This window comes from Dama dama, chromosome 8, assembly GCF_033118175.1.
Source record: "Dama dama isolate Ldn47 chromosome 8, ASM3311817v1, whole genome shotgun sequence".
Taxonomy (NCBI): domain Eukaryota; kingdom Metazoa; phylum Chordata; class Mammalia; order Artiodactyla; family Cervidae; genus Dama; species Dama dama.
In genome coordinates this window covers 33,554,620-33,698,798 of record NC_083688.1, presented here as the reverse complement: position 1 = coordinate 33,698,798, position 144,179 = coordinate 33,554,620, and the positions used below count along the sequence as shown (strand labels likewise).

General features: G+C 38.6%; 1 long non-coding RNA gene across 1 annotated transcript; it reads right to left on the bottom strand.

The window, feature by feature from the left end:
* Positions 1-79,377: 79,377 nt before the first annotated feature.
* On the bottom strand, positions 79,378-124,682 carry LOC133060908 (uncharacterized). The gene is made up of 3 exons (XR_009693863.1): positions 124,660-124,682; positions 97,892-98,010; positions 79,378-82,899 (listed from the first exon to the last, which is right to left on the bottom strand). It is a non-coding gene; the product is annotated as an uncharacterized LOC133060908 (long non-coding RNA).
* Between the last annotated feature and the right edge of the window lie 19,497 nt (positions 124,683-144,179).

The window sequence follows — 144,179 nt, the reverse complement described above, 5'->3', positions numbered from 1 at the left end:
TTGAAATTCTAGTTGAATAGGCCAAAACTCAGAATCCAAAAAGTAACTAGAGACTCTCCTTTCCACTCACATCTATTGGACAAAACTTAAAGCTCTAGTTTTGGGGGGACATCTGCTATGTGCTGGATAACTCACATTTATTTTCAAGCTTAGAGCTTTCTCCTATGTGCTCACAGAGCAATTTCCATACATGCTATTCATTTGTGTCTCCTTTGCCGTTTTTTTTTTTTTTTTTTTTTTTGGCCATGCCATGCGGCTTATGGGATCTTATTTCCCCAACCAGGGATTGAACCTGGGCTCCCAGCAGTGGGAGCACAGAGTCCTAATCACTGGGCCTTCAGCTAATTCCCCCTGTCTCTCCTTTACTTGACTGTGAAGCCCTACAGGGCAGAGATTCTGTCCCTCAAATGAATCTCATTTGAACTAGTAAATTGTCCAGTACATGTTAGCTCAATAAATAATTGTATAAAATACTGAATGAACAAGCAATTAAATTATTTCCATATATATAATCATTCCTAACACAAAATATAGATGACATTCTAAGCCTTTTTGTATTTTTGACACACACATTAGGTCAGGGTTCATAATGATGGATGAAAATTTTCTGTAATCAGTATTTTTACCTGTAAAATCATTCTGTATAATCATGTGATTCATTTTTCTCTCTGCCAGTTTCTTCTCTCTTAGTGCTGATTCCCACTTGGCCAAATGACTTATAAATGTTACGGTATATTTTTGGAATCTCCTTTGTGGGAGGTATAGAGCTCATGAACTTTGAACTTGAACTTCTCTTTTCTTCTCATTTGTATAATAAAGATAAGACATACTTGTGATTATTAAAATAAGAGAAGCTCTGGCCAGAACATTTTTTTTTTCTTGAAGTGTCAGTTCTTGTGAGAAAAATCTATGCAACTTACATAAATCCAAGGAATAGTCTTTCTTTAAATCTCTCATTGGTTCCACAGTCACTATTACATGTGACTATATCTTCACCAATCCTTATGTTTTTCACCACAGTCTCAGAAAATGTTGTGTCTCTCCCCAAATTCATGCCTAACCAATTCACATGTGTCTTTAATCATATTGGCCCCTTCTAGAATGTGCTACATCCTTTGTCTGCCTGGAAAACTCTGACTGGTCCCTTGAAAACCTCCTGATACCAGGTTAGTCATTTCCTCATTTGTTTTACCTCTGTCTGGACACAGACTTTTCCAACTTTGCACCTGTCATAATGTACTGTAATTTTGGTTTACAAAGTTTATTCAATAGATTTTGAACTTATCAAGGGGAAAGATCAAGTTTTATTAACCCATTTTTTCCCAGGGCTAAGTGCAATGTTGAAGCATGGACATGATATTTGTGGAGTTGAACTGCTTCTGGAACCAGATTTTTACTCTACTTTTAACATCAATTCTTCCAAAACTCCATCTCCTCACCAGCATTCAACTTTAACTTTGGAGTCAGAGAGCTGCAAGTTAAAATCATTACTGACCCTCTGTTTTTGTTTTGTTTATCTGATCTCGGATATTTTGTTTGTTTGTTCATTTTCTTTAACTGTGAAATGGAGAGTATCAGACCTACTCATAGTGTTGCTTGTATAATTAAATTAAAGGATATATATAAATAGCTTAATACAATAAATGTCCAAAACAAGTACTCAGTAATTGCTGACGATGTGGTGGTTCTCATAATTGTGGAGCAGGTTTGTTTTTGGTGGGGTTTTTGGATAAATCACTCCAGGGTTCTACCAGTAAATTTTAGTACTGAAAATGCAGTTCTCTATTAAGTAGTTAGGCATGCTGAGTAAATCTAAACCTTCCCTGTGTGGCACTTCAATCACAAACTCTTAAATCCCTCTTCTCACCTTTCATGCTTCCTTGGATATTTCCCGAAATGAGGAGGGAGTTGTGTAATCCTTTCTGTAGATAAAAAAGTCAAGCTTTGGGACTAATCCTCTCATGCCCTACATTCCTGTTTACTTTAGTCACTCCAGGAACTGCAAGTCATCTCTCATTACATGAACTCTCATCCCCATATCAATTTTAATATACCCTAATCTGGAGCAATCTTCCACTCCTCCCTGCTCTCTCAAATGCTTCCAATGTACCCTCTGGAATTCCTGAGAACTCATCAACTTAATCCGTGGGATTCTCAAATCCATCACTTTCCTGCTCTAGTGAAAACTTCTTTTCCATTGTGGTTACTGCATACCCTCCAAAAGGTATTTGTTTTATTTTATTTTTGTAACCTCTTAAATATCCCACAAATCTTGAGGGTGGGGTAGATGTTTTCCTTTGTTTCCTCCTGGGAGTTCCAAATCAGTTTCTATCTCCTTCCTCTAAAGAAAACTTCGAGTTCCTTTGTAGTTCATGCCATGTGGCAGCCTCCTCTCAAGCTCCCTGCCCTTGTTCCGATCATGAGCAGACACTGAGGTCACACCTTCTCGTTCAGTGAAAATTTAGCAGGTAGCTCACTGACTCTGCACCACTTCCTTTCCTTTCCTCATCCTCCTTGGTGCTTTTGACATCTGTGTAACTCGCATTGTAGAGAATCCTTTCAATAGTCTAGTTCTCAGTGTCTTGATGTCCTCATGGCCAATGATCTTGCCCTCATTTCCTGCAACCACCTGCTTCCATATCATTTGCTAGATCCTTTCATTGTCATCAACTGCAGATCTCAACAACCTCCATTTGAAATATCTGACTTTGTGATTGCCTCTTCCTACTTATTTTCAGTTAATTTCTTTCATACACCATTCAAAGATTCTGCACTTGAGAAAACGTATTTTTATTTAGGAGATGGATTCTATCAGTCTTTGCCTGTCTTTCATTCTTTTCACATCCTCACTTCCCTCCTTACTCAGTATAAAAGAATCACTCCTCACACAATCCCTTGACAACATTGCTCCCTCTCTTCCTTCACTGTATAGTTGCCTGACAAAACTCCAACCGAGTTGAATCCCAGCTTCTGTCTGTTCTGTGCTTAACTCTGAGAAGCTGGACATGACTTGACAAAATACACGATGGAGTTAACTTATCTCACTGAAAAATATATGACCACTACCTACAGTGGGCCCACGATATTCTAAGCAATTCTATTACATGTCCCAATTCAATTTACTGCCCCAGTCTGCAAAATGACTATTTCATCACTCAAGAGTTTCCTGTTGGAATCTCTAATACACTCTCTGTCTTCTTTAATTCATCTTATCCCCCTACTTCTTATTTTACTGCTAAAGAAGAGCAATCAGAAAAGAATATGCACATATTCCCACCCACCGATGTCTGGACCTTCCAGGTAGCACTAATGGTAAAAAATCCACCTGCCAGTTCAGGACTTCACTGTGTCTCTACCAGGCACTTCACTCTTCTTCCTGTTGCCATGGATGTACACACACCTAAAGACAGCCCATCACCTCACACAGGTTAGAATAGCCATTACAAAAAAGACAAGAAATAACAAGTGTTGAAGAGGATGTTGAATACTCATACACTGTTGGTGGAAATGTAAATTTCCATTTCCATTGATACAAATGTTACAGCCACTATGGAAAACAGTATGGAGATTCCTTAAAATAGTAAAAAATAGAGCTACCATATGATCCAGCAATCCCACTTCTTGATATATGCAAAAAGAAGTGAAATGTGTTATCGCAAAAAGATATCTACATCCTCATGTTCACACTGTATGATTCACAATAGCCAAGATATAGCACTAAGTGTCTATCAATGGATGAGTGAATGAAGAAAATATAATTTTATACACACACACACTCAGAGGAATGTTATTCAACCATAGAAAGGAAAGAAATCTTGCCATTTGTGACAACAGGGATGAACCTAGGGAACATTATGTTAAGTAAAATAAATCAGGCACAGAGAGACAAACACTGAACGACCTCAATTATATACAGAATATAAAATAGCTGGACCCACAGAATAGAATGGTGGTTGCCAGGTTTGGGGAAAATGGGGAGATGTTGGTCAAAGAGACCTAAGTTTCAGTTATGAAGGATGAGTAAACTCTGGAGCTCTAACATACAGTATGGTGACTATAGTTAACGGTGCTGTACTATATAGTTGAAATTTGCCAAAGGGGTAGTTTTTAGTGTTCTCACCAACACACACATACAAAACGATTAACTATATGAGATGATAGATGTGTTAACTAGCTTGACCCCTAGTGATCATTTCACAACATATACATAAATCAAAACATCAAGCTGTAGACCTTAATATGGACAATTTCTATTTATCAATTAGAACCCAGTAAAAGTGAAAAAAGTCAATTTGTCCATACAAACTTTCTAGGGTCTGTCCACTGGAACTAGTTTCCACTCATCTTACTCAAGGACTTTGTTTCGATAACTGTCCCCCAACTTCTCTTGAATCACACTCATGTCTTATTTACTAGGATAATCAATACTCAGAGATCAAATTGCCAACACCTGTTGGATCATAGAAAAAGCAAGAGAGTTCCAGAAAAACATCCATTTCTGTTTTATTGACTATGCCAAAGCCTTTGACTGTGTGGACTATAACAAACTCTGGAAAATTCTTGAAGAGATGGGAATACCAGACCACCTGACCTGCCTCTTGAGAAATCTGTATGCAGGTCAGGAAGCAACAGTTAGAACTGGACATGGAACAGCAGACTGTTTCCAAATTGGGAAAGGAGTATGTCAAGGCTGTATATTGTCACCCTGCTTATTTGACTTATATGCAGAGTACATCATGAGAAATGCTGGGCTGGATCAAGCACAAGCTGGAAACAAGATTCCCCAGAGAAACATCAATAACCTCAGATATGCAGATGACACCACCCTTATGGCAGAAAGTGAAGAAGAACTAGCGCCTCTTGATGAAAATGAGAGAGGAGAGTGAAAGCTGGCTTAAAACTCAACATTCAGAAAACTAAGATCTTGACATCTGGTCCCATCGCTTCATGGCAAATAGATGGGGAAACAGTGGAAACAGTGGCTGACTTTGCTTTTTTGGGCTCCAAAATCACTGCAGATGGTGATTGCAGCCATGAAATTAAAAGACGCTTGCTACTTAGAAGGGAAGTTATGACCAACCTAGATAGCATATTAAAAAGCAGAGACATTACTTTGCCAACAAAGGTCTATCTAGTCAAGGCTATGGTTTTTCCAGTGGTCATGTATGGATGTGAGAGTTGGACTATAAAGAAAGCTGAGCACTGAAGAATTTATACTTTTGAACTGTGGTGTTGGAGAAGACTCTTGAGAGTCCCTTGGACTGCAAGGAGGTCCAACCAGTCCATCCTAAAGGAAATCAGTCCTGAATATTCATTGGAAGGACTGATGCTAAAGCTGAAACGCCAGTACTTTGGCCACCTGATGTGAAGAGTTGACTCATTGGAAAAGACCCTGATGCTGGGAAAGACTGAAGGCAGGAGGAGAAGGGGATAACAGAGTATGAGATGGTCGGATTGCATCACTGACTCAATGGACATGAGTTGAGTAAACTTCGAGAGCTGGCGATGAACAGGGAGGCCTGGGCTGCTGCAGTTCATGGGGTTGAAAAGAGTCAGACACGACTGAGCAACTGAACTGAACTGAATCAATACACAAGCTTGCTGTAAACATCTGCCTTAAAACAAACAAAACCAAATTTTCTTTGATGTTACATCCTCATTTCACATTCCCCTCCTCTATATTTCCTTTCACTTTTTCATTTCTACCCTCCTTTTTACAAAATTAATAAAATCTGAGTGCATAATAATGTCTCTGCTTCTGTCACTCTTCTGAAAGCGCTCCAGTCAGTCCTTTGACTTCCAGCTCCATGGAAACTGCTGTTGTCAACATTGTCTCCACATTGCCTAATCCTATGGGCAAACTTACTTGCCCTCAGAGTGGCAATTCCACATAGTTGACCACCACCTCCTTCTTGGAACATTTTATATTGAGTTTCCAAAAAATCGTTCTCATCTCAATATCCTCCCTACTTCTGGATTTTTCCTCTTAATATGTTCTCAACGGAGCAGCCGAATTGATTTAGTTAAAACACTGATGAAATTATTTCACTCTTCCGGTCAACAAAACTCCATGGCATCTTATATCCCTCGGGGGGGTGGGAGGGGAGTTCTTCCAGTACTTTCTAAATCTCTACCTTGCAGTGATTACTGCCAACTAACTGAGTCAGCCCTTCCCTCTTCGGTCACTCTGGTCCAGCCACATAGACTACTTGTTCTCCTGAATATGCCAGGCATACTCTTGCCTCCGGGCCTTTGTCCTTGCTGCTCTCTCTCCCTGAAAAGGCAGTCTTCTAAATATTAACGTGGTTGGCACTCTATTCCAGCTAGGTCTCTTTCCAAATGTCACTTTGTCAGGCAAGGACTTTCCCTCTTTGGGAAAGTAGACAGTAGTTACTGTCTAATCCATTAACCTGCTTTGCTTTTCTTCATAGTAATTAATACCACCCGATACATATTATTTATTTGTTTATTGTTTCTCTTCTCCACATAAAAGTAAAGTCCCAGGAGAACAAAAACAGTATCTGTTTTTTTCTTTTCACTACTATCTCACCAGCAGCTAGTGGTTTTACTGCACAATAAATATTTGTTGAATGACTAAATAAAACCCTTCTTTTCAATGTCTACATTCCTGTGACCAGCATCTGCATGTGCTTTCCTAAAATCATTAAACATCTTTATTCACAACTTAAACCAAATCCCTAGCACAGTAAATTGAGAAGTTGGGCAAATAGTTTGGCCATAATCCTCTGTTAAGTGTCTTTCCTCTGTCCTAGTACTAAATTTATTGACTCACTCTTAAAATTCTCTCCATTTCCCACAAAACGCAGGGAGGTTTAAGTCCAAAATCAATAAGTATAAGAATGCTTAGAGCAGGAAAGAAGAAAAAAGAGATAATGAAAGGAGAAAACATTTTAAAGGAACTCATAAACATCTTAGAACTGTACTTGGGAAACAAAGATCATGCAGAAAAATTTGGGAAGAAAACACCTCCACAAAAACATGTCCTCTCTCTTCCTCTCCTTTCTCTGTAATAGATGATAATATAATTCTTAGGCTGGACTGTGCTCTGTCATGCAGAACAAAGGACAGGGCTTTTGGCCTCAGCTTCTAGTTATCTGAGCCCAGATGAAGACAAACAGGATAGGCCCAAGGCAAAACTGTCAAGTGGAAAAACTTGGCTGGCGTTTAGAAATTCCCTTTTCTCTGTTCTCTCCCTGCTGGGTTATACCGTCACCCTCTTCACCTTTAGTGCCCAATATCCTCCTCCTTCTAAAATCTTGCCTCTGTCAATAAGTAAGACGGATATCTTAAAATATTTACATTTGTATCCAGGTTGCAATTTCACTTTCAATCACATGTAAGTGGTAAAGACAATGCTGATAATTTTCCTAATAACTAATCTGATCTTCCAGATTAGGAAAAATACTAAACTTAATCCTGTTCCAAGAAGTTCAGACTAAACCACTAACTTCAATTAGTATTTTCATTTAAATGTTTAGTGCCTGCCCATGCTAAGTCACTTCAGTTGTGTCCAACTCTTTGTGACCCTATGGACTGTAGTCTGCCAGGCTCCTCTGTCCAAGGATTCTCCAGACAAGAATGCTAGAGTGGGTTGACAAGCCCTCCTCTAGGGAATCTTCCCAACCCAGGGATCGAACCCACATCTCCTGCGGCTCCCGCATTGTAGGCGAATTCTTTATGGCTGAGCCACCAGGGAAACGTCTCAAGGTAAAATTCCCAGTTTCATGTTTCTCGGCTCTTGACATTTAGATGTGTGCCACCCCATGGCAGAAGGTGAGATGGGGTGCCTGATCCAGCATCTTCCTCTGCATTGTCACAGGTTCTGGCTTCAGAGTCACCCATTCGTTTTGCTTCTTGGATTGGTGACTGTTGAGTTTCATTGACCCATCTGCCTCTTGCTGAGGTGACCCACGGCTCAGCTCTCTCTCTCAACTTCCAAGCCTGCTGCTCCTTTGTGCTCTAAGATTAGCCTCTAATCTCAGCAGCCTCATATTTTCTGAGTCTGGAATGTAGAAACTTCTGGACTTCCTGTGTAGGAAACAGAGGGCAGAGATGCTTGTGTGTGTGTGTCTGTCTGTCTGTGTCCCGCTCTGTGTGAGTTCCCTAGCTCCTGGATCATGCTGGGCTTGAGAATTCTCCTAGACCTTGGCAGCTTCACCTCTGCACACACAGGGAAGCATGTCACTGATAGGATGATGCCAGGATCCCCCACCTGTCTAGGTGTTTCTGTGGCCCATAGCATTGAAAATGTGAGCCCCAAAGTGAGGTGGGGGGCATCAAAGAGTCTGGCATCTTCTTCCTTATTCTCTGTTCCTTCCTCATTCACAGGGGCCAGAGACTTTCTCATCCTATCAGACTCTGTGTACGCTTTTAATAATAAACAATTTTTGTCACCGCTTTTGCCATTCTGAAGTGGAAAATCATAAAAATATAGTATAACTCTCCTCATGGAACTAAAATCAATACCATATTCTAACTATGAAAAAAAAGAAAAAAGCAAAGGTAATTTAATTTTATTTTAAAATGTAGATGAACACTTGGTGATAACTACAAGGAAAGACATACTGAATTGGTCTGAAGATTAAGTTTTTGTATAGAAATCACCTGAATGTGACTCTTACAATTTCTCTAATGGAGACTCAAACTCCATGAATACTTTGTTGATGATATTTCAAAATAGTGACCAGTAAAATCTCAGTAAACTTGCAAAAGAAACAAAGTATGATTTTCCTACAGCTTATACTATAGTATGTTTACAGAAATTTTAATGTATATAAATTGGGCGAAAAAAATTTCCTGGCTCAAATACGTTTTCTATCTGTCTGTGGCTTAGGACATTTTATTTCAGTGAACTGGGCCACTCATTCTAGTTGTCTAGAGTCCCTGGACTCTATTCATTAAATACAAAATGTAGCCTCCAAGCACTGCGTGATGACAGTAACAAAGAGCCCCATCATTTTCGAAAATGTCTCCTGAAGGGTGATTTTCCATCTCTTGTAAGAATTGCTTCTCTGCATGATTTTCCTCCTTCTCACCAAAGGAGCAAGGCTCATGATGCAGCTATCAGTGCAAATGTTATCTGCTTCTCTCTTACTACAAAATTAAACTGTATTTCCAGGAATGGCCCTTAATCCAAGAGCCCATTGGATAGCTGCAGTTTGGAGTTTCAGAGGATGAAAATACATTGGTTTAATAGCCCCAAGATATAATCTCCATTATACAGTGGACCCTCTCTCCTGTTGTTAGATTGCCCAGATATTAGCCCCTGAAACTTTTTCATTCTAATGCAACAATTTAATGTTTTTCAAATGACAAAAGCAATACATTAATATGGTAAACAAGTTAAATAATATGAAGCAAAGTGAAGTGAAGTCGCTCAGTCATGTCCAACTCTTTGCAACCCCATGGACTGTAGCCTACCAGGCTCCTCCGTCCATAAGACTTCCCAGGCAAGAATACTGGAGTGGGTTGTCATTTCCTTCTCCAGGAGATCTTCCCCACCCAGGGATTGAACTCAGGTCTCCTGCATTGTAGGCAGATGCTTAACCATCTGAACCACCTGACTATAAAATCATTTCTCTCTTCTCTCATTTAATGCTCTCTCCTATATACAAAGACACATATCCACTCATATACATTTTCATACACATATGTCTGTGCATACACACAAACAGATTTTATCTTTAACATCAAAATGCCACCATATTGTACACATTGCCCTGGCTGTCCTTTTCCCAGTTAAATAAATATATATTATGGCCACCCCAAAGTGTGTAGAAATTAACTTTTCTAAAAAACAATAGATAAAAGCAAAAAGTGTACTTCACATTTGCTCACATATAAAATTGTCTACAGATATGACTATATCATTCTGCTTTCCAAGGAACTCTTTGTCTTTCACTGCACTCCCCTCTTCTCTTCATCTCTAACAGTACACTGCTTCAAACTCCTCTAAACTGCATCCCCTTCCCAGTCCTGATTATTTCCTCTTTTCCCATTCTTAATGCCCATTTTTCACAGAATGAATCCCTAATATCAATCCTCTGTGTGTGTGTGTGTGTGTGTGTGTGTGTGTGTGCCCGTGCATGCATGCATGCATGCTCACTTAGTCGCTTAGTCATGTCCGACTCTTCTGTGAACTCATGGACTGTAGCCCGCCAGGCCCCTCTTTCCATGGGATTTTCCAGGCAAGAATACTGGACTGTGTTGTAATTTCCTTCTCCAGGGGATCTTCCTGACCCTGGGATTGAATGCATCTCTTTTGTCTCCTGCATTGACAACTGGATTCCTTAGCATTATGCCACCTGGGAAGCCGCTTATTTTGCTTTTTCATTGTTGTTCAGTTGCTCAGTTGTGTCCATTTCTTTATGACCCCATGGAATGCAGCACACCAGGCTACCCTGTCCTTCACCATCTCCTGGAGCTTGCTCAAACTCATGTCCATTGAGTCAGTGATGACACCCAACCATCTCATCCTCTGCCGTCCCCTTCTCCTCCTGCCTTCAGTCTTTCCCAGCATCAGGGTCTTTTCCAATGAGTTAGATTTTTGCATCAGGTGGACAAAGTATTGGAGCTTCAGCTTCAGCATCAGTCCTTCCAATGAATATTCAGGGTTGATTTCCTTTAGGATTGACTGGTTTGATCTCCTTGCAGTCCAAGGAACTCCCAAGAGTTTTCCCCAACACTACAGTTCAAAAGCATCAGTTCTTCAGCACTTAGCTTTCTTTATGGCCCAACTCTCACATCTATACATGACTACTGGAAAAAACCATAACTTTGACTAGATGGATCTTTGTTGGCAAAGTACTGTTTCTGCTTTAAAAACCTACACTGTCTAGGTTGGTCATAGCTTTTCTTCCAATGAGCGATTGGTTTTTAATTTCATGGCTGCAGTCACCATCTGCAGTGATTTTGGAGCCCCCCAAAAATAAAGTCTGTCACTGTTTCCATTGTTTTCCCATCTATTTGCTATGAAGTGATGCGACCATAGGCCCTGATCTTAGTTTTTTGAATGTTGAGTTTTAAGCCAGCTTTTTCACTTGATTTCACTTGATTTTGCATTGCAGGATGTCTGGCTCTAGGTGAGTGATCACACCATCGTGGTTATATGGGTCATGAAGATCTTTTTGGTCTAGTTCTTCTGTGTGTTCTTGCCACCTCTTCTTAATACCTTCTGCTTCTGTTAGGTCCGTGCCATTTCTGTCCTTTATTGTGCCCATTTTTGCATGAAATATTCCCTTGGTATCTCTAATTTTCTTGAAGAGACCTCTAGTCTTTCCCATTCTATTGTTTTCCTCTATTTCTTGGCATTCATCACTGAGGAAGACTTTCTTATTTCTCCTTCCTATTCTTTGGAACTCTACGTTCAAATGGGTATATCTTTCCCTTTCTCCTTCGCCTTTAGCTTCTCTTCTACTCACAGCTATTTGTAAGGCCTCCTCAGACAACCATTTTGCCTTTTTGCATTTCTTTTCCTTGGGGATGGTCTTGATCTCTGCCTCCTGTACAATGTCATGAACCTCCATCCATAGTTCTTCAGGCACTCTATCAGATCTAATCCCTTGAATCTATTTGTCACTTCCACTATATAATTGTAACTGAAATACAGCTGATCTATTAAAATAAATTTGCCATACTCCAGTGGTCATTCAGAGCGCTTCATCCTCTGGCCTTGGTAATTACTTGGGGATAAAAAGGAGCTAATGGTGGCCATTCCAGGAACTTTGGCCAAAATGACAAGGACAGAGGCACTTTTATTGTTATGATTTTATTAAACAAAATTCAGAAAACTAAGATCATGGCATCTGGTCCCATCACTTCATGATGGCAAATAGATAGGGAAACAATGGAAACAGTGACAGACTTTTATTTTGGAGGGGATCAAAATCACTGCAGATGGTGACTGCAGCCATGAAATTAAAAGACGCTTACTCCTTGGAAGAAAACCTATGACCAACCTAGACAGCATATTAAAAAGCAGAGACATTACTTTGCCAACAAAGGTCCATCTAGTCAAAGCTATGGTCTTTCCAGTAGTCATGTATCGATATGAGAGTTGGACCATAAAGAAAGCTGAGTGCTGAAGAATTGATGCTTGTGAACTGTGGTGTTGGGAAAGACTCATGAGTGTCCCTTTAGACTGCAAGGAGGTTCCCAGTCAATCCTAAAGGAAATCAGTCCTGAATATTCATTGGAAGGACTGATGCTGAATCTGAAGCTCCAATACTTTGGCCACCTGATGTGAAGAACTGACTCACTGGAAAAGACCCTGATGGCGGGAAAGATTGAAGGTGGGAGGAGAAGAGGACAACAGAGGATGAGATGGTTGGATGGCATCACCAATGTGATGGACATGAGTTTGAGTAAGCTCTGGGAGTTGGTGATGGAAAGGGAAGCCTGGGTGCTGTAGTCCGTGGGGTCGCAAAGAGTTGGACACAAGTGAGCAACTAAACTGAACTGAACTGAAATTCAGAATATTTACCTCCTTCCATCATTTGAATATTGCCTTCATAGACATTAGGAAAAGACAGAGAAAGCAGAGTTGAGGGTGAAGGGGATCACGTTCCTGACAATGTTGTTAGATAACCTTTATCCAGGCATACCTCAAAGCAAACATCCCCCACATTTACAGGTACAGGAACCAGAACATTTATTTTGTGCCCAAGTTCTTCTGAGTTCCTGTCGCTTATAACCAAGAATCCTAAATTGCCAAATAAGGCAGTAATTCTGTAAGCTACACTTCAGCCTACATATTCCCTATCTTAAATTCTTGTAAATCTGGCTTAGGGAGAGATTTTGGGGATGTGAAGTAAGCCCATTTTTCTACCTGTATTTTACAAGCTGGTATTATTACATGCTTCCAAAATAAGTGAAACAAATTAGGTAAACTATTGTGAAAATCTTTGAACATGAAAAATTAGTGCTTTATTGGCATTAAAAGGAACTTTGGAATCTATGTAGTCAGCATAATATGTTATGGTTGCTAGCCCACTCAAGTCTGGCAGTTTCATTTTAACAGATCAATTCTGCCCCACTATTGCTCCTAGGCTACAACTTGGCCAAATTTCACTTTAAAGGGCATATTATGGCAAAGATCCAAACCCTTTCACAGCAAAAGCTGAATGCTAATGGAATTGTTATGATTTAAAACTGTGAAACACAATCTATTTTTCAATGGAGGAAACAAAATACATAACCACAAATATTTCCAGTTTCTTAACTCAACCTTGAAGGATATTTTTGCATTTTTATTCATTATTTAATGATGAGAGATACTGTAAAAAGTGTTTCGGGTAGTGTCAGAGTATCAGATCAGAAGACCTAGTAGTCGTCTAGCTAGTAGATTTTGCCAATACCACCTACTAGCTGGGTGACCTAAACCAAATTACTTAACATCTTGTACCACCAGTGCTAAATTGTAGCTTGGATATTAAATGAGAAGATATTTGTAAAATACTTTTCTGAGCCTGGCTTATGGTGACTGTTCAATACATGGCTATTGTTGCAATTATTATCGGTAATAATGCTGGGAAAAGTAGTATTGCTACTAGAGTATTAACCTTCAACTTTGATTTTAGTGATTGGAAATTTTTACTTGCATTATATTTTTTCTCCCTTTCTTTCATTCTTTCTTCTTTTCTTTCTTCCTTTCCTATTCTTTTCTTTTTAATTTTCCTCCTTCCTTTCTAATCATTTGAAAATATCAGAAGAACCTACTCTAGGAGAAACCCTAGGTGTGTAAAAAAAGTGGCTCTTATTTCACAAAGAACAAAGACAATATAACTTTTAAATACCAAAGGACTTTTCATAAATATAATTAAGTAAAAATAACTCAAAAATCTAAGAATCTAAAGTTCCCAATTCAAAGTCATTGATACATTTAAAATTAAAAAAAAAAAAAGTTTCTGAAATACACAGAAATCCCTTGCATCCCTATACACTAATAATGAAAAATCAAAAAGAGAAATTAAGGAAACAATCCTATTCACCATTGCAACAAAAAGAGTAAAGTACCTAGGAATTAACCTACCTAAAGAGACAAAAGACCTGTATTCTGTTGAAGTGACAGAACTCACTGATGGATTAGCTATGGGGAATGAAGTAGAAAGAGAAATAGGACAACTCCTAGGTTTAGGGACTAAGGGATTGGAATTACTGTGATGTCACTTATTGAAATGGGGGAAGTTTATGTTTCAAGTTAAGTAGATAGTTGCCAAACAGGCTGGAAAAGAATGGTATTCCAAAAGTAACCTCAACTTCATTTGCCAAGGCATGAAGGCTCTAAAGAACCTGGCATGTCCATGAAAAGAGAACATATTTGAAACAAAGGACATGAAGAGAACTGGGTGAGGATAGGGCATGTTGACAGACAAGGCTACAGATGTTATGAAGGGCTAGATGACAGAGTTTGGACTTGATCTACTAGGTTGGAGAGGGATTATGAGCTGTTTAGGCTGTAAAGGAACTAATCATCTATAAAATAAAATCAAAGAATTCAGAAATGAGGACACTACAGGAAAATAATTGGTTGTGCAGATTGAATTGATTTAGCTATATCTCCATATTAAATATGATAAAATTAAGATTACAAAATAGAAAATCAACATTATACAAATGTGATAAATGAAAAATAATATAACCAGCAAGGATCAGACTAAAGGAATTTGAAGGGCAAGAATGCATAATAATATCTAATACTTGCAGAAAGTGCACTCATTCTTTTTGTTCTAAGGACTCAGTTCTCACAAAGCCCTTTTGAGGTACCTGTTATTACTCTTACTGTTATACAGGTGAGAACAGCTGAGGTATGCAAAGCTTAAGAAATATGCCCAAATGGAGAAAATAATTGCAAATGAAGCAACTAACAAAGGATTAATCTCCAAAATATATAAGCAGCTCATGCAGCTCAATAACAGAAAAACAAACAACCCAGTCAAAAAAGTGGACAGAAGACTGAAACAGACATTTCTCCAAAGAAGACATACTAAAGGCCAACAAACACATGAAAGGATACTCAACATCACTCATTATTAGAGAAATATAAATCAAAACTACAATGAGGTATTACCTCCAACCAGTCAGAATGGCCATCATCAAAAAATCTACAGGTGATAAATGCTGGAAAAGGTGTGAAAAAATGGGAACCCTCTTGAGCTGTTGGTGGGAACACAAATTGATACAGCCACTGTGGAGAACAGTATGGAGGAGATTCCTTTAAAAACTAGGAATAAAACTACCATATGATCCATCAATCCCACTACCGGACATATACTCTGAGAAAACCAAAACTGAAAAACACACAAGTACCCTAATATTCATTGCAGCACTATTTACAATAGCTGGAACGTGAAAGCAACCTAGGTATCCATCAACATGTGAATGGGTAAAGAAGTTGTGGTATATATATACAATAGAATATTATTCAACCACAAAAAGGAATGAATTTGAGTTCCTTATTCTAGTGAGGCGGATAAACCTAAAGCCTGTTATACAGAGTGAAGTGGGTCAGAAAGATAAAAACAAATGTCATAGATTAATGCATATATATGGAATCTAGAAAAATGGTACTGATGAACCTACTTTCAGGGCAGGGTTAGAGATGCAGACATAGAGAACAAACTGGACACAGCAGGAAAAGGAGAGGGTGGGATGAATTGAAAGAGTAGCACTGAAGCATATACGTTATCATATGGAAAATAGATAACTAATAGGAAGTGGTTGCATAACCCAGGGAGTTCAACATGGTACTCTGTGACAACCTAGAGGAGTGGGATGGGGTGGAAGATGGGGGAGAGGTTCAAGAGGGAGGGGACATATGTATACTTATGGCTGATTCACGTTGTTGTATGGCAGAAGCCAATACAATACTGTAAAGCAATTACTCTCCAATTAAATTTTTTTTCTTTTAAATGACACAAAAAGCCAAAAAAAAAAAAAAAAAGGAAAGAAAGAAATATGCCCAAATATTTATAGCTATTGGAATTTCCCTGGTGGCTCAGATGGTAAAGAATCTGCCTGCAATGTGGGAGACCTGCATTCAATCTCTGGGTTGGGAAGATCGCCTGGAGGATGACATGGCAACCCACTCCAGTATTCTTGCCTGGAGAATCCCCATGGATAGAGGAGCCTGGTGGGCTACAGTCCATGAAGCTGCAAAGAGTCGGACATGACTGAGTGACTAAACATCACAACATATAGGTATTGAGTGATGTAGAGACAGGACTTAAATGTAGCATTTTTATTTCAGAGTTCCATAGCTTTTAACTATTATTTAAAAGGCTAGCCTCTGAAGAGCATGGGAATCTTTCATAACAGGGAGCCAATTTATATTGAGTGAAACTATCTATATTGAGTGAAACTATAGTACAAGCTTAAATAAGTTCCTTCTTAATATTTTGTATTAAGAAGCCATATTTATCTGAAGTCCAGTAAGTACGTGGTTTTAACCTGATTTCCTATTTTTTCTATTAAATTCCTTCCACATATAGTTAAATTAACTTTTATTTAAATATTCCTTTATCACCAAATTATTTTTTCAAATCCCCTTTCTTCTCAACATATCTTTTTTCCGTCTATATTCCTAAGGGACACCTGGAATTAGATTTGCAAAGTGGTAACAGTGTTTACATTTGTGTTTTGGTGCCTCAAATGATTTGTCACTATTTTTTTATAGTTTCTTTACTGATTGATTTTAAATGATGAAATTTGTATTATTTCAGTAAATTATAAGTCATCATTATAATAAAAGAAAAAAGGTGGAATATGGATAAGGATGAGAAGAGCATAGCATTGGTGAAGTTCATTTGTTCTGTACTTACAATTTCTTAAAAAGGAAAACACTTTCATCTCTGGCCCAGTACAGATCTCTTCTCTAGGTTACAAATATTAATTCTCTCTATATATTGGGACAACAACGGAGAACACTTTATACAAACAATGAACCAGGAAATGAATTTTCTATCATCTTGACACTACTGAATTATTTAAAGGAGTAAAGGTAAGCTCTTTAAACATTCAATCATTTGTATAATGAGGAGGAAATAATAACTGTTTGTAGTGAGAGGTATGTTGAATCATAGATCTGGAGTCTAGTCCTGGTTCTGTAACAGAACTCTCAATGACGTGGTCAAACTATCCTTTCACGATTTTGTGTTCCTATAAAAATGAGTAGTGAAAGGTTTTTTATTCCAGAGGTAGCCTGGAGATTCACATACTTGAGATATTGCACAAGACAGGCTCCGTATTTGAGGAATGAGGCACAGCTGAGAGTGAAAATAAGGTTAAAAGAACATCAAATAAGAGCCTGCAAATTATCAAACTCTCAATAACCCCCAACACTTGCATCTAGTGCTTCAGCCTTTTAAGACTTTACTCAATTAAATTGTATGAAACTGCCAATACTCAACCATCTTCAACCTAGAAAATAGCAATTTCATGTTAATTAATTTAAAATAAACATCAAAGGATCATTAGACACTTAAGAAAATTCCCAAATATGAAAAGCAGAGTCCAAAACAAGCAAAAGCACAGACAAAATAGGATCTAAAGAAAACATATAAAAGTTTATTAGCCATTATATTCATAATTGAGAAAAATATCCTGTAGTTTTTAAAGACAACAACCAGAGATCATAAAATAATGAAAATGAAAACATATGATAACAGAAATTAAGTTTGTGAAAATAAAATTAGGAAAGTAAAAGTAAGAAGATTGGATAGAAAATCTAGGGGAGGGGCTTCCCTGGTAGCTTAGTGGTAAAGAATCTGTCTGCCAGTGTAGCAGACATGGGTTTGATCCCTGATCTGTAAAGATCCCACATGCTGAGGAGCAACTAAGCCCATGTACCACAACCTACTAAGCCTGTGCTCTAGAGCCCGGGAACCACAGTTACTGAAACTCACGTGCCCTAGAGCCCATGCTCTGCAACTATAGAAGCCACCGCAGTGAGAAGCCTGTGCACCATAACTAGAGAGTAGCTCCTGCTTGCTGCAACTAGAGAAGCAATGAAGACCCAGCACAGCCAGAAAGAAAGAAATATTTTTTTAAAAAACCCACAGATATCTATTAAAAAAAAGAAAGTCGAGGAGATACACCTTTCAAATATTGGAGTTTTGATGAGAAAAAAAAAATGAATTAAAACTGTAGATAACTTCCCAGAACTAAATACAAGTATGTCTTATGTTATTGCATTTTGCTTTATTGACCTTTGCAGATTCTGCAGTTTTTTACAAGTTGAATTTTGTGGCAACCTTGCATCAAGCAAGTTGATTGGCTCCATCTCCCCAATAACATTATTTTTAAGTAAGATATGTACATTGTTGTCTCAGACATAATGCAATTACATCATAGATTACAGCCTAGTGTAAACATAACTTTTATATGCACTTGGAAACCAAATATATCAAACAACTTGCATTATTGTGATTTTACTTTATTGGGTGGTTTAGAGTCAGACCCGCAGTACCTTCAAGATGTACATGTAATATTAATTCCTAGATTGAAATGACTCTCAAGAGCTCATACAATGATTAACATAAAACTTATACTAAGGGGATGCCTCTGAAATACATATGCTTTTCAAGTTTTGAAGAAAAATTATTTTCAACATCTAAGTTTACACATAGTTGTTTAGTATTAGTCATTCAGTCGTGTCCGACTCTTTGTGACCCCATGGACTATAGCCCACCAAGCTTCTCTGTCCATGGAATTCTCCAGGCAAGAATACTGGAGTGGGATGCCATTCCCCTTTCCAGGGGATCTTCCCAACCCAGGGATGGAACCCAGGTCACCTGTACTGCAAGCAGATTCTTTACCGTCTGAGCTACCAGGGAAGACCAGTCTATACTTAGGCCACAAGAAAGAAAGAAAGAATGTGAAGTTGCTCAGTCGTGTCCAACTCTTTACGACCCCATGGACTGTAGCCTGCCAGGTTCCTCCGTCCATGGGATTTTGAGGCAAAAATACTGAAATGGGTTGCCATTTCTTTTACTAGGAGATCTTCCCAACTTCGGGATCAAACCTGGGCTGCAGGCAGATTTTTTAACATCTGAGCTACCCAGGGAAGCCTGTACTTAGGCCAACAATTAATCAAAGGTGAGAGCAGAATGGAAGTATTTTTTAAGCATTGACTCAAGAAATTTATCTCTTATGAATCTTTCTCAAGAAGTTGTTGGATGCCATTTTCCACCAACATGAGGAAGAAAACCAAGAAAAGGGTGCAGGAAAATCTTAGAATATTAAGCCTCAGGATGATAGTGGCATTGAAGGCCAAGAGATAAAACTTATAGATTGTAACTGAATAAAACAAGGGTACAAAAAGGCATAACTCAAACAACGAAATGATACTTGATTTTCAAAGTATATAAAGTGGAGAATTTTAGTTTTGTTAGAAAGTTAGGAAGTAAATTAACAGTTGGTACATAGGAGACTAAAGAAACAAAAACAAAGACAAATATAAACTAAGAAAACGTAAAGTTATATAAGAAGCAAAATGCAATTATCACAGTATTGATCATCTCTAAATGATTTTATATAATCTTATTGATAACATAAACTTTAAATATTTAAGTCCAAATAGTGAAATATCTCTATTATAAAAATAAGACTGAAGAGTGTGTGAGAAGGTGTCAGAGGGAGTGTGGCCAGGGTGACAGGGCAGGGGTATACAGAAATAAATTCTCATTTTTCATAATGGGAAGTTCATAAATGATGTTTAAAATTAAAGAATCAAGGAATACCAAAAAGTGTATTACTTAGAATTATAGAATTAAATACTGGAATATATAGCTTAACATGTTGCCAATGGTTGCCTTAGGGCATAGGGAAGTGCAATGACATTGGATGGGTCAGGGTTCTGTTGGTCTTTTTTTAATCACAAACTCAATGGTACTATTGGGCTTTTAAAATGTATATACATGTAGAAAATCTTTTCTGGGTGACAATTTTCATGTCTATGAAAGCAATGGTCATACCTAAAAATGTTCCAATAAAATTTAATCTTTGGATTCAAAATATCACATTTTCATGATATATCTTCAAATCAAGAAGAGACATATATTTTTGAAAATAAAGTGATCACATAGATCAGTAATGTTGATGCACTTGGTTGCTGTCATGTCCAACTCTTCACAACCCTAGGGACTGTAATCTGCCAGGCTCCTCTGTTCATGAACTTTTTCCAGGCAAGAATACTGGAGTGGGTTGCCATTTCCTACTCCAGGGGTTCTTCCTGACCTAGGGATGGAATCCACATCTCTTATGTCTCCTGAACTGGCAGGCAGATTCTTTACCACTAGCACCATCTGGGAAGCCCCAGATCGGCAAGCATCAATTTTTTTTTTCCCTTTGAATATTCACCAGATGAAGTCTGAGTGGCCAGGAAATAGTGAAACTAGATATTGAACTATTTTAGGAGCAGTTTAAACTCATCCCTCCCTCATTTCCCCAATAACCCAGTTCAGTGAAATTTAACTGAGGTTGTTTAATCACTCAGTCATGTCCAGCTATTTGTGGCACCACAGACTGTAGCCCACCAGGATCCTCTGTCCATGGAATTTTCCAGGCAAGATGACTGGAGTGGGTTGCCATTTCCTTGAGGTTAGAGTCTGCCATTTATTCATAGTGATAATTTAGCTTATACTTCTTACAAGAACTTACTTACTGTTTATCCAAGTTGTAAGTGACAGTTTGGGAATAGATGGGTTGTTGGGATTTATTTAACCCTTCTGTCCCTCTCCCCATGGTGTCACCTCATGTGACATCCTTATTGGCCTAAGCTGGTTTTCACTGAGGAGCCCCTGAGGGAAGCTACCATTTAATGACACTTGAGTTCTCAAAATTCTTTCCTCTGTCAGAAGGAAACCCTGCACACACATACACATAAACACACATGCATGTGCACAAACACAGAATCTTAGAATAATGTTTCAAAATGATAGCAACTTGTAATGGAACATTTCTGCTCTTTATATATCTTTTTCATTTACTGCAGTCAACAGCAGGTTATTTATGTCATTTAAAAATATATTAATTTGGCTGCTCGGGCCTTAGTTGCTGCACATGGGCCCCAGAGAGTGCAGGCTTCCATAGTTGTGGCATGCGGGCTCCCTAGTTGGGGCACACGGGCTTCAGAGTGTGTGGCCTCAGTAGTTGAAGCACGCGGACTTAGCTGCTCCGAGGCATGTGGGATCTTAGTTTCCTGACCAGAGATTGAACCCACGTCCTCTGCATTGCAAGGCAGATTTTAAACCACTAGACCACCAGGGAAGTCTCTATTTATGTCCTTAATACTTACAAAATTTTCGAATCCTTTTAGTTAAATTATTTGTTATAATTATTTGCCATAAGTGATATGTGTATGTTATTGACTACTACCAAACACATTCACTCTTGTTGTCTTAAATTAATTCAGAAACAGCTTCTTCAGTCTTCCTCTTGCTCTTTTATTCAATTGAAAAAGATTTTAAAATGCTGTATTCTGAAAGACTTTTTAATTCATTGTTCATTTTTACCTGACTCCTAAATGAGACTTTGGTGGTATCATCATTGCCTAGTACATATCAAAGTACACTCCAGGTTTGATGATTCTTTCACTAAGCCATTGATGTAGCTTGCTGCTGCTGCTGCTAAGTCACTTCAGTTGTGTTGATGTAGCTTAATCCATATTAAAAAGGGGAAATTCTTACACTACATAAGCCATTGCTATCCAGGCTATCTTAGAATTCTTTGTGACCTTCAAAGATAATGATTTCTCACAGGAACCACCCTCCTTCCAAAGGAGGAGGATTAAAGAGAAGCTACTAGTTCTTGCATTGCACCCATTTTCTCTACATGTTGTTGTTCAGTTGCTAAGTCATGTCTAACTCTGGGCAATCCCATGGACTGTAGCACACCAGGCTTCCCTGTCCTTTATCATCTTCCAGAGTTTGCTCAAACTCATGTCCATTGAGTCGGTGATGCCATTCAACCATCTCATCCTCTGTCACCCCCTTCTCTTGCCCTCATCTTTCCCAGCATCAGGGTCTTTTCCAATGAGTTGACTTTCTCTATATGGACTCAGTTTTAAGAATGTTTTCATAAAAAGAAGTGGCCAAACTAATATTTCCTATATTTTGCAGTCAAAAGTCACTGAAATTTGGATTACTACCAAAAAATACAATATAAAAATGCAGCCACTGAATTGGGGTTTTCAATTTAGGTGGATTAGATTGAAGATTGAGGGTCCAGCTGCTAAAATGTGGGGAGAAAGACAGGCAATGACTAAGGAGTATGAAAATACTCTGAAAACTTAATGATTCCTATAGTAGTCCTTGATATATTTTCAAAAATGTTAAGAAAGAAAGTTCTATTACAAGCTAAGTTATTGCCATTAAAATTTTCCTTAAGATTCTTTATGACTGTGAAAGGCAAAGGGGAAAGAAAACTGTATCCTCAGAGAAACAGTTGTGTTGAGTAGAAATGCAGGAGCTGTCATCAGAATTCTGTACAGAATGTTGTTGTTGTTGTTGTTTAATCACTAGTCTTGGCTGATTCTTTTGCAATCCCAGGAACTGTAGACCACAAGTTTCCTCTGTTCATGAATTTCCAAGATAAGAAAATAATACTGGAGTGGGTTGCCATTTCCTTCTCCAGGGTATCTTCCCAACTCAGGGACCAAACCCGAGTCTCCTGCATTGGCAGGCGGATTCTTTACCACTGAGCCATCAGGAAACCCCTATACAGAATCCTTGCTGCAAAAGGAAAGAAAATAAGAGAAGATGTAAAACAGTAAAGGAAAAAGGGCTTGTCAAGAGGCTTTGGGGACTTCTCTGGTGGTCAGTACTCCATGTTTCCACTGCAGGAGGTGCAGGTTTGGTCCCTGTTACTGAACTAAGATCCTGCATGCCACGTGTCATGGCAAAAAAAAAAAAAAGGATAAAAAATAAAAAGGGGGAGGGTGACTTACTCACTGCAAGTGTATATACTTAAGAAACTATGGGACATAATATCTAACATAAGAATTGACCTAAAACATCTGAGACCTATGACTGCTACTTGTGAAATACAGCTTTGACAAAGGAATCAAAGTGTAAGACTGCAATAGCTCAGAGAACAGATAGTCCCTTCATATAGTGTTTTTATTTCCTTATGTGAATCAAGATAGGTCTTACATCAAAATCTGATAATTTATTTGATTTGAAATAGTTTCTTTGCAATTTACTTTATAATTTTTTTTTCAATTGTTTTGTTCAGTTTTATTTTATAATCACATTTCTCCTAATGAGTGTACCCTATATTTTATAATATTGGCAAAAATTATTGGTATAATGATTCCTTAAAAAAGTTTTGACAGTCCTAATAAACTCTGATATCTCATTATTTTACTCAAGTTTCATTTTCCCATATTCATCCTTAATAATTCAGAATTCCCATGACTCATCCAATAAAGCATCCATTGTCATTAAACCATATCTTAGCCTATTAAACCATATCTTAGGAGGGTGCAAAAATTAAAGAAGACTTATTGCAATTTGAAACAAATGTTAAACTATAGTACCACAAAGTAATATTTAATAATGCATTGGGACAAAATAAAACTGTCTTAGGGACTGAGAAAAAAACCACACTACACTGCAAAGAGAGACATAAATATAGACAGGCTGATGGGAAATAAAAACCCACCTTCTATTTAGTAACTCTGTCATGCTCTTAACTATGAGTTCTAGTAAGACCACAGCTCTTTGATTGCCAGGAGGAGAGGGCTACGCACAGAACCATCATGCATTGGGGCACCATCTGGTGACAGAATGAATAAAAACCACAAATAGAGCTGATTAAATCTGCATGAATTCCGTACCCAAACATGGGGGAGGAAGAAACAGGGAATCACAGTAAAGGCAGTTACATTCCTTCATGTTTCTCTCTCTGGCAGTCTCCCACATTGAATTCTAACAACTTTCTTCCTATCACCAGACTTATGGAATATCCAATTGAAGAAAAATCAGGTTTGTTTTTCTTTTTCAAGAGAAGTAAGTGCATTTTGAGCAAGTCTTTAAGCTTGGAATGTTTCCCAAGCAGTCTTCACTAACTCTTAGCACTCGAAAAGTCATTGCTTGCCCTTTGTTAAAAAAAGAAAAGAAAATCCAGTAGTTTTAAGACTTTATCAACTGGAGCTAGAATTTGGACCTTTCATTATTTAATTTTAGAATTTCCTATATACCTTTCATGTGAAGTACAGAGAAAGATGCTTATAAAGTCAAAGAAATGTAATGAAAGGATAATGCCAAAATAATGAACTAGGATCAAACTACTTTGCAAAGTTGCCAAAGTGTAGTCATGTGTATGGATCAGTTCACCTCAATCTCCATTTCAGCCACATGAAGCAAAGACAAGAAAAACCTGTCTAGTTTTGATTTGGTTTGGTTTGATTCATTACTGCAAATTGTATCCTATTGATATTTAAATACCTGTTACAAGTTTAAAAAAAAAAGAAAGAAAGAAACAGTGAGGTCTGCGCATCAAAAAGATATTTTGGGCTTGGCATCCTATCCCTTTAAAGTCAATACCTTTTCTGAATTCTCCAGCTGACCTTAAACAAAAAAGTCTGAAGAAGATGCTCCCGATGCTCCAAAAACCCATTAGGCTGCAGGACAAAACTAATCCTCTAAGTGTTTTACTCACAGCTGAGGTACGGGTGTCTTCAGTGGATTATGGCCTTGCTGCCCGAATGGAATTCCTCTGAGCCCAGTGGGGGTTGGGGAAAGATTTCTGACCCCCGTCCACCCCCCCACCCCCACCCCCGTCTCTGCCCGCCAAGGAATTACTACTTTAAAGTCTAGGAGATGTGGTGATTTTTGTTTTCCTAAATAAACTCTGTTGACTTGTACATAACCAGAAAAGCATAGGGAAACCCAGAGGGAAAAGTAACCTGATTTTATTCATTCACTCATTCACTTGTTCAACTATTTATTGAACAGATACTAAGTGCCAGCCAGGTATTTTGTTTTTGTTTTTTTTTTAAATTTTTTTATTAGTTGGAGGCTAATTACTTCACAACATTTCAGTGGGTTTTGTCATACATTGACATGAATCAGCCATAGATTTACACGTATTCCCCATCCCGATCCCCCCTCCCACCTCCCTCTCCACCCGATTCCTCTGGGTCTTCCCAGTGCACCAGGCCCGAGCACTTGTCTCATGCATCCCACCTGGGCTGGTGATCTGTTTCACCATAGATAGTATACATGCTGTTCTTTTGAAACATCCCACCCTCACCTTCTCCCACAGAGTTCAAAAGTCTGTTCTGTATTTCTGTGTCTCTTTTTCTGTTTTGCATATAGGGTTATCATTACCATCTTTCTAAATTTCATACATATGTGTTAGTATGTTGTAATGGTCTTTATCTTTCTGGCTTACTTCACTCTGTATAATGGGCTCCAGTTTCATCCATCTCATTAGGACTGATTCAAATGAATTCTTTTTAACGGCTGAGTAATATTCCATGGTGTATATGTACCACAGCTTCCTTATCCATTCATCTGCTGATGGGCATCTAGGTTGCTTCCATGTCCTGGCTATTATAAACAGTGCTGTGATGAACACTGGGGTGCACGTGACTGTTTCAGATCTGGTTTCCTCAGTGTGTATGCCCAGAAGTGGGATTGCTGGGTCATATGGCAGTTCTATTTCCAGTTTTTTAAGGAATCTCCACACTGTTTTCCATAGTGGCTGTACTAGTTTGCATTCCCACCAACAGTGTAAGAGGGTTCCCTTTTCTCCACACCCTCTCCAGCATACCAATGGTATTTTTCACAGAACTAGACCAAAGAATTTCACAATTTGTATGGAAATACAAAAAACCTCGAATAGCCAAAGTAATCTTGAGAAAGAAGAATGGAACTGGAGGAATCAACCTGCCTGACTTCAGACTCTACTACAAAGCCACAGTCATCAAGACAGTATGGTACTGGCACAAAGACAGAAATATAGATCAATGGAACAGAATAGAAAGCCCAGAGATAAATCCAAGAACCTATGGACACCTTATCTTCGACAAAGGAGGCAAGGATATACAATGGAAAAAAGACAACCTCTTTAACAAGTGGTGCTGGGAAAACTGGTCAACCACTTGTAAAAGAAGGAACTAGAACACTTTCTAACACCATACACAAAAATAAGCTCAAAATGGATTAAAGATCTAAATGTCAGACCAGAAACTATAAAACTCCTAGAGGAGAACATCGGCAAAACACTCTCCGACATAAATCACAGCAAGATCCTCTATGACCCACCTCCCAGAATATTGGAAATAAAAGCAAAACTAAACAAATGGGACCTAATGAAACTTAAAAGCTTTTGCACTACAAAGGAAACTATAAGTAAGGTGAAAAGACAGCCCTCAGATTGGGAGAAAATAATAGCAAATGAAGAAACAGACAAAGGATTAATCTCAAAAATATACAAGCAACTCCTGCAGCTCAATTCCAGAAAAATAAATGACCCAATCAAAAAATGGGCCAAAGAACTAAACAGACATTTCTCCAAAGAAGACATACAGATGGCTAACAAACACATGAAAAGATGCTCAACATCACTCATTATTAGAGAAATGCAAATCAAAACCACAGGTATTTTGTTAAGTAATAGAAAACTAATTTTTTTTTTTTAAGGCAGATATAGTCTTTGCCCTCATAGAGTCTAGAAGTCAGAGCTTGAGGTGGACATTAAACATTGCACAAATATTGCCCAGTTTGTTATTTGTACATTGTTTTAAGGCCTTAAAAACAAAAGTACTAGGTGAGAAGCAAGTGTTATAAAGCTGGACCTGATGTAGTAACATCTTCCATTTTTATATAGCTTAGAAAATGACTTCACATGTGAAATAATGTTTGGCCCAAAAGACAACCCCATGGGAGGAAGTGTGTGTGTGTGTGTGTGTTCACTTGTATCTGACTCTTTACAACCCCATGGACTATAGCCTACCAGGCTTCCCTGTCCATGGAATCATCCAAATAAGAATATTGGAGTGGGTTGCCATTTCCTCTTCCAGGGGATCTTCCCGACCCAATGATCCAACCCGAGTCTCCTGCATTACAGTTGGGTTCTTTACCACTGAGCCACCACAGAAGGAAGAATGTTAATTGTCATTGCACAGATGAAGGACTTGGAGGCTCTGAGATTAAGTGTACTTACAAGGTCACAACTTAGTGACTGAACAACAGCAACAAGAGGTCACAAAGCTAGTGGAACACAGGGCCAGGAGAAGGGCACAGGCTGCTCACACTGCAGTCATTTTTGAAAATAAAACGTTTGAGAAAGTTATCCACTTTATTGATTATCCCTCACAACAGTCTTCAGTGAAAAACTGCTGAACGTAAGTTTTTATATTTCTTCTCAACATAGCAATTTGGATATAAAAATCTCCCTACGTCAAAAATTTTAAACAGCTTCCTAGCTATCACTTTAGTAAGAAATAACTCCTTTTGAGTTTTTTTTTTCTCTTTCCTCCCCACCCTACCAAGTGGTAAAACATGGAAGTAATCACATTGGTGGGATACTATGAGTAATATTGAAAATTTTCATGGCATCAAATTTGGACTAGGAACAGGCAGTTAATTGTCTCCTTTTAAAATTCATGTATTGTAAAAGTAATAAATATATACTTGAAATTTTGGTAACAGGACAATGGAAAAGGATGTAAAAAAATATGATTGCCTCTCTTGGCTCATTTCCTTTACCAGATAAACACTGTTGACTTTGTTGAACAGGTAAACACTGTTTGACGTAGTTTACCCCGGGAGTTTGTTTTATATTTTAATTTTATTTTATAATTCTTGATGTTATAAACAAGGTTGTAACAAATATTGTTTATATTTTTTGCACACATACAAAGCATTACTACACAATAGATGTCTAGGAGTAAACTGCAGGTCAATAGTTTTTCACATAGCTTTTCAAGTACAGAAATTGCCTTCCCAGAAGTCTGACCATTTTACACTACCCTATAGCCTTGCAAACTTTTTTTATCAGCTTCATTAAATTATAATTAACCAATAAAATTATAAGATATTTAAAGTGAATGATGTGATGATTTGATATACATATATAGTATGAAAGAATCTCTCCCATCTAGTTAACACATTTATGGCATTATATATCTATCTTTTTTTTTTTCCTTTGGGTGAGAAAATTAAGTTGTACTCTCAGCAAATTTCAACTATACAATACAGTGTTATCAACCATAGTCACCATATTATAACTAGATCCTTAGACTAATTAATCTTGTAACTGAGAGTTTGTACCCTTTTACTAACCACTCCCTGTTTCTCATACTTTCCTGTCCCTGATAACCACTTTCTTAAGCTCTGTTTCTGGGAGTTCTACTTTTTTCCCTTCTGATTTCACACGTACATGATACCATGAAGTACTTGTCTTTGTCTCGCTCATTTTACTTAGCTTAGTGCTGTCCAGATTCATTCATGTTATTACAAATTACAGCATTTCATTCTCTTTTAAAGGGAAATCAGTTCCGTTCAGTTGCTCAGTCATGTCCGACTCTTTGCGACCCCATGAACCAAAGCACACCAGGCCTCCCTGTCCATCACCAACTCCCGGAGTCCACCCAAACCCATGTCCATTGAGTCGGTGATGCCATCCAACCATCTCATCCTCTGTCATCCCCTTCTCCTCCTAGCCTCAAGCTTTCCCAGCATCAGGGTCTTTTCAAATGAGTCAGCTCTCCACATCAGGTGGCCAAAGTATTGGGGTTTCAGCTTCAACATCAGTGCTTCCAATGAACACCCAGGACTGATCTCCTTTAGGATGGACTGGTTGGATCTCCTTGCAATCCAAGGGACTCTCAAGAGTCTTTCCCAACACCACAGTTCAAAAGCATCAGTTCTTTGGTGCTCAGCTTTCTTTATGGTCCAACTCTCACATTCATACATGACCACTGGAAAAACCATAGCCTTGGCTATATGGACCTTTGCTGACAAAGTAATGGAAATAATAGACCATTATGTAGAATCACATCTTTTTTCATTCATCTATTGACAGACAGGTTGCTTCCATACCTGGACTATTGTGAATAGTACTGCAGTGAACATGGAAATGCTATCTTTTTAAATGTGACTCTAGTAGTAAAGAACCCACTCTAGTAGTAAAGAACTGCTAATGCAGGAGATGCAAGAGATGAGTATTTGATCCCTGAGTCAGGGAGATCCCCTGGAGGGGGGAATGGTCACCCACTCCAATATTCTTGCCTGGAAAATCCCATGGACAGAGGTGCCTGGAACACTACAGTCCATGTGGTCACAAAGAGTAGGACACAACTGAAGCAACTTAGCAAGCGTGCATGCAATCCAACAGTAAAAAAAATCTCATTCAATTTGGATTCATCTGATTAGTAGTGACAGTGTTTCACATTACATAGTTTTTATTTCTGTATTTTTTCCTTTTTGAATTCTTTGCTAACTTTTCTACGTTTTGTTGTGGATGAGTTTTCTTTCTTAATGATTTGAAGGACCTCTTTATAAATTATAGATACATTTATATTTGTGTGTGTATAATATGAATGTTGAAAATATTTTTTCTCATTCTGTCAATTGTTTTAATGTTATTTACATTTTTTAAACCATAACTATGTTATAATTTTTAGGCAGCTATATTGAGTGCTTTTTTCCCCTTTATTATTATTTTTGTCTGTTTAACATTCATTCCACATATTTTAGGAAAACAGCCTGATTTTCTCTTCTCTATTTGATAATCTGATAATACCATTGATTGATGTCCTGCCCTCTTAAAACCTGTGTCCTGAAATTAGATTTATATTCTCTGCTGGACCAAATTCATTTGCTTTTTAATGAATTGGACTCATATGCTTCATTTTGGATGTGAAACGTCTGGACCATCATCAGCCTTCCATAAACTAACTTCTATCTGCACAGAATTGCTATAGATCTACCAAAGAAAATCAAATGTTCACACCCCCATAGAAACAGATGATCCTCAGAGAGTCTGCTAGACAACATTATTGTATTCTACTGAAAGAATAATCAGTAATCTTTTTCTTGCCCATTTCAAGTATTTCATCAAAATAACCCTTGAGTCACTGTCCTCACCACCTATGCAGGCCATACTAGACATATGCTTATAATATCATCTAGATATCTATTTTCTATTAAGTTCAGTTTAGGGTCTACTGTGTCATTTAAGACCACTGTTGCCTTATTGATATGCTGTCTGGATGATCTCTCCATGATATCAGTAGGATGTTAATGCTCCCTACTATTACTATATTATTGTCAATATCTCTCTTTATGCCTGTTAGTATTTGCTTTATATATTTAGGTTCTCCTGCATTGGATATGTATATATTAGTGAATATAATATCCTCTTGTATCAGTCACTTTATCATTATATAATGGCCTTCTTTGTCTTTTGTTATAACTTTGTTTTAGACTCTAATTTGTCTGATATGAGTATTGATACCCTCTCTTATCATTCTCACTTGCATGAAGTATTTTTTTCCATCTCTTAACTTTCAGTTTGTATATGTCTTTAGCCCTGAAGTGAATCTTTTGTAGGCAGCATATTGAAGGATCTTATTTTGTAACCAATCAGCTACCCTATATCTTTTTTCTCTCTCTCTTTATTTTTTTTGAATCAAAGCATTTAGTTCATTGACATTTAAAGGAAATATTTAGCCTTATGGGGATTCCTTTGGGTATGACTCTGTTTTTCTCTTGCTGCTTTTAGAATCATCTTTTAATCTTTAACTTTTGCCATTTTAATGATATATCTTGATGTTGTTCTGTTTGGGTTCATCTTATTTATGATCTTCTGTGCTTCCTGTACTTGGATATGTTTCCTTCTTCAGATTTGGGAAGTTTTATTTTTCCAAATATATTCTTGATCCCTGTCTCTCTCTCTTCTCTTCTTGGAACACTTATGATGAATGATGTTGGCACGTTTAATTTTCCCAGAGATCGCATATATTGTTTTTGCTTGTTTCTTTTTTTTAATTTGTCCTTCTGCTCTCCTGATTGAGTGATTTCCATGATTCTATCTTCCAAATCACTTGTGTGTTCTTCTGTATCACTTAGTCTGCTATTGCTTCTAGGGTGCTTTTTATTGCACATATTAAATTATCTATTTTTGATTGAGTCTTTTTATATTTTCTAGGTTCTTGTTAAAATGATCTGTTTAGATCAAGTCCCTTCCCTAATTCAGTTACCATGCCTATCACCAATATTTTGAATTCTTTATCTGGTAAATTGTTTCAGTTCAGTTCAGTTCAGTCATTCAGTCGTGTCTGACTCCTTGCGACCCCATGAACCAAAGCACACCAGGCCTCCCTGTCCATCACCAACTCCCGGAGTCCACCCAAACCCATGTCCATTGAGTCGGTGATGCCATCCAACCATCTCATCCTCTGTCGTCCCCTTTTTCTCCTGCCCTCAACCTGTCCCAGCATCAGGGTCTTTTCAAATGAGTCAACTCTTCGCATCAGGTGACCAAAGTATTGAAGTTTCAGCTTCAAAATCAGTCCTACCAATGAACACCCAGGACTGATCTCTTTTAGGATGGACTGGTTGGATCTCCTTGCAGTCCGAGGGACTCTCAAGAGTCTTTACCAACACCACAGTTCAAAAGCATCAATTCTTTGGCACTCAGCTTTCTTTATAGTCCAACTCTCACATCCATACATGACTACTGGAAAAACCATAGCTTTGACTAGACGGACCTTTGTTGGCAAAGTAATGTCTCTGCTTTTTCATATGCTATCTAGGTTGGTCATAACTTTTCTTCCAAAGAGTAAGCATCTTTTAATTTCATGGCTGCAATCACCATCTGCAGTGATTTTGGAGCCCAGAAAAATAAAGTCAGCCACTGTTTCTACTGTTTCCCCATCTATTTGCCATGAAGTGATGGGACTGGATGCCATGATCTTAGTTTTCTGAATGTTCAGCTTTAAGCCAACTTTTTCACTCTCCTCTTTCACTTCCATCAAGAGGCTCTTTAGTTCTTCTTCACTTTCTGCTATAAGGGTGGTGTCACTTGCATATCTGAGGTTATTGATATTTCTCCTGGCAATCCTGATTCCAGCTTGTGCTTGATCCAGCCCAGTGTTTATCATGATGTACTCTGCATATAAGTTAAATAAGTAGGGTGACAATATACAGCCTTAATGTACTCCTTTTCCTATTTGGAACCAGTCTGTTGTTCCATGTCCAGTTCTAACTGTTGCTTCCTGACCTGCTTACAGTTTTCTCAAGAGGCAGGTAAATTGTTTACTTCTATTTTATTATTATTATTATTAGGGATTTTCTCTTGCTCTCTCTGGAGAAGGAAATGGCAACCCACTCCAGTATTCTTGTCTGGAGAATCCCATGGACAGAGAAGCCTGATGGGCTGAGAGTAGCTCTTCTGCCTTTTTGTGGAGTAAGGGCTGGGGCATTTGCTTGGTTCTGCCTGGAGAACATAGCAAGGTAGTCCTGGGAATCCTGACAGCCACTAGGTAGACATCGTTCCAATCTGCCTGGTCAGAAGCCAGTACCACACACTCCTCACAAGTGGAACCCGTTCTTCCTCAGTCTTTAGATTTTTCCTAGCAGTTCTCCGGCCAGCTCCGCGGGCTTCTCTCCTACAGTAGGACCCCAGAACTGGGCTGCCCCGCCTGTGATTCTGTTTGCTCACCTTCCAGGTGGGCTGTCTGTGTGAGCTCCCTTCCCCTCCGAGTCCCCTCCCAGGGGCACAGGTCCTAGCCTGGTCATTCTTTCCCCCCCATCTGACCCGATTATGTGTGTATCTTTCTCACAGCCTTAGTTGTAGAGGAGTACTTTTGTCAGTTTCCAGTTAGTTTCCAGTGAGAATTGTTCCGCATGCAGATGTATTTTTAAGTGTTCACGGGAGGAGGTAAGCACCACATCCTCTTACTCTGCCATCTTGATCTCCTTCCCACAAAGATAATTTTTTAAAAGAAAATCAACAAGCATTTGTTAGCTGCTTGGCCCTGTGATTAAATAGTGAGTAATACCTAGCTCTTGTACCCAAGGCAGTACCCTGTTCCTTAATCTATTCCTAGGAATAGAATAGGCATTGGGAAGAAAAAAGAGACTCGGAGTGGAGCGAGATAAGGACAACCTGGAACCTCCTGGCACCTCTGCGTCTGCCCTTTATCACCTTTAAGCAACAACCTGCAGAGTATAACAGCTCTTTCACTTCTACCTCCTAAATTTCATGTAAAACGTCTCTAAACTAATCTGAACTAAATGAAAACTAATTTAAAACTAAACTAAACTAGTTTAGACTGAACTAAACTAAAACTAATTTAAAACTAAACTAAAACCAAATTGAACTAAACTAAACTAGTTTAGTCTCTGAACTAAAACTAATCTGAACCATATACTAACATACTTTCAGTTTAGCTATTTGACAGCATGAGCACACCATGATCTAGTCTTTGTTGACTTAGCAAGTATATATGCCTCGTTTAACCATATTTAATTAAGTAAAGTGCAGTCACTCAGTCTTGACTGACTCTTTGCGACCCCATGGACTGTAGCCTACCAGCCTCCTCTGTCCATGGGATTTTCCAGGCAAGAGTACTAGAGTGGGTTGCCATTTCCTTCTCCAGGGGATCTTCCCGACCCAGATATCGAACTTGAGTCTCCTGCATTTCAAGCAGATGCTTTATCATCTGAGCCACCAGGGAAGCCCAAGATAATAACAAAAGAATGCTTTGATCTAACATGATGTGACCATCACAAATACAACCAAAACATGTTAAAACTACTTTCAAAAGAGAAATTTCAAAATCAAAATCACTTTGCCCACATTTAGATGATATCCATTCCTCTTCTAAATCACCTGTTGATATCTTGTAATTTAAGTCAATAAACTAATATATAAAGTTAACTATTGTTAGAGTTCATTTGGTAGGGTAATGGGAAGGTCTGGGCTATAAACAGCCTTGTTTAATTAGGGTGTTGTATTTTTTTCATTAAGTTTTATTATAGGTTAGAAGTGCTAAGAGGCTCCACAAGAGACTCAGACATACTCCTAACCCACCTTGTGCAGCAGCAATTCAATTTTACTTGAGAGTCATGATTAATCACTCCAGATACTATATAACATAACCCAGCTTTTTGCATTATTTTCCCACTGGTATGAGATGCCTAAGGTGGAAAAGGTGGCATTTTCAACTTCTAATTTAATGAAAACATTGTTCTCTTACCTGGTGAAAGTGTTTCTCCCTTGGTAACAAAACTCTTTAGACCACCAAAACCTAAAGTTGTAGAGATAGAGCAAACATCTTGCTAGTGGATCATAAGAAGTAAATGAGAGGAACACTACCCATTTCCAACTCTTAGTTCCTAGAGCCAAGAATCCTGGCTATGGGAGAAATAGCAACCTTTGTTAGTGGTTGAGAACATATACCATGCCTTCAAAGATATCAGCATAGCATTTTCGTGTGCCCCAGTTGGTGCTATAACTAAGCTATCAAAAAGCCACTCTACTATAACTAAGCTATCAAAAGCTGCTTCAGAGTGATGGGGAGCCTGGTAGGGCATGAGTCCATTATTGTACTTCATTTACTATACAGTGAGTTTTTCAGGTGGGAAGTAATGTTGTGTGAAGGGCCATCGTTATGAATAACACATTCTATAAGCACATGGGTGGTGTTTGGTCTGAAGCAATCTGCAGGAAGGTAAATCCAGGGTAAGTGTGCATTTCACTGACAACAAAGCACTGTTTCTTCTATCAGAGAAGTAATCTAGTATCATCTGCCTGTCACCATGTGGCTAGATGCTTCCCCTAAGGCATAATGCCATATCAGTGCTCAGTGCTGGTTTCTGCTCTTGGCTAGTCGGATGTTTATCAGTGGTCATAGCCCTGTTAGCCTTAGTGAGTAGAGGTTCATGTTGCTCAGACCATGTACGACATTCCTCCCACTGCTGAGGTCACTTTATTCATAAGCTTCATGAGCCCACTGGGCAGGGACAGGAATGGCTGGAGAAAGAGACTGACTGACATCCATGAATAGCACTTTCCAGATTGATATCTGTACACACAGGTGCCAGGGTATGTGGACATTTATTCCAGGAACAAAAATCATTTCTGGAGTAGCAGCTGCACTTGGAATCATCAACTAATAAAATTTATTATAATTCACTGTCATTATTCAAGATCTCACCTGTTTTCTGTATAGGACAAATAGACAAGTTGAATGAGGGTATGCTAGGAATGACCATCTCTGCATCTTTAAAGCACTTGGTGGTATCACTAATCTCTGAAATCCCTCCAAGAATGCAGTAATGCTTTAGGTTTACTATCTTTCTATGCAGAGCCCATTGTAGTGCTTAAGGCCTTTCTGCCCTAAGAGCCAATGTGAGGATTCCAAAAGCTGCTGAGTACATCTACTCTTTGGTCTGAAATTTGGAGGATACATCATAGGGAATATTTGAGGACATGTGAGCTCAGAGCTTACTGAATTTGGGGACATTCTGGGCCCAAGCCAATATTCCATCAATTGCTTGACCTCCCTAAGTGCCTATTTTGAGTGGTGGGCCAAAATGGTGTTTGGGTTTCCAGGAATGAAGGTCATCTCAGAGGCAGTGTCTGGCAATCCCTGAAAAATCTGATTATTTACCGTTTCCCTGTAAATATTCATGCTGGTAAGTGTTCTCAGTTCCCTTTGGGGAAGGCTAGGAGGAAGATTATCCTATCAATTTTTTGCTATGTAACAGGGTTCTTCCTCAAAAGCATCTGTTCTCCTCTTTGTTCTAGGTACTCTGAGCCTGTTAACTGGTTCAAATTTGGGAATTGGTTAAAGAATTGGTCGTAGCTTTCTGTAGTATTGTAGTGACTCAAGTCAGACTTCTGTTCACAAGATGTAGAGCTTTTCCACTGTATTAAGACTTTAGCAGGCTGCCAATTGATTTCAGTTCTATAGATAGAATGATTATCTAGCCAATGCCAAAGATCACTTTGGTTAACTCATCCTAATTACTACTTTGGCTTAGCTACCCATTGTAATCACCAAATCCACATTTTCTTTGGCGATTTTGCACTGCCACTTATCTGTTGCCACCCAAGAATGCCCACTGAATTCTAGGAATTCAGTTTTATGGCAAGAATTCACCACTGATCCCTGGTCTATAGAGAATATCTACCACAGAGCTCTACGGAGATGCCAGAATTCTCCTTATGAAGGTATTTCTTTCAGCCTCGGACAGCATTGGTAGAAGGAATGTCCTCTGGACCTTCCTAAGGCTTAGGGTTGTGTGAGAAGATCTTACAGAGTAATTGCATTCTATCATTCCAATAGCTCTATGCCTTTGTATGATATCTTGCTCTACGGTACACAAAGAAGCTCTAACATTACAGTTTTATTTAGTGCAAATTAAATTTGGGTCTAGATTTCAGTCAAACAGTCAACCAAATTGTTAGACTCTCTCCTAGCTACTCAAAGTATCACCATAAACCCAGGATTATACACAGTGCATACTTATCAACAAATTCATCTTGATTCAATATTGTTTTTCCCACCCTCAATTAATTTGATTATCTGGCAATTTAAAACAACAACTACATCATTTTCTAAGTTTTCCAGTGCATGTAAAAGCACTTATTTTCAGTAGAATATTCTATAGCAGAAACTTGGTCATCCCCAGCCTTGTCTCCTATAGGCACTTGATTACAGGTGTCAAAAGTAAACATTGAAATGATTGTCAGGGGATTACCAGAATCCCTTTTACCACTGGCCACAGTAATACTGATACCTTTAAATCCAACAAGATCGGATGAGTATGTGTGTACTTAGCCACTCAGTTGTGTCCAACTCTTTGTTACCCCACGGATGATAGCCCTCTAGGCTCTTCTGTCCTTGGACTTCTCCAGGCAAGAATACTGGAGTGGGTAGCCATTCCCTTCTCCAGGGGATCTTCCTGACCCAGGGATTGAACCCAGGTCTCCTGAGTTAGCAGGCAGATTCTTTACCTTCTGAACCACAAGGGAAGCCCAATACAATCAGATATTCATCTTTAAAGTTTTATTGACCTGGAAACTTAAGGTTACATTACCAGTTACTTCAGCAATTAATATTTAATTGGGAAAGCAGAACTATGATATTATAAAAAAATAGAATTTATTACAGTAGTTATACCTCATGGAGTTGTGGGAGAAGCTGAATAAGTAAAGGTCTGAAAAAATCAGAAAAAAAGTCATTAACCATCCCTGGCATGAGTGAAACAGTTGAGTTTTCAGAAAGCTAAGCATGGCCATCTGCTGGTGTAGACTATGCAGTAGGCTGGTGGAAAAAATCCATGGGAAGTTTGTGGTCCTTTTTGGCTTTTGCTTCTGTGATTTCATAGCAAACCATCAGGTGATGGACCTGGCATAGCTCCTGATTAGAAATGCCAGGAGTTGAAAAGGAGAACTGGATACAGAATGGGAAAAGACAAGAACACTGTGAAAGTAGTTTGTGCAAAGGTCCTGAGGTAGGAGATGTTTTAGGTTACTTAAGACAGTGAAGAAGAATAGTGTGGCAAGAGGTAGAAGAAAAGAAGGTTAATTCAAGAAGAGATTGAAAATATAGTGAAAGTGAAGTCGCTCAGTCATGTCTGACTCTTTGCCACCCCATGGACTATAGCCTACGAGGTTCTTCCATCCACGGAATTTTCCAGGCAAGAGTACTGGAGTGGGTTGCCATTTTCTTCTCCAGGGGATCTTCCCTGACCCATGGATTGAGCCTGGGTCTCCAGCATTGCAATCAGACAATTTTACCATCTGAACCACCAGGGAAGCATAGAAAAGATAGATAAAAAGGTATAAATTAGTCAAATTATATAGGGCCTTATAGAAATCAGCAAATTGTTCTAAGTGCTTTGGGAAACCATTTAAAAGATTTCTAAAGCTCCTAAGTGTCATTATCACTATCATCATATTTACTTATTTTGTATCAGGGACCATGATGTGCATTTTACATAATTATTCACCTAACACTTACTGAGCACCTGCTATGCACTAGACACTCTACTGGGTACCAGGACTGTGAAGATAGTCACTCTTGTCAAGAGTTCTGTGGTCTAGTAAGCATTGTTACATTTAATCTTTACAATAGTCCTATAAGGGAGGAAACTAAGGTTGGGAGGAAACTGGCAAATTAAATTGCCTGAGAATATCCAATTAGCAATTAACGTGGCCAGTATTTGAATCCTGCTCATTTGTATTCCCCGGAGAACGCAATGGCAACCCAACTCCAGTACTCTTGCCTGGAAAATCCCATGGACGGAGGAGCCTGGTAGGCTGCAGTCCATGGGGTAGCGAAGAGTCAGACACGACTGAGCAACTTCAATTTCACTTTTCACTTTTCACTTTCATGCACTGGAGAAGGAAATGGCAACCCACTCCAGGGTTCTTGCCTGGAGAATCCCAGCGGCGGTGGAGCCTGGTGGGCTCCCATCTATGGGGTCGCACAGAGTTGGACACGGCTGAAGTGACTTAGCAGCAGCAGCAGCAGCAGCAGTTGTATTCCCAAGACTTTGCTTTTAATTCGTAGTCTATCTGCTTCCCCTGCTGTTATGTAAACGCTCAGATAAACCTAAGGAATAAATCACTGGGACGTGATTAATTTCTTGTCTCTCATGGTCCTCCATTCTCTATGCCTCTGTCAATAAGTATATCTTAGGTTATAAATTTTACTTGAGCAAGGATCATGAGACAGCCTTGAGTATGTCAAATGTCCTTTACAGAATTCAGAGCAATTAAGCTTACCAGCTCTCTGGGTTTATCATGAGCATGGTATACACTGGGCAGGTACCTTGCTGTCCATCTTGACACTTGAAGTTCTGCATCATATTGGACATATTCACTGGGATGACACATCTAATTTGGTGGCTTCTTATGGGAATCACATCATTTTGTCATATTCTCTTTCCTTAAACAGGAAATGTATTCATATGTTTTTTTTTTTAACTTTTAAAATATATTTTCCCACTGACTCTAAGAAAAAAGAGTTAATTTAATTCTGAATACATTGAACCAGCATTAGGCAGATAAAAATCTAAATTTGGTTGTCATAACTGTCAGGCCATTTAGAAACCAAATAACTCACATCCTGCTAATTGCTTTTATGTTCATTTATCCAAGAGACGTGAGTCATCACTCACAGAATCCTAATTATGAATGACTTACACCTTGTTGATGACAGAACTCTGTGTTATTCTTACAGAAATTTTCCAAGATAGTTTTTTTATTTCCAAAATAATTTTAACTTTCTCTGATTTTAGTTTATCTGATAAATGAGTATTTTTTGTCAGAACTATGTCACCTAGGGCATACCTTGCCTGCCTTTCTTTTCTGTAGCCAAAAAGTTGTTCCGGAGCAGGAAAACTGAGTTTCAGAACTTTTGCTGTGAGGAGTGTTGATGCTGTGATGACAGATTAATCCAAGCATATGACTGCTGAAGCTCTGTTTTAGAATCGCTGGTTCTTTTTAGTAGGGAATCCAAAAACACCATGAAATACAACAGAGACATGAAGGTCCATGTAGTGCGTGTTTGCGCCTATTGTAACAAAGGTCACCATGTTCCAGAGCAATCAAGAAGTTATTACATCACTATTAAGATTCTAGGTGTACTTTTTTAAGTTGGGTATTAATTATAATCTATTCAAGATTGAGGGGGGAGAATTAATATAAATGTAATTTCCAGAATATAACATTTTACTTACTTATTGACATAAAAAGCTGCTGATTCAGATTCAAATGTTATCAACAGGTTTACACAGTCACATGTTTTGGGTGAGTATTTCTTTGGTCAAACTTTCTTTTACACCACCAGCTGTCCATTACAGGGACCATGTTGGGTTGTTCCCTATGAAATAATAGCTTTACAAGGATTACTTATAGGGATTAATTCTTGATTCCTTTAAAATAACTCTCAAAGGCCTTGTACCCCACATATCTGGGAATTTCACATTAAGGAAAGATTGACTTAATTGAAACATAATTTATGTATTTTTTTAGCATAGGGAGTGGTAGTACAAACTGTCTGGAACATTATTCCAAATGGGAGGATCCAGCGGTAGGGATCGATCTTTCTGCTGAGTCAAATGTTGTCTTCTCTTCTGAGATTTCTGATATATGGGCATCAAGGAGCACTATGCATAATACAATGATAGCTTTTGTTACATGTACTTCTTGCCAGTAGATGCTGCTAAAAATAATCATTTTTTTCTTTAAATCAACAAATTTCCTAATGTCTTTGACATTAATATTTATACATTAGCATAAAAGTGGTATTTCAAAATACCCTAAATTTTTATAAAATAAGGAATTACTCTTTTTCATTAGTGGACATAACAACACAGATAGATGGATTAAATTCATATGACTTACTAGCAGGCAGAACCTGTGAGAAAATAATTCCTACCCTTCTATTTTAAATTGACTACAATACATCACACCCTTTAGAAAACAGCCATCAAATAGGACTTGAACTCAAGACCTGATGTGATTTCTTTTCAATAGTAAGAGTTCTTTGGAATTTAATCAATTTTTCCCAGTTTAAGCTTTCCTATACTCTGCAACAAATGCAAGTTGATTTTCAGTTGATACTGCATTGAGACCCCCTGGAGTTATAGTCTCTATTGTGGCTCAGCTGGTAAAGAATCCACCTACGATGTGGGAGACCTGGGTTCCATCCCTGGGTTGGGAAAATCCTCTGGAGAAGGGAAAGGTTACCCACTCCAGCATTCTGGCCTGGAGAATTCCATGGACTATACAGTCCACGGGGTCACATAGAGTTGGACACGACTGAGCAACTGTCACTTCACTATGAGAAGAGAATACTTTCTGTCTCTCTCTTCGTCTCCCCCTCCCTCTATCAGTCTCACCCTTCCTACGTCTCCCTTCCTCACTCTTCCTTCCTTCCTTTTCTCCTTCTTCTTTTTCTGGCTTTTTTGCTTATTGAGACAGGGACTCATTAGGATGTCATATGAAACTACCACATTATTATAAATTAATTTGTGCACAGTAATATAGATTCTTTCCTTCACATTTCTACACATCCTATTCCTGCTGTTTTCTCATTCTAAACCAAGAAAAAAGTGCATTAAAACATAGATAATAATTACCCTGTAAGTCTGGGATTATCAACGCCCAGCCAAGTCACTTGAAACCGGAGTAACCTAGACACAGCAAAGCGGGGGGACTATTATGATGAGAGACTTCAAATACTGTTTGTTTTACTGATATATGTGTCCATTGCCATATGAGAATCCACACTGCAACTTTAGTTGATGGTTTCATTTCTGCATTAATAAGGAAATTAAAGTCTTACTCTCGGGGTCATCTTATTACAGAAAGTTCACTTCCTAGAGCAAAGGCTTATTAGGAATTTTTTCAAAAACCAGTCTGTAGCTACAATCAGGAACGAGGAAGCATGGAATAGAGTAGACCACAATCATTAAAGAAAGACTTAGTTACCAAGCTTCAGGGCAGGATCAGACAGGCTAGGACCCTGCTAGGGCATTGTGCTTCCTGGTTGAAAGAGTACAGGCCAATTTTAGGAGCTCAGAGCTGGGCCCAGACAGAATGAAGATGCAGAAGAGCCTCTGCCTCTTAGCTGTCTTAGAAGAGCTAAGCTGGAAAGTTAATGCAGAAAAATTTTTTTACTTGTGATTCTTTCATGAGGCCATAGACACAAGAAGCTCGTAAACATGGTAAATTTTGACCACTGTGTATGAAACAGCCTAGATCAATAATTCAAATCAATTAAACATTTTTAGACATGGGCTGGAAATGTACTGGTGATGATTGACATCAGAGTTAATTGTTTTCATAGATTAAAAAGTTATAGAATTGGCATGGCGTATTATTTATCTATATAAGTACAACTTTTACTGTTTCTGAAGCATAAGGATAAAATTGTAGTGCTTTATTATTGCCCATAAGGTAACTTTGCTCAGAGAAAGACCACATTTCAGGCTCTTGTCAACAAATTTGTAAAAAGGAAAGAAATACTCCTGAAGGTAAGCATTTGCTCTACTTTTTCCTTACATTTAGTGATACTATTAGTATAACATGTAAGATGAAGTGTAGAAAAAAATTCATTCATTCATCCATCCATGCTTAAAACAAATATCAGGTCTGGATTGGAGAAATATACTTTGGGTCATCAGTCAATAGGAGGTAGTTGAAGCTCTGGATCCTAGAAATAGTGCATCATAATTTCAATTCAGATAAATTTGAGGTCCAATTGTGTTAAATGATACTAACAGATTAAAGAAAATAAGGGTTGAGAATTGACCTTTGGGTTTAGCAACTTGAGGATTATTAGTGACTTTGACAGGAGTAATCATTTCCTTGGAGTGGTGGGGGGCAAAAGACTAGTTCGCCAAAGTCCAAGAGAGGAGTCAGAGGCTGTAAATGCTTCCAAGGACTTTGTCTAGAAAGAAAGGAGAGAAATAAGGTATTAGCTGGGGTACATTGTGTCCCAAGAGGATTTTTTAAGCAGAATATTTGTAGGTACATGAGAGAGATCCATGAGAGGGGAAAACTGTTGATGCAAGTAAGAGAGAGAAAAACTGCTGGGATGATGTCCTTCGACAAATAAGAGGGAATAGGGTCTAGATCCTAGGTCGGGGGATTGGCCCTTGCCTGGGGAACAGATAGTGACAGAAGAGACATGTCTCAATAGAGAGTTGTGAAAGAGTTTTAAAATGCTTAGTATGTTCTTTCTCAAAATTTTAATTTTCATATACATACATATACATGTATGTATGTATGTACATGTATGTGCACGTATGTATATGTATATACAGTTTTCCTGGTGGCTCAGTGGTAAAGAATCCGCCTGCCAGAGCAGAAGATGCTGGTTCATTCCAAAGTCAGGAAGATTCCCTGGAGAAGGCAATGGCAACCCACTCCAGTATTCTTGCCTGAGAAGTCCCATGGACAGTGGAGCCTGCCAGGCTACAATCCATGGAGTTGCAAGAGTCGGACATGACTTAGTAACTAGACCAACATGTGTATATAACCTAAAATGTAGTTCAGAATTCATGTGGGGGAAAATAATCATCTAAAGAAATGAACTTTCACCCCTTAATGTTTATGGGAAAGATACTGCTGCAAACTATCCTCAAACTAAGACATGGTGAATGAAATCCTACAGTGTAAGGCTATGGAGAATTAACTCTTTCCTGAGCTATTCTTTACAATAGCTCAGAGCATCCTGAACTAGGTAGAAAAAAAAACAAGCACCATAGAAATTACCTTTCCCCAAATATTACACATTCCTTATGCCTTTCATCCCATAGACTGCTTAGCTAGACACTGACTGAATATGTAATGATGATAAGCACGAAGTGCATTATTACCAAAATAGATAAGCATCACAGGAGAAGACTCTTGAGAGTCCCTTGGACTGCAAGGAGATCCAACCAGTCAATGCTAAAGGAAATCAGTCAATCATTACAATATTCATTGGGAGGAATGACCCTAAAGCTGAAGGTCCAATACTTTGGCCATCTGATGCAAAGAACTGACTCATTGGAAAAGATCCTAATGCTGGAAAAGATTGAAGGCAGGAGGAGAAGGGGACAGAGGATGAGATGGTTGGATGGCATCACTGACTTGACAGACATGAGTTTGAGTAAGCTCCAGGAGTCGGTGATGGACAGGAAAGCCTGGCGTGCTGTAGTCCATGGGGTCACAAAGAGTCAGACACAACTGAGTGACTGAACTGAATTGAACCATTTTCTGAGAGAAAAGATCTTATATCTTTGAACTTTTCAATGAGTGTACGATCAGTTCCTCCCCTGTGAATCACTTTGACATTTAAAGAGTTCATGGAACCAGGAGAAAGGTGAAGACCATCGTTGTAAAAGGAAAATGTCGTAACCCTCATGGAATGTTCCTGGGTCTCTGCCATACAGAGGAAGCAACTTGAAGTGGATGGCAAGAAGAATAGTCACCCAGGTGATGAGCAGCCAATCAAGACACTTAAGGTTTGCGATCATCAAGGAAATAAGGTGTTAGCTTGGGCTCCAGTACTAGTAGCCCTCACTGCCTTCTATCATCATCTACACAAAATGTGATCCAAAAGGATTAAGAGACTCAAGCCCTTCCTTTGCTCACCCCCCTAAAGAGTGAAACAGACGTTGGTAAATATTTATTTAAGAAAGATTCTTTCTGATAACCAAACTGGATGCCTTTTCAGAGTAACCACAGAGGTAGGATTAGAATTGTCTCAGTGAACTAAGAGGAGGTGGTTAGAGAAGGGAACTTGGGTGTTACCATGGAAAGCTGGAATCCTGCTCTACTGGTGTGCGCTAGTCTCTGCCACTTTGGAATCTTTTAATTGCCACCATTTCTGGGTAAACACAATGAGACCTGGGTTTGGAAAAAGGAGGGGGAAAGCACAAAGAGCAGAGAGGCCGCCTTTCTATTTAGGGGAAATGGTAGGCAACCAGCATTTCATTAGCTGGGAAATAGAATGAAAATATATTGTATCTGAAACCTCAATAGGGCACAAAAACGACCTGATATATTCAGAATTATCAATTCTAAAGCTCAAATCCTTACATAAGGAGAAGAAAGAGGAGAGGGAAGGTCTCAAGTTCCTTAGTTACTCCTGGTGTTTCTGGCCGGAAAAAAAAAAAAAATCACCTTTTCCCTTCTCCATTTTATTGGGATCATCTCAATGAAGGAAACTAACTGTCCTCAATCCAGGCCAGGCTAGACAGCCTGGGCTTCACTGAATGCCACTGGCTAATTTTAACACCTGGCTTTCTTGTTCTTGAGTGTTAAGACTAGCAGTAATCAGAGGTGCTATGCTCTAGTTCTTTTTAATCCGGTTTTAATTATAGTATAAACACAATATTCACAGCAATGAGTGATTTCCATGGATTGTTTTGGCAGGTATTAACTTGTTTCCAAATGAATGACTTATTTTCTTCCCTTTTTCCTAGGACTCTTTTTTTTTCCCCCCGAAGGAACATCTTATTTGAAAAGCCATTGTCCTTCTTGTTAAATTAGATTAATTACCTTTTTTAAGTAGTAAAGAAAATGTTTTAGATTTACAGCAAGTAAGGCAAAGTAAGGTATACTGCTTTTAGTAAAAATGACCCCAGGTTGGAGAAATGAAGAGCAATTTTATACTTTTTCAGAAAGTAACTTTCAGAAATAATTAAACTTGTATTTCACAATGAAGGTGAGAAAAACAATTAAACTCTAATATTAAATAAGTACAATAAACAATGTATTCAAACTCAATAATTTTTAATTTCATTATAGGTAGAGACTGCCTCAATTTCTGTATATTATGGTAATTGCTATTATTATATTACATGTGCATAGTAATGACCTCAATAGGTCATAGAGCCAACAATAAGTGGAAGAGTTCAAATTTGGATGTGGAACTTCCAGCTCCAACGTTACTCATCTTTATTCCACAAACACTTTAAATTCTCAGTATTTCTCATTTTCATATTTTTCCCTAAGTTTCATTCTCTTAGTGCCATATACAAAAGTAACTAGATTAACCTTGGATTAGTATTTCATCAGGGCTAAATTTATGAGCTATCTCCTTTTTACCGGCTTCTCTCTGAGTATTTCCATAGTGTTTCAGGCAAAGTTTAACTTATTCAGTTTAGATGTGCTTTCACACCCTATAGACTGCTTAGCTTTTTAACTCTATTAAATGGGAATAATAGTTGCAACTCTTAGACTTCTTCGAATATGATTAATGCAAAAATGTATCTTTCACATTAAGCTTTGTTTTTAATTAGAAATGAATCATAAGCATCTATTAATTTTTTTTTTTAAAAAGAGCTGACAAGATTTTATTGCAAATGTCTTTGATAGACTAGGCTCTCATCCAACATAACTTGGTAGTAAGTTTAGAAAGTCACATAGGCAAACTTTTTTTTCAAAAATATAAAGGAATTAAAATGTGAGAGAATAAAAACATTTCTTTTCTTCTTTCTTATTTTTTTCTTTTTTTTACCATGTGATAATAAACAGGAGGGATTAGCAAACATTTAAATTTTTCATTTCTGGGTGCTATAAAATTTCAAACTTAGCCTGACCTTTTGGTGTTTGAGTTTGTCTACTTTTGGCATAAGATAATTTCCTGACTTTAAAGACATCAGGCAGCTCTTACCAATGAACGTTTTAATTATTCAAGTTGCATAAATGACTTGAAAACATATGGGATCAATTTCCCACACAATACTCATTGGTTAAAAAATCGTGAGAAAAATGGCTTTACTGTACATGGATTCAGTCTTCTTGAACTTTAAATTTTATGGGCTTCAAGGTAGGAAGATTCTTATTAGACCTCAAACAAGTCAGAATGGACCAGGAGGAAAGGCCCATCCAAACTATTTCAATTACTGTTAGCTTACACAGCAATCAGTTTTTATCTGCACAATATATTTATCACTGCCCTTTCTTTGCCCCTTAATACACTATCATATTATCCTTTAAAATGATACTAAACCTCTGCAAGAGAAATCAGGCCTGCTACAATCTACAGAATATCAAAGAGAGCCGAAATATATGATTTGTGGCAATATTCATTTTGCATGGATTTGTGATGGGAAAAAAACAAGCCCGTTTAATGATAAGATCATATTGGAAAAAAGGCCACCGTTCATCAGCTCACCAGTGTTTACCAAGCTCTCAGCTCCTCCATGATGTGACTTTCACTACTTGCTTTCTAAGTCTAAATTCCAAGCCATGGGGACACATAACCCTGCTGTTCTATTCCTTATTTTTCTGTCACTTCACTTAATGGCACTGAGCATCATGTGGACTGTGTGGGATTATAGCACATGGTATGAGAAAGCTAGCTAGGATGAAAGCCTGGCATACACGCCAAACCATCTTCCAATTCTTTCCCATTTCCAATTTTGGCCCTACTATCATATATTATTACTAACATTTATTTTGTTATCCTTCTGAATGATTTCATTTTGTGATATAATAACTTTAAAATGTATCATATTTCAGTTAGTTTATCCCTAAAACTTTAGTAGAAACTGCATTATGATTTGAAAGGGTACAGACTGAAGCAAGGTTGATCATTACACTAATAATTGATCACCTAACTCCTAGTATAAAGATTAGGTTCATTGATTTCTCAGTATGGATAGGAATGTAAGCGGCTGCAGGATGAAAATGAGTTTTGTATGGTTTGTTTGCATTTACAGTTGAGTCTCTTTGTTCTCAGATCCGGCCTTTGTGAGCTCACCTACTCACAAGAATTCACTTGTAACCCACAAATCACACAGTTTTGTGGTCATTCATACACAAGCCCAGAGCAGTGACAGCATGTGTCCTGGTGAGGTAGAACAAAGTGATGTTTTCATACTGGAAATGTGTCATTTCTGTAGTCTCTTTAGTGTCACACTTCTCTTTGTTGCATGTTTGTGCTTTTTGTCGTGATTCAGTGTTTAAAATGGACTCCATCACCCAGTGATGAAGTATTGTCTATTGTTCCTAAGTACAAGACGTCTGTGATTGTGTCTTCTGGATGTGTGTTAGATAAGGTTCACTCAAGCAAGACTTACAGGGCCTTCAGCTGTGAGGTCAATGTTAATGAATCAATGATAATAGTAAATAAAGTGCTTTTAACCAGAAACAAAGCAAGGTTATGTATTAATCAGTTATTGAAAATGTGACGATTGTAGGAACCTAACCCTTTATTTCCTCTAGGAACAGAGGTTTAATATTTAAGCCAATTTTATAGGACAGAACTACCACAAATGAGGAGAATGTAGGTTGCTTCCATGTCCTGACGACTGTAAATAGTGCCACAGTGAACAATGGGGTGTGTGTATCTTTAAGAATTATGATTTTCTCCAAGCATACACACTACTATGTATAAAAGAGATAACTAACAAGAACCTACTGTATAGTACAGAGGGGAAAAAAGGTATGGTCTTGTTTGTAGGACCTATATTAAGTAAGCTCAAAACTGCATTCCAGTATACACTATGTATAAACAATCACTGTTCAACTCCACTTATACAAGATACTGAGACTAGGAAAATTCATAGAGTCAGAAAATACATTCATAGTTGCCAAGGGCTAGGAGATGAGGGAGTGGGGAGGGGTAGTAGGGAGTTAGTGTTTAACAGGAACGGAGTTTTGGTTTAGGATGCTGAAAAACTTGGGTGATGGATGGTGGTGAGAGTTGCACAACATGAATGCAATTAGTGCCATTAACTGTAGAGTAAAATATGGTTAAAACACTAGTTTTATATTATGTGACTTTTAACACAATAAAAAATTAAGGAGAATTGACAGCATATATGGCATGTTCATCATCTTTAGAAAGGGCCAGATGGAGAGTTTACAGGAAGGTATTAATAGGAAGCATTTATTTTAATGAGAAGCTGTGTTTACTATATGTCTCATGCTCATCACATCCCCCCCCCTTTTTTTTATTATGGCTTTTAATTCCTTTTTCAAAAATCTTGCTCTTGGTTCGTTTTCTTACTATAGTTTAGGTGTAATTGAAGATATTTCCTAATCTAAAGCTAAACAAAGAGTGACTCGTTCAGAGTTCCCTGGAAGTGAGCTGGTGGTTGTGCCCACCTGGCCACACAGGTCTTCTCTGGGTCTTCCAAGTGGCCACATCACTTCTTTGACCAGAGCACAGTGACATGCAGCAGAAAAACACAGTATTTCCTTTAAACATAAAAGCATGCTAAGTCGCTTCAGTCATATCTGTCTCTTTGCGACTCTGTGGACTGTAGCCCACCAGGTTCCACTTTCTATGGAATTTTCCAGGCAAGAATACTGGAATGGGTTGCCATTTCCTTCTCCAGGGGTCTTTCTTATATCTCCTGCATTGGCAGGCGGGTTCTTTACCACCAGCGCCACCTGGGAAGCCCCTCTTTTAAACGTGCATGGGTGCTTAGTTGCTTCAGTCCTGTCCGACTCTTTATGACCCTATAGACTGTAGCCTGCCAGGCTCCTCTGTCCTTGGGATTCTCCAGGCAAGAATACTGGAGTGGGTTTTCGTGCTCTCCTCCAGGGGATCTTCCTGACCCAGGGATCGAACCCGTGTCTCTAGCATAGCAGGCAGATTCTTTATCACTGAGACACCTGTGAAGCTCCTCCTTTAAACATAAATGGATCCAAATTCAAGTTTTACTAGTTCATGCTTATTTAACCGAAAATGAGCTCTTTACTTTTCCATGTTTCTCTTTCCCTCTTCCTCTGTAAAATAAAGATAACATTACAACTTACAAATAAAAGTGTAACTAACACCAAATCTAGAAACCCCTAGCCATGGAAGAAGAAGCCAGGTGTTGATTTGGGTGGGGAACCCTTTTGCTTTTGCATTCCCCCAGGTTTTTCTCTCTCTGAGGTTGTCTAGATTTTACTGCCCCTGCTAGCACCACCGGGAGGGATCCTCCTAGCCTTGATGTTCTCTTTAACTGATCTGAAGGTGATTTTGGCCTCTAAGACTCTTCACTCACTATCAAGATAATACAAGAATTCTGGGTAAGCATGTAAGGCCTATACTATAGATTGTTCAAAATGGCATTTGGAATCTTATGAAGACTGAGTTCTAGCTAGCAGTAGCTCAATCAGAAATATACACTGTGGACATGACTTTGAGCAAACTCCAGGAGATAGTAAAGGGCAGGGAAGCCTGGCATGCTGCAGTCCATGAGGGCACAAGGAGTCGGACATGACTTAGTGACTGAACAACAAACTAGGCTTATGTTATTGTCTTTTTATATCTGTGTCCTTTTCATTTCTTCCCTTATTACTTAGTTAAAACCGTTTAAAAACAGGGGCCTATAAAAAAATTTCCAATTTTGCTAACGAACCCATTTGGTATTTCTGGTCATGTATTAGCTGTAGCTTTAAAAGGGGTGTAACTGGAACTGGAAGGTAAACTTAGTCTGCAGGACAACAATCTAAACTGAGAAACATCCAAGAAACTTTAGGGAAAAGAGTGATATGGTTAGATGTGATTGGCTACTGGAAAGAGTAGCAAAGTGGTTGTCACAAGGACCAAGTGTGACAATGTATGTAAAACTGTTTGGTCCAAAAATACGTACATTCTTCTGAAGTACTTTGACAAGTAGAAACACATGCTAAAATTAATGTTTTTTAACATGTTTTCATAAGGGACTTACCAAAGTTCAACAAGAAAGGGGGAAGACCATATGATATTTTAAAAAGAAATAGTAATTTCATCTATTCAGCTCAAATGTATCATGTAATAAAATCATATAACTTTTTTTAAATGAAGTCTGTGATAGGAACCATTATCTCTATTTTACCAAAGGCAAAAAGACGTCACATGCATATTTCCAAATCACAAGTCGAATTTAAGTTAGGACTGAAAATCTTTGGCCTCTGTGCATAATTACTGCTCCGTCGAACTTGTTGCCAGAGTTAATGTTATTGCTTGAATTCTACTGCTCCCTAGAATATGTCACATTTTGTGATTTTTAAGTCTCAGGAAATCTGTTCAGTGTCCACTGAAAGACAATAAAGAAAAGGACTTCTGTAAATAGTGTTCAATGACTCCTTCCGGCTGGTAGGATAAGGGGAAAAGGAATCATAGCCACCAACTTATTTCCTGATTCAGAAAATGACTCACGATGTAACTTTGTGAACATTGCTTAACCTTTCAGCATTCCAGTTTCTACAGCTGAAAAACAAGGATAATGTTTGTCCACCTTACAATGGTAAATTCTCTAGAAATACACACACAAAAAGTTAATCTCCTATCAAGGGACAGTAAAGCTGGTTTTTCACGTACTTGAGATATCACTGACACATTCGCAAAGCAGTTTCTGCCAAGGTTGTGTGGTTAATGCTTCCAGATCACCTCCCTAAACACCGCATTGTGCACTGAACTCTCTTTATCCTGCCCTGAATCAGAATGGTAATCGCCGCGGGGTGTGACTGATGAGGCACGACAGTAGAGCCTGTCTCCCGGCTTGTGCCAGAGTGCTTTCTGCACTGTTGTCAAGGAAGACAGCACTCAACAGAAGGAAAAAGATCCATACGGTGGGAAGAAGCTTTCTCCTTGAATTCTGATTCTGGGAAATGTGACTAAAATTATGAATGAGCCAATTTCACTTGCAGTCTTCCTGCGACAATGTACAACTGTTCAGCTTCCCTCATATTCTGGAAACCACAATTTAGGAAAGATATGCATGTGTCCTTTCTGGTGCTTGGTTTATTATCTTCTTTTGCTCCTTATATGTTTTGTTTTGAAAGAATAGTGATTTACAAATAACTCAGGATTTCCAATGGCTATTGCTTGACATACTAGTAGCTTGCCCCGTTATCCCCACAGCTGGTAACAATGACAGTTCATTCAACTAAAGTCATTTCCAATGACTCTCTCTGAAATAATCTATTGCTGATATGGAGCTTTATTTTTAAGTACCAAACTCCAATATACCTTAACTAGATAGAGCAGCATGGTGTTACCACAAAGAGGTGATGAGCAGGCAGTAACAAACTATATGACTACCTTGACCAAAGTTCTGCTGTCACAGAAAAGGTACAGGGTTGACATCACAAAAGCCCATGAGGTTGTCACACACCACTGGACAAAAGCGGGCTCCAAATTGAGAAAGGGTGAAGAGAAACAAGGTGGTTTAGAAAATAATTACGATTTATTTATTTACAATACTCAGGACATTGAAGCAACCTGCCCATTAACATAAGACTGGTTAAAGAGGATATAGTACATATGTACAATGGAATATTACTCAGCCATTAAAAGGAATGAAATAGTGCCATTTTCAGAGATGTGGCTAGAAATAGAGGCTTTCATAGAGAGTGGAGAAAGTCAGAAAGAGAAAAACAAATCTCTTATAATATGACTTACACTGGAATCTAGAATAATGGTATTAATGAACTTATTTGCAAATGAAAAAAAGACAGAGATGTAGAGAACAAACCTGTGGATACCTAAGGGGTAAGGAGAATGTGGGATGAGTTGGGAGGTCGGGACTGACATGATACACTACTAAATGTAAAGCAGATAACTAATGAGAGACGATGGTACGGCACAGGGAATTTTACTCAAGGCTCTGCAGAGACCTAAATGGGGAGGAAATCTTTAAAAAGAGAAGGGATACACACACACACACACACACACATATATATGTATAGCTGGTTCCCTGGTGGCTCAGTGATCATGAATCTGCCTGCCAATGCAGGAGACATGAGTTCCATCCTTCAGTCTGGAAGATCCCCTAGAGGAGGAAATAGCAACCCATTCCAGTATTCTCACATGGGAAACCCCACAGACAGAGGAGCCTGGCAGGCTACAGTCCATGATGTTATAAAAAGGGTCAGACATGACTTAGCAACAAAACAACAACAAATAACTGATTCACTGTGTGTGTTAGCAGAAACTAACACAACATTGGAAAATAACTATACTCAAAACACTTTTTTAAAAGAAAACGATTAAGATTTTGTGTCATGAAAGATTTTCTTCCCCAAAATAAACACTTTAGGAGGGGAAAAAAGAAATAGCCTGACTTTTCTCAAACACCATATTCCTATTGTAAACACAAAAGAACATTTTCTAGCTTTGTATTCCTAACTTTGTTTCTTAATTTTGTGATTTAATGCTACTGCTTTCAGCGCTCACTGGCTAGCCTCCTCTCTGAATCTAAACTTGATTTTTTTTTCCTTTTCACTTAACTATCCACCATCGCACACCAGAGTAGGGTCATGTTCACAATTATGTCTCAAGAAGTATGGACATCTGAGCATAAATACTAAATCCACACGTAACTGAAAGTAAAAAAAAAAAAAAAAGAAAGAAATAGACACTGGTGTGTATGGGGCATGCTATCAAGATGTTTAGATACTGACAACACAATAAACCTAACCAGAAAACTTAGACCAAAGTTCAAGTGCAGTTTTGTTCTACACTAGTGTTTTCCAACCTGCTTTCCTCAAAATATGTGAGACATTTTAAAGTGCCGTAAAGTTTTATGTTTGAGAATTGTTGCTTTACCACATACATCCCTCTCTTGGACATTCATATTATATGTCAGCCTACCAAATACACCAAAGTTATTTAGAAGGCAGTAACTTTCTTTAACTCAGCTTTCCCCGAAATTCTTTAACCAAGGAACACCTTCTTTATCTTCCTTTTGGTGGGAATTATAAGAGAAGCTCTCAGGCCTTCTGATAGTGTTTGGAAACTAGTAGTCTACATTTTTCAATCCCTTTAATGTAGAACTGAACTTCTGACTCGCCTCTTTCATCAATAATTCCTTCAACATATTCTTACATGTATTTTATATTTAAAATACAAATAACTTCCCTATTAGCAGAGACCTAGTTTAGGTGTGACCTGGGAAAGGATTAACTACAATTCCTTTTTCTTCTGAATCTTCCTTTAGAGAATTTGTGGGCAAGCAGCTTCCTCATTTTGATGGTGAGCAAGCAGAAAGTATTTGTTTAATTGAATCAGAGTATACCAACAGCAGAAACTTTGATTTCCTACAATAAAAATTATTCCAAAGGATAACAAACAAGTGAGATTTTTTTTCCTTCACTTTTACATATTTAAAGAGCATCTGCCAGGACAAAAAAATAGACAGTGTGACATTTTATATGTTAAATCATTTTTATTTGCAAGTCCCTGTACTTTGAATGCAGAACTGTCCCAACATACAGGTTATGCCAAGATGTGCATTAACATTGAATTTAGGCAGGAGACACTGGAATGTGGTCTAGCCTCTCTCTTAGGGGAAAAAAAAAAGAGAGAGAGAGAAGTACATAAAGTTCATATATACTTTCCTTCATAAATATTAGAGTTTTTTCTTTTCTTCTCCCCACCCCTTCTTCCATTCCACTCTCTTCCCTTTTCAAGGTAACTTGAATTTCTCTTTTAGTTTTGCAATTAGGTAGGGTTTTGCTTTCACTTTTTCAGATAGCATCATAGAATTTCAGTCCCTGAAGCTCAACTCCTTCCTTCTAATGATGAATGCACTTCATTACTTGAGTCTCCTATATCTTGAACATTTTTATTTTTTTTTAGTGAGTGACTTTCTCAAGTGTTTCAGTCCCCTTTTTAAAGGTAGAGGACAGAACTTAGAGATTAGGTGACTTATGCATTGTCACATAGTGACTCACCAACTTCCCTGAAAAAGAACTATTTTTGCTATCCATTCAGGCAATTTTTTTTTCTTTTTTTATTATTCTGTTTTTGCCCTGAATCTTGTTTCCACTGTCTAATACATTTAGATGCTTTAGGCACACATAACACACACACACCCTTTTACATCATTGCAGCATTATCCTTGGCTTTTTTTTTTTTTTTTTTTTTTAACATTTAATTAGCATTTGTACCAGGTCAATTCCAGTTTCCCTGTTATGCAAACCCACACCCATGCTAAGAGTCTCTAGGGTTAGGAGCACAGTGATGATGTGACTCTTTGGTTTCGGTGTTTGTGTAAAAGGAGCCCCAGGTCATTTCCAGAGAAAATCAAAGATTCTGAGGACAGCCTCACAGATGAAGTGGTGAATCATTTTTTTCTTTTTGGTGATGGAAAAGAGCAACCATGATAAAGGGTCAAGGGAATATGGATTATCAAAAATAGACAATGAATCAACTCTCCATTCAGTCAAGAGAGTTGCAGAGCTAAATATGGAGTGCAATGGATAAGTGACTTAACGAGAACTCTAGGTGCTCAGAGAGAAGGAAAACACCTGGATTAGGAGACACATTATCTTAATGATAGCTCCTCGAAATTTAGATGATGTCTGTGCAAACTCCCCCAATTTTAAGGCTTGTGTACCTCTGTGATTTCTGCAACTTTTCTCTGAGGGAAGCTCCCACGAACTTCTCTGATTCTGGGCTCCTGTGTCTCCACTTTGGCCCCTGCTAAGCAGAGAGATGATTTTCAGCCCTTCCCAGATTCCCACCAAACATCTCCTCCAACTCTAAGAGATGCAAGGATACGACCCAGTGTATGGGTGGGACTGTGGGCTGGTTTAACAGAGTTTACATTAAAGCAGTACAAACATTTCCAAATCAAACTTTAAGAAGGTCCAACTTAAATATCATTTATTGTACACAGACAACCTCCTCCCCATGCCCCTCCCTGCCCCAGAAATCCCAAAGACATTTTCACTTGCACTTTCAGCCACACAGTTCCCCAGCACTTACATTGACACTGTCTCCCTTTTGGGCCCAAGCTTATCCCGTTACCTACCCTCTCCTCATAAGCAATGACAACTAGTTTTCACTTTCTCAAGCTGATGGAGAGAGCCCCCTTTAAGATGTCCATGCCCCCAGGATCTCACTTTCTATCCCAGGCAACTGACAATGGGTTTTCCCTAAATAGTGGGATTCTGGGGCCATCTCTTTACAGATAGTCCCAGCCATGTCACAGTTTTGCTCAGGACCACTCAGGGCTTCTTCTCTCTCAGAGGCATTGCCACTTAGAGACCAATTTTGCGAACAGTTATAATCAAATTTGGGCTTCCCTGGTGGCTGAGTCAGCAAAGGCTCCACCTGCAGTGCAGGAGACCCGGGTTTGATCCCTGAGTCTAGAAGATGCCCTAGAGAAGGAAATGGCTACCTACTTCTGTATTTTTGCCTGGGAAATCCCATGGAGAGAGGAGCATGGCAGGCTATAGTCCATGGGGTCGCAAACAGTCAGACACTATTTAGTGACTACACCACCCCAATATCAAATTCAGGTGCTCAGTTAGAATGAATCTTTCTCTATTCTCCTAAAAATCAGAAACTTTGTTGATTTAGATGAGAAAATTAGGATATGAAATCTTGCCCACTCCCCACCTCAACAGTAAATCTATTATCTCCACTGAGACCACTCACTACCCTATAGCAGCATAAAAATGGGATTAAGAGACCAGAAGCTACTAGTAGCTCCAGTAGCTACTGATCCAACTCTAGCACAGCTCTTTTGTTTAAGAATTTGTTTATGTGGACTATTTCAAAGTCTTTATTGAATTTGTTACAAAACTGTCTCTGTTGCATGTGTTTTGGTTTTTTTGACCACAAGGCATGTGGGAGCCCAGCTCCCCAACCAGGGATCAAACACACACACCTGCACTGGAAGGTGAAGTCCCAACGACTGGACTACCAGGGAAAGTCCCGTGGCTTAGCTGTTAATATGTGGGCACTTCAGTTTCCTCATCTGTAAAATGGGAGGGTCCACCTTGTTGTACAAGCAAAATGAGTTAATATGAAAATTGAATATTTCAATATTTTTAAAAATGTTTGACACTTATAAATGTGAGCTTTTTTTTTTTTTTTTTTTTTAACTTGGCCAAGTAACAAGGGCTAGGAAAGGGCTGGGCAGAGTACAGACAGATGGTGGCAACAGAGCTCGTTTGGTACAACTTTTCCCCATGGGAGGCAGAAGACATGGTTGATGCTGCTATTGTAAGAGGCTGGAAAGCTCCACTTAGGAATTAGTCCTTTGGGCAGGCTTTTGACTATAAACTTTTATAGGTGGAAATCCTAAAGAAGTGGTAGGTGTCTCTCTGGACCTAGTATTTCACATCTACCTGGGAATTTTTCTTTTTTTTTCCTGGATGAGGCTTTATTTTATTAGCAAATTTGGGTATTTTCACAAGTAGACCCTAGTTTCCACTGAAATGTATTTCCATTCCTCTCATGTTATATTCCTACATTTTTTTGAACAAATGGACTTAAAAATCTCTGAGGGAAAAATAAAAATAAATTGTATATACTTAACATGCGGCTTGCTCACTGTCTCTCTGAAGAATGCCTGTCTTGTAATCTCATATCCATAAAGTGCCCCGTACATAGTATATGCAAAATAATTACCAGTTGGTTTGATTTTCATCATTTAAAAATATCACTGAAATATCATTTTGAAAGACTGTCAACTTCTATACAGGTTTAGCAGCAGCAGCAACAACAGCAATTTAAACAAGTTTTCCATCCAATTCTAAAGGGACTTAATCACTTGGGTTCATATGTTAAATTGCTACACGTCTAACCACACAGGAGTCTCAGATCTGGGAGTAACCAGTGAGAAAAGAATACAGTTGTTCTCATTTTCAAGTGTCCTAGGATAAATAGCATTCTACTCACTGGTGCCAGAAGAAATCAATACAGGCTCTAACAGTAAAAATATTCATTATTTGTGAAGAAGAAAGAAAAAAAAAAACAACCAACAACAATAACAAAAACCCCATGATGATGGGAAACCACAGAGAGAAATTTTCAAAGCATGCTAGGATCATCAAGTCACACAATTCCAGAAACTCCATTGCAAAAAAAAAAAAAGTGAAATATCCCCTGGAATTGCTCAAAAGGTGGCCTTGAAGAATACTTCTGGTATCTAAAATTTTAAGTGACTTTTTTTATGGTCACAAATGGTTCATTCATTCATTTTTCTTTCTTTGTGTTTACACAGGGTGATGACATTTGTCCAAAAATGATAAGAACAACATTTTTTCAGTACTTACTACATGTCCAGTACTATCTAAGTTTACACATATTAATTCATTTGAATTTTACAAAAAAACAAAATCCCTAGGAAATAGGTACTCTTATGTCCATTTTAAAGATGAGAAAACTGAAGCCAAAAATGTAACTCACCGAAAGTTATACAGCTAGTAAGTAGTGGAGCAAAGGTTCAGATGCATTTGGTTAGTTTCCAGTGACTGAGGTTCTATAATGCTGCCTGATTTGTCTGGCCTTAGTACATGCCAGGGCATCTTGGTATTCACGGCTACTGTGGCTGATGCCAGCATTTCCTGGCTGGGTACACTGAGCATGAGCTTTTTCATTAGAATTTTAGAATTTTCAAGAGACTCCTCTCTCCCCTAAAACTATGGGGATATCTGACTGCTTATGGAGCCCTTCAAAAACCACTCACTGAACAAATTCAGAAAAACTGGATGTCAACCCTTCTTAACATCCCACTGGGCATTTTTGGGAACCAGGGACAAATGTCTTCCTATTTAAGTAGTGAGAGTTGGTGACTCTCTTAAACCCTGGAATGCCTCTTGTTCCCAGTATGAAGAAAGTGAGCCAACATCTACAAGGTCTTCTCCAAGGAGGAAGGCCCAGACAGTTTTGGACTCTACCAGGGGGCCTCATTCATACTGTGGATTGTAAGACATCATACCTCATGTCTCATCTCCCATGTTCGCTTTGTGAGGAAATTAGAAAAAAATCACTTTGAGATTTTCAGATGATGCTTACATTCGTAAAGCAGTCATTTTACTTTAGTCATTTGATTATTTAGTCATTTGATTATTCCCCGATCAGCAATTCTGACCCATGGCAAAATCTTTGGTAATCACTTTGGTGTTTTTTTTTTTTTTTAAGAGAGTAATTTCAAAAAGAACGTAGGTAAGGGAATTATCGTAAGTGGATAGACAGCCCTTTGTATTCATGGGTTCCCCATCTTCGGATGCCACAAACTGTTATTGGTTTTTAGCTGCTAAGTTGTGTCTGACTCTTTTGCAACCCCATGGACTGTAGCCCACCAGGCTTCTTTGTACATGGGATTTCCCAGGCAAGAATACTGGAGTGTGTTGCCATTTCCTTCTCCAGGGGATCTTCCTGACCCAGGGATCTAACCCACATCTCCTGCATTAGCAAGCAGAGTCTTTACCACTGAGCCACCTAGAAAGCCCCAACCAACTCTAGATCAATACTATTTGGAAAAAAATTCCAGGAAGTTCCAAAAATCAGAACTTAAACTTGCTACAATCCAACAATATTTACATTGTATTTGGGCTTCCCTGGTATCTCAGACAGTAAAGAATCCTCCTGTAATACAAGAGACTTAAGAGACACAGTTTCGACCCCTGGGTCAGGAAGATCCCCTAGAGAAGGGAATGGCTACCTACTCCTGTATTCTTGCTTGCAGAATTCCATGGACAGAAGAGCCTAGTGGGCTACGGTCCATGGGGTCACAAAGAGTCAGACACAACTGAGTGATTTACAGCTATTTGCATAGCATTTATATTGTATTAAGTATTATAAGTAACCTAGAGATGATTTATTGTATACTGGAAGATGTACATAGGTCATATGCAAATTCTGCACCATTTAATATAAAGGACTTGAGCACTTGAGCATCCGTGGATTTTGGTTTGGGGTGGGAGGCAGTCCTGGAATGATCCGCTGCATATATGGAAAGATGACTAAAATATTTAGGATTGTGAGATAGTTATTTTAGGCAAAAGGAGTAGGAAAAACAAATAAGAGAAGAAAGGGAGCTTTTAGTTTTCTCAAAAACTAACAAAGTCCCACCTTAGTCAGGGAGTTTCAGGTTAGAGCAGTTCTGAAAGGATCACCTGGCCCTCAACCCTTGGGAATTCTCAGCCCTGTGGTGTTTGCTTTTGTCTCCCAACAGAGGTGTGGTATGAAGGGGTCACACAGGAGGTGAGCAAGACATTAAATGCTCCACTTCCCCACAGTAAAGTAATGCTTCTTCAGTCAAACCAGGTGAGCAGAAATAACTGGATATGCTTCCCCATGAAGCTAATATATTTTTATCAAATACTTCAACATTTCTTATTCCCTGACTGAAGCATTTTTGACTAATAATGATTACAGGAGGATGAAACTAGTCAAAACATTCCCAAAAAAGAAAATGGCAAAGAGATAGAATTATAGTTTATGTTTTCTATAAAAGAGATAATTCATAGTACACTATACTTGAATGAGTATGAGATTTGCAGCTTGGTATAAAAACAGAATAACATGGTAAACTTGTAGTTTTGCTGTTTAGGTTTTTTTTTTTTTAAGTCAGATTGGTTTACCAAGCATTGGTAGTATAGAATCAACTGATGATATTTGTGGGGAAACAATTGGTTAGGAAATCAGGCAATGAGGCTGAATAGATTCTAAATCAATCTGAGTCTCAGTTCCCTAATCTATGAAATAGTGGACTGGACTAAATTATCTCTAAGAATAACTCTTGCTCTGAAAACTCTTTGGGGAATTCCTTAATTCATAAACATATACTATACACTTAGTCACTGTGAACAAAGACATTTGGACAGTATTATTTATATTTCACTGAAGCTGCTTAGAGAACCTATCCTTGGTTTGTAGACAAAATACAGGAATAAAAAACTTTGAACATAGGCAGTATATCTATATAATGAAATTCACCAAAACTTTCATAAAGCTCTCTTACATTGCCTATCTACCTTACTGCACGCACGTATGTCAAAGCCGCGTCAGTCATGTCCGACTCTTTGCGACCCAGTGGACTATAACCCACCAGACTCCTCTGTCCATGGGATTCTCCAGGCAAGAATACTGCAGTGGGTTGCCCTGCCCTCCTCCAGGGGATCTGCTTGAGCCAGGGATCAAACCTGCATCTCTTATGTCTCCTACATCGGCAGGTGAGTTCTTTACCATTAGTACCAACTGGGAAGTCCATCTGCCTTACTAGAACTTTCTTAATAGCTTTTTATCTTTTAGAAATTCTCATTTGAATTACCAACTACCTGTCAAAAGGTCACAATCATCATTTATTTCCAGTGGAACTTTTATTTCCTCCTTGACGATGAACTCAGAAACTCAAAGAATCAAGGAAATTGGGATTATTTGGAGTTGCCAATGTAATCAAACTCCCTTAGGTAAAAGAAAACTTGTCTGTTCTAAAAGGATTATATCAGTTGGCTGACAAGTTCTTGAACGTAAGAATCCACTTAAGCAAACCTGCATGAAGTGGAGTCTATCGCTGAAAGGTATTGATTCACTCAGCGCTTTCACTCCCACCTAGTACACCTCCTACGCTTGCCGCACCCTTTTACCTTTTTTTCCTTTCTCAGGCTCCTGCCATTCTTTGGTTTCAGATAACATTTGGCATCCTGATCCAACAGTTAGTACTGAGCATAACTAGAAGACAGCGTATTCCACTGGAAAGAACATGGACTTTGTAGTGAAATAGATCTTCCTTTGAATTCTCTGCCATTTATTAGCTAGGTGATTTGGGGCAAATTACGGATCCTTTCTGAGTTCAGTTTCCTCTCTAACTGAAAGGATAGCATTAACTTTGCAAGGTTATTATGAATAATAGTCATTTCATGTAAGTGTTTAGTATCATAATAACTTTAAATAAACTAGTTATAGCTAAAATTAAGAAACTAACATTGATAGGATTTTTGAGTGAACATAGAAGCTGATCGTGTTGCTTCCTTCTTTTGAATTTTACTGAGTCCCTCTTGTTCTGAAAACTCCAGTTGTCTTCATACCCCCTGCCCTTCCTGCTCCTATTCTGCCCTCTCTCGTCCTGTTCTCTTTCCCGACACCTCTCATTGCACTCTGCTTCAACCCAACTGAGGACTTTGTTGTGGCTGTCATGTCATGCTCAGAGAAAATTCATTCTTCTGCCTGAAACTCAGGTTTCCCTCCTTGACCTGCAGCTAACTCCTTGCCACCTTTTCAACTTTGTTTAGTCACTGCTACATTCAGTGTCTTGAATAGACTTCCTGAATCAGCCTAGATTATGAGTTACCATAACATCCTGCATTTTTTTTTTTTTTTTTTTTTTTGGTCCTAGTACTTACAATGCTATTCTAGGATTTCCTAGTTAGGGAACTGTGTCCCCCTTACACTGAGTTCATGGAGAACTGGATTATGTCTGTCTTGGTATCTTACCATAGGCTAGCAAATGCCTGGCATGTACTATGCAATGACTAAGTAAGTCCTAACAGAAAAATAAATGAATGTATAGTCTTTCAATTTCCATTTCTCCATGTTGCTACTTGTGGCTCGGCTTGTAAAGAATCTGCCTGCAGTGCAGGAGACCTGGGTTCAATCCCAGGGTTGGGAAGGTCCCCTGGAGAAGGGAAAGGCTACCCACTCCAATATTCTGGCCTGGTGAATTCCATGAACTGTATAGTCCATGGGGTCACAAAGAGTTGGACACGACTGAGTGACTTTCACTTTCACAACTTTGTGCATACATGAGAAAGATATGAGCTTCCTGTTTCTTTCCTGTTCTCTATTCCCTGTTCTAATAGGAAAGGGGAATGTGGATTAGGCAGAATGCTTAATCGTTAAGGGGAATCCTGCACATTGGCAGGAAACTGGTTAAGATATTCTTTCCTAACAGGTCAATCTTGGAGAAACAGGCTTGATCAGTAGAAAGAGGTGACTTTTTGTAAAGTTAATTATTAAAAATTTGTAGTGTATTGCATATATGTTATAATTTCAATGATATCAATATATGTGTTCATATTTAATGCAGAGGAAAAATACCAGAAAAAAAAAAAAGGAAAATTTCAATTAAGCATCTCTTGGTGTTTTTATTTTCTTTTATTTTCTCATGTTTTTCTGTACAGTCAAATTTTTAAAGGATTAATGAAGACAAAAATCTTTGAAAAGAAACTTAAATTTTTATTTGTACCAGTTGCCAGAGAATTCTGGGAAAATATTCATTTTTTTTTTTGTTTGGCTGTGTCTATTACTTTCTTGGTCACTATTTCTCATGGGTGTTAAACTGTCTCAGGCTTTACTCTACTTACCCCCTCTACCCAGAACAGGAAAATGTACTTTCTGGCAATGTATGTCTTCAGAATTCACTTCCTTTGCAATGTTTTTCCAGATAAGACACTCATCAAATGAGGAAGGTCTTCCTTCCTCTTCAGGGGAAATCCTGTAGCACTTATTCTGAGGTCTATTTTCTGTGTTCATTTACTGTTGTCTTTTTTTTGGTTCTCTAATTTCCCAATTTTATTTCCCGCTCCCTAAAGTTAGAAGCTTGCTCTTCACAGATTTAATGGCTTTTAGGATGGCCCTGAACACACAGAAGATTCTTCCAAAATACTATTGATGTAATGAATATTGCATCAGAAGATGCATTCTACAACAAATTAGCAAGTAAGGATGCATGTCCATCAATTCCCAGAATGCAGGTGATTAATCCCTGATGTTTTAGGCCGTTATAGTATTTGGATCTCTAGTTTATTCCCTGTTTTTGTTTTTATTTTTTTCCCACTATGTGCTTTTATCAAGTGCAATGAATAACACACTTTTAATTAGGAAAACAAAAAGTTTTTCTGCCTTTTTAAAATCAAAATTACCTAGCTTTGGAAATCATTATGAGAAATTGTATCTGTAAGTATGTTTTCTTTAAACACAAAGGCAAAATACAATCAAATGATAATGTAGATCACTAGATCATCAATGGTTCTTACCTGTTCACTAAACAAAATTTTAAAAGAATTAAAAGACAGTTGCTCCTTAGAAGAAAAGCTATGACAAACCTAGATATCATATTGAAAAGCAGAGACATTGCTTTGCCAACAAAGGTCCATATATTCAAAGTTATGAATTTTCTAGTAGTCATATATGGATGTGAGAGTTGGACCATAAAGAAAACTGAGTACTAAGAACTGATGCTTTCAAACTGTGGTGCTGAAGACTCTCAAGAGTCCCTTGGAGAGCAAGGATATCAAACCAGTCAATCCTAAAGGAAATCAGCCCTAAATATTCACTGGAGGGACTGATGCTGAAGCTCCAATACTTTGGACACATGATGCAAAGAGCTGACTTATTGGAAAAGACCCTGATGTTGGGAAAGATTGAAAACAGGAAGAGAAGGGGATGGCAAAAGACGAGATGGTTGGATGGTACCAATCACTCAATGGACGTGAATTTGAGCAAAGTCTGGGAGATAGTGAAAGACATGGAAGCCTAGTATACTGTAGTCTATGGGGTCACAAATAGTTGGACACAACTGAGTGACTCAGCAACAACAAAAGGAAATTTTAAAAGAATGTGTGAACAACTTTAAAACAATCATAGCACATTTCCAGCTCAATATTATAAGAATTGTTTAATAATGAGAGTCAGTAAAGATTTTTTACCTTTAAGTAATTCCAATGTGTCAGAACTATGAAATTAAGATAGAGTTTTTAATACTATGTGAAGTTTAATGTATTAAGATTTTGATGATGCCTAATCAGTTATTGGGCATCATCAGATCAATGTTTTATTGATTAGTACTGCTGATTGACAATTCCTCTAAAAATTGCTCCTCAAAAGAATAAAAATTAGCTTTTAGTATTACCAGGAAGAAAAGTTCTCAGTTTTAGGAATCTCCCCCTACAAACAGAAAAGAAACCATTTTATGGATCCAAAAATCATCAACCAGATATCTCCAGAACCCTTTGGAAGTGATCAGCGTTGCTTGGTTTTGGGCCTAGTGTCCTGAATTAACCTGAAAAGACAGGTTCATATATTCTGAGTCTTAAAATGTCCCTTAACCTGAGCAAACTTACAAGCATAGGAAAGGAAGTTAAAGCCAGCACTTGGACCCTCATTCAAATCCCAAGGTTTTAGGGACTTGCAAGATTCAGAGTGAGAATGCATTGTGCCCTGCACATAGAAGGTGTATCTTTAAAACACCAACCACAGGAATCCAGCTACTGCTTACCTCACTGCCACATAAGATTACATTCAGCAATATCACCCAGAATAATCAGGAGAAATACTTAACAAAGAGCATGCTTTCTTAGAAGACAAAGGAAAAATGTACGACAGTAATGTCAAAGTCCCTGATTTCTAGATATAACTGTGCTCTGAGCTTTTTATGTTTTCCCTTTATTCCTCTGAAAAATGGGAATAAAACCCTTGTCACTAAGCCACTGGAATGTTTAGGAGGCAATAAGCTGGAAACTGGAAAGGATTTAGGGTGAAAGGTGCTATGTGAGTTTACAGTATTTGTTAATGTTATTACTCAATCAGTTCTGGCCCAATGTGGAAACAAAAGCAACTTCTATTACAAATAACGTAAGTTGCTAAAATAACCTTGAGAAAGAGAGAATAAATGAATCTACAAAGACAAATAGGTAGCAACTGGATTATTGAGACCTCATCTTGAGGTGGTAGGGTTTTAACACTAGAAAAATTGTTATTTTATTCTTCAAGGAAGAATCATTTGGGGAAGAAAAGTAGGCAACCTATTAATACCTGTTTATGAAAGAGGGACATTTCTAGTTGCATATTAACAAATATGTTTATAAAAACAGTTTCTATTACAAGACTCGATTAAGCAGAAGTCTCCTTTAGCAGATTTTAGGAAAAGGGATATATAACAAAAGGTCCATGTGTGAACTCTGGAAATACTCAGGAGTTAGCCAGACTCCAGCAGGTTCATTTAGAACCTTAGACACAGTGCAAAGGGAACCAGTAAGTATATGTGCTGTGTGCTAGGCACTGGGATAAGTTGCCTCAGTCGTGTCTGACTCTTTGCGATGCTACGGACTACATCCTGCCAGGCTCCTCTGTCCATGGGATTCTCCACCCAGGGATCAAGTCTGTGTCTTTTACATCTCCCTGTAAGGCAGGTGGGTTCTTTACCACTAGCACCATCTGAGAAACCCATTCAATATATACATAATATTTAACTTATTAAAATTTGTATTAAATTTTATAAATACTAATATATATATAAATTTGAACTGACACTAGCTATGACTTTTCCATCTGCCTTTAAGCTATCTTTCAATCAGCTATTAAAGGATAGAATGCTGCCATTCCTGCTCATGGATAGCTATTAATCATGGGTTGGAGCTATCAGAAATAGCTCATCCTTACTCCGAATATTTCCCTCCTTTTAGAGGGGTCTACATTAACATAGCAGTGTTGACATTTTTGCCCTCATAGGAAGAAGGAATCATTTAATTTTATTGAGCCCCTTTATCTTCTCATTCTCCTGGGAGCTGGGTGCCTAAAAAAGCACATATTACACTCTCCTATTTCAGACCCCAAGTTTTGAAGGAGGACCACGTTGGCTGGATGGCATCACTGATACAATGGACGTGTCCATGGGGTCTCAAAGAGCCAGATATGACTGGGTAACTGAACAACAATGTTGTCCAGTGCTGGAAAGGCAGCAGGTAAGTCTTTGTAAATCTGAGGTTCAGTATTAGTAAACTCAGTCTCCAAAATCAGCTCTATCAGGGAGAAAATGGATTATGTTCTCTATCTTACCATCTTATTGTTTGGTGGGTCAGACTCAGCTAGGGAAAGAGATGGGCCTCGTCTTGATCCCCCTACTGACCCAACAGCCCACATTACAATGGGAGTCATACCTGTCTTTTCCAAGAAGGAAAGACAAATGTAAGTCTCCAGAGGCTTGCAAAAAAGTATCACAAACTCAGCAAAGTTAAACTCAGCCATTGATAAATGGGGTTTGTTTTTGTTTGTTTTTCCTGTGCCTATTGAGGCAATTCACCACAAATTCAGTGGCTTAAAAACTCAGAAATTTACCCTCCCACAGTTCTAGAGGACAGGAGTCCAATATTACAGCAGGGCCATGCCACCTTTAGATGCCCTGAGTGAGAATCTAGTCCTTGATTCTTCTAGCTTCTGGTGGTTGCCTGCATTCCCTGGCTTATGGCTGCACCCTACAATCTGCCTCTGTGATTGCATTGCCTCCTCTCCTCCTCGTGTCAAATCTCCCACTATTTCCCATTTATAAGGACATATGTGACTGCATTTAGGACCTACTCTGATAATCTGGGATAATCCCCTCATCTCAGAATCTTTAACTTCTTAATCACACCTATGAAGACCACTTTTCTACTCAAGGTAACAATTACAGACTTTAAGAATTAGGACCTGATATCTTTGGGAAACCATTTTTTAGCTTACCACACAAATTTAACAACCACAAACAAGTATCATTTTCCCTCCTTCCTTTATATTCTGAAATTTTATAATTTATGTGGTCTAAACACACAGTCTTATTGGACTAAGAAGGTGAATTTATCCTCAACTTAAACTAACCAAATGATATTTATAAGGAATATAGCATAAAGCAATCATCTTTTCTGTACATGTGTATGATCACCAAATTTTCAAATACATACAGTATATTTTCCTACTAGAAATGTGGCAAAGTATGAATTAAAAAATGTAAATAATCCCTACTTATATCATTGATATTATAAATTCAGGATCATCATTTCCGATTGAGCTATTTTTTTAAAATCTTGGTTGAAGCATTTGCTGAAATAGCTCAAGAATTAAGAATAAAGTCTTTTGTACTTTCTGTATATAAAGCATATAATGGAATTATTCATATCACTGATATGAATTTGGCATTTTACTATTAAATTATAGACAATGTTCACATTTTATCTAAGAACTGTTGCCTTCTTCAGTTCAGTTCAGTTCAGTTGCTCAGTCGTGTCTGACTCTTTGCGACCCCGTGAATCGCAGCACGCCAGGCCTCCCTGTCCATCACCAACTCCCGGAGATTATTCAAACTCATGTCCATCGAGTCAGTGATGCCATCCAGCCATCTCATCCTCTGTTGCCCCCTTCTCCTCCTGCCCCCAATCCCTCCCAGCATCAGAGACTTTTCCAATGAGTCAACTCTTCGCATGAGGTGGCCAAAGTACTGGAGTTTCAGCTTCAGCATCAGTCCTTCCAATGAACACCCAGGACTGAACTCCTCTAGGATGGACTGGTTGGATCTCCTTGCAGTCCCAGGGACTCTCAAGAGTCCTCTCCAACACCACAGTTCAAAAGCATCAATTTTTCGGCGCTCAGCATTCTTTGCAGTCCAACTGTCACATCCATACATGACCACTGGAAAAACCATAGCCTTGACTAGACAGACCTTTGTTGGCAATGTAATGTCTTTGCTTTTTAATATGCTATCTAAGTTGGTCATAATTTTCCTTCCAAGGAGTAAGCGTCTTTTAATTTCATGGCTGCAGTCACCATCTGCAGTGATTTTGGAGCCCCCAAAAATAAAGCCTGACACTGTTTCCACTGTTTCCCCATCTATTTCCCATGAAGCTGTTGCCTTCTTAGGCACACTAAATTTTATTTTACTTTATCTACCAACAATTTGCTGGTTTCCTTTGTGTTGTCGTATTCCATCCACATTCAAAATATATGCCACTTGGCAGGTATTGCTTGCACTAAGGTGAGGTGGAGACAGCAATCATGATGAAGGGCAGGCACTCACATTCTGAGTACTCTCACTAGCTAAGAATCTGTACTCAAGACCAGGTACCTACTCAGAACAGGCACTGTTTCAGTTAGGATGGTCCATGCTGTAGTAACAAAATTATCTCCAGGGACTACCCTGGAATCCGCCTTACAGAGCAGGGTATGTGGGTCAAGAATCCGCCTTACAATGCAGAGGATGTGGGTTTGATCCCTGGTCATGGAACTAAGATCCCACAGGCCTGGAGCTACTGAGCCCACATGCCACAACTAGAGTCCACACAGGGCAGGAAAGATCCTGTGTGCTGCAACTAAGACCCAAGGTGGCTAACTAAATAAAACTAAATAAATACTAATATTTTTAAAAGGAGAGATCTCCAAATTTAGTGTCTCAGAGAATAAGACATTTATTTCTCGTTCATATAAAAGATCTGGGTGAGGGTTCCAGGTCAGTGGCAGTCATTCAATGGACCAGGATGACAGAGCTCTATCATTCAGGGCTTCCCTGGTGGCTCAGACGGTAAAGGATTCGCCTGCAATGTGGGAGACCTGGGTTCGACCCCTGGGTTGGGAATATCCCATGGAGAAGGAAATGGCAACCCACTCCAAAATTCTCACCTGGCAAATCCTCATGGGCAGAGGAGCCTGGAGGACTACAGTTGCAAAGAGTTGGGGTTGCAAAGAGTCAGACCCAATTGAGCAATGAAGCACACACACGCACATCATCCTTTCAGGGTGGCTGTTGTTGGCTGCATATCCGGAAGACGGATGGTGGGAAGGCGTGTCAGAGCACACCTGTGCGAGAACGCTAGGACCTGGTCACACCAGACTGCAAGGGAGACTGGAAAATATAGTTCAGCTGTGTGGGGCTCAGGAGAAAGAGGAGAAGGGGTTTTGTGGGCAGCTTGCCACCTTTACCACATACACCATACAAATTCTGCCTCAGCAAAATAAAAGATAGCATATAAAGAGTGATTATGGCTTTTGGGGTTGTCAGAAGCATTCACACCTACAAACTATAAGAACTGATTCTGCTCAAGCATCTATTTATGCTTCATCTCAGTAAGGGAAGAGAAAAGGAAAGAAATGGTTTATTTTCTTTGGGGATGATACAGGAGATAATATTAGCTTGTATAAATTGTCTTAAATGATGGTAATACAGGGCTTAAGTATTTTTTTGAAAGTAGATTTTAGTATATGTTGAGAAGCTTTTCTCTCTTCAGTTCTTTAATATACTGAGGAAGGAATTAGGCCGAGGAAGTTAAACTTCTTTTCTCAGGGGGCCTAACTGTTGGCCCAGGCTGGGTTCCAAGAGCTGAAACAAGGGATGGTAACTGGTGGGGCTGTTCTTTTGCTGAATAAAGAGAAGAAAAGAAGAATTCCATGTCTGTTTCCCAGGCATAAGGAGGACCAGGAAGCAAGGAAATCTCCAATTTTCAAGTCCACTGAGCAGAATACAAGAACAGGATCAAAGACAAAGAGTTCTCCATTGAGAACCAGCAAGATGGAGCAATCAAGTGCTGTGGGCAGCTGAGCCTGGAAAGAAGCCCAGAGGCCAGGCAGTCTTGAGAGGGAGGTTTCTCTAAGACCCTTAAGGAGCTGAGGCTTTGACATTCCAACCCTGCCCGTTAGCTTTAGGCTTGTCCACTATCTCCATTTGGAGAAGAGTAATTTGAAGCTAAATCATACACATTATGAGAAAGCAAATCGTGAAGGAAAAACGAAACAAACAAACAAAATTAGTAGAACCACCTGTAGGACCTGTGTTGAAAGAGAGATTAGCTTTCCTGGAGAAGAGCTGTTATGCCATGGCAATTAAGCAACTGAATTTGCATTTTAAAAGAATTTGATCTACTGCCTATTCCTGCCATTAACTAGCTTGTGACTTTGGGTAAGTGATCTATACTCTTTAAATCCTAGTTTCCTATTCTGTAAAATGGGACATAAAAATAATACCTAACTCATATGTTTTCTTTGAGATTTAAATGAAAGACTGTTCAACTGTATTTAATAAATTATAGGAATTCAACAAATATTAGCCAAAAATATTTCCGAAAGTGGAGTTTTTCTTTCTTTCTTTCTGGGGTATAAAAACTGTTGCTTATACCTAAAAACCAATCAATCAAACCTCACCCCATGACCTCTTAGGCTCTAGTTGAGTACAAGGGGAGGATTAAGTTATGATAACTGACACAGATAGCAAAAATATATGTTAACTTTAGACATTTCTTTTCAGACATGAGTGTTCCACTACAAATCTAGGTATATTTCTAAGATCTTAAGGAAATAAATACTATAAAAACATGACATGGTTCTAGTAATGTAAAAACAAAATGTCCACAGGGATATCTCAACATTCTTTCATATGTTCCATATGCTAAGAATTCATGAATCTCTGCAATCTTTTCTATCGTTACTCTGTCCAGATCAGTATACATTTCATTTTCAAGGACTCCTAGTCCTTTCTTAGGAACCCATCATCACTGGGCATGCCTGTACATCGTCTGGCAAACTGTGAGAACCGAATTAGCTGGCAATTGTGAGAACAAAAGAAGATTTTTCTAAAGGTGATGAGGCAGAAAGGGAAAGCAGATGCCTGTGAGGAACAGGGAGAAATGTCAAGGGAATTGGTCTATCTTCTTAGCAGCCTGAGACCTGATGATGAGGGGGCTGTGCCAGTGAATTGCCTAATGAAAGGGAAGGATCCAGCTGATTGCTCACTAAAGATGACTTGGAAAAGGAAACTGACAGTCTTAGGGAAGAGGAGTTGCAACATAAATTGAGAGGCATATAAAATTTACTGGTGTGATAAAATGAAAGAGATTTTCCCTCATGTGCTGGAAAATTAGTGGAATCTTCAGATTACCATAAAATTGCTTCATAAAAATTATATTAATTAAAGGTTTTAAAGCATCTCTTATGTATCCTATACTGGGCTAAGTACTACACATGCTTTACTTCAGTTAATATCCTACCCCTAAGGGAAAGACCAATATTGTCCTCATTTATCCAGACTGGAAAACTGAGGTTCACAGAGGTTAAGTCCTTACCTTAGTCTTAAGTAACTTTAAGGAATGAATGCAAAGTATAGAGCAAAAAAATCATCTACATGAAACGTAGCTAGGGAAAGAGATCTGTTCAAAGCTTACTTTTCAGTGATACTTAAATTCTAAGAAAACTTTGCTCACATCCTCTTGGATGAATTGATAACTAGTTTTTGTGTCAGGAAAGGCATGTTTCTCTGAGGTCATGTTGCAGCATTTTCAAAAGGGTTTCCCTCAAAGGTGTTTCATCCATAGTATCAGAAAAGATCTCACGGAATGACTAATTTTTAGTAGTTGTGACCAGCAAGCCTTGTTGAGTCATTCTCTTTAGAATTAACCTCTGATTCATCAGATCTGTTTTGAACATTAATTATATTTAACATCTGACATCTTCTTTACCCATTATCCACATCATTGAATACCAGGGAAAAAATAAGCCAAACCCAGATTAAGGTTAAAATAATACTCAGTTATTAGTGATTTAAATTAAAATTGAGTAACCGCAACATCCCATTAAGTTAAGAAAAAACAACTTACATTTCATAAGGTAAAAAAGAACATAAAGTATTTTTCTTAACATTTGATGTTAATTTCATCCACAAGTTACATGATACAAATTGTAAGCTTTTACATAAAAAGGATGGTTTTAATGTGATCATTCTAAGAAATGCAATGATCAGCAAGAAAGCATCTAGCTGCCCTTCCAGATCCTTGTGGCATTGCAAAATGATTGATGATAAATAGCTAGGGCTTCTAAAATTGTCACTAATGTTTGTATATAACCTGTGCCTAGGCCTTTAACTGAAAATGGTTAGTATTTGAACTCCCAACATGCAGAGAGATGTCAGCAACACTGGATCAGATAGACTATCTTAGAGAGAACTTCTTTTTCCCTTTGATAAAACAAAAGTACCTGCGGTGAACAGTTGTTGTTTTTGCCAGTGCAGCATCTCTTCCTCCTGGCTTGATAATGTCCCTCTGACTCTCAGGGGAGCACCTATCCCCATCACGTATCATCTTGGCGGACTCAAACTACAGACCAAAGTGCAAAGGGATGGGATGGCACTTTTCATCTCTACTCTCACTTTCCAATCAGATAGGAGTCCTAGGAAATTGGCTCAAGGATAGAAGATGGTCAGAGGAGAGTCTTTTGATGACAACTCCCCAAAGAGATTGTCCTTGTTTCTTCACCCAGATCCTTGTTACTGTCCTGCTTTTGTCTGGAGTTCTGATTGTGCTTCCATTTCTTAGATCTTAGGAGCTATTCCACTTATACTAAATTCTTTAAGTTGATCAGTTTATGTTGTTTGCATTAACAGGTATAACTCATGCCCTTTCTTTTTTTCACTGCAAAGCCTAATAAACAATTTTTCTCTTTTTAGCATCCTAAAACGAGATCACATCTTTCCTAACAGCATTTCAGTCTTAACAAATGTAATATTTTCAATCAGGATGAACTTTTGATTAAGAGAATCATACCAGAATCTAAACTATGTCATAACAGATACAAGTAACCACAGACAGTACAAACAAGAGCTCTTTTTCATTCTTAATTTCTTCTAAACACTTAATATTTTGAGTTATCATCACTGGGAAACAAATAGAAAATATAACTCTTTTGTGCTTGAGCTTATTCAAAGTATGCCTTCTAGTGTATAATTTGAGCCAGCAAAAGTATAATTATGGCTCTGTTTTCAAGTATTGAAACAGTTAAACTATCTTTCTGGGTTAGGCTAAATGTATATCCAAAGGTGTATTATAAAGAATGAAAACAATTTGCTTAGACATTTCAGGTAAAATTCACTTAATCTCAGTTTTCTGGCCACCTAGATTTGAAATGGTTAACAGCTTGAAGAATTAATTAAATCAATTGAAAATAGATCTAGCCATTCACTGAGGAGTGATAGTTACCAGGCTGGGCATGGGGATCCCCTCCCTCAGGACCAGCCAACATGCTAACCAGGCTGGGAAGCACCATAGACCTCTCATTCTTCAACACCCATCATATCTGAGGTTTTTCAGCTCATAGCATGTCTATACTGTGTAAAACATGTAAATACATTTTAAGAACAATTATAAGGGGAACACATTCAAAACTGATATTACATTCATTGTATTCAGCATTTTATATTTGCCTACTGAAAACTTCCCTAAACCCCAAGGCTAAGTTACCATGCACCTCTTGTGATTACCCTTAAGAGTCCTTGTCCTTATCCCTGTCGGAACATTTATCCTACTATTTTCATTTTTTTGTCCAGACCTCATCCATACCAGTGCTCACACATAAAGTTTATTAATGACACAAAGTATGCATTATTACCATTCAGCCAGGTATGGAGTCTGTCACTTAGTAAATAACTGATGATATATTAATGAATGAAAATAAACAAATGACCCATCACTGTCTTCAAGTAGCACCAAGGACAGTTGGTGGAGAGGAACCAATAAAACAAAAACACAATTTGCTAGTTGTTTTGATAAGAAGAGTCAAGGAGAGGCTTAGAGTCAGGAAATTGGCACCCACTTCACCAAATCTTCCTGAAAATGGTGGGCTGAGTTTTAGTGGAAAAGCAGGTGTCACAAGTTGAAGGTGGCAACAAAAGAAGGAGTAAGCTTCAGGAAAGGCAGGAGACTGGGTAGCTTGAGATGCTATTAAGTGACTAAAACACAGTCTAAATCAAGGGTTCTTAATCCAGACTGCAGATCCTGAAAGTATCTTTTTTATTATTATGAATGTAGGTGACAGCTATTGTATTAGTAATAACTGTGACCTTTCTCATAAAAACAGATAATAGAAAATTTCATATCATAGTAGAGTCATTGTAGATATCTTGAAATACAGTTTACACTCATTGATGATTTGAATTGTGGCAGTAATTGGATACACAAAAGATCTTTAATGTTTTCATTTATTTATTTTTACACTCTACTTATATATATATTTAAGATTTTCTGAAATAAAACATTTGAAAATATCAATAAAGAGTTAGATGAAACAAAATTGGTAGAATCACAGAATTCTATAGGATCCTCTTTTTAATATAATCTTAATGTTTTAATAAAAGTTTATAGGTACACATATTTACAAGTTGCTTCAGGCATGTCTGACTATTTTGTGACCCCCATGGACTGTAGCCCACCAGGCTCCTCTTTCCATGGGATTCTCCAGACAAGAATACTGGAGTGGGTTGCCATTCCCTTTTCCAGTGAGCCTTCCTAACAACAGGGATCAAACCTGCATCTCTTTTGTCTCCTGCATTGGCAGGTGGATTCTTTACCACTAACACCATTTGTTGTAAAATACTTAGGTGTCTATTTCTCTAAAATTTATTTTTTCCTTGTTATTCCATGTATTTTATTATATATGTTTAAATATTTAAAAGTATTGTTGAGAAGGGATCTCTAAAGTTCTCCAAATTGGTAAAGGGGTCCATGATAACAGAATGTAAAGGCTCTAAAGGCTTATCAGGGTGGAAATCAGAGAATGGGGACTAATGGAAGAATCAAAGGGAAACTCAGAGCCAGTGTTTTCACCAGTGATACCCACTCAGTCCTAGAAGAATTTGCTCTGCATATTATTATTTTCCCTTTATCCCCTCCGTGGGGCTCACCCACCACAAAAGCATTATTTATGTTTAACTTTCTCCAAGAAAAAACAAGGCAAAAATTTGCTGATTTTCATTATATCAGGACACAGCTTAGAGTTTTTGAACTGTCACTTTTTTCATTTTTACAAAATATGAGGAATAAGCAGTCAAATGAGTTTTAGGAGATGAATACACAAACTATATTTGAAAATAAGTTTATGAAAATAAAATCATAATTATCATCATAATAAAGTATCTTGAATTTGTACTTCTTTTCCAAGAAGTTTCATGTCTACAATGTTTGTCCTTATAAACAATCTTTGAAATAGGTAGAATATGGACACAGGGGAATGAAAAAAGGAAATTGTGACATGAAGATATTAGAGTTGGTGTTGGAGAAGACTCTTGAGAGTCCTTTGGACTGCAAGGAGATCCAACTAGTCCATCCTAAGGGAATCAGTCCTGGTTGTTCATTGGAAGGACTGATGTTGAAGCTGAAACTCCAATACTTTGGCCACCTGATGCGAAGAGCGGACTCATTTGAAAAGACCCTGATGCTGGGAAAGATTGAGGGCAGGAGGAGAAGGGGACGACAGAGGATGAGATGGTTGGATGGCATCACCGACTCAATGGACATGGGTTTGGGTGGACTCTGGCCTGGCGTGCTGCGGTTCATGGGGTCGCAAAGAGTTGGACACGACTGAGCGACTGAACTGAACTGAACAGACAAACATTAAGGACTCAGTCTGCTATGTATTCATATTGTGTGTGACAGGGGAATAATACAGGGAATAAAAGACAGCATTTTCAGCTTCAAAGAATGCCCATTTTACTCCATGTATGGACCCAAAAGAGTCAAACATATGACTCTTTCATATGTCTGTGAAAGAGTATGAGACTGTTTAACAGTATAACTGGTGACAAAACTTCCAAAATAAGCTATTTGAGTAATTTGAACACACACAGATTTGGGGTTGCTTCGTGGAAAAGGCTTTTAAGCTCCACTTTTAAGCTCAAGAGTAATAGATAACTAATAATTATTGCACATTTAGTAATTTCTGGGCACTGTGCTAAACGTTTGTCACGTTCCTCGGGGTCATACAACAGGTTAGCGATATATCCTGCAGAACACAATCTGAATTCCAAGTCAGAGCTCTTAAATACTGACTAATAACCTCCATGGGGACTAGGACTCAGTCTCCTCGTTATGTTGTTTCTGGAACAGCTAGCATGGTGTTTGGTAGACTTTAGATGTTTGAAAATTTGTAGTTGAGTGTATTTTAACTAAATCAAGGAGGAATAGCTCCAATCTAATAAGTGATAACACTGAAATTCAAGTTAACTGGCTGTTAATTCTTCCCGTTAAATTCATCCTTCCAAACTAACAGCACAGACATGGGCAAAATTACACTTAATCATTCCTTCATTTCTATAGCTAAACACTGAACAACAACAAAATACATATCTATATAAAGAGATTATCTTGCATGTGTATTTTTGTGTTATTTATGAGAAACTCCTGTTCATCATTCAACCCTTTGGTCTCCATTTTTTTTCTTATCACAAGGCCTGTATTTCTTCTTTTCATTATGATGTTCTAAATATTTTAATGTGAGCATACATTGGACTTCAGCCTCGTTTATCATTTAATTTTCACTTTGTATCTTATAATGTCCTGTTTCCATGAATCAATCATATGGACAGATGACAAATTGTTTATTCCTTTTATTTATTTCCAAATAGATTATCCTTCCTGGATGTATGACTCACTTGTTCTCTATTCTTTTCTACCCAGTGTCCTAACCGGAAAACCACAGCTCTTGATTTCAAAAGGCTTGAAACTTGGTTTCCTTGGAATTACCACCTCCACGCTGCCGCTCTCCAGAGAAATCCTAGTTGAACAGTTCTGCTTGATTTACCCAAATCCTTGGCATCTTCCAATTACCCAAGATGAGCGTTTTGTAACTAATTACATCAAATGCTTCTGAGTTCAAATTTTAAAATGCCCTCTCTTTATTAGCAAAATGGCTGTTCACATTGTCTCAGACAAACTCATGATGCTTATCTTAAATTAGTTATTCTGAATAAATATTGATTTCCTCTTAATTTTTGTTCTATGATTTTGCAAATTCTTGACAATCCATTCCCATGACAATATTTAGGAGATAACATCCACAGAAAAGTTCAGAAACAATTCCGAGACGTACTATTTCCCAACCAAGCTTTATTTCTTCAGAGACTAAGTAGTATTTCTTCAGTGGCTCTTTGATTCAAGCAGCAGTAACTAAACAAGGGATGCTCCCTACTCAAAGTGTGGTTCTCACAGCACACGTACATCTGTATGTGTATGTGATACATCTGTATCACCCAGGACTGTAGAACTCGGACTCCCCCCAGGGCCTACTGAGTCAGAAGCTGCATTTTTAACCAGTTGTCCAGCAGATATTCTAAAGGTTTAATCTAGTACTTCTGCTCTAAATGATTAGTAGTGCATATTTAGGGATATAGTATCAAGATGAAGGGGCTTCCCTGGTGGCTCAGATGGTAAAGAACTGCCTACAATGCAGGAGACATGGGTTTGATCCCTGGATTGGGAAGATCCTCTGGAGAAGGGAATGGCAACCACTCCAGTATTCTTGCCTAGAGAATTCCATGGGCAGAGGAGCCTGGCAGGCTACAGTCCATGGGGTCTCAAAGAGTTGGACATGATGGAGACTAACACACACACACATTGAGATGAAATCTTCACTCAAATTTGGATTCAGTGGAAAAAAAATGAGGGAACTGACAAGTGAGCATGATTACCTTAGGAGTGAGATAACTGCATTACCATTACAAACCTTCCTAACTCTTCATCTTCTCTTACTCTACCAAATCAACTATTATCTTGGATTTCTCCACAACATATAGTTTCTAATTTGGCCAGGACAGACTTTGTACTGTTCTGCAAATGTTGCATGGCTGTACTTGTTTTAGTCAGGATTCCCCAGCAAAACAGAACCAATAGGATGGAGAAACAGAACCTACATGGATTTATTAGAAGAAACTGTCTCATGTGATTTTGGAGGCTGCAGGATGAGTCAGGGCATTGGAGACCCTGGAATGCTGATGGTTTACTTCCAGTCTGAGTTTGAAGACCTGAGAATTAGGAGAGAAGATGATGTAGGTTCCAAATACTGGCAGGCTCAAGACTCAGGAAGAGTTAATATTTCAGTTCAAGTTTGAGGGCAGGAAAAAAGTCTATGTCTCTGTTTGAAAGGAATCAAAAGAGAAGAATTATTTTTTACTTGAGGGAAGGTCAGTCGTTCTTTTCTAGGTAGGCCTTCAACTGGTTGGGTAAGCACTACCCACAGTAGGGAAAGCAGTCTTCCTTCAGTTTACTGATTTAAATGTTCAGTTCAGTTCAGTTCAGTCACTCAGTCATGTCTGACTCTTTGCAACCCCATGAATCACAGCATGCCAGGCCTCCCTGTCCATCACCAACTCCCGGAGATTATTCACTCACGTCCATTGAGTCGGTGATGCCATTCAACCATCTCATCCTCTGTCATCCCCTTCCCCTCCTGCCCCCAATCCCTCCCAGTATCAGGGTCTTTTCCAATCAGTCAACTCTTCACATGAGGTGGCCAAAGTACTGGAGTTTCAGCTTCAGCATCAGTCCTTCCAATGAACACCCAAGACTGATCTCCTCTAGGACGGACTGGTTGGATCTCCTTGCAGTCCCAGGGACTCTCAAGAGTCTTCTTCAACACCACAGCTCAAAAGCATCAATTCTTCGGCGCTCAGCTTTCTTTATAGTCCAACTCTCACATCCAAACATGACCACTGGAAAAACCACAGCCTTGACTAGACGGACCTTTGTTGGCAAAGTAATGTCTCTGCTTTTTAATGTGCTATCTAGGTTGATCATAACTTTCCTTCCAAGGAGTAAGCATCTTTTAATTTCATGGCTGCAATCACCTCATCTAAAACACCCTCACAGTATCACCCAGAAAATATCTGACCCAATATCTGGACACCCCATGGCCAGTCAAGCTGATACATAACATTAACCATGACATTTTTCATGTTCTCATTTCTTGGAATTGTCCCTTTTCCATTGCACACCTGTCAAGTCATAGCTCAAGTCTATGTTTTCCAAGAAGATTTTCCTAACTTTCCTTCATTGATTTCTTCCTCATCTCAACTACCAATAGCACTTAGAGAGTCAATACTATGTGCTAGTCCGAGGTGATATACTACCTTAGTTTTTCTATTCTTGTTTTTGGAGTATTAGACTTGCCTCTACCCAACTGGTGATAATCATAAAGGCAGGACTCCTATCATACTTTTAACATAAACCTCACAGTGCTCAATACTCCTCAAATTTTGGCTAACTGGTTTTTTCTTTATTTTCCCATTTCATGAAAATTTTTATCTGAGCACTTTTACTAACTACGAGATACTATAATACTCTTCCCACAAGAAGTACTTACTACTGAAATAAGCATTATTATTACATGCGTGCTGACAGTCTTGGAGATAGCCATGATGCTGAATTTTTATTGTACCATCTATTGAGTACAAAAAAATGACACCAGTGTAGTTTGTCTTAACTTGCATTCCCACACTGACATAGGTTTTGCTGAGAAAGCCTTGGGAAATAGTATGTTCATATAGTAACCTACTTGATCTTGAGTAGGCAGCAATTATATTGTAATGTCCCAGAGTTACTGATGCTGGGCTTTGCAAAAAGGAGATTAATGACACAGAAAAGACCATGGTGCTACACAATGAAGACATTTATTTTCAGCTCACAGTCTACACAGAAGGTGAGTCTTCTCACCCAAAGGAGTTTAAAATGTTCACTGGTTGGTTCACTTCAAGGAAGAAACAGACAGACCATGGTAGAATTGATGAGATTAGGGTGACGCCAGAGTCTACAACTAGGGGGAGCCTCTAACACCTCCCCCAGGACAGCGATTAGCTCGCCTGAGTACACCTGAAGGAGGTAGAGAGCGGTAGAGGGAGAGGCAGGAGGTTAAGTGAAGAGGGAAGAAGTGGATCTCTGTTCTTAAAGCTGGGCTACTGCCATTGATGAGTCTCCTTGCTGTCTAGGGAGCCAAGTGTGTCTTCACAGAAGCTCCCGGGGGCTAGGCTGGCTACATTCTCTCTGACAATGGCACTGGGACATTAGCTTTCTATTCTTTGATAAAGGAATCCACATGCCCATGCTTCTTTCCCTAGAATGTTTCCCTCTTAAAAACCTCATCCTTATGTAGATTGTCTACACTTAAAGGAGAAACGAGAACACTCTTCTGTTTGCCCTGTGGTTTGGGGGTCCTGCCCTAATATTCACAGGGCAGGATAAAGAGTACAAATGGAGGTCCATATACTGTATGTCTAACTATATAAATGTTTAAGCCAAGAAATGCTTGCATGAAACACATTCCAACCCACATCATTGACCTAGAAAGCCTGGCTCAAGTTTAGGCTGCATCGTAGCCCTTATGTATAGTTCTGTTCACAGCAACAGCTTCCCTTTATCACAATCTTGGGCACAGTCTGCCCTTTGGGAGATGGACAAGACAGAGATACCAATTCAGATCCAATACACTTGGTGCCTGTTGGGTGGGCAATTCCAGTATCTCTGGAATTTAGACATTGGTCTTAGAACTGGGGTCATAAACTCAATGCGAAGGGAAACAGCCAGCAGATGGCTACAGTCAAATCTTTGGTTCAGGAGCCCAGAGCAGCAGATCCACCTCCCCAGGTCTAAAGGCAATACTGAGGCTGGGGTGGGAGGCAGACAGAGACCCTTGTACATTAGTGCAAAAGTTTTGTAACTGCAAATCAGAGAAAATGCAGGGTATAAAATCCAGTGGGTAACTCACATATATACTACTCAGGTTGGCAAGTTAAAAGAGGCAGTCTCAGGAAATTTCCGTACAAACAGGCATCTTGTATTTCCAGCTGATTTTGGAAAGGACTCAAGTCTTTCACACAGGGCAATTGGAGATAGCTCCATACATAAAAAGTGTACTTGGTGTTAACTGCATAAATAAGAATTTGGGGCATCCTGTGATTTTTACTAAAGCCCCTGAAGCAAAACGCAGACTCCCAGGATAACTAGGATAAGACACAGAGCAAAGAATTATTAGCAGAATCTAGGAAAAGAAGAATCCAGACCATCCTAGGTCAGAAATCATGTTCTCGGTTACAGATCTATGATATAGCCTCATGGTTCACTGAATAGCAAAATGTACATAGTATTTTCAGAGTCAGGGTTCTGAAATATCCCATTGTTATCTATATGAATTCTCTAGGTCATATTATAGATTCTTACACCAGCTCAGGAAAAACAACTGAGCCCTTTCTCCCCATCCCTGTCTTCAGTGACTTCAGGATGGTTGCTTAAAATTGGTATTGGTGGGAGTATTTTTAAACACCATTAGTTGTAGCTGTGTAGTTGCTAAGCTGTATCTGACTCTTTTTTAACCCTGAGGACTGTAGCTCCCCAGGCTTCTGTCCATGGGATTTCCCAGGCAAGAATACTGGAGTGGATTGCCATTTCCCTCTCCAGGGAATCTTCCTGACCCAGGGATCAAACCCACATCTCTTGCATTAGCAGGCAGATTCTTTACCACTGAGCTACCATGGAAGCCCATTTTTTAACACCATAGATAGCTACAAACATTACAAATTAGGGCTGTCTTCCCCTAGAGAGCCTTTTATTATTAATTTACCAGCACACAACTGTTTGTATGCCAAAAGCAGACAAAAATATCAGGTAAGTAGTTCTCTTCTTAATGATGCTAATTTCTCAGTAGGCTACATATTTATTATACACAGCAATAATTTACATACTTATATCTAGATCTTATGTGAAGATACATAAAGTCCAAAAACTAGATCTTGTTTTCAAAGATTATGAATGAGAAATATCTATGTTTAAAAACTGTCAGGGTCATCTGATATTTTTATCCAAATGTGATTTGAAAAGAATAATTTATTGCCCAGGAAAGTAATAAAAATTAGTTTCGTGTTTAGGAAAAAGGGAGAAAAAGAAAATATTCTCCTGCACCTGGTCAGAAAGTGCTACTTAGTTTCTGAGACTAACGTTGAACAGCAGGAAGGCATTCTCGGATTGACGGTTTTACTCTGGGGTTTGTTTTCTGAAACTGCCTAGAGCATCAGATCCAAAAAAACAGGTGTGTGTGTGCATTTCCTATGGGAGTCTGTCATCCCTTTGGTTCCCTTCTCCTGTAAGAAATGGAAAAGCCAAGTTTCTTCCCCCGAGTCACGCTTCAACACGCCGAGGGCGGACACAGCACACCTGCTCCACCTTCGCCACACGTCACTCATCATCCGCGGAGAGAGAGGCATCCAGGGGAGCAGGGAGGGCGATCATCAGCCACCTGAAGAACCGGGCACAGCCTCCTCGGCTGTTTTCTGCGTCTGAAGGCATAAAGTTACAAAATTTGGAAAAGTCAGAACTGCAGGGCAAACCAGCTGCATAACTCCTTTACAGGGAATGGGGATGGAAGAAAGTGTTTACGGTTTCTCAGCTCTGAGCACAGTTTGGAGAATACTAAACACAGGTGCCATGACTCCAGCCTCTTCCTGATTTATTTGCAACATCTGTGGAGAAATCCACAGCCTAGAAAGAAATTACCCTGACAACTCCTTTTACCTAAAGAGCTGTTGGATTTTCTCAGCGTTCCAGTCTAACACTTGCACCCAAAATGCATTTGTGGAGTTGAATTGGAAAGGTTTTCATTTGAATTGACTCTAACAATTCTGACCTAGCTGGAGTTAATTGGTCTAGTGAACAGTAAATATTTTGATTTCCAATGAAATTCTGAAGACTAAATATCTTCTTTACAGTAGGCATTATATTGTAGACACCCCACTAATTTTTACTGTGGTAGGCTTAATGATGGCTCCCAAAGATGTCCGTATCCTAATCTCCAGAACCTCCAGGGAATATGTGACGGGACATGACAAAAGGGGCTTTACAGGTGTGACTAGGTTAAGATCTTGAGATGGGGAGAGTAGTTTGAATTACCCAGGTGGGTCCAGTGTAGGCACAGGAAACTTATAAAAGAGAGGGCAGGGGGTTGGCGGAGAGATACACTGTTGTGTTGCTGTCCTTGAACACAGAACAAGGGGTGTGGAGCCAAGAAATATAAGTTACCTCTGCAAGCTGGAAAAAGCAAAGAAATGAGTTCACCTCTGGAACACCCAGAAGGAAGGAATATGGCCCTGCTGACACCTTGACTTCAGCCCAGTGGAAGACAGTTTGGACTTCAGACCTCTAGAACTGTAAGAAAATACATTTTTGCTGTTTTAAACCACTGATTTGTTATAGCAATAGTAAGAAACTAATATACTTATGGAGTAAAATTTAAAAATCCATTCAACTCTAAAGGGGGAATTTGTATCTGAAGTCTGCAAGGTTTAGAGACCATACTATTATGTTCACCACACACTTACTTGTCACAATTATATGCAAATGACTATCCAGATTTTATACCCAAGGTACTTGTGTTTCAACAACACTGTTTTTATTTAAGGCTAAAGGATAGTTTTTAGACTTAAGGAAAAACATATGATAGCATATGCTCTCCTGGGAAAGATTGAAGGCAGGAGGAGAAGGGAATGACAGTGGATGAGATGGTTGAATGGCATCACTGACTTAATGGACATGCTGCTGCTAAGCTGCTAAGTCACTTCAGTCGTGTCCAACTCTGTGCGACCCCATAGACGGCAGCCCACCAGGCTCCCCCGTCCCTGGGATTCTCCAGGCAAGAACACTGGAGTGGGTTGCCATTTCCTTCTCCAATGCATGGAAGTAAAAAGTGAAAGTGAAGTCACTCAGTCGTGTCTGACTCCTAGAGACCCCATGGACTGCAGCCTACCAGGCTCCTCCATCCATGGGATTTTCCAGGCAAGAGTACTGGAGTGGGTTGCCATTGCCTTCTCTGCAATGGACATGAGTTTGAATAAACTCTGGGAGCTGGTGATAAGGCAGGGAGGCCTGGCGTGCTGCAGTCCATGGGATAGGACACGATTGAGCGACTGAACTGAACTGATGATAGCATCAGTTAAGAGAGGCATATTTAAAATACTAAATGCAGACTCAGCACTGCAGAAGCAGATACGTTGCCAGTCAATTATGATAACTTGACTTTTTGATGAGTAAAATCTCACATTCTGTGGAAATGGAGTTTGGGGGTGTGTGTGCAGTTAGCTGGAAGGATAGTAGGAAGCAAAATAACCCATTTTAAGAATGCTATCTAAAACTTCAAGGGAAGTCTGTATTCTATTCCCCCACCTCAAAAAAAAGGGGAGGGAGGGGGAGATGGGAAGGTTTTGGGGGGAGGGAGGTCACCCAGTAGTCATGGCTTATAAACTCTGGGAGTAAAGTTGATAAGGTGTGGGCAGAACAGTGTCTTTTGGAAACCTGGCAAATAAGGCACAATCCTACAAATGAACCATAAACCCAAAGAAAAATTCAGGTTTTTAACCAATTTTACTCTGACCTAAGAAACCGTGAGACAAAAAAAAAAAAAAAAAACAAAACAGAAGCCTGCCTTGGAGAGAAGCCAGGGTCAGCCAACTGTAGCAAAGCTTATTGTTGTTGTTTTCATAAGGGGGATGGATGTGGATTCACCAGTGAATGAGGAAGGCATAGTCAAAGGTGGTGATTCAGTTGGGAATAAAGCATCTCCAAAGCTCCCTTACTGTGAAGGGAACAGAAATAAGATAACAGAATTTACTAAGATCTGAGAGGTTGGACTGCCATTTCTGAAGTCTGCTACCTTGATGCAATTTGAGAAAACTATACAGATTTGGGGGTGGAACAACACAATTCCCGATCCAACAGTTTCTCTTTACTCAGCAAATAGAGGGCTGTGTAAAGGCCGCCCTGGATGTAAGTCTCAGAGCCGTGTGATGAGCCAAGCACAACAGCAAATAGATCCTGAACCCATTTGCATCTGAGGAGGAACTCAAGTAGGATGCAAAAAGAGTCGGGACTTACAGTGACTAAACAACAACAACTCTTAGAAAAGCAGTACTTGTTGGCAGTTTTCCAATGAATACCAAAAAGCTAGAAAACTCCTTTCTGGTTGGATAGGATGAGGGTGTCCTGATGCCTTCAAGGGGCTATGTTAATTTTCTCTCAATTCAGTTGCTTTCAACGTACCAGTTTGACTTTGCAGCAGTGACCAAGATTTTCTATCTTGTACTTCCATGACTACCTACATGGCCTTGCTTTTACAAATTGTGTAGGAGAAGAACATGCACTATGCCAGTATTCTCTTTCTGCTTCCCCACCCACATTATTAAAGCTGCTCAATTTAGACCCCAGAGGCATAGTCTGTAAACATCATTGTTTCACAGACCCCTTAAAAATCTAGTAAAAGACATGTAAGCCTCCCACTCTACCCAAAGAGGAGACTCTCTATACACACATCAATTATACACCACATGCCACATATATTTGCAGGAGTTCACGAACTCCTGAAAGCCCATTTATGGAAGCCCACGTTAAAAAGCCCTCACCCTACAGGATTTTTTTCACCCTGTTTTAGAGCTGCCAAGAGCTTTAAAAAGAGAGAGAGAAGGAGTGCAATGATGCATGTGCCTTTTCAGATAGCTTGGATAGTTCCATGAGTTGTTGAAGAGTCAAAAAGCAAATAAACGTCAATAGTTCTGAATCCCAACATTGTTTAATGACAACCTTCCCATGTTTGCCAACTTGCTGCTTAACAACAATCCTGTTGACACTGTGGAAAAGGCTTTCCAGGTCCTCCCAGGTAAATAAGACACTCCTACTGATCACCTGGCCACCCAACTGAACTCTTTAATACACACAGAATTCATGACGATGAGTCACTCTCTTTGCCAAGTGTACGTTGACATAGCATAGATTTTGCCTCTTCATAACAGCTTTTCATATACTAATCCCAGAAAAGATCATTATAAGAAGGCTTCTATTCTAAGCAAAACTCTATGACTGAAGTGAAAGGTGTCGTTTTCACATTTGTAAAAAGTGTAAATGTCTAACTTTTCTGAAACATTCCATTCCCATTGCTCTCAGGCCTAGCATATGACTTTCTGGATGGATGGAAAGATTTTGTTTCTTTTTTAACTTATTTCATTTGTTGCTGAGGTTAAGTCTCACCAATTTAAGTGCAATTCAGTATGTTACTGAGGACAGGGAAGCAAAATTGAAAATTAGAACATTCATCAATTCTTTAGAAACAAATGGGACAAGTGGTAGATTTCCCGAGGTAGAAAAACATGAAGAGTCAAGGCAAGCAGAACTTTTGATGTTGAAAAAGACAATTGTGGAGTAGACGACAGATAAACAGCATTGTGCCATTGCTGGCTCCACTGCAGAAGTAACTTGATCGCTCTGTACAACCTGGCATGAAGCCTCCGGCAGGAGGAAAGAACTATCCCAGGCAAGTAGGGGGTGGGGCGTGGAAGTTGTTAGATTGGCTTACCAAACCCTTCCCTAACAGCCAAGAAGGAAGCGGATTATCTATGGCTGTGACTAAGGAACTTATGGCCAACAAGACCAGTTGCCTGCACAGAATTCTGCCAAGTTCAGTAGCTTCAGCTTTCATGATGGTTTTACACAAGTTTGGAAAACAGGTGGGAATATCTGGGGGTGGGGGGGGGGTGGGGGGGGGAGAGTCCAGGAGATAGATTTCATTTTAAACAGTAAATGAAGATAAGCAAGATTTCCCCAATGCAGGAGAAGGATAAATTAGGAGTTGGGGATTAACATAAATACACTAACATATGTAAAATAATCAGCAAGGACCTACTGTATAGCACAGGAAACTCTACTCAATATTCTATAACAACCTATATGGGAAATGAATTGGAAAAAAAATAGATACATGCGTATGTATACGTGACTCACTTTGCTATACACTTGAAATGTGACACTGTTAATCAACTATACTCCAGTATAAAATAAACATTAAAAAGGTTTCCCCAAATCCAAAGTGATTAAATTCTAATAAGCCACCTTAAATGCTAGAGGTCATATTGGAGGAAGACAGATTAATGAGGACAGGGTTCCTGGTATAAGAGGAACCTGAACTGGAATTGTAGTTTCCTGAAATTCTTTAGGACAGGCATGTTGGATATAATTTAATCTCCTTTCACTCTTACATTTTACGTATGAGGGTGTTCACAGAGCATCTATGTCACTATATGACTTACCTAAGGTACAGCAGTTAGCAGAAAACCTGATAGACCCCTGAGGCCAAGTTCAGGGGCCCTGGAAATAGAGAATTGGATGCAAAAGGTATTACAGTGGAAAACCAACTATAGATTAATAACAACTGAAGAAACCACAAATTAGTGAGAAGGCACCAAATTTAATCAGGTGTTAGCATGATTGAGAATGAATTTTATTGCTTTAACTTCTTGGGTTAGGATTCCTGTTTTTTTAAAAAGCACATTCTAATCACTCAACTATGCAGAAAACCAAAACAATAGCTATAGTGAAGGGGGTTTCACCATTACAAATGTCAAGAAAATGGATGATCTACACAGTTCCTCTTACTTGAATAGAAAATTCTTAGAAATGTCATTCAATGATTTGTCCATAGTGTGAATGATTTAAAATGAAGACTTCTAATTATTTCTAGCGATAAATTGAGAACATATTTTAAGTTAGGCAGCATTATTGGACTCTCATATTCACATGAACTTTATCTAAGAAGCTGAAGGTCTAAAAACCTGTAGTAAAAAAGGACACTTTGACTTTATTAGTGTTTTAAAACTCCAGTAGAACCTTCTCCAAAGAGTTATAATATCACACAAAAGTAAGGGAAAGACTTCTAAGAAGTTTTCTGCAGTTTATTAAGGAGCTTTACTGGAATTTATTTTACTTTTATTATTATTACTGAATTAGGAAAAAGTGACCTTTCTAGGTGTAGTCAGAAAGTCTGTTTTTTTTTTTTACCTATTATGATTATTTGCTATAATAAGGTCTTTGTTCTATATACTGAATATAATTATTTAATTATGTGTAGCAATGAAATTTCTTCACTATTGTATTTTTTGTTCTTAATACAGAGTGATTTGTTGTTGTATTTCAGTCACTAAGTATGTCTGACTCCGCGACCCTGTGGACTGCAGCACGCCAGGCTCCCATGTCTTTCCCTATCTCCCAGACTTTGCTCAAACTCATGTCCATCGAGTCGGTGATGCCATCCAACCATCTCATTCTCTGCCACCCCTTTCTCTTGCCCTCAATCTTTCCCAGCATCAGGGTCTTTTTCAATGAATCGGCTCTTCACATCAGGTGGCCAAAACATTAGAGCTGCAGCATCAGTTCTTCCAATGAACATTCAGGGTTGATTTCCTTTAGGATTGACTGGTTTCATCTCTATGCAGTCCTAGGGACTCTCAAGAGTCTTCTGTAGCATGTCAAGAGCCCCATGAACAGAGTGATTAAGATGTACTTTAAAAAAATATGGATCTAAACTCAAGCTAAAGAACCATAAAATTCATTTTAAATCCTAGTAATACACAGTTATAATTTGGTGCTCTTTCTTTAGCTAGTTTGTAGTTTCAATTGTTAGTTATCTACAGTTGTTTTTTCTTAACCTTGGCTCAAGACACAAATTATCTACTTGGCCACCTAATGTGGTGCTGGCAAGGCCACAAAAGAATTTACTGGGGCCCAAAAGTTAAACATCTTTCAAATGACTCCAAAGAGAATGTCTGAAAGATGTGAACTCTGTCCTTTTTATTTATATAATTTTCTTTTTATAACTATTTAAATTTTATGGCTATGTAGATATTCAATAATAAAAATAAACTACATTAAAAGTAAGCCAGTGGTGATACATAAAAGACATAAAGAAAGTAATGTCTAAAGTAGGTTGGACTCCTCTGAAGATGAATACAGTAAAGAAGCAAGTGCTATACCAGTATAATTTGTATTACCATTAATCACCAGAGCCTATGGGCTAAAACCTTATCCAGACACTAACCTCATAAGAGAACATGCAGAATATTTATAAACTATTTTCATTAAAAAAAAGCACCACATCTTCTATCACTTTTCTTTTAGAAATATCATGAATAGAATATCCTGTAGAATTTGAAATACAAAGTATGAAGAAGAAGGTGTATTGTGGTGTTAAGGGTGATGACAGTGGCTTATTTAAGGACCAGGACTTGTTTCTTAGGCATGAAAAGGCAATACCAACAACCAAGCAAGTGATGAATTCATCCTGCCAGGATTTAGGAATAAACTGATGAAGTTCCAAGCAGAGTGACTCTGCATATCACTCCCATCTCTGAGAAACTGCCATAGGAATGTTTCTCAATTATGTTTCCAGTTGAATTATCAGAAAGTGTTAATCAGAGCAGTAACTTACCCTTCAGAGAACTTCCATATTACTCATGGTATTTAGACCATTCTAATTCCAAACAATGTAAAGAAACCAGGAAAGAATCAGAGTTCACTCTTCAGTCACTGGTTCTTGGAACTTACTTGAGCCAACCTACACCTGCCAACACCTTTTTTTGTTGTTAATTTGCATTACTCTCTTGATCTTAAACAGATGGAGTCTTTAAAAATTAACACAGATATTTAGGATTTTTGTCTAATTTGGTTATTGAAATGATCAATTCCCAGACTATGTCTTGTGTATACATTCTAGTCCTAAACATTATAGGCTCCTTTGGATCTTCTGCTCACAAGCCCATGGCACAAGCTACTCTCCTCTACCATCATGATCCTTGAGGGAAAATGGTCTAATTTCATGTATTTCAATTGTACCAGTAAAATGAAAGAAATGGGCAAAGTCACTCATGATTGAAAGGGCAAACTTAAAAGAAGTCTCAGTAATGTTCAGGTATTAATAACTTTAACACATTAACTGTTATAATTCCATTAACCTATGTATAGTATCTTTTTAAAAACTGAAGTATATTTGATTTACAACGCTGTGTTAACTTCTAGTGTACAGAAGTGATTCATATTTTTTAACATGATAGTTCATATTTTACTATTATTTTCTTTTCCATTGTAGTTTCATAATTATTTTTCATTATATTATTTTCCATATTCTTTTCTATTATAGCTTAATACAAGATATTAGCTCCCTGTGCTATACAGTGGGATTTTGTTGTTTATTTTATATTTGGTAGTTTGTGCCTGCTAATCCCGAATTCTTAATTTATGCCCCCATTTCTCTTTGTTAACTATAAGCTTGTTTTCTATGTCTGTGAGTCTGTATCTATTTTGCAAATAAGTTCATTTGTATCATATTTTAGATTCCATGTGTGATAGCATATATTTGTCATCCTCTGACTTCATTTAGCATGATAATAATATAGTGTGATAATGATATGCTATCTTTTTATAAACACAAAAATTAAATATTACAAATTCACAACACAATGTCAATTCCAGAGTTGGATGGAGTGCTATAATTGTTCAACCACAAACACTCGTCCATGAAGAAAACAGTTTGTTGAAAGGAGAAAAGAGAACTTGTATTTCATCTCTAAGAAAGTTGCACAAATATCTTAAACATCACTTTTGTCAGAAGACGATAATATAGGTAAAGGTACTTGTCTTATTAAAAGTCAAAATGTCTGTTTTATACTTATTTACAAAAACCCTTTGGCATACTCAAGATGAAAGAGAGTAGTAGCCTGAGTTGAGTATTCATTTATTTTTTCAGTCAGTGCTCAGTAAACAAAGAGAAAAGCAGCAGAAGAGGGGAGAGTTCCCTTTTCCTTTCAGACTTCAACCTGTAAATCTAAGACAAGCCGCCTAAAAGTTTTAGGTACCCACTTGCCTAGACAAATATTTACATAAACACACTGGTACATGTGGCGGGTGTGTATGTGCTTATGCTATTGGCTGGGTTAGGGATGTTATTGTGGGGAGGGAGAGAGTGCAACCGATACACAAGCTGGGGCAGAGAGAGAGAGATGAGAGAGATGAAGTCACTTGCTTACGGAGATGGGATCTGGACCTGGGTTTGTGCATTACCTTAAGTCCCATGTTCTATCATTATACTGCACTGCCTCCCGACAGCAACCCTATAAAATAACCTCAACAACTGAAAAGATCTTAAGTGGTGGTTTTCTCAGAGTATAGAAAGCCTAAATCTCTCCATGGATTATCAATAATTAAATGTCTTTTCAGAGCAAGTGTGTTGGTCATTCAGTCATGTCCAACGCTTGGCAACCCCATGGACTGCAGGCCATCTTGATATGTTCATTAATTCATTCATTGCTTCCTTTTTTGATATCTTCAGTCTTTCTTTCCTTTAAAGTATTTACTGAGAATCAATTACATTCCAAGCATTGCTCTTATCACAATTATTTTTCCTTTCAAATAACTAACTAGCAAACTAGAAAATAAGTTACTGTAATCCTATGGAGAAAATAACTCACATACACCTGTGTCTGCTTTACTAACATCAAATGATAACCTATTTTAAAAAATGAGCACTGAAACAAATGCCACCTAAATTAGATATTCACCTGGGGGTCTATGAGTCTTAAATAACTAAGTCAGTGATTAAATTATAGCAAATTGAAGAAACAAGCGTCTAGGCAGTAGTGGTTGGTGGGATGCAGGGAGAGAACTATGAAAGAAAATAAAATGAATAGGGTAATTTATCTACCTTTACACTGAAATTGTATCAAAAAGCAAACTTGTCTTCTTACAAACCCTTCCTTTCCTCCATAAAATAAGATGGGGTCTTTAATGAAGTTATGAATCTTTGTTGCTATCCAAATTGGGAGCTCAAATTTGAAATATCCATGTTGGCAACTGACAAATACTTCCAACGGAAATTCTGATGTATTTTCTCTTGTGTAGTCAGTTTCTTTTAAGAAACCAGAATTATGCTTGAGGTGTAAGTACATAACAACAAAAACCCCCCACAAACCTGATAGAAAAAATAAATCTTTTCTCTAGAGATGACTGACTGTTCCTTTGTGAGAAGTGGACTGCAGACTACTACCCTTGAATTTTACTCTGGAGGACATGGGCACCTTCCTACCTACATCCAGCCCAGTATTACTGCAGTAGCCCAGGCATCAGTGGAGGTGTGCCATCATTTTACGTTTAAATGGAATGGATTTGAACCTTATCCTGCAAGTGACAGAAGCCCCACATTGCTCATAGTTTTTCCAAAAATTCTGGCAGGGGAAAGAAAGAAAGGTAAGGATGGTGTATGCTTTTCTTGGTCAACTCAGGCTCTGAGCCACTTTTCAGTTTGTGATTTTTTTCAGACTGTGATGTTCTCCCCACGAACGGTGTCTGTATTGTACCACATCACCTGAGGCGGAATACAGTGCTTTCTCCTTGATTTATCCCCTAAAATATCACAGTAGTTAGTGTGACTGTGTAGAACATCTTATCGAAGGTTTGAGGATAACAAGGGAATTTAGTTAACAGTATAGTGCCTCTTCTGACTTCCCTGGTAGCTCAGATGGTAAAGAGTCTGCCTGCAATGCGGGAGACCTAGGTTCAATCCCTGGGTCAGGAAGATCTCCTGGAGAAGAAAATGGCAACCCACTCCAGTACTCTTGCCTGGAGAATCCCATGGACGGAGGAGCTTGGCAGGCTACAGTCCGTGGGGTCGCAAAGAGTCGGACACGACTGAGCAACTTCACTTTCACTTTCATAGTGCCTCTTGGGATCCCCAGGTGGTTCAGTGGTAAAGAATACACCTTCAATGCAGGAGACCTGGATTTGCTCCCTGGGTTGGGAAGATCCCCTGGAGAAGGAAGTGTAGCTATAGTTGAGTTTTAAATAACCATTTGCTTTTTCTCCATCATACTTCATGGTCCTTGGTATTATAAATCTCACTTTTTCTGCCACAGGATCACAGGCAAAACCTTCTCCACATTGATAAGTTTGTGGACCATGGGCAGGTTGCCCAACAACCTCAAGATCCAAATCCTTACTGGTCATGCCAGGACCCTCTGATTAGGGAGGGGGCAGAAACTTAGAATTTCTTGAGTATCTACTGTAGGTCCTGCATGGTAGATCTACATTCACAAGGACTGAGCAAGCAGGTCCTAGCGTTCCTGATCTTACAGATAAGGAGGCTGAGATCAGAGAAGTAACTCACATAAAATCACATGGGTATAGCTGTAATATGTACCCTTTCATCAGATTGTGGTGTTAGGGAAAAAAAGATGTTAAACTGTATTTTCCAGTATAGGATGTTCCCACCCCCACTGCTGGGGAACTTTGTTTCTGAGACTTTCTCAAACAGCTTCTCAGCTTCTCTTAGCAAGTGATAAGGATTCACTGTAACTGCCTGGAGCAAAGAGCCTCAGGAGTCCAAAAGAACCCTTTCCTGTGTCAAGCAGAGGGAGATTCAGCAGTTAATTTCAGAGATCGATAAGTAACTACTGAGTTGAGAGATAAAAAAATAAATAAAACTCTAAAGTCAGTTGAGAGATCCTAAAGCTAATGGCAAATTGCCTTTTTTTTTTTCAGGATTTTATTTATTTATTTTTTTACTTTACAATATTGCATTGGTTTTGCCATACGTTGACATGAATCCGCCATGGATTTACATGTGTCCCCATCCTGAACCCCCCTCCCACCTCCCTCCTCATCCCATCCCTCTGGGTCATCCCAGTGCACCAGCCCCGAGCGCGAGCACGCTGTATCATGCATTGAACCTGGACATTTGAAATAAAAAATTTGGATTGATGATAGGCTTAGAAGGGGTAAGAGGATTAGTTGGAGACAAAGGGTGGTAAATGTGTATGCATATGTGTTCATATACAAGTGGATACAGACATCCACAATTTTATGGCCTGCCTTTAGAAAACCACTTAACCAAGAATTGAGTTTCCCTGGCGGCTCAGCTGGTAAACAATCCGCCTGCAATGCAGGAGACCTGGGTTTAATCCCTGGGTTGGGAAGATCCCCTGGAGAAGGGAAAGTGGATTCTGGCCTGGAGAATTCCATGGACTACATAGTCCATGGGGTCGCAAAGAGTCGGACACGACTGAGCAATTTTCACTTTCACTTAACCAAGAATAGAGAAAGGTATCATTGTAGCCACCCTACTCTGTGTGTGTGTGTTGTAGTAAAATATATTATAAACATAAAAATGTTTAGAAAAGTTAATGTTACGTGTGTAATTCAGCACATTCACACTAGTATAACTATCACCACTAGCTAGCCAGAATTTTATTATTCCAAACTCCACACCTCTTAAACAGTAAGTCCCCATTCCTCCTACCCTTTAACCTTGGTCACTATTCTACTTCTTGTCTCTACGAATTAGACTGTTCTAGGTACCACGTGTAAGTGGAAGCAAACAGCATTTGTGCCTTTGTGCTAGGCTTGTCTCCAAGGTTTGCCCTGTTTGATGAAGAAGGGTAGGCTCTCTGGTATCATTGACTAGTGGCGACAACTTCTCTGGGGTGAAATACTTGGTTTGATCATGTCCAGGGATAGCTGTGATAAAGAAACTTTATAAATATGCAGATTAATCAAGCAAGAATAATGTCTGTTTTCATAAACATTGGCACTAGAGCAGATCGGCAAAATTCAAAATTACAAAAGGAGAGCTTTATGTATACATTCTGCATATGTGCATGGCAATATTTTGATTCTAGGAGGAATATCAAACTTCTGTTTATTTAGGAAAGTTTACCAAGTTCCTACTATATTAAAGATATCAAGAGAATGAGGTAAAAATAGTGTTCTCAATAAAAACAATGTGAAAATTGTGTTTTTTATGCCCATTATCAGCCATTATTATGATCTCTAAGATATTATATATAATAAGATAACTTAAAAGGGTTAAAAACTGGTTTTTAAATAAATGGTTTACAAATATTATTTGTAGGAAGAAAGTCATTTCTACTCTGGGGGAAGCACTGCAGTTTCATACAGTGGAAAGGATATTAAGAACAATATAATTCTGGCAAAATAATGCTTAGAAATTGAAAGGCATCTTACAACCTGTAGATGGAAGTGGGTAAATTGAATAAAATATAAAGTGTCTTCATTTTTTTCCTGAGCTTGTTTGCCTTTCTTTCAAGGGAAGGTTTGTTTGATTTGTGTGTCTATATGTGTGTGCTTTATTTTTAAGAACTTTTTGACTCTTTCAATTTCTAGTGCTGATAATCATACAAGCTTAGAATTTAAACGGTACAAAACTCTGACCGTCATTTTTTATTCTCTCTTCGGACCATCACTGGGGAGTATGGAAGTTGAAGCAGAAAGAAGGTCTGAAATTGGTGATGCATAACCTGAGCCTTTCTCTATGCAAGACTTTGCAGCATATCTGTGTTTGAATCATGCCTCTCCTGCTTATCTATAGTTTTGTGATCCAGCAGGTTACTAAACCTCCCGGTGCCTCAGTTTCCTCAAATGGTGAACAATTATATCCCTCATAGTGTTATGAGTGTTAAGTGAGTTTCAGGTAAAGCACCTGGGCTTTCCAGGTGGCTCAATGGTAAAGAACCTGCAATGTGGGAGACGCAGGTTCATCCTTGAGTTGGGAAGATCCTTGGAGAAGGAAATGGTAACCAATTCCAGTACTCTTGCCTGGAGAATTCCATGGATGGAGGAGCCTGGTGAGCTAAAGCCGATGGGGTCAAAAAAGAGTCATACACGACTGAAGTGACTAACCATGCACTAAGCACCTAGATTAATGCCTGGCACAGACTAATTACCCTCCGCTGTTAACTGTCAACCCTCGAGCCTCACTTCTTGACGTTCTCTCTAGGCTCATGTGTTTTCTTCAACTTTCTTTAACTACCCTCTTGGTTTATCACACTCCTATCCAAGCTTTCGGCAAAGCCTGTCCATTCAACCTTCAAGATACATCCAGATTTGACCATTTCTCATGACTTCTATTGCATTTGAAAAAAAGTGATAGCTGCTCAGTCATATCCAGCTCTTTGCAACCTCATGAACTGTAGCCCACCAGGCTCCACTGTCCTTAGAATTCTCCAAGCAAGAATACTGGAGTGGGTACCATTTCCTTCTCCAGGGGATCTTCCTGACCCGGGGATCAAATCTGGGTCTCCTACATTGCAGGCAGACTCCTTATCATCTGAGTCACCAGGGAAGCCTTTGGCTCAAACTGTCAACTCTTCCTTGAACAACTGGAGAAACTTTCCACTGATTTCTCAGTTTCCTTCCTCCTTTCTGATATTTTATCCAGAGTAGTTCCTTTAAGTTGTGGCCTGTTATGTTACTCCTTTGCTGAAGGCCCTTCAATTTTTTCCCGTCTCACTCAGAGAAAACTTTAAGTCCTAGCACAGCTTTTCAGGTGGCATCTTATCTGGCTTGACGACCCCTTGAATCACCTCTTTTCTCTCTTCTCTCTGTTCCAACTGCTGATGCCTTCAAATGGCTCATGTAGCATCCCGCTCTTGCTACTCTCTTTTCACAAATACCAGGATGGCTAGCCTTGTCCCTTTATTTCTTTCAGTCTCTTATCAAATAGGTCTTCCTTCCCTGATCACTGTGTGGAAACAGCATCCATTTCCCTCCTCACTGTATACTTTTTCTATTTTACTTTTCTTCCTTGCACTTTTATTGTTGTTCAGTCACTCAGTCATGTTGGATACCTCATGAACTGCAGCACACAGTCCTGTTCTCCACTATTTCCTAAAGTTTGCTCAAACTCATGTCCACTGAGTCGGTGATGCCATCCAACCATCTCATCCTCTGTCATCCCCTTCTCCTCCTGCCTTCAATCTTTCCCAGCATCAGGGTCTTTTCCAGTAAGTTGGCTGTTTGCATCAGGTGTCCAAAGTATTGGAGCTTCAGCATCAGTCATTCCAATGAATATTCAGGGTTGATCTCCTTTAGAATTGACTGTTTTGATCTCCTTGCTGTCCAAGGGACTCTCAAGAGTCTTCTCCAGCACCACAGTTGAAAGGCATCAATTCTTCAGCACTCAGCCTTTTTTATTGTCCAGCTGTCACATCCATATGTGACTACTGGAAGAACCATAGCTTTGAGTATATTAACCTTTGTTGGCAAAGAGATGTCTCTGCTTTTTTAATATGCTGTCTAGGTTTGTCATATCTTTTCTTCCAAGGAGCAAGCGTCTTTTAATTTCATGCTTGCAGTCACTATCCTTGCACTTATCACCACCCAGTATATTATCTATTTTCTTTCTCCTTGATATGAGAGATAATTTTCATTCAGGCTGTATCCCAAGGGCCTAGAACACTATTTGGCACATTCCAGAGGCTCAGTAGACATTGAATAAATGAATAAAATAATGTATCATTTTCTAAGAGTGACTTTGTTGGGACCCTCATTTCAGTGATTGGGCTTCCCACTGCAAATGGATTTGCATTTATTTATCAGTCTATGAAAGACTGGGTTAAAAAGAGCTTTTTTGTTTTTTTTCTATCATAAATTCCTCCCGAGGTTTGGACATGGTTCCTCTTACTCACTTGTTCAGAGCCAATCAATGTCACCCTTTAGTCTGCCAAAGTGGTTGCTGAGTGATGAGGCATTTTATCCCTCTGGGAGCTTAAGGTACTGGCTGTGTGGCATGTACAGTTGCTGCTGGCTATAAGCAAAAATCTAAGATTGATCAAGCCGGAATCTCGTAGTAGGGAGCACAGGCAAGGAATGTTTGGACTCTGGGTCAGCTCAGAGGGTCTTTCAAGTCCTCCCTTCAATACTTGTGCAGGATTTTAATGCTCATGAAAGCAGAGCACCCCAGAGAGTTGGCTGTAGTCTAATACACTGAGGGATCCCCACAGAGCTTCAACCACAGCTCTGCAGGGAGAACTGAGCCTCTCTGGTGACTAAGCTCATCATATACTTTTATAACTTAATTTCGAATAAGATATTATTTGAACCAAGAAAAAAGTCCCATGTGGATTTTGCTTTTAGAGCTGGAGAAGTAAAGAACTTGGCTTTTTCTTATTAAGATCACTTTTGTTTTCATGCTGTAGTGCTAATATGTGCTGTGTGCTAAGTTGATGCAGCCATATCTGACTCTTTTTGACCCCGTGAACTGCAGCCCTCCAGGCTCCTCTGTCCATGGGATTTTCCAGGCAAGAATACTGGAGTGGGTTGCCATTTCCTCCCCCAGGAGATCTTCCTGACCCAGGGATTGAGCCCTAGTCTCCTATGTCTCCTTCATTGGTGGGTGGGTTCTTTACCACTAACGCCACCTGGGAAGCCCAGCACTAATACAATGATTGCTTAATAATCTAGTGGTCTTACTCTGCTTGGCTACTGTAACACACCACCAAAGACTGGATGATTTAAAGAAGAGAAATTTATTTCTCACAGTTCTGGAGGTGGGTAGTCCAGGCTCACAGGTTTGCTCCTAGTGAGAGTCCGCCTCCTGGCTTGTGGATAGCCATCTTCTGGCTGTGTTCTCCTATGACTTTTCCTCTGAGCAAGTTCCTGGAGAGAGAGAAAAAGGGGGAGGGGGAAGTCTATCTTTCTCTTCTTACAAGGGCACTAACCTCAGGAGGGTCCCCCACACAGGACCAAATCCAAATCTAATTATCTCCCAAAGGCCCCCACCTCCAAACATTATCACATTGGTGGTTAGGGCTTTAATACATGACATTCAGTCCAAAACAGAGGTTAACAGCTTTGAAGGCAGAGTGACCTGAATTCAAATCTTGGTTGAGACAATTACAAAGTACATTTAGGCAAATTCAGGTGGTTCAGGTGATGGAAAAGAATCTGCCTACGGCGCAGGAGACCCAGATTCAATCCCTGGGTCAGAAGATCCCTTGGAGAAGGTAATGGCTATCCACTCCAGTGTTCTTGCCTAGAGAAATGCATGGATGGAGGAACCTGGTGGGCTACAGTACATGGGGTCACAAAGATTCAGACACAACTGAGCAACTAATACTTTCACTTTTAGGCAAATTACTCAACTTTTCTAGGCTTTGGGTTTTTAGATCTGTAAAATGGACAGCCAACTACCTCACTGAAATCCTACTGGCAAAGTACTGCCCTCTCTATAGAGCAAATATTTAGATGGCAGCTGTCATTTCTGTCTTTTAGATGCCTCTCTTTACCTTATGTAATTGCTGAAAATATTTTGGGAATTAATACATATCAGAAATAAAAACTGTCTTATTTCTGATGTGTATTAAAATGTATTATCATCCCCAATGGAAAATGGCTTTATAAGTTCTTAAGTTTTTTTAAGATGCCAATTTTCATATTATGTAGGAAATGTATGAAGTATTGTTTTATTACCATAAAACAAAATAGATTGTAAGAATTTTATAATTAAAAACTCTGCACCTGTGTGCTCAGTCACATCCTACTCTTTGCAACCCTATGGACATATAGTTTATTTTAAATCAATCTAACATGCAAGTAGAAAGTAAATGTGTTCTGAAATATATATACATGCCTATTTTATTTATGTGAAGAAGCTAGCTAAGTTTTAAGCATATAGTAGATGTTTAAGAGATCTTAACTTCCCTTTACCTCAATATCTACATAAACATTAACATAAGTTTTATATAGAAACCCATGACCAAAATGTTAGCATTTTAATTTTTTAAATGTCAGTTTCTATTTTAAACATTTTTAATATTAACACTTTTTCATCTGCCTGACTTCCAAAATTTCTAATGCAGGCAGTAAGAGCTATGACAATTCTATTATCTAGAGTGGGCCCTTTAAGTTGCCAATCACTATTATGCCATTCTTTTGCTAAAATGTTCACTGCCAAATTCAATTGTTTATTAAGCCAGAAATTATTAAGAGCCTGCTGTGGAACCTCCTTGATGGCCCAGCCATTGAGACTCTGAGCTCCCACTGCAGAGGCAAGGTCTGATCACTGGTAGAGGAACCAGGATCCTGCATGTTGTGTGATGCAGCCAGGAAGTCTTGGGGAAAAAATAAAAGTGTGCTGTCTGCCAGGCACCGCACTAGACAGTGAGTGCATAACACACGTAAGATCCCTCCCCTGAAGCAGATTAAATTCTAGTGTGGAATAACAGATGATAAGCAAACAGCCAAAACAACTTCAGATTTTCAAGAGTACCAGAAAAAAAGCCAAAGGATAACAAATGAGATATATATTCCTTTCCATATCTGGCCAGGGAAGGCCTCCCAGAGGTAGCACCATCTGAGTTGAAACCTGAAATCTGAAATAATCAGCCAGGCAAAAGGCAATGAGGAGCACTGTATTGAGAGGGGAATGCAAACCCACGGCCCCCAGGGCATCTTAAAGAGAGTTTAACTCCTTAAAAAACAGCAGGTAGGCCACTAGGAACATAACAAATAAGTGAATCTGCAAGGAGATGATGGGTGAAGTAGGCAAGGGCCAGATCAGATGATGTAATGTAGTCCAAAAGAAAATTATAGATTTTATTCTGAATTAAGGAGGAGAGTGACATATTAATAATTTTATTCCATATTAAAATGACAATGATACACTTGGCAATTGTGTGCTGAATCTGCTGCAGAGGGGAAGAAAAGTGAAGGCTAGGAGCCCAGGCTGGTGGCTTTTCCATAATCCAGACTAGAAGTAATGGTGGTTTAGACTAAGGTGGTAGTAGTAGAGAGAAGGAGAAAGGGAGAGATCAGACTCTTCAATTTGAAACTTGAGCAAATGAGAAAAAATTGCTGGAGGGGGGAAATTTTGCACAGGTTTTGACAAGATGGGGAGTTATCAGGAGTTCTGTTTTTAATATGTGAAACTTGACATGTTTATAATATAAAAGTAGAAATGTCAAATGTTGTTGGATATGGGTCAAGGATAAAGACATATATTTAGGAGCTGTTGGCATCTAAGTGGTATGTAAATTCACTGGGTTAGGAGAAAGTATAGCAGGAAAAATTATAGTAGGCACTTGATCAAGTTCTGTAGCACTTGAACACTTAGAGGTCTCATTTATTATAAGAAGGATCCAGGAAAGAAAAATAGTGAAGGAGCACTCAGAATAGAAGAAATAAAAGAATGTGTCATTGAATAATATCAATGATTGCTAGCAATTCCTGTGCTAAATACTGCATTAATTGCTTTAAACTAACTTAATCCTCATAATTTCAAAAGGTAGATAATATTACCCCATTCTAAAGGCATAGAAACTAAGGCATAGTTAATCAATTTGCCTGTTTACACAACTCATAAGTGGCATATCTAGGACTCAGATGAAAGTTATCTAATATGAAAGACAATATTCTTAATTGGGACCTGATATTGGTCCTCTAATTTGCAAGTGAAAAGTAGCTTTTTTACCCCCTTAATAATATCAAATCTCCCTACAAAATAAAATAAGATGATAGGAAAATATTCATTGGACTTGCAACATGGAGATAGATTGCTTCAATGGAGAAAACTTTTCAAGTGGAACATTGGTAACAGAAGATAGATGGGGCTTAACAAGTCATCAGGAAGTAGGCAGTAGAAACCACAGTGTTAGATGGCTCTTGTGCAAAGTTCTATTGCAGAAAAGAACAAAGCAATGGGGCTGCAGCTATAGAGGGATTTGGACTCAAGGGAGGTATGCTGGTTAGGTCATCTGGGAAGCAGACCATCATATGGAGATAGAAGTACAAGAAATAGTGAAGAGGGAGCAAGAGTAGGCAGCAAAAGCTTTGAGATAATGACACAAATTTGAGACCTGTGAATGGAGGAGGGAAAGGCAAAGAGGATTTGGTCAGGAGAGACTACTGTGCAGCTCTGAGAATGTCTCAGGAAGCTCTGTCATAAAGACTGCCCAGAGAGGAGTCTTCATGAGGCAGAATGGCAGGATTCAGGAGCCTTGCCATAGTCAGTCTGGTTAGGGTTATCTGAGAAAAGCCCTGCCCTGACTTAAATGCTGCAGTGGATGTCCAAGGTGCTGCATCTGGAGTGTCTCAGCTAACTGAGCTCCTTATAGCCGACCAGCAAGATCTGTCTTAAAGGCCATCACAAGAGGAGGGCTGTTTTTGAATTTGACTTTATATGCTGATGAGAATCAAGGTAAAACAGAGATAACACAGTTACTTAAAGTTTACAAACACTAGAATGGGACTTAACTTTGCCTGTAACACCAGAATTTTAGGCAAAAAATTTCCCATTTAAATATTGATTTAAATGGTCCCAACAAAAGTATTATGTAAAAATCATTATCCAAGGAGCTTATCTAATTGAATATCAAGTCTGGACACTTCAACTCCTCCAACTTGATAGAATAAAAAACTCATTTTAAAAAATAGGCAAAGGACTTATAGACATTTTCTCCAAAGGAGACATAAATGGCCAACAGGTATATGAAAATGAGTTCAGTACCACTAATCGTCAGGGAGGTGCTAAATCGAAACCACACTGAGACATCATCTCCTACTTGTTAGGATGGTAATTATAAGAAATAAAAGATAAGGAAGGTGAGGTGAGGAGAAACTGTGACCCTTGTACACTGTTGGTGGAAATGTAAGAATGGTGTGCCTGCCATAGAAAACAGTATGGAGATTCCTCAAAAAATTAAAATAGAACTACCCTAAGATCCAGCAATCCCACTTATTGGTATTTATCCACAATAATTGAAATATGGATCCCAACAGATATCTTCATTCTGATGTTCAGTGCGGCATTATTCACAATAGTCAAGATGTAGAAACAACTAAATGTCCATTAACAGATGAGTGGATAAAGAAAACATATGTGCACACCACAAGGAAAATTACTCAGCCTTAAAAAAGGGAATCCTGGACAGAGCCAAGATGGTGGTGAGGGGAGACACGGATCCTGTGCTCACCAGACCTAAAACACTTACCAGGCCTTAGTGGGGTGCCTCTGACAGACAGGAGGAGCCCTGGGGCAACCAGTCCAGTGTTACCCTTCAGGGGCTGTTGTTTTTTATTCTTTGCCATTGTTCTGTTCTTTTTTGTCTCCGCACCCTTTTTTTTTCTTTCCTTTGTTTTCCCTGCTTCCATGGCTTGTGGTATCCAAGTTCACAGGTCAGAGACCAGGCCTGAGCCCCTGAGGCAGGAGCTCTGAGTGTGAACTGCTGGATTAACAGAACCCTAGGTCCCAAGGAATATTAATTGGAATGAGGTATCCCAGAGGTCTACATCTCAACACCAAGACCCAGCTCTGCCCAACTGTGTGCCAACTCCACTGCTGGAAACCTCAGGCCAAACAGCTAATAAGATAGGAACACAATGCCACACATTAAAAAAAAAAAAATGAAATAACAAAAAATTGTGTTAACAGGTGAGGTGTATGGAGAGAGTAGCATGGAAACTTACAATGCCATCTGTAAAATAGATAGCCAGTGGGAATCTGCTCTATGACTCAGGGAACTCAAACAGGGGCTCTGCGACAGTCTAGAAGGGTGGGATGGGGAGGGGGATGGGAAGGAGGTTCGGGAGGGAGGGGACATGTGTGTACTTATGGCTGACTCTTGTTCATGTTTGACAGAAAACAACAAAATTCTATAAAGCAATTATCCTTCAATTAAAAAATAAAATGGCAAAAAAAAAAATATGTTACAGATGAAGGAGCAAGGTAAAAAACTACAAGACCTAATAAATGAAGAGGAAATAGGGAACCTATCTGAAAAAGAATTTAGAGTGATGCAAAGAAGTTTCAAAATATTGAAAATAAAATGGAGAAAATGCAAGAAACGTTTAACATATTTAACAAAGGCCTAGAAGAAATAAAGAATAAACAGGGATGAACAACACAATCAGTGAAATTAAAAATAATCTAGAAGGAATCAAGAGCAGAATAACTGGAGCAGAAGAACAGATAAGTGAACTGGAAGGTAGGAATGACAGAAATAACTGCTGAGGAACAGGAGAAAGAGACAAGAATGAAAAGAACTGAAGACAGTTCAGAGACCTCTGGGACAATATTAAACATACCAACATTCAAATTATAGGGGTCCAGAAGAAGAAGAGAAAAAGAAAGGGTATGAGAAAATATTTGAGGAGATTTATTGTTGAAAACTTCCCTACCATGGAAAAGAAAGTAGCCAGCCAAGTCTAAGAAGCCCAAAGAGTCCCATACAGGAGAAACCCAAAGAGAAATATACCAAGACACATGTTAATCACGAACAAAAATTAAATACAAAGAAAAAATATTAAAAGCCACAAAGAAAAACAAAAAATAACAAAGGAATCTGCATAAGACTAACAGTTGATTTTTCAGCAGAAACTCTGCAGGCCAGAGGGGAGTGGCAGGATATATTCAAAGTGATGCAAGAGAAAAACCTACAACCAAGATTACCCAGCAAGGATTTCATTCAGATTTGATGGTGAAAGAAGGAATTCCTGCCATATGGGACAACACAGATGAACTGTGAGGACACAAAACAAGCCTCAACAAATTTAAGTGGCTACTAAACTTAAGAGCGCAAAACACTTGGTAAATAAATGTCATTCAAACCTTTTTATTACTATGCCTGTGAAATGATGATAGAAAGTTACAATTGCAAAGTCTGAGTGATAAGGTACCACGGTGAAATGTATAAAAGATCACAAGTTTAGTAACCTGAAAATTAAAAAAAAAAAAAAAGAAACCCTTTTTGATACTGAATTGATGATAAAGCCAACAGACATGAGTCAAAAAGTATTGGAAAACTAACTCTGTGCAAAGCACTAGTCTTGTTGCCTGCTTAATTAGATACAAGGTCAACTGTGTAAGTTGCAAAAAACAAAAAAGGGGGGGGGTGGATTCATGCTGTGTATATTGTTTTCATTGGGCTAGAAGACTAAATACCTTGACTAATGTTTTGAAAACATACACACACTGCAAAATTTAAAAGCCTTCACAGGTTACCAAAAAACAGACAAGATTTTTCTGTACTAGATCAAAGTACACACACCTTTTAAGCAAATACACCACTTGTGGAACAACACTTTAATATATTTTCCCTCAGAGTTAATGGGCTTCCTATTAGAGGCAGAGTAATTCCTGAGGTCTCAATTGCTTGGGGATTCTTGGTAAAATTACTCTAATAATCTGAGGCAGCCTGAAAGCAATAATATAGCAAGCATACAAAAATATTCACAGCTACTCTCTGTTCCCTGGGAATTCAGATGAGTAATCCCATATGGTTAATAGTACTTGTTATGTATGGTTGAGCATGATTCCAAAACAATAGAAATCACCAAGGAATAATAAGAGGGAGTTAAAAACGGAGGGAAATTTGCCTCATTGAAGAAAATAAAACTACTGGCCATTTTGACCAGTGGTTGCCAAGACCATGTCTTCTTCAAACACAGTTAGATGCTGATTTTGTTCAAGGACTGACTATGAAAAAATTTAACTCATTCAATTACCTGTTTCATAACAACACAGTAATGACGTCAGTACAGACAACTGATTTCTTTCTCTTGTTAGGCTATGGATTTTTCAGCTTCTATAAAGCTATCTGGGCTTTCCAAGTGATTCAGTGGTAAAGAACCCACCTGCCAAGCAGGAGACATGGATTCAATTCCTGGGTCAGAAAGATCCTCTGGAGGAGAAAATGGCAACCCACTTCAGTATTCTTGCCTGGAGAATCCCAAGGACAGAGGAGCCTGGCGGGCTACAGCCCATGGGCTTGCTAAAGAGGCACATACGACTTAGTGACTAAAGAACAACAAAAATGGGAATTACTATTATTATTTTTTTACTTCTATCAGTATTTTATTTTATTTTTATTTTTTATTTTATTTTTTCTTCCATTTATTTTTATTAGTTGGAGGCTAATTACTTTACATATGAGTAGTTTCGTGGGGAGACAGCAAGGGTGACAATGTGTTCCCTCTCTAGTACTCTGTATTTGTGAGGGGATTTCCTTCCAGGAAGGGCAGGGTACTGGACTTTATGTCAGTTCTAAACAATCCCATGAGTGCTACCTTTGCGTGAGGACCCGAGAAGTGAGATAAAAAAGGTCTCAGACTCATAAATTAGGAACCATAACTGCCGAGCAAAACTGATTTTGTGCGCTCAGGCAATGGGATTAAGTTAATGCCACAAGCTCTATGGTTTGTGAAAGGTAAACTTCTGGCTGAAGAGAACAGCAATAATTATTCAGAATTCCTGAAGTAGGCCAACCATTTGTCCAGAGGGCAAAGAAATCCTGCTTGACTAGCTTCCACTCGAAACCAGTGTCAAGTTCCTGACCTTATGAACTCCCCAGAACGATATTAGGTGGCAAAGGAGGGGCTGTTCTCTTTCGCTTTTTTCTTCTCTCTCCTTTGCTAAAAATCAGAGCAGGCAATGTGGTCATGTTTGCATTGGCATTCCCATATTGTTTCTCAGAGAATTGTTATATTTGATAATAGACTTCCATCCATTATAAGGTGGCAGATATTTTTCTTTCTCCTTCTTAAAATGATAGTGTTCATTAAGGGAATTCTTAAAGTGGCTGGAGTTAGTAGGTGAATATGTACATGATTGTAGAGGTACTGTCTACATTTAAGAAGACATTATTGTATTGTTAGTGATCTGCTGCCTTTCCTCTGAGTATTTTCTGAGTGGGGCTGGTGACAGTTGGTCCAGGAACTGGAGAAAAGTAAGAAATGTAATACGACTGCCTAAAGTAGCAGCTCTTAAAATATGAGATGTCACAGATCGCCTTGAAAATCAGGTAAAAACTTGGAAGTACACTCTTGGCAGAAAAAAAAAAAAAAATTGTTTAAGCTTACAAAAATTTATATAGAATCTCAGGAATTTCAGAACCCTCTTGATATGCATCAGTGAGCCCTCACCCCAAAGTTTATGAATATCAGGTGAGTCCTATAATAATTTTAAAGACTTCCCTGGTGGCTCAGATGGTAAAGAATCTGTCTGCAGTGTGGGGGACTCGGGTTCAATCCCTGGGCCAGGAAGATCCTCTGGGGCATGGCAACCCACTCCAGTATTCTTTCCTGGAGAATTCCATGGACAGAGGTGCCTGGTGGGCTACAGTCCATGGGGTCGCAAAGAGTCAGACATGACTAAGCAACTAACACTTTCACTTACCTGTATAATAGGGGGGTGATTAGGGTAACCCCTACCAAGTTTTGGAAGACTGGACACCCCACCATCCTTCAACCTAAGGCTAAAGTCTTTAGGTCATCCCAGTCAGCACCACTACTTTGAGTGCTGCTATCAAGAAATATAGGTGGGTCATCGTGGGAAGTGCTGGGTATAAAGCAAATGCTCTACTTTATCTTCCTCTAAATGTTGAATTCTTAAAACTTCAACCACAAATAGGGCATTGCAAAACTCACTTGGAGCAATTGGTGGTTCACTTGTGAGAAGATACACATGATTTCAAAACTGAGCTCTAGCTGGATGATTTTGCAGTTGCCTATATGAAATTTTCTGTCCATTTTAGCTTTGATCTTAGGGAAAGCAGCCACATCTTGATACAGTCCTCATAATAAGCAGCTTGGATAATACTCCTACTCCTGAATTCAAAGATTAAAAGTATCTGGAAAAAGAACTCGCCTTTCTCTTCTTGAGACATTCCCTCCAGGGCAGGCTGAAGGTATACTGGCAAAGAAGGAAAACTTATCATTTTTCTATCCATAGTACCCTGAGCTGTCAATTCAGCAGCTTTCACAAGAACTAAACCTACTTTACTAAAAAAAAAAAAAAAAAGCTTGAAAGTGTTGTACCATTAGCTATTCTGATTCTAGTCCATGCCAGGAAGCAAAGGTTCTTATTATACCATGCTCTATTTTTGATCTAATCCATATCAACAGCCTGAAGTCTCAGCATGGTAATGCTGGGGAAATTGTTTGATGATAATTGGAGACTGCACTGCCTTGCCCCTGAAGTGATACAATCCGACTGTCACTAGGAGTGTCATTTGGGCTTGAAAGAGTCAGGAATAAGAAAAGTGGGCATCTGAACTTGCTGTGGAAGGCAGTGGAGCGAGTCAGAGTCTCTTGTGAAAGTACTACCGTTGGTGAGGTTGGGATATAGAAGGAAGATGTGCAGCCCTACCCTGGAGTTGAGAGCCTTCAGACAGCTCAGATACCCAGACAGCAGTACCTTGACTCTGGGGCAGACATCATGGTATGGGAGGAAAAGTCACCCTACACAGCAGTTATTGAAAACAGTTAAATAGAACACCAGGCGTTAAGACCTGGTACCTTCTTGTCATGATAAAGATTTTAACAAGAACAGGAAATGGCACAGCGCAAATCCGTTTTCATGATAATGATCTCATGAATGCAAAGAGCATAGGAAATGGAACAAATGTAACCCATTCCATTACCACCTTCAAACGGTAACCTCCTTGTCCTACTTCTGGTCCTGATGAAATCACAAAGGAAATCAAGAAGCTGAGTGTGGCACGGGCAGTGGGGAGTGGGGGGTTGGCAAGCAAGACAGCCCCCGTTTGTGTGTGCATATGTGTGTATGCCCACACATATTTCCTTTCTTGAATTCTGTTGCAGTAGAGAATTCCTTACAGCTGATTCCCTGACTTTGACCTGCGGAAAGCAGGTCAGACCCAGAAGGAACAAAAAAAACTAAAAACCAAGGAGTCCCCAGGGAATGGGCACTCCCCTTTAATAACAGGTACACCGTTTATCAAGATGAGGAGACCTTGACTTTGCCCTAAATAGAAGCTGTAAACAAAGAAGATGATTGACTGCCTTTCTTCCTTCTAGCACTCACACCTCCTCAGCTTCTTGAGGAAAATGGAGCCTCTGTCTTATGATGTGCCATCTCTCCTAAGTGAGCTGCAAGTCCTTCAGTTGTGTCCGACTCTTTGCAATCCCATGGACTGTAGTCCACAAGGATCCTCTGTCCATGGGATTCTCAAGGCAAGAATCCTGGAGCAGGCTGTCATTCCCTTCTTCAGGGTACCTTCCCAATCCAGGGATCGAACCCCAATCTTCCACATTGCAGGTAGATTCTTTACCGTCTGAGCCACCAGGGAAGCTCAATCTTACCTCAAGAGATTGCAACTTGATTAGGGCTCATCTGAAAATATAAAGAAAGGTCTTGGGAAAGCAAGGAAGCCAGAACTGGTTGAGGGTGATTAGCCCAGGTCAGAGTCACTGCTGCCATCCATTCCTGTTTGACCTGGCCATGTTTCCCAGGAGGATCTTCTCTCTGTGAAAAGCTCTTTAATACTATGTGAAATCTATAATAAATCTTCTCACCCCAAGATGACTGCTTCAGACATGAGGGGGAGTAGTGAGGCACGATGGCTGTGTTTGCCAAATAAATACTAGAGAAGATGAGAGCCAGATTGCCTGGAGTACTGTGCCCACACCCTGCCTCAACCAAATGTCACTCACTCTGCTCAGCTGGCTAGTAACTCCTTACATGGCATCCAAGTAGCTGCTCTATACATTTTCTTCCACTGGGGATTTGTCCAGGCAAGCAAGCCTGAATTCACTTTACATTTCAGGCATCCCGGATGTCTGTCCCTTCCAGATGATATCCCAATTACCAAACGGCCCTGGTTGGTTAATAAGGAATGCAATCGTCTTCCTTGCCCTGGTTATATGTCACTTATTAAAGTGATGTTGGGAGATTCCCAGGCGATTTCACATCTTAAGACAGCAATTGGTGATCATCTTATCAGACACCAGGCGAAAAGTTTTCTGTGGGTGCAGCAGTTTCCTAAGTGTCCTACCTTGATTCCCAAAGCAGGTTACATTGGAATTACCTTTTCAAAGAAAAGGGAGCCCTCAGTTTCAAATGGTCTAAAAATTTAAGAAGGTTGTAAGCACTGAGAAATAATCATCGAGATCAGTACTGAATGAGGAAACAAATATGTTGGAAAACTGGTTATGTACTTTTGGGTCTCTTTAACCCCCGTAGGAGGTATTAACTGATTGTATATGATTGTGGTGAGTCGCAATAATGGGTCCCTTTTGCTTAAAAATATTCTACTCACTATTAAAAAGTGATGTGATTGGGATGACTAGAATCTAGGTCAGATTATTGAATAGGCTTCTATCCTCCAATTTTTTCAAATTTTATTTTTCATTCCCAAATGGCCACCTTACATGTAAGCATATCTTTGCAACATAGTAGGTTTCATTCTTTCACTATCCTATGGGAGACTTTGTGGTGGTTTAGAAGAACTGAAGTGACAGCAGCCCAAGGAGGCAGATCTCACTAACTGAACAGCCTGAGGATAGCCCCTTGGTATTTCTGAGCCTCAGGTCTTTTATGAGTAAGATGAAAAACTGGGTCCACTTGGTATTGAAAGTCCCTTCTAGCTCTGAAATCAGAGAGACATTGGGTTTCTATGAAATTTAAACCAGTGACATACTCATCACCTCCTTTTGTTGTTGATGTTGTCCTGTGAATTTTTGATGAATATCACTTGGAAAGTCCTTTTTCAGAGGGTGGAATCTTCTCTTTCCATGAATTTTAAATCTCTATTTCTTGCCTATTGTTCTTATCTTTACAAGTAAAAGGTACTTTATTGTTTCCAACAGAACTTATCTGCTTGGTTCCATAGTATCTTTAAGGAATAAGGACATGAGAATAGGGAACAAAATTATGAAGAGCTTTAGATGGGAAGTTTGCAAGGCACAAAATGGACCTATGGTGGGGACACAGAGGAAGAAGGGTTTTTCAGTAGGTACACTGAATGTAAAATCTCCAAAGTAAGGGAATGATATCTTAAAGAACTACAACCGACTAAATGAAGGATGAGTTTGTTTACATCAAGTTCTGAGCTGTATTTGGTGAGAAGACTTTCGACTTCTGCTGAGCCATCAGGCCTCAGTATTATGAAAATAATAAACCATTCTCCAGACATAGTTAGAAAGAGAATGTTGGAAGTGATTTCCCAAATCAGAAGCATGAGCCAGACCCAACTTTCCTGCTGTTGATTAATGCCATCTATACCTAATCCTGAAATGCCCCTAACCAGAACTACCCAGCTGGCAGAGATGCCACTGTCCCTGCTGTCCGCTCTGTCCCAGCACTCTCTTGGGTAACCCACCTCTGTTTCAAAGGCTTTCATGCTGTGGGACCAGAGATAAGACTTGTCTCAGACTCATGCAGACAACTAATCCTGACCACAGCAAGGTGCCATGAAGTGGTATCAGCTGAAAAGGGAACTTTTCTCTGATCTTATCCGGGGACTTCATGCCATTTAAAATTACCCCACTTCGGCATCCTATTTCCCAATTCCACAGCCAACTTGGTTGTTTATTTGAACATTTGAGTTCACCTTATTTGAAATGACTTCCTACCTAAACCAATTTACCAGGGATCCAAAGCACTTACCTTGTGGTGTGCAAAGGATATACTGAAGGCCTTGTGTGCAAAGACAACTGATAACAAGAAGGCATCTCTACCAGTGGCTTGTGACTAGCATGCTTCTCTGTGAATCAAGTGATATTTTCTAATAGCACTTCAGACTTGTGATTTTATCCTAAATTGGCCTCCGGTGCCAATATGTCTTTGAAAGTGAAAGTGTCAGTCACTCAGTAATAAACGACTCTTTGTGACCCCATGGACTGTAGCCCACCTGGCTCCTCTGTCCATGGGATTCTCCAAGGAAGAATACTGGAGTGTGTTGGCATTCCCTTCTCTAGGGATCAAACCTAGGTCTCCCGCATTGCTAGCAGATTCTTTACTGTCTGAACCACAGGGAAGCCAGATATGTCTTTGGCCAAGCTAATAAAGTGGTAACCAAGCAGATGCAACTTTGTTTCCAAAGGTTAGGAAGACTACAGAAAAAGTGAGCTTCCTTTGTGGCTCAGATGGTCAAGAATCTGCCTGCAATGCAGGAGACCCCCATTTGATCCCTGGTTTGGGAAGATCCCTTAAAGAAGGGAATGGCTATCCACTCCAGTATTCTTGCCTAGAGAATTCCATGGACAGAGGAGCCTGGCAGGCTTCAGTCCATGGGGTCGCAAAGGGTCAGACACAACTGAGGAACTAACACACACACACACACAGAAAAAGTAAACCAAACACTACAAGTGATAATATGACCACTTACTACAGAAACAAAAATAAAAGAATACAGAAAAACAACTCTCCTAAAGATTGTATTTTCACTACCCCACTTGTCAATGAAAAGTATATTCCTACACATCTGGTAATCTTTACCAGTCCTTTAGAAAGAGAGCAGCCAGAATTAGTGAGGTAATTAGAGAGCTATAGACACATAAGAGGAGGTTAGTATTTGCCATCTCAACTATGGATTTAGGCACGTCGTTCTAGGTCAGTATATGTTTTATTTATGATCACCTAAAATACGTTTGAGCATTTTATTGCTTATATCCATGCATTTGCACTATGGTGAGAGCCTAAGATATGTGTTAGAGTGCAGTTTCTACTCGAGATAATCTAATTAAAGAAGACTCAAATACATGTGATCATGCTCACATGTTTGTACATATCTCTAAACTCATTTTATATAAGAAGACGAGCACATTGGTCAAATTGGAACCAAGTGTACAACCAAGTGTTCTCTCTGAAAATGGCCCAAGGGCTTCATTAGCTTTTACTAAAATGGGAAAAGCTTTATATATAAAGTGGATTTTCAGCTGACTATTGAAGAAAGTTCAGAAATGAATGTAGAGGAGTATGGCTAAAGGTTTATAGGCAGTTCATGAAGAAGCAAGTAGGAGAAACAGAAGTAGAGCAATAGCCAGGAATAACAATGGGAATGTTGACAGATGACCTCAAAACCCAATTCAGGCACCTAAGGGGTTTTCAGAAAAGAACTGTGTGATCCCAGCAATGGAAGCCAGGCAGCAGCATTTAGATGAACATATCTGCGGAGAAAAGGGTCCTGAATATTAATAGTGGAGCAACAAATGGAAGCTGAGACCAAAGATAATCAATACGCAGCAGAAAAATGCAACTAAAACAATCGGGAATAACAAAATATAGTGTCTATAATAAACTCTGACTTCACTGGGGAATTTCCAGGGCCTGATATCTTTTAATTTTGAGGAATAGGAAAAGACTGCTGCTAGAGTTCAAAGTCTGGCTTAGTCTTTGGTCAACTAAATGAAAAGGTCTTCCCTCCTTTTCCCACTTTTACCCTCTACCTGTGGAAATGGATTTTTTTCTGATTTTGCATAAAGTATAACATAAAAACTTATGTGCAATATAATCTTCTTTTGTCTAATTCAAAAGTAATTTCAATTTCTTATGATGCTTTTAAGTTTATAATTAAATATTTTCACAGGGATGATTGGGGAAAGTATGAAAGAATAATGTTGAACAATTATTGGGAGTCTTCAGTGCTGGTTACTATGCCATGGACTTTCCATATGTTTCCCTATATATTCAATCATTATTATTCTCTGTAGTTATTCTAGTTCATCATTTTCTATTTTAAATAAATGACTGCATATTTTATATAATATTGTTCATCAGCTTAATTATTTGATGGTAGGAATGATTTGGGGCAAAAACCAGTTCAAACTAACAGCCACAGGAGAATGAAGATCTTAAGTAAAATTAAGGAACTGAGGATTTGGGGGACAAGTTTAAAATTAAGATATATAGTTAGATGCCTAGATAGCAATTTTACTTTAAAAGAAGAATAAGAAGAAAAGAGTCCAGGAACAGAACAGTCTCATTCTGTAGAGTTGTAAAATTCTGTAGACATGCATGATTGGATTTTAGGAGAAATACTAGGAGAGAAGAGCTGATATTTTGATTCATTTGCTATAATTTTGAGACATTACCAAAATAATTTTAATCTATTCCTGTTTCCATGGGGGGTGATGAGCAAATTTTGTGGACGATTAGGAATCTTGAGCAATATTAGCATAGATGCAAGATAGTCTTAAGCAAGACTTGTATTTCTGTGCATAACTGGAAAAGCTAGACCTTTTATCTTAAGATATATTTACTGAGAGATTCATTAGTTATAAAGGAATTTTATCTTGAATCCACAAACATGTTTTGAGGAAATAAATGTTTAAGTCACTATGCACATTCTGAAAGGAGCATCATGTTGAAACCCCTAAAGATATATTTTCTCTAAGAAGCTTCCAATTAAGATTGAAGACAGTTACTCCAGAAGAGAAATGCCAATGTATTAATTACTCTTTTATTTTTGTAGGGTCTCTCTATGTACATGTGTGTGTGCTCAGTCGTGTCCGACTGTATGTGACCCTTTGGACTATAGCCCACCAGGCTCCTCTGTCCATGGAATTTTCTAGGCAAGAATACTGAACTGGGTTGCCATCTCCTACTCCAGGGGATCTATCTGACTCAGGGATCAAACCCACATCTCCTGTGTCTTCTGCATTGGCAAGTGGATTCTTTACCACTGTGCCAACTGGGAAGCCCCTCTATGTACATAAGATTAGATAAAACAGTAATTCCAAGCCATATTAGTGGAGTAAGAAATGTTTGCTGTCTTTCAAATAATTTAACCACTGTTATTAAGCAGTGTCAGATGCTGCAGCTGAAAAAAAAAAAAAGCTGAATATATATATAGTATATACATATATATATAAATTTATGCCAAATATTGCATTTTATTCTGTCTTAAGTAATACAGTAATTTGGAGTTTCTAAAATTGCTAAGTGTAATTATCAAATAAAAGGAAAAATTAATGTACTCTAGCTATCTCATCTTCTGGGAGTGTATTACTATTTGCAGAGTAGGTTTTATACACTGCCATCTTATAGAAGAGAATAAATAACACAGTAAAAGGTGTGTAAGCAGGAAATTCCTCTAAAGGAAGGCTGGAGAGGGTTAGGTGTTAACCAAAGTTTCTACAGTGTGTATTAGAATCAATGGGAAAAAAGATACAGGGAAACTTTGTAGTAACATTACATGATATACTGTATTGAGAATTACAGGGCATATTTACAATAACTAATATAATTCAGCAAAAATAAAGACCTAAATTCAGGATACTCAAAATACTAATGGCATCTGAAATAGGAGTGGCTATCTGTATAGAAAACTTCTGGAAAATCGGATCAAGTGTTACAAATGCTTAGTAGTTGGATGGATAGTCTTTTAAATTTTTCTTTTTTTAAATGCATCCTACCAACTTTTGATTATTTATTTATGCCTTTGTTTTTGGCTGTGTTGGGTCTATGTTGCTGCTCAGGCTTTTCTGTAGTTGCAGCGATCAGGGGCTACTCTCTAGTTGAGGTGCGTGGGCTTCTCTTGTTGTGGAGCATGAGCTCTTGGGCATACGGCTTCAGTAGCTGCAGTTCCCGGGTTCCGTAGTTAAGGCACATTGGCTGAGTTGCTCCACAGCATGTGGAATCCTCCTGGACCAGGGATCAAAGCCATATCTCCTGCATTGGCAGGTGGATTCTATAGCACTGAGCAACCAAGGAAGCCGCCTACTGCCTCTTCAATGATATTTACCATGGTGCTTTCAAGTTTAAATGAGCTTAAATACACCAACTATAAACATATAATTCATGATTGGGAAATTTAATAGATGCCCAAGAAATGTTTTTCTTCAGCATGCTTTCAAATCTGTTACCTTGTTTTATTTTAACAACATTCCTATGATATAGGCAACTTTGGCCTTTAGAATTATTCACATTTTACTGTAGAAGATGAGCTTGCTACCTGACCAGGGAGAGTAATATGGAATTTCTATTCAGACGACTCTATTGCCTTGACGTTCTTTCCAATAAAGCTTGCTGCCTTTCAGGACTGGAACCATGACAGACTTAACAAAAAGTTGGAAACGACCCTGAAAAGAAGAAATTATTTTACAAAGACAGAGATGTGACTTGCCAGGTGAGGACTGTGCAGTTTTATCATCCTTCTTGTTGACTGGGTCAACATTTGTAATCTAACCTCTCACTTACACTTTAGAGAAATAACATTTCCTCTTACAGTATTTTTATACATATTACATGCTTTCAAAGCTGTTCTTTACCACATATCTCAAAGAGAAACTTAAAAATATCTGAGTGGCTATGGAACATGATATAAATTCCTACAGATCCCCATTTCTCACTTTTTCCCTAAAAACACAATTTTTAAAAACCACTTCCAATAGGTAGTTGTATAACACTCGACAAAATGAGGTGACGATACTTGCGGTTATCTCCTATTTCTTTCTTAGAAATCTTGTGTTTGTAATGCTGTGACTTCTGTGTGGTTGTGTCAGGTGACTGTAAACACCATCTTTTCTTTAAAAGTGATGGTCTTTATGCTGCTTAAGACAGATACTACTGTAAACTAGTTCTTTTCCATGAAGCTAGAGTTCATTTTAGTTTTTATTTTTCTAGAGGAAAAAAAATACTTGTTTATTAAACAAACTTTAATCAAAAAATTGGTGAGAAAGTGCTATGTCCTACCAATTTCTAAGGGATTTATTGTATTTTTGATATAGCTATGTCAGCTCTGCTAGTGAGAGGTTACACTAAAAAGTTCAATTGGCAATGCTCGTTGTTTCTATTTCAAAAATATCAATTCATTGTTTGAAGTTCTAAAAATTATTGCTTCTCACATTGCTTAAAAAAAAAGTTATTGACTTACTTAATTTTTCTAAAATTTAAAGTAGTCTTGCTGCTGCTGCTAAGTCACTTCAGTCGTGTCTGACTCTGTGCGACCCCACAGACAGCAGCCCACCAGGCTCCTCTGTCCCTGGGATTCTCCAGGCAAGAACACTGGAGTGGGTTGGCATTTCCTTCTCCAGTGTGTGAAAGTGAAAAGTGAAAGTGAAGTCACTCAGTCATGCCCAACTCTTAGCAACCCCATGGACTGCAGCCTACCAGGCTCCTCCATCCATGGGATTCTCCAGGCGAGAGTACTGGAGTGGGGTGCCATTGCCTTCTCCTTAAAGCAGTCCAGACAAGTTAAAACTAAGCTGAACAGAAAACAGTAAACTTTACAGTTGAGGTTCTAACTCTTCTTTCAAAATTGCTTCACCTAACAAGACTTTAAGTACAGTTGGCCCTTAATATCCTTGGGTTCTGCATCCACAGATTCAACCAATCACAGCTCAAAAATATTTGGGAAAAAAGTCTAGATAGTACCAGTAAACAAAACTTGAATCTGCTGTGTTCCAGCAACTGTTTTATAAATTGTTTGCATTGTATTTACAACTATCTACATAGTATTTACAACTATCTACATAGTATTTACATTGTATTAGGCATTATAACATATACAGAAGGATGTGCAGTATGTTATATGCAAATACTATGCCATTTTATAGAAGAGACTTGAGCATCCTTGGCTTTTGGTATTCGAGAGTGCTCCTAGAGCCAATCCTCTATGGCTAGTGAGGCGCAACTGTACTATAAAGATAAGGTGGTATTTCTGTCACACTTCCAACATCATCTGTTACAATTCTGGACAAACAATAGATACTTTACAATTGTTTAAAACAAATGCTTGTATCAGCTGTCTCTTCCTTGCTCTCTTACTGATTTATTTTGGTCAAAGCACACTGATAGGAAGTTATTTCAGTGTTTGTCAATTACAACATTTAAAGATTTAAACATTGAGTTTAATGTGGAAGGAGGATGTTAGAATTGGCCAATAGGAATAAGTGATTAACTCTGAAATAATGAAAGGGTGCTGCAGTAGCCATAATAGTCAGTTTTATGCTTGCAAGGAAATGATGAGTGGGAAATTTGTGACACCTGACTAAAAATCAATGCTCATGGAAGGTGATATAATAGCTTTAAGCTGGAAAAAAAAATAAGTACCGGGGAAATCAAAGCTGACATGGTGAAACTGCACAGAAAGAAGTGGGTAGAATAATGACAATGTCAGGCAACTAATGGAGCTAATGAGGCATAACTTGATGGCACTAAAGATCTCATGTCCTCTAAAACGACTAGTTAATTTAGCTGACTAATTTCCTTACCTCTCCTACTATATCTCTTAAGAACACCCTGGTGGTCCCCTTATATGATAGTTTGTATCATTTCTCAGAATTCTCAAAACCATCATATTAGAAGGATACACTTGGAAAGAGGAAGTTAACGCTAAAAATCAGGTCCTTATTTATTAAAATGATGATTATCTAACTCCAAAACAAATCTCAAAGTTGTTTTCCGTATGAGAGAACATGAAGGAAAGAGAAATGAAAGTAAAACCTACACCTCTATCTTTTCTGGCTCCCAGAGGAAAAAAATATTAAAATGAAATATTTGCACTGTGTTAAGAGAAGAAAATGGGGCTTCCCCCGTGGCTCAGCGGGGAAGAATCTGCCTGCAATGCCGGAGACGTGGGCAGGAGACATGGGTTTGATCCCCGGTCAGGAAGTTCCCCTGAAAAAGGAAATTGTAACCCACTCCAGTATTCCTGCCTGGAAAAATCCCATTTCATGGGGTCACAAAAGAGTTGGACATGATTGGGTGACTAAACAACAGCAAAAGAGAAGAAAGCTTAATACCAGATTAAAAAGTCTATACATATGCTATATTTTCTTTATGTTAAATTATTTCCAATCTCCTGATTGGGTTGTAAGGAGATCAGACAATATCTTCCTTCACGTTCTTCTTAGAAATAGTAAGAGAGGGCTGTCGAAGTGGCTAAAGGAAAACTCTAATTAAAGGGATTCAAAGACATTTGGATGCAGCCAAGCAAACTCCTTAAAATTGCAGGAGAGCTATTGTTTTCAAGGTAGCAGTCACTGCCTTTCTCTGAAAACTGATTTAACTTGGCTGGGACAGGCTTCCCTGCTGGTGAGTTAAAGGGTACCAAACAACACGAGATGTTTTATCTTGCTTAAGCTGATCATTTGTCCTACTTTAGCAAGTGATTCAAATTTTCCTGCAAAGCTCTTTGCTCATTAGCTCATAATTAGGGTAATAAATCTGGAATCACAAACACATCCATGAAAACATCACAGTACTGTAAAAACGGAAGTGGGCTCTTTCTATTCTGTAGGAAGCAGTAGAGAATTTGCTGAAATCGATCCAATTTCTGAATGCAAAGCTACATGTAACTGACATAAATTTAACCCCTAGGAAGAAGAGGATTGGAGAAGGAAATGGCAACACACTCCAGTATGCTTGTCTGGAGAATCCCAGGGACAGAGGAGCCTGGTGGACTGCCATCTATGGGGTCACACAGAATCAGACGCTACTAACACAATTTAGCAGCATCAGCAGCAGGAAGAAGAGGAGGAAACAGTCTGGGTGGCATGAAATCACTTTAACAGTCTAAGTGAAAACTGAAAGCTTTAAATGCTTTTCTTAAAAAAGTATTTTAGAATTATAAGCATTCTTTATGTATGAATTATTTTTAAGTGGGTCTTTCACACACATTTTCACACATGAAGATTTTTGCAAGTAAGCACTTACTAGGCTGCTAGGGGAAACCGGTGGCCTGAAGGTACCAAGCAATTAGTCACAATTCACACAGTAAGTCAAAATACTGAGTCAAGAAAAAAGCCCAGTAGAGGACTCGGCAAAGCACGAGGCCCACACTCCACCCTTAGTATACAGAATTCTGGGGTGGATGGATAACTTGACTACTCTTGAGACAACGGAGAGTTGCAAAGTCATGAGAAATCAAGCAATTCTGCTTTCATTTACTTTTAACAAAAAAATGCTAATTCTAGGCCAGTTACTTGTGTACTTATAATACATCTTTCATTCTGCACTGTTTGCAATTTATTTGCAATAATATGTTTGCAACTTGTTTACAAATATGATCCCTCCTCCCTCAAAACTCCTATTAACTGATACCAGTCCAGATCATGCCTGTACATGCTACGGATCTTCTGTTTATTTCCGAGCTCCACCCAACTTGTTCATTTTCCTCATCACTCAAGATTTAGAGAAAGTTGATTCATGTCAGTATTGTAACATGTAGATCGACTAAAACTAACTTCAAGATTAGGGCAGATACGTCTTCTCTATAAAAGTACCTGGAATTGCCCTTATATTCCCTGTGTTTGTCCTAATCCCCGTGGCACTTAAACCACAAAGAAATTGAGTAGTTTATTTATGTTACTTCTGAGAATATGTTTCTTGTTGCTCAAAGAAGTTGTTATGTTGAGACCCTAAATGATTCCAGTCTTAGCAGAGGAGTCAGGATGAACTGCTTAGTGGTCTATTTACTCCTTCGAAGGGGAAATTTTTCTTCAATTATTCATTGGGATCTCTTTTTGAGACTAAAATGCAGACTTTTGGCTAAGATGAAACTATTAGAAATACATGTCCTCTGAAAAGAAAAGACAATAACAACCCCAAAAAAGCCACATAAAGTGAATGTGACATCTATTTATATTTTATCCTTAGAAGATAAGTTTCTAAAGATGTGACCACAGTGGAACCTTAGTATATGCTAATAGGTAAACAGGAAGATATTCATCATATAACATTAGCTGAAAGACCAAATGTGCACGGTAGGCTCAAATAAAATATATTTTATTTTGTATTTAACTCCTTAAAGGTCTTTAGTAGTCTGACTGCAGCTGAAAATATTTAGAATGATGTACATAGGTATGGGAACTAAATCCAGTCATTGTGAATAAATTGTATCGGTACTTAAATTCTCCTCCATCTTTTACCTTAAAAAAACCAATTTAAATATTTCTTTGCTCACTTCCCCATTTTTTAATTTATTAGAGACCTATATATCCATTATCCTATCCCTGTATGGGATATTTAGCACTAATTTAACCTTTTACCAATGTATTCAAACTTTGCTCCTTGGCCTTTTGGTAAAGTCAAAAATTTCTATAAAATATAAGAGGTTAATCTACTACCTAGAAGTCTCTCAGAAAACTCTATTTAATAATTATCAGTTTTTCAAACTAGTAGAGGTATCCTGACATTTTCTGAAAAGCAATTGCAAGCGGCATTTCTTCTGGCAGATCCATAGGCACCATCCTGTGTAAAGGGCTTCAGTCCAGATTGGTAGTTACCTAAACTAAAGATATTTTCCAGAGCTATCAAAATGGAAGAGGAGAATTACCTTTAGATGCATTTAAATACTGAAGACTGAGTCGTAGAATAGAAACAAAAATATAAAGGTGAAAGAGATGGTTCAAAAGTGGCTGCCCTGATGGCTTAAAAGGTAAAGAATCTGCCTGCAATGCAGAAGACCCGGGTTCAATCCCTGGGTCGAGGAAGGTCCCCTGGAGAAGAGAATGGCTACCTACTCCAATATTTTTGCCTGGAGAAGTCCATGGACAGAGGAACCTGGTGGGTTACAGTCCATGGGGTCACAGAGAGTCATACATGACTGAATGAGTAACAGTAGATTGTTAGGGGAAAAGAAAAGGAAAACAGGAAGAAAGAAAAAGAAAGCAAATAATAGAAGATATCAGATACTCTGAAGCTTCTCACTTTAGCACTCCATCAACATTCCATTTTGCTCACTCCAGGAGAAAGAGCCCTGCTCCTTGGTCCCTCTCTCCCACCTCTCAGGAGAGCATCCCTGAAGTCCAAGGTCATATTCTGCCCACACTCCCCTGTCATCCCTGTGTGTCATCAGCACTGCATTTGAACAAAATGAGGGTTTCCTATGATTTATCGTGTATTGTAAAAGAAGTACTTACTAAGTCTTGTTTTTCCACTAGAATTAGGTGTCTTACATTCACTGGAGTGTAACCTGGACAGTGAAGTAAAATATAATTCTTTGGGTTCTTGAAGATTCAATCAATGACTCCTTTGGCTGCCTCTTTATCTGGTGTTTGTTTTTTTTTTTAATTGGAGTATAATTGCTTTATAGTGCTGGGTCCGTGTCTGCTGCATAGCAAAGTGAGTCAGCTATGTGCATGTTCAGTTCTCAGTCATGTCCAACTCTTTGCAACCCCATGGATTGTAGCCTGCCAGGCTCCTCCGTCCACAAAATTCTCCCAGCAAGAACACTGGAATGGACTGCCGTATCTTCCTCTAGGGGATCTTCCCAACCCAGGGACTGAACCCACATCTCCTTTGTCTCCTTCAACTGGCAGGCAGATTCTTTACTACTGAGACACCTGGGAAGCCCCGAATCAGCTATATGCACACATATATCCCCTCCCTCTTGAAACTTCCTTCCTTGCCTGACCCCCATTTCACCCATCTAGGTCATCACAGAGCACTCAGCTGAACTCCCTATGTTATACAGCACCTTCCCATTAGCTATTTGTTTTACACATGATAATGTGTGTGTGTGTGTGTGTGTGTGTGTGTGTGTACCAATGCTACTGTCTCAATTTGTCCCATATTCTTCTTCCCCTACTGCGTCCACAACTCTGTTCTCTGCATCGGCATCTCTTTTCCTGCCCTGGAACTAGGTTCGTCTGTACCACGCCTCTTTATTGTTAAGCCATAACATACTAAACACATGGAATCTTTTGGCTTATTGAACTAATTAAGTACACACAACTTATCTTTAGATCTCAACCCCAGTTCTGTCTTTTCTCCCTTGGGGAAGCTCCACTAGAAAACTCTCTGCCCCCTCCTATCTCGGGTACACGTCTCTCTGAGTTGAACTCGCAGTGAGTTCTTCCTTCAGGGGGATTGGCACTTTAACACTTGAATCCCATTCTGCAATGGAAAACTTTGCCCCAGAGACATTTCAGTTATTCCACCACGTTTGTACTTAAGAGACAGGCTCTGAAAGTTCACTTCCCCTCCGTAAGTTTAAGGCGGTGGTGGTGGGGGGTGACTTTCGCTCACACCCCCTTTTGTGTTCTGTACTGGAGTCCATGCAAGAAGTTGCTTCAGTGGCAGCTGCTGCCTGCCATTTCCAGGAGGCAGAGATAATCAAGGAACTCGGAGCTCAGCTGAAATTATTCTAGTCAAAACCAAGACATGGTGAACAAGCCGGGCTTTATTCTGCTTCAAAGCTAGGCCTCCCCTCTCTTTCTTCGCCACGGTGCCCCTTGTCCCCCCGATGCTGAGGTGGCTGGACTATGTGGAATGTTCATGTCCTACAAGGCTGGCACACATAGGATATGAGCTGGTGCAAGGGGAGAGAAGTGTGTTTCACTTAGACCAATTCAGGAAAAACTGTTTACAGCCCACTTAAAAAATTTTAATATTAGAATAACCTTACTCGGTCTTTTTGAGGGTAGATATACTTAAACAAACTGAGATTAACCATTAAATATCAGTGGAACCAAAATGGGAGCCACTTCTTATTCACTGACATGTTAAAGACTGTCATAATACAGGACAATTTTCTAAACTGAATCCTAAGTATAGGTCCTCTATCAGTTGGAAAAGTCAGGAAGACAAAAAATTTAAGCTGGAAGATGCTCATCATGGACTTGGTGTCTAATTCTCTTTAGGTCATTCAAAAACCCAGAATAATTAATTTCAAAATTTCTATGAAGGAAGAAATAATTTCTTTGCAAGTAAGAAACAGAAAGCTTCAAACCTGAGTTATGGGAAGACAGCAGGAATTGAGGATGTGAACCAAACACTTAAACTTTTAACATGAGGGCAAATGTCATGATTATCTAATTCAACCTCCCAGATTTTACAGACAAGGAACCAGATCAGTTACATAACTTATCAAGGCATTTAGAGGGAGTCATTCACTTCAGTTTGATGACTGGTTCCCTCATTTTTCAATTGTGGAACATTAAGTATGTAACTTTACTATAGTTTTCTGTCTACAGAATTGGGATGATTTTATAGTATTACCTCATAAGGCTATTGCAAGTAACAAATCATTCATCTTATATATATAATCATATATATAGTCCACCCAAATCAGTATATGTAACTAGTCTGCACTCAATTATAGACTTCTTTCCATAATTTTCCTCTGACATGAGGGATTGTAATTTTACTCATGATTTACAGAATAATTTTCAGAATATAGAGAGATCTTCCATTTACACATCTGGAAGAAATAGCATCCCTATGAATGTCAGAATTAAAATATATTCAATTTTAGTTCTCGTCTGAAATTTAAGTGGATCTTTAACATGAACTTTTGCCAGACTCGAAAACAGGTAGTAATTCAACACGTCAGACAAGCATTTCAAGTCTGGCTGAGCCTTGAAGAATGGGAAAAAAGGAAGTGGAGGAGGCTCCCCCATTGGGCGATAACACCTCCCCACCCTGCTCACAACTCAGACAGCTCTCTGCTTTGAAGAGCAGAGGGATAAAAAGAAATGATAAGAAAATTAAGACTTTCTTGCAACTCTGCCTTTCTTAGAATTTCTCTTTCCATGAAAGTCTCCCTTTCTCTTTTCAGTTCTTAGCCTATCATTCAAGTTCATGAAAATTTCCCAAGATGCTCAGCCCGCAGTCACCTCCTGGTCTCAAAAACTTTTGGCCCTTATCATCCCGCCATTAATTTGGATATTAATCCAAAGCCACCCTCTGATAACTCCTCTGCTGCTTTAATATTTTGCTATTACTTTCCCTGTGTTTAATATTTTGTTTCCCAACTAGATTGCAAGTAACTCAAAGTCCCTGGAAGATATCTTCTTCTTCTTTTTTTTTTTTTTATTGGTTGACCAAAGAAAGAAAAGGCAATGCAGAAAAAGAAAGTAAACACTGTAATTCAGAAGAATTCGCTAGAACAGCTCAAATACCAGCTTTGCTCCACAAGCCCCACCCCAAAACTAAGCAGGACTGAAACGGCCAAAGCAAAGTACTAACAAAGCTCAGTAAATATTTAGCTTGAGTACAGCGATAGATTGCTAACTAAACTTTTTGCCTCCAATCTCTCCTGTCCAATCCATTCTTCACACGACTGCTGGAGCTCTCTTACCTATGCTATTGAGGCACTCAATAATCAGTTGCTTAACTGAATTTATTAAGCATATATTTTTTGCTAGGAAAAAATTACGTTGTTGATTTAACAACTGTATCAATGTCGTACTGTCAGTGAAAAGACAGAACTCTGGCAATTTAAAGTATAAAAATGTCAGCTTAGGAAACAAGGTCGGTATAAGGTATCCAGGTCCTGTCTAAATTCATCAGGACAACTGCAAACTACAGCACGTTTCTGTTTACTGTTCTCTTAGCAACTCTGGAAAATAATAACTCTTTTTCTACATCACACTGTACAAAACATATAGTTTGACCATTAATGATCTTACTGGAATAATGCTGATGTTAGAAACTGTAATTCAGAAAATATTACACATAAAATAGGTTCATTCATTCAATCAACAGGTAGATATTCAGTACCTTCTACATTCCACATACCAAGACTGATAAAATTACAACAGATAAAACAAATACTAGGATGTTATGAGAACCCTGTATCTTGTTAACTACAACAAAATAAATGCGTATAGGTAAGATCATACCTTTTGAATCAGTAGGGCTTAAGCAGGAAACGGATGGTACATTCAAATGAAGGAAGTCTGAGAAGAGTATAATGTGAGCTTTTGTGAGCTGGGAGGAGGAAACTCCAGGGCCAGTATCTCTGTGAGGTATTTGTGAAGAGAAGGGCTCTTCATGACCCTTGTCCTGAAGGCACAGTGGGCAAGGGTGCTCGTTTTTAGAACTGGAGACAGAAAGCGTGCTGGTGCGGAGGTAGGTGGGCAGAGCTGGAACCTTTGACGTAGGGCTGGGACCTGCAGGACACATGTCCCTATCATTCTGGGTGCTGCCTCCTACGCCTGTCTGGAGGTCAGACAATGAGGAGTCTCGCTGGTGGGGTCCACACAGTTCAGACACCCCAGCTGCAGGGAAATTGCAGGGAGCAGAGCATAGATCCAGAGATGCTGCTGCTCAGCATCCTTTTAAAAACTTCATCACCACTAGGGATGCAGTCAGTATGGATTGGTTGAACAGTACAAATCGTTAATGAATGAGTGACTTAAAGTAATGCATTTTTAAAACAGCACCTTCTACTGAGATTCCTAAGGCAGGGTGTCAGAGCAGCTATCAAGACTGATACTTTTTATAGAAAAAGGAAAATTAAAGAAGGAAGAAGAAAAAGATGGTTTAGCTGTATACCACTACTACTTTCAGCCATGTATGCCCATTGCTTACCATTTATGCCTAATTACTATGTAGCACAATAATGTGTATCATTAAACATATGTAATATTCACTTCATAGTAGTCACTTTGCAATGTTAACGTCACACAATTAGCTCAGTCTAAATTGGGGCAGTTTTTGTAGGTCTTGACTCATATAGGATAGTCTCTCTTTTAACTCAAAGTAAGCAATTTGCTTCAGTGATACTCTGTCCAATCATATGGTCTCCAGGACCCAGGAAATGAAAAAAAAAAAAACAAAAAAAAGTAATAGATCCTTTCAAAGTAATATTACTTACTTTAGTTGCGCTCAGAGCCAAATCCAAGTCCAGGATTGGGTTATCAACTCATTCCAGTCATGATATTGAGTAGGGAAAAGCTCATGCCAGACCCTTTATAACTCTTAAGTCATGGAACTCAGAATGCAGTCAACTGCCACCAGAAGGATCAAATGGGCAAGGGGTGTGCTATCTTTAGCAAATGCATTCTGGTCTCTAAGACCACACTCCACTTTTTGCACTTGAACTAGTTCTTAATTGTAGCGTAAAACTGGAGACAAGCTGACCTACCCACAAACACCAACGATTAAGGTGATTATGATGTGTTAGTACTACATGTTTGCATGTCTAGTAATGACTCAGACATCTTATTACTGAGTTTTTGCATTCATTGCAAAGATATTTCATAAATTTTTTTCCTTGATAAAGGGAAAATAGATTTGGTTTACAGATTCCAGATCCTTTAAATTGCCAGATAGAATGCCTGAAATATACTATAGGTTGTTCTAAAAAGGTTCAGTTTAATTGTATCAAAAGCCATAATTCAGCAGTGGGCCTAATACTATAATTAAAGGAGGTTCAAGGTACTATGTGGTAAGCATTTAAAGGATTAATCTACTTTAAAGAGATGTTCCTTTGATCCCAGTGAAGAGTTGAGTTGCTATGCCTCACATCTGGATAAAGATCTATACTCAGAAATGTCAAAGTGTGAACATGTGCTGGGGCACGGGCCATATTTCACAGCCTTACAAAATACAAGAATGTCAGGGATTCCACTCCTCCTTGGGGATTCATCTAGGATCACAGGACCCCTTACAGTTACTGTCTCCTCATTGCAGGCCTTCACTTGTGATAAGAGGGGAGGATGGTTATATCAAGACCCACTATGAACCCAGTGAGAAAGCAACATGGTGATAGGGAGAAAGGCCAGTTTCACTTCATCCTTACCTGATGTGTTATCTGACCTTTAGACAGTTTGCCACTGTTGTAGGAAAGGCTGCTAAATTAACCACTTAAATATCAACAGGCATTCATTGACTATCTGTGGTAAACAAATGATGGAATTACGACAGCTTAGGGTATTTTTTTATGGGTTAAAAACACTTCCTATATAATAATATAGGAAGTATAGCTACCCTATATTGCTTGCCTATTTTCTACTACATACTTAATCAGGATTTTAATTCATTGATCAATCTTGTGAGGTATTCCATATACCCATTACATAGCTGGGGCTTCCCTGGTGGCTCAGATGGTAACGAATCCACCTACTATGCAGGAGGACCTAGGTTTGATCCCTGGGTTGGGAAGATGCCCTGGAGGAGGGCACGGCAACCCACTTCAGTATACTTGCCTGGAGAATCCCCATGGACAAAGGAGCCTGGTGGGCTGCAGTCCATGGGGTCACAAAAAGTCAGACACGACTGAGTAAGTAAGCATGCACGCATATTACGTGGCTGAATGGAAACAGACATTAACCCACGGTCCCATAGTGCACATAGGAGGAGCCTGGATTTGAGACCAAGGCTGCCCAGTTCTAAACCTTGCATGCTTCCTACTATTCTGCAAGCCTTAGCAACACATTTCAGCTTTTCAGTTATGGTTGTTTTTTTTTTTTTCTCCATGGAAATTTCCCAATTAGCGCGTACACATAAACCCACAGCTTATCCCTGACTCTCCTCCTGCTCTCTGTTCCTCTAAAACATCTGACTCAGAGTAATCTTCCTGAAGCAGCAAGATACTGAGGCTCATGAAGCAGAAGTTACTCTTATGTCACTTGGGACAACGACCTATGGGCTGTGGTCAGTAGATTACACCCTGGAAAGGTCAGAGTTTGAGGGGGGGGGGGGGGGTCAGAGGTGATGACTCATATGATATCTTCTTTTTATCATGATTGGTTTTAAGAAATGTCAGAAATGTCCACTCATCCAAGTTTTCTAAGAAATCTGCTGGCAAAATAATAGTTTTTTTTTTCCCCCCAAAGTTTAAAAAAAATCCACTTAAGGTATTCTGTAACCCATTGTTTAGGGAGGACTGTCAGGAGTTAACAATTATAAATTTCTCCTTCCCAAGACTCACTCTGGCACCTGTGGCTTAGATCCCATCCCTTCCAAATTCCTCAAGAAACCTGTTACCACATGTTTTGCCTTCATCTCTAGAATCTTGAGTTTCTGCTTCATTCCACTTTTATTTTCTTCTGCCTTCACATTTCACCAAAAGCTTGCTCTGCTGTCCCCTCCAGCTACCGTCTTCCTTCTCGCATTTCCATTGTTGAGCTTTTTAAACAAGTGGTCTCAGGATGCTGCCATCACCCTTGCCTCAAGTAAGCCTCCCTTCAGCCTCTGACATTCGGCTCCCACCCCACCACCCTTTCCTGGATATGTAGTAGATTATTTCTTTGCCAAATACATTGGACAGTCTTTACTCTTATCTCTGTGTCATGTTAATTTTAACTACTCAATGCTCCTCGAAACACTGGCTTCATTCTTGGTTTCCTTTTGTCTCTTCCTACAAATTTCAGTAGCTTTTTTCCCTTCTATTTTCCCTTTGTGTTTGTTTTTTTTTTTTTTTTTAATTTTTCTATTTTAGAGTTTCTATGTAGTGCTGACTTAATCTTTTTTACTAATCTTTAGCAGCTTTATTGAGATATAATGGACATACAGTAAACAGAACATATTAAAAATATACAATTTGAAGTTTCAATATATTTATACACCAATGAAACCATCACCACCATCAATGTAGCCATCACCCCCACAAAGTTTCCTCATGGCCCCCTGTAATCCTCTCTCCTTTCCACTGTCCTCCACTTCTTCCCTAAGCAACCAATTATCTAGTTTCTATCACTATAGATTAGTTTTCACTTTCTAGAAGTTTTATAAATGGTATGATTCAGTATTCACTTTTTTTTGATCTGACTTTTTTCACTCAGTATAATGATTTTGAATTACTACTGCATATATCAATAATTCATTCTATTTTATTGTTGACTTATAAATTCATTGTATAAATAGTATACTAGGATTGGCCCACTCATGTCAATTCTAACTACTCTTTGATAGACATGTGGATTATTTCCAGTTTTTTGGTTATTACATATAAAACGTCTATGAAAAGGTATGTTCAGGTTTTCCTATGAATTATATGCTTTCAGTTCTTTTGAGTAAAAATCTTGGAAATGCAAAAATCATGAGCAGTATATTTACCTTTTAAGAAGCTGGTAAACAAATCTCCAAAGTGTTCTACAGTTTACATCCCCATCAGCAGTATGAGAGTTTAATTTCCTTCAGATCCTTTCTAGTATTTAGTATGGCCAATATTTTAATTTTAGCTGTTCTAATAGACGTATGGTTGTATCTCATTGTGGTTTTAATTTGTATTTCTCTAATGACATTGAACATCCTTTCACATGTTTGTTATCTGTATATCTTCGTTGGTGAAATGTCTTTTCCAACTTTTTGTCTCTTCTTTTTTTGTTTGTTTTCTTATGTTGAGTTTGAGAATTCTTTATTTATTCTGGCTACAGGTCCTTTATCAGATATATGACTTTCAAATATCTTTCTCCCAATCTGTGACTATCTTCTTATCAGAGTCTTTCAAAAAAGTTTTAAGCTTTGATGAAATTCAATTTATCATTTTCTGTTCTGATGGATCATGCTTTTGGTATTGTATCTAAGAAATCTTTGCCTAACCTAAGATCACAGAAGTTTCATGTTTTGCTTTAGAAATTTTAAATTCTACATTTAGATCTGTGATTCATTTTTTAGTTTTAATATATGATGTAAGGTATGAATCAATGCTCATTTAATGGCATGTGGATATCCAATTGTTCTAGCATCATTTGTCAGAAAGGTTATCCTTTCACATTTAACTGCTCTTGAAAATATGTCAAAAACCAGTTGTCCATATGTGTATGGATTTTCTATTTAATTTCACTGCTTTATTGGTTATTGCAATTATATCACAATGTCTTCATTGCTGTAGCTTTATAATAAAATTTTAATTTCTTCACCTTCTTTTTCAAGTTCCCCAAGTGTGGTTATTCCTGTTGGAACTATTGTTGACTTGAAGTTGAGCTTTCTCTCTAAATATGACTGGCCTTATTTAATTCTGGAAACTCTCTCCCAATTCCCATAGACACTTTTTTTTTTTTTTGGCTAAAGAAACTTAAAAAAAAAAGCAGAACCACTAACCCCAGTTTCTCTTTTTCCAAGCTTATAGCTCTGCCACTGTACAGATGACTATAACTATACTTGGAAATCTCAATTCTTCAACTTTTCTGGAATTCTCATCTGACCTTTCCCATTAGTTCTCCTTCCTATTCCATGGAGTCACAAAGAGTTGGACAGGACTGACCACCACCACACACACACACACACACACACATACACACACACACACACACACTCACTCCACTATGTCAGCACTGCCAACATCCTCCTGTCTGTCCCTCAGACCTGAAACTTCATCTGTGACTTAGCTCTGTCCTACTTCCCCTAATCCAATAAATCACCATACCCTGGCCATTTTTCTTTCACTCAAAATAATTTTCATTTATGACTTCTTCTCTTTTCTCATGGTTCTTATTTTCACTTTTCTCATGCCCGAATGACTGAAAACCCAACAGACCATCCCATTTTCAGACTCCCCCTGCCGAAGCCATTTTCTCAGATTTATCTTTCTAAAGCAAATTTGTTCTCAAGGCAAACCCCTACCCAGAAGTTTTCCTTTCTAGCTGTGTTTTCCTCTAACTCTCTTGACTTGTTCCAGTCTAGCTGGTTTTTTTACTTTCATTTACACACGAAACTAGCTAGTTTTTAAAACAGTGTTTTCCAAGTAGAGCGGAATTTTCAGTAACATTTACTTAAAGACATTGTAGCAAAGCTGTGAAATCCAGACACATCACAGAATTCGGTTTTCTGTCCTTTTATTCTATTTAGATTATACCTTTAGAGTTTTCTATGAATTGAAAGGCATCCGATCATTTGACACTGAAAGATTTTATTTAAACTTGTCCCTTGCCATCTATTCACACAAGAGCCTACTATATGTTAAGAGAACAATGAAAATTAAAAAAGTCTAGAGTAAGTTCTCTCATGTCTCTAAGAAACAAAGTAGACTGATTGGACTGGTCATCTACAGTGAAGAGGACAGATTTCTGTGACTATAGCAACTAAAGGATAATTTTCAGAAGTGACAGGTTACTAAACACCCGCTTTCTTCAATTAAAAGTTCAACAAATTTAGTTAAGTTCAATTAAGGTAAATACCCAATTACTCTTTAGACTTCCTGACCTTAATTGAAAGTCATGGGCAAGTACATTTGTCAAAATAGAAACAAACTATAAAAGTTTACTTCCTTGTGATATTTTGCAGAAGAAATAAGAAATAAAACACTTTCTAATAAGTATATTTCTTCAGGGAAAAGTAATATTTGAAGACCAATTATTCTGAGAATTAAAAAAAAAACAAACATTACAGACATCTGTAGATACATAGGGATATGAACTAGGAAACATACCTTCTCCTAGTTTTCAAAAATGGTGATATCCTAAATATGGAATTATTCATATTGTGAAAATACCATGATATTGTAAGGGACAATATCATGGGCAGTTTTTCTGGCATAAAATTCTTAATTCTTTCAAGGCAGGTATTTATCTTTTTCCCATTAGCGCTTAAAAAAAAAATACCTTATAGTAAGTGCATACATATGTACTTAAAAATTGAACTCAATAATACTATTTTCCAAAAATTAACAACACTGACACAGTTAAACAACTGGCTTCAAAGGGTCAATTTAATGTGAATTTGCAGGAAGAAAATAAATGAAGCAATTTAATTCCAAGTTCAACTTTTTCTAAGCTAACAAAATAAAATGGAAGACCTGTATTAGAGCAGGGGACCTGTGAGATAATTTGCAACTATGTAATGTAGATTTATTTATAAATGTTGCTAAGCAGTCAACATTAAGAAAAAATGATAAACTGAGTACACTTTAGGAGTAGAAAGATATTTTTCCTCCAAGAAGGGCAAGGTTTTTTTGAAACCTGCATGTTTTCAGAGACGTGCAGGTTCAGGTAAGGCACTTGTGTGGGGTAAAGGTGTCATAATCAGAACACTGGGGGCCTGTGCAATGTCAGTTCTACTTCATTTCAAAGTCTAGGAGAACTGAGTTTCCTAGAACTCTCATGAGTACAAGACGACTAGCTTATTTTTTTATCTTCCCACTTCATGGGTGAGGAGCGAGGGTCAGAGAAAGGTGGTGGCCCTGTTAACCTCACATAACAAGCTAGCCCGCACATTGCCTGACTACCCAAGGTCTATACTGCATTAACTTTCACCTGCTCAGGAAAAGTGCAATGCTTTGTTTGGATGAAAACACAAGGATTCAGGTAAGCCAAACCAAACAGCTTAGCCAAGAAGATGATTCAGCTATTTAGGACTTCGGCAGGCAAATGGGGAGGGGGTGGGGCGAGGAGAACTTGGCTATTCCTCAGAAAACTCAATTTCCTAGTCCCCAAAAATCATCAGGAAATTTTAATTTTTAATAAAAGATACACATGATGATGCAGAGTAGGTAGAGAAACAGTTTGAAAAGAGACTGAGAAATCAAATTTACAAGTGGTACATGGCATGTGATTTCTGATCATTTTAGAAAGTGAATTTGAACATCAAGAGGTTTAAACAGACTTTAAAAGGAATGGAGAGGGAGGAGAGAGAGTGAACTTGTCCATTTAAGCATGTTTTTCCCCCAGTCCTTACTGCTCATCTGAAAACAAGAAGTAGAGCAGGTCAGGAAAGGGGTTATGGTTAACACTGCAAGATGAAAGATAAGCAGCCAGGCAGTTAGAAGCCAAAGCATTTTATCTAGAAGAGCAGGTCTGGCCTTGTTTCCATCTTGATAAGAATTAGATTGGAGAGCTTGTTTGTCTGTAGACTAGGATGGGGTGGCCGGGCTGAAGAAAGGGGACAGGGAAGTCAGGGGCTTAGTTATGGAGTTGTGGCAAACCACTAATGTAGTGATAAGTCCTTCTTTTGTGTTGGATGTCTACCTGAACTTTGAAATTGTTAGACTTGTCTGTTTAGATAACACGACTGTGTTTCTTTCAAATGTGCAGACTTAAATATCTAGAAAGTTTAAGTGACCTGAACAGGCTTATTATCCTCGTTTAAAATATTAAGACAATGGCTAACTGGTTAAGCCACTGACTCAAAACTTGAAGGAAATGACATTAACTCCTCTTTTTAAAAAATTTTTTCAGCAAGTTTTATTTATTTTTAATTGGAGGATAATTGTTTTACAAGGTTGTGTTGGTTTCTGCTGTAAAACAGTGCAAGTCAGCCATAAGTATATGTTTCCCCTTCCTCTTGAGTCTTCCTACCCCTCCAGATCATCATAGAGCGCCAGGCGGGCTCCCTGTATTATACAGCAGCTTCCCTCTAGCTATCTATTTTACACATGGTCGTGTATATATGTCAATGTTATTAACTCCTTTTAAAATGGTATGCTTACCTTCATTCTGAAGCATATGCACAAAATACTCTGGATTACATTTTAAAGTTATGTTTTCATCCCACTTCAAACCCCCAACAGATTACAATTATAGGAGCTTCTACTTTCTGATGATTGAACTGCTTGAACAGGTTTTTTAAATGAAAATCAAAAACTTCTGAAGTCATCAAGTTTCAGTCTCGGTGTTCTTGGAAAAGAGACATGGCTGCAAGTTTTCCTGGGGTTTTACTTGCTACTGCTTTTAGTATCTCAGTTTCTCAAAGAAACAAGAAATCAGAAGTTCAAAAGGAAATTATTTTTTTAAGTAGGTCTTCAGAATTATCTTAGTGGCTAACTGAAATGAATTTAGTGTGATAAATTTACTGCTCATGCCATGAATTTACTGTTCATGCCATGAACTGCTCAAGTAGGGTTTGAATATGTCAAATGATTAACACAGGAGGAAGCATCATAAGACGGATATAACTCATACATTTGTTGGGGTTTATAATCTATACTATCTGAGAGATAAAGTAGAACACTTGTAGTCCAATGGTTAGATAATAAAATAAGTTTGTATAAATGACAGGTGGGGAGAAAGATCTTAAAACAATATGCTCTTATCTTGGCTACTTAACAAATTGTCTGACATCTTGGGTCTTATCTTCTCTGGACCCGAGGCTATCCTATAGGTAATTAGCTGGACACCGCACTGATGACCAGGAAGAGAGTCCACAACACCCTATAAAGAAAATACCCTTTCTAGAGTGCTCCCAATTTAAAATCTTTCCTTTTTAACCTCTTGCCTTTGGCTGTTTAGTAAAGTTGTAGTGGTACTGAAAGTCTGAGGCCAGAAGAAATTTTAACGGTAATCAATAATAATAATGATAATATAAAAATAATAGCATCCCTCATTTATAGGAAGCCTCCCAGGTTACAAAAGTCTCTAAGACATTTTGCATAAGCTGTTTTTCCATTGGTTATAAATATGCTCTAACTAGTAGGCCCTTCCTCTATTTCCTTTCACAAACAAATTTTGCTTAAAAGAATTATACAGTTATTCTATAGCCTAACTTCCAGGATGTTTTAACTTTTTCTTCTAAAAATAATATGTGTATGTATATATACATGTGTATATATATATATATGTATATGCACACACACAATTTAGAAATGTGTGCAAATTTAAAAGTAAAAAAAATGCGTAATCAAACCATTGAGCTATGAACACTTTGATGTACAGCTTTTTAAAAATTTTCATATATGCATATGTACACATTGTTTATTCACAATGGAGGCACTGAATTCATTTAGTTTATAATTTTTTCTAATTATAAATTATCAATGTTTTTCCATAATGTTAGTTACCAATTTTTCATGGTTTTGTGTGTGTGTGTGTGTGTGTGTGTGTGTGTGTGTGTGTGTGTGCGTGTGCGCACTCTCTTTGCACAACTCTTCGCAACCTCACGGACTGCAGCCCAGCAGGCTCCTTTGTCTGTGGAATTTTCCAGGCAATAAAACTGGAGTGGGTTGCCATTTCCCACTCCAGGGGGTCTTCCTGACCCAGGGATCGAACATGCATCTCTTGTATATCCTGCATTAGCAGGTGGATTCTTTACCACTGCACCACCTGGGAAGTAGCAACAGATACTGATAGTAGTTATCACTGTTGCATGTTATCATAAAGCATAGATTTCTTAAATCAATCTCAAGTCATTAGATATTTTAATTATTTTTGTCTATATTTAACAAACACTCAATATAAAATATAGTATTTATTCACTTAATTCTTGTCAAACTCAATTAAGTTATAAGTCTTTTCTGATTATGGTAGTCCTTTTACTATATTACAGATAAGGAAGTTGAAACTCAGAAAAGTTATGTAACGTACCCAAGGTCACAGAGCTAGTAAGTGGCAGATTTACATTCAAGTTTAGACAGAGGAGCCTGACAAGCTACAATCCATGGAGTCGCAAAGGGCAGGACACGACTAAGCGGCCTCGCACGCACACACGTCTGACTCAAGAGTGAGTGCTCTTAACTACTGTGATGTAGTTCCTATCATAAATAATGCTGCAATGAACCTCCTCATTTCTTTTTCTTTTTTTTTCCTTTTTGAGAAAAATCCCTAGAATGAGAAGGCTGAATGCTGCCTTTTCAAATGCATTGGCAATTGACCTTCAAAAAGTTGAAACTTTTCTTTCCCACAAGCTGTATATTTCTAGACCTCAGATAAAACTGAGCATTTTAATTTAGAATTAGATGTCCCGATGCTGTAGTTCTCATTTGCAATCCTCTTGATTTAGTGGACTTTGTTCAGTCACCTTTGAGCACCCCTGGTCTTGGGTTATTTTCCCTCACTTGCTTCTCATGCAACTCTTTGCTGTTCAGTGTGAGATCACCCTCTGCTACTCCCCTCTAATTTGTGTTAACATTCCTTCTCTGTTTCCTTCACTGATACTTTCCCCTGACCTCCTTTTTAATTTTAGTGTTTCTTAACTCTCCTCTTGATTCTCTTCTCATGTTACAGTCTCCCTGGGAAATCTCATCCACCCCCATGACTTTAACAATTTAAATGCTAATACCATGCAAATCTTATCTCTTCCCAGACATCACCCCTAAATTCTAGACTTATGTATGTAACTGTCTATTAGACATCTTTACCAGGGATGTTCTCCAGGCTTTAAAAAACAGGATATATTTAAAATTGAGCTCAACATTTTCCCCCTAAACTTCCTCTTCATCTTGTATTTACCATCTGAATTTGATGTTACCATCACACAACCAAATATTTAATGTGAGGCTCATTGTAAACTAGCATTTACACCGAAGGGTAAGGATGAAGAGCAATGATTTTGAATCAAGTAAATCTGGATTTGAACCTTACCTATGCTACTTAAAATCTGGAAGACCCTGGAAAAGTTTAACCTCTCTAATCTCCAATTTTATTTTCTGTAAAATGAGGATAAAAATACCCACTCTGCAAGGGTATTGAGAAGAAGAAATGGGATGGTATATGTTACAGATGTTCTCAATGGAGTTCCTGATACACTAAAACACTTAATAGAGAGTATGGCTATTGGGGGAATAATGTCTCACCTCTCGATAGGCAGGAAGTTGACCAACAGCAATGAGAGGCAGCCCCTTTAGCTAACCATCCAATAACCACCTAATCCCACCAAGAAATTTATCAGGCCTACAGCTAATACGCCCCCTAATATACTCCAAATCTGTAGCTAATATACTCCAAGAAGAGTTAGGGACCATAAAAATCCCCCACCCACTGACTGGTAGAACCTTCCCTACTCTAGCACGCCTGGCACTAACCTGTACTAAAGTAACCTTTGGTGGCTATTGGACTCATTAACTGCTCATAACGGAGTAGGCAATGGCAACCCACTCCAGTACTCTTGCCTGGAAAATCCCATGGACGGAGGAGCCTGGTGGGCTGCAGTTCATGGGGTCACTGAGTCAGACACGGCTGAGCGACTTCACTTTCACTTTTCACTTTCATGCATTGGAGAAGGAAATGGCAACCCACTCCAGTGTTCTTGCCTGGAGAATCCCAAGGACGGGGGAGCCTGGTGGGCTGCCGTCTATGGGGTCGCACAGGGTCGGACATGACTGCAGCGACTTAGCAGCAGCAACTGCTCATAAATATCCCATGAATACATACATCTAATTATAACCAACTGAATTATGGCAAACACATGTGTGGTAGAGCATCTTGTTATATAACCTGCAGCTGTCAATCAAGAACCCCATGGATTATGCAAATGACCTGGCTTTAAAAACTCTGTATCCCAGCCCTCCAGGGCCATTTGCCTCCCTTGGCATGGCACACCTCTCTCTTGAGGTGTCTCTCTGTTCATTCTTTGTGTGTGCATTCAGTCATGTCCCACTCCTTGCAACCTGTTCTTTCTCTCCTTATTGATAATAAACTCTCTTGCAATGGGTAAGACCTTAGATTCTTCTTTGTCCTTACCAGGAACTGAGGCCCACCGGAGGAAAAGTCTCCAGACTCTCCTTCTACTAACACCCTCACATTCAGTTGGTTTCTAAATCTTGTTGTTTCTAACTAACTTCACTCCAACAATCCTCTCTCTACCATCACTACTGACAATGCCTAATTAGGATCTAGTCATGTCTCCCTCAGGGATTGCAATTTTCTCTAACTCAGTGGTCCTCTCCATTTTGTGCTGACATCAACACATAGGATGATCTTCACATATGATTCATCCCCTCAAATGCAGTCAATGTCAAGTATAATTCTAGAAGTGTAGGCTATAACTCTACTCCTTTCTTTCCCATGCCATGAGAAACATACTAGAATAATAGTTAAGAGTGATGCTCCTAAAGAGGGTGACTTAAATCTGCCCCCATTTATTTCAGTCTGATATAAATTTGAGTACTAGATTTTCAGTAGTAAACTGCTTATAGCACATCTGTGTGCAACTACATCATTGTCGAAAGCTTCGTGTTAACCAGTTTCCTTTCCCGGTTTTCTAACCCTACACTAATCCCATCTTCCTCTTTATTGTCAAAGTGAGCTAGTTTCTATTATGTAGACTTGACAAATGTTACGCATTTTCTATGGTGTAAAATACAACTTCCTTTGGTGTGGCACACAAGGCCCTTCAGACCTGGCCCTGTTTACCTTCAGGCTTTTCCCTTTCTAACGTCACCTTGTATACGACTCTTGAAACAGCAAAATAATGGCATTCTCATCTCCCTTTCTTCATCCCCCCCCTCACTTCTCACCCCACTGTAGTCTGCCTGAGGCTCCAGATACTCCCTTGATGGTGACTTTCATCCTGGGAGCTCATGACCTATGTGTTACTAAGTCCACAGGGGATCTTCACCCAAAAGTGATGGACACTTGGAACACTCCTGCTTCTTTGGCTGGTCCTTTATTAACTGCATTTTGGGTTCTTTTTTTTTTTTTTCCTACCCATACTTCAATATTCTTCCCCAGGACTCTTTCCTATGCAGTTTTATTTTATTTTTCTTAATATTCTACTATCTTTGGGAGATCCTCTTTATGCTTTGTGGTTTCAGTTACAATCTGTATGCAAATATCAAATTTTTTTTTCTTTCCTTCTAAGCTTTACCTCTTTCCTGAACTCTATATACTTAGTTGCTCATAGGACTTTCCCACTTGATGGTCTTATAAGTAACATAATTATGCACAGTGTCTCCAGAAGGATTTCATTATTGCCTTCACCCTCCCAAACCAACTGTATGCTCATTCTAAGTTGCACACTTCTATAAGTGGAATCACCCACCAAATTTCTAAGCCAGAAACCTAGGAGAATCTATACTTGATCTCTGATACTCATTTATGAAACATACATTTCAACCAGTTATCATATCTTGATTATACCTCATTAACATCTCTAAACCCCACCACATGTCTCCAAATCCAGTGCTACACCTTAATCCAAGCTGCCATCATTTCTTACTCAGATTAATTTATCTTCTTCCTCCATCTCTGCTGTTCACTAACTGATTATCCTCAACCCTCAACCAGTTATTGGACTCCAATTCAAATCTGATAATATAACCCTCATAACTTAAAACCCTTCAAGATAAAGTTCAAAGATTTAACATGATTGATAAGGTGTTCCAAGACTTGGACCTGGCCCCTCCTTCCAGCCCAGATTACTTGCCTTGTTCATCTCACACCATATAGTCCAGATACAGTGAACTTTTTTCAGTTCCTCATGTCTTTTTTGCTGTTGTTTATTTTTTGTCTTTGTTTTTATCTGCATAGGATCCTCTCTTTACCCGCTGTCTTCCTTTGCCTGGTTGCCTGGCTTATTCCTACTCCGGAGCTCAGTTTCTCTAGGATTGATTATATCCTCCCACTATAGATTTCTAAGGTCCCAGTACTTTCCATATCATTATATCACATTTCTTTGCTAAAAGTTTTCATTGTGTATGATTGCTAATAATTAGATTCAAATTGGGGAACGATAAAGTGCCATCTGTACACCTTAATTTTTTGGCCTAGTACTTTAAATGCACAATCACTCACCAGTTTTTTGATGTAGGGCTATGACTTTTGATTTGAAGAAAACTAAGATCATGGCATCTGGTCCCATCACCTCATGGGAAATAGATGGGGAGACAGTGGAAACAGTGGCTGACTTTATTTTTTGGGGCTCCAAAATCACTGCAGATGGTGATTGCAGCCATGAAATTAAAAGACGCTTACTCCTTGGAAGGAAAGTTATGACCAACCTAGATAGCATATTAAAAAGCAGAGACATTACTTTGCCAACAAAGGTCCGTCTGGTCAAGGCTATGGTTTTTCCAGTGGTCATGTATGGATGTGAGAGTTGGACTGTGAAGAATGCTGAACGCTGAAAAATTGATGCTTTTGAACTAGGGTGTTGGAGAAGACTCTTGAGAGTCCCTTGGACTGCAAGGAGATGCAACCAGTCCATCCTAAAGGAGATCAGTCCTGGGTGTTCATTGGAAGGACTGATGCTGAAGCTGAAACTCCAATACTTTGGCCACCTCATGCGGAGAGTTGACTCATTAAAAGACCCTGATGCTGGGAGGGATTGGGGGCAGGAGGAGAAGGGGATGACAGAGGATGAGATGGCTGGATGGCATCACCGACTTGATGGACATAAGTTTGGGTAAACTCTGGGAGCTGGTGATGGACAGGGAGGCCTGGCATGCTGCCATTCATGGGGTTGCAAAGAGTCAGACACGACTGAGCAACTGAACTGAACTGATGTTGACTGATGAGTATGTTAGCCATCATTTTTCTTTACCACAGTGCACTATGTGTAAGTTCAGGTTTCACCTTGCTCAAAGTGCAGTGATGACTTAAAATAGAGTAAAAAGTTAAAGACTTTGTCAACCAAGTCTGAATGCAAAATTTTCTGGATTTTTTTTTCCTTTGAGTCTTTTCTGCTCTCCATCCTTTACCTGATTTTGATAGAAATGTTTTTAATGATTTCTCTTTACTGAGTCTTTCCAAAATACTCAACTGAATTTTCAAAGAAATAACTCTTTCATTTTACAGTCTATTTCACTGAATTATGTAAGCAGTGTTTAATTATATTACATGGTTACAATAATAAATCAACTGTCATAAATAGTTTGGGCATAAACACAACTCATTCTTGGCAAGCATGCAATTCAACCAGTGAGAGAAGCGTGTAGGCTTACTGGAGCATAGCCTACTAGCTGAGAGCTTTCACTGAACTCAGAGTATTAATCAGTTTGTTTTGCAAAGATAATTGATAGTATTAGTTAGCCAAGTCAGTTAAGTGGAGGTCTGTTAAGATGCTATGTTAACACAGTTTTCTCTCTTCACATTGACTGTATGCATTGTGAGGACAGGAGAAGCGTGCATATTTTAGAAACAAACCACCTCTTTTTTTTTTTTTTTTTTCCCACCATGATGTGTTCACTGCCTTGTGCTGGCCACATAATAAATATTTGCTGAAGGATTGACTATTCATAAGTAGGTGGAATACCTACTCTTCATAGCCGGTCTTTCCTCCAGTATAGCTCAAGTGTCAACACCTTAATTTATAGACTGACTTCCCTGACTTAACTTTCCATCTTCCAAAGTAAAACGTATAGCTTCCCTTTTCCTGCCTCTACCATACTTGACATCCACTTTCAACCTATCTCTTTTAAATACTCTTACTAAAATTTTGTTTCTATTTTCCTTTAATCTATTGCATACCTCGTGTAGTCAGGAAATTATTTTTATGTCATGTTTAGTATGTAAATGGCACATATAATATTTCCAAGAAAAATAAATAAATAGCTCTGTCATGTACATATACTTGTCATCACTTTAGATGAAGAACCTGAGCCAGAAAGATTAAATAGTGTAAGCAATATTACAAGGCAAATAAATCTTGGGGTCTCCCTGGTCCATGGACCCCAAAGCTCATTTTCTATTTCAACTCTGTCTCCTTTAACCACCTAGTAAGTTAAAACCTCTTCCAGGAATAGAAGTAAAGCATTTCCTGGCCTCGATCAATTTTTGTTACTTGCCAACTATCTGTGAATATTAATATTCTCCTTGCTCAATTCTTTTATAGATGCATAGGTGAATAGCAAGGAGGAAGTACAGATGATGAATGTTAAGGAAAAATGATACAAACTTGAGCAATAAGGTGGAGTATGTGGTCTGAATTAGAGGAATGTGGAAATTGAGGTGGGAAAGATTATATAGAGCAAATCAGATCCAAGGATATAGATTTACCCTATGGCATTACTTAACCCATGGAATGAGAACATTCGTATAAATTATCCATTCCATTGTTTCTCTCCATGGGGATACTGTTATTTCCCCTATGTGGTTTGGGAAGTCTTCTGGAGTAGATTGATCTCAAGTGGTATCTCGGATGATAGGAAAAAAAATAGCTTAGGGTTTGGAAAAAGAGATCTAATTTGCAGGCTGAAAAGTCTGTTATAGAAGGAACTGGCACAAATTTAAAAAGGCAAACATGAATGATGAATAGAGTGAAGAAAGTGCCATTGCGATGTTGTAGTCAGTAGAGAAGCTCTGCACAATCAAGCAAGAAAGGCATAATATCTCTATATTAAAGATTTTCCTACCTCCAACTCCAGACCACTGACTCTTATATTCACCTTTGACTTTGTCCAAATCAGACATGCCCAGTACTCATGCTAGTTATTTGGACATCATGTCTAATACAAAATTTCTTAGTTGTCAAACTCATAGCTTCATGTTTTTATAAAAATTCAGACATAAAATCAATTCTCCAGTTTTCTAAACATGTTTATAGCTGATTTACTCTCAGTATATTTAATAATGTAGCAGTTCAACAACATTTTGTGTTTCACCACAAATTCTTTCATAATCTGATTCAAACACATCCAGAATATACTACCTTTTCTACTGCTACTCATTTTTAGTTTTATTCAGCAAAGATGTATATCCTGTGGTTAATGTCTTCAATATCATTATCTCTATCGCATCACCTCTTTTATTTTTCTGTATTATTTATAAATTCTGAATCCATAAGCAAGATGGGTGTGGTCAGTGGTCTCTCACTTTCCAACTAACAATTTATTTCAATTACTTTACCAAAAATTTCCTTCCCCTAAAATAAAACTGGCTATCTTCAAAATTAAAAATAAAAAATTACCTAAAAAACAAAATAATTATAAATATTATCTCGATATATTTTATCTTCATATTTGTATCGCCAGATCATCACTTGTTAATGCCATAGGTTTAGGCAATTCATTACGCTCTTTTAAGTCTCTTGTCACTCCAACTAGAAAATGAGGTGGACAACAGCATCTATGTTATATGATTGTTTTGTGAATGAAAGAAGAAAAACATGAAATCAACACAGTGACTTTTATATAACTTAATAAAAGGTAAGTGCGTTCATTATTACAACACAGGATTATTTATATAGTTGAGTTTATCCATTAGGATAGATCAAATATCTGCTACTGAGTCCTTGGAAATGTGGCTCTTGAAATATGTCTAGTCGAAGCTAGCCGGAACAGCTCAGTTAGGAGAGCATTAGACTGAAATATGTCTAGTCCAAATTGAGATGGATTATAAATGTAAAATACAAACTAGATTGCAAAGGCCATGAAAAATAAAGAAGGGAAAATATAAGTTTTCATGTGCTAATATTAGGTATGTTGGAATAAATAACAAATACTATTAAGATTAATTTCACTTGTATATTTTAAATGTGGCTACTAGAAAAATTTTATATCAACATATGAAACTTGTATTTGTGACACATATTGCATTTCTATTGCACAGCACTGTGATACATCACAGTCACCAAGTCATGAATGGGTTTAGGTTTACCTAGAAGTACTGTCATAAACTTTCTATTTCAGGTGAAATGTTGATGCCCATAATTAACTTTATTAATTTTTATAATATACACACATTTAATATATTTTGAGACCTGTTATAAGGTATCATAGAAGATGTTCTCTGTCAGTTCAGTTCAGTCGCTCAGTCGTGTCCAACTCTTTGTGACCCCATGAATCGCAGCACGCCAGGCCTCCCTGTCCATCACCAACTCCTGGAGTTTACACAAACTCATGTTCATCAAGTTGGTGATGCCATCCAGCCATCTCATCCTCTGTTGTCCCCTTCTCCTCCTGCCCCCAATCCCTCCCAGCATCAAGGTCTTTTCGAATGAGTCAACTAACAGATTTTAAATAATGTATCCATTTTTTATGATGTGAAATTCTTTCCATATTACATTTGTGTCTTCCTACATAGCTTGCAAAAAAATAATATCAGGCATCATATATTTTATGCATCCAGTTAATTTATATATGTGTGCATAGCTAAAGATTTATATGATAATAAATGGGAAAACTTAGTTAATTTTACTACAAGGCAGGCAGCTTACCAGAAGACCAGTAATAGAATGTGGTTAAAAAGTGGTCCCAGAGAAGCCTATTTAAGTAAAAGAGATCTAAAAGCTGTGTTGGGCTATAGGGTTGTTCTATAACTGTACATCCTGCCTTAGTGTGACCTTGAACATCATCTGACTGTGATGAAACCCCAGTTCCCAGTCGTGTGATTAGCTGGTAGTGGAGAAAAAAAACTTATGTAAATAAATTCACCAAAGCCTCATGGTGAGGACTCCTGTTTCTGTCTCTGTAAATTAAGATGAAACATCTAGCTCAAAATGAGATGATAATACATGGTAGATGTATTTTCATATAAGTGCAAACATACACTTTTTTAAAAACACATATATGCCACATTTATTAAAAAAAAAAAAACAAACTAAATGGTAGTCTATTGCATACATCACAAAGAAAAACAAACAAACAAAAAAACACTGTTGAAACCTTCATGAGAGGAGACACATGACTGGACACCACACACCACCTCAGTTGAGATATATGGGGATTCACTCTCTGGCCAGGTGGTGTCTGTGTTCGTACCTGTTTGAGGTCTTTGGTTCTGCTCTGTGTTTCTCCTAGACACATTCAAATTCAGAGGAACTGAAAATTGAGGAATATTTCCCTTAGAATTTTTTTGTAGCACAATTTCAACCTTTTTAGTTTTGTTTC